Genomic DNA, 144179 nt, shown 5'->3' with positions numbered 1-144179 from the left:
GTCTATCACTCATACATGCACCACTGATGATGACCTCTATGAATACACATCAAGCATTCACTAAACACATGTCCACATGTAATCCAGAAACACACAGAGGCTGTGAGCAGCAGCAGAAACACAACTGACACACAGATACACATCCTGCAATGGTGTGTACACCTGCGAGGTATGGTGCACAGCACATGCCAGGGTGCTTAACAGATGCACAGCAATGCTGTGGACATGGGTGCAGTGAGTTCCAGGGGGCCATCACCTACTAACAGAAGCCATGCATCAGAACCATGTATAATGTTGGTAACAGGGATTGACTACAGTTGCACTGAATGCTGTTGAGCACCACATGTCCTGCATGCTGACATGTGTAATTACAGGTTTGTGTGTGATACTGTACTGCACCATCACCTGTTATTGTGTGTGTTATGGGGGTGCGAGAGCAGTCTGTAGGTGCTGTCTGGTGGAGTGTATGGGTTGCCATGTATGTCGACTGCATGTGTGTATGTCTGTGTGTGTGGCCATGTCTGCAAACATGTGTGTGTGAGAGTGTGTGTGTGTGTGTGTGTGTGTGTGTGTGTGTGTGTGTGTGTGTGTGTGTGTGTGTGTATGTACTGTTTAGCGGTGATGTACAGGTCTTACAGAATGTTCTCTGTTTTCCCCCCTCACAGGTGGTGAGGTGGGGCAGGGTCACCCTCGCAGGGAATCTGATGTCACTGATACAGACAGTGACCAGGAGGATAGGTGTGTTGAAGCACAGGGGCTGTCGCTGGGCCACCAATTGACATCCCACATGTATCCACCCCATCCACGCACATAGTCACTGTTGGCCTTAGCTGAGGGACAGTCTATGGTTGGCATTGGCCAAGACAGTGTGGTATCTATGGCATGTGTGTCAGGACACAGCAGCCATAGCCAGATGTCTGGCAGGGTATCACATAGGCATATGTTCAGGGGTGCTCGTCAGAGCACTTATGGTCATCATGCCCTTGACAGAGGACTCATCACACCTCTGTAACTGACCTGACATCATCCGTGACCTAGCAGGTGCCATCCGTAATTACACCGAGGTCATGGATAGATGGCGGGTTGAGAGATTGGATCTCATCCACAATGTCATGTCCATGTGTCAGGACAAGGTGGGATGGTTGCGATGGCCACATGGACATATGCCAGCAACACCAGCAGCTGGAGGTCGCCGTGGACATCTCACCAGTCACAGACACTCCCATAGTAGCAGTACCAGCCCTAGCACTGTGGGGGGGTGCTGTCCACAGACCGTCATAGCAGACCACATGCACATGGCCCTGATCAGTCCCAGGAAGGACCTGTATCCAGTGGACATCTGCCAATCTTGGGGGACAGTACTCAATCTGGCTTTGTACCTGATAATGCTTGTAGCACCCTTGCCAGACACAAGTCCCCTGTCCATGGCTGGAGACGGTGAACTGCAAACCCTGTCAGGTACAGTCTGCAACTGTCTCACAAATTCCTGTATAGGGCAGCCACATGGTGGAACTGTGTGCATGCAGACACACACACACATAAACAACAAACCTAGGGCAACCCCATACCTGCACACACAACACCACCAGTGGCCCATAACAGTACTCAGCCCCCCCCCACACACACACATGTTGTCAATTGTATGGCTCAGCCTAGGCATCTGGCAAACCAACAACACACCCTGTGCATATGATGATACCTGTACCACTCCCTGACATCCGTAACATCTATGCAGGGACAGACTAACATGGTGCTAATGCACAGGATGACTGTACAACAGTGTAGCAATGGAATGATGTATAGCATGTTGTCAGCAGTAATGTGAAATGCTAATATCTTGGAAGGTGTAGCTGTGCAGCCACGATGCATCATAGCTGTAATTAACAATGTTGTATTGTTCTCACAATTATCTATTCTGATTGTGTTGTGTTTGTCCATGTGCCACATGGCTGATGGGTGTAGCGGTATCAACAGGCCTTCTACAGTGGACACCAGTAAGTGTAGTGGGTGGTACACATGCAATGGCTGGGTACACCACACAGAGCCTTTGATTTGGATGCAGTACAGGTACAAGACTGTACACGTGGAAATATGTCCCCATGCAGGTAACACATCTGTTGCACATGTAATCCCACCAAGACAGGATAGGCACAACCACACATTGCTATATATGCAGTCTGCAATGTGGATGACATTGAGCATGCTAATAGCAGGGTGTATATCCCTCTCCCCACTCTACTGAGATCCTCACCTCAGAAACTTGTGTGTGCCAATGCTGGTGGCATAGCCCTATGCTTAGGAAGGTGTGAGGTACTCAACTACTGTGAATGGTGTAAACAACTAACAACCTGATTACATATACTGTACAGTATTACAGACAGCTATGTGGGGGGATAGAAGCAAAGTAACTGCAATAATGGTGGATGTGTCCACAACAGCCACACCCAGTGAGTTATAGCAACCCCAGTAGTGCTGCACACCTCTACAATGTGGAGGAGGGCATTAACACATCTATGACCTGTGAAGGACTGTATGTCCATGGGATGACACCTGTGGAATGTCGGCATTTGCCAAGCAGTCATGGTGGAAACATATTCTGTGAATGGAGGTAGATCCCTTAACAACTACCCACATTCTTACATGTGGGATGGTGTACAAAAGCCTGCTATGATCTACATAGGAATTGTGCACCTCCTAACCCTCATCTACATATATATATATATATATATATATATATATATATATATATATATATATATATATATAGCTCACCTTTCAAATGGAGAAAACCATGTCTCTGAAAGCTGGAAGGCAAAAAGTTTGTTCTCAACATTGCACAATCTTGCAATAAATGCATTGAATGTGCAATGAGCGAATGTCACAATGCATTTGCTCATTGCAGGTCTGGCAATTTGGGTGGGGATGGCACTATAGTGGGGATGGGGAATATTTGCCTATCCCCACTGTAGTGCAAACTCGGAGATAGTATATCACAGTAGGGGGGTTATGGGGGGGCCATACCTCTGTTACATACACTGACCTCTGCAGTGCATAAGGGCTCACCTTTCAAATGGAGAAAACCATGTCTCTGAAAGCTGGAAGGCAAAAAGTTTGTTCTCAACATTGCACAATCTTGCAATAAATGCATTGAATGTGCAATGAGCGAATGTCACAATGCATTCGCTCATTGCAGGTCTGGCAATTTGGGTGGGGATGGCACTATAGTGGAGATGGGGAATATTTGCCTATCCCCACTGTAGTGCAAACTCAGAGATAGTATATCACAGTAGGGGGGTTATGGGGGGGCCATACCACTGTTACATACACTGACCTCTGCAGTGCATAAGGGCACACATGCGTTGTGTAGGTGACGCCCACACATATATGGCCCTAGCCCCACTGTATGCATGGGGGATACAACAGCAGTGGACTAATGGCAGCAATGGCAGTGTGACATACAGCCCACTATAGAACAACCCCCAACCGCATGACATATGTGCAAAGCTTGCTATGTAGATGGATGACAGAGGCTGGAACACAGGCACATATGTGGAGCACTGTTGTCATACACTAAGCAAGGTGCTGGTTTTACTGGATAGTCTGCAACATACCCTTAGTCAGGGAACTGAGGTTAGAAATAGAAATGGATGTAGCCATGTACTGACAGCATGCAACACACACACTGCCAGTGTAATATCTGACACAGGACCTGTGTGGTGGATGGACAACACATTATAGGCATATCTCTATCCAGCAAGAGGATAAGACCACAGTAGTGAGCTATGCAGACAGACTGCATTCCAAGGTACACTAGTATGTAAACACACACACACACCCTGTAACACCAGTACTATGCAAAGCATAACACAACTCTATTCACAGTCTGTCTGTAGTTCCTGATCCTCCTACAAATATGTGGCTGCTCTGAGTGTGCATGTTCTCCTGTAAGAGGTATTGCTACCTGATGTCTGTATCACTGATGCCCACACTCAGGAAAGATGTCCATCACACAGGAAATGTAAAGGGACCACACCCACCTACTGTAGGGTTTTATAGTGGGTGGTTGCCATGACAGTGGTAACTGAATGTAGTACACATGTGTATAATTTTATATATATATATATATCTGGCTATCTGGATAAGTATATGTACATATATTTCCACCATATGTCCTGTACATGAAGTGTAGCCATACCCCAGCACCTACAGTCCCAAAGTCGTAGTACAAGGGGATGTCAGGTATGTATAGCAGGTATATTACTAGACTTTTGCTACTGTCATTGGGATTGTCTTCACAGACATGATGTGTGTGGATGCTGACATCTGCTTATAACATGTGTGTCATTGGCTACTGACAGACATCCTAAGGAAATCATTATAAACTACTGCTGCTAGCATGTAATGCCCCTGTGGAGTGCAGCAGAGATATTGGCCATTATATGTGGAACTTCGGACACACACTGCACAGTCCAGAGATATACACATACTCCCTTATTGCACATGTGTACCAGGCCTAACAATATGGATGTAGACAGCCATGTAGATGGGTATAACACATAATGACTGGTATACATTTGGCACCATAGGTGTTGGATTCACACACTCCTGTCTGGCCTGACACATAATGACTGCTGGTACAGGGGTGCCACAGACACATACTACCCACTAGATATTGACATACAACATCCCACTCCTCTGTCTGACATACATGACTTTTAAGGGAGGCCCGGTAGCAGTACATCTGACAAGTATCTACACATGACATCCCACTGGTTAAGTACACTAAGCTGCTAGGCATGTAACAATGCACTGTGCAGGCTACAGGCAGACTGGCTCAACACTGGCCTACATCTTGTATGGGGGAATGCACATGCACCTGAATATTTAGCAGGCTCAACAGCCATGTCCCAGCACAGGGTAAGATACACCTGTGTGACAGTGCATAACCACAACCAATGTGAACACAGCCACAGCCACATATGGTAAGCTAGCATAATATTACAGTATATGGACTATCTTTTTTAGACCATCCTCATATGTGCCACACAGAATGACCTTACATATACTGGGCTGCTACACAGTTTGGTCTGATGGCTGTCTGTGGTATGGGACATGTGTGTGTATAGCCCTACAAACATGTACGGCAAAATGGTACCATACAGTGGGACAGCATGTAACATCTAATAGAAGGGGAGCTAGAACAATGACATCTACCATAATCTGTACACAGGCTAAAGTACATATTAACAATACATACACTGCCAACATTCACCATCACTACCCAGACCTCAGTACTGTACAAACATCCATAGAATGTCCAGCTTATGTCATGAAATATACCACCTACTGTACATGACGTGTAGCAATCTGATATATCACTGGCTTGTTATCAGATATCATGACAGTATTTATGGTGTACAGCACATATGCACCACTTCATGCACACCATATGCACAAAGGTTGACAGAGCTATGGCTGACAGCACATACACAGGACCATTATAGACATGTTGCTATGATAACCTCATATATTTTCCATTGTAATGGGGTTTGTTGCAACATATGTTCTATGAGGGATATGAAGTCGGTAACTGTCACGGCCTTCACCATCTACAGACTGCAGTCCTTACACTATCTTCTGCATTCCACAGATAGATGCACTGTGGCTAACACATGAAACCATAGGCACAACACTGCCCAGTCTGCAGATGACCCTGCAGATGGGGATTCCTCAGATACATGGAACTGACATGGCAGGTACTGCGACATGTACGACAGGCATATCCAGACAAACACTGTTAAACCAACATTACTCCAAATGCAGTATAGCAGCACTTACAGTCTGTAGTCAGGTCTGGCACATCCCCCTCCTGTCTGTTGCCCTCTTTCCACAGTGTATGTTGTTAGAGGTAAATCCCCAATCCATCTGAGATGATATTTGCCAAACAACAGATCTAGTTCCTGCTCACAGTGACTGAAAAGGCCCAACACCATCATGATGTTCCTAGGGATTGGAGTGTGTTTCCATGCAATTGGCTATGGGATTGTTACCACAGCTGTTCCACATGCAGTCAACTAGGGGAGGGCTGCAATTCGTGCAGAGGCCATCAGCTGACCATGAGCATCATGTAAAATACACATGCTGCTGCCTAAGCAAGGCAGGTGTGGGTCTCCACATCCTCCAGAGAGGGAGTGGGGGAGGCAGACAGAGGCAAATACATGTCAGGGCGGGGTGAGAGAGTAAAATGGAAGAATGTTTGTGTCACACACCTACCAGCACAGGGTATAAAACCCCCAACAATTATGTAGTGCTATCACAGTTCAATGCAGTTATTGGATGCACCACATGGGTTACCTGATGTGGAGCACTCAGAACATATATGTGAGGGTGACTGACATTTGCAACAGGGAAGCGGTAGATATACAGTAGGTGTCGTACATGTGCCTGTCTGCATGAACAGGTTCCTGCGTCAACACAGGCACACTCACACAGGGACGCACACACATTGACACACTTGGCAGGGGCAGGACTGCAACTCATCAGTAGTGGGATTGCCACAACACATCACTGTGCAAGTATCACATGCACCACATGGGTCATATGGAGGCCATATGGGCAAAGAGTAGGATGAGGTGTTAGACATCAGACAGCATGCTTCAGTATGCCCTGGGGGGTTGTAGTGAGTGTGGATGTGGACATACACACCATACAGCACACACACATGAACACACAAGGTGCCAGTTCTGACATGCATGGGCGCATGTCTACATGGGTGCGGTGGTCAGCTGTGCCAGCAGGCTGTACAAGGGTTGGCAATGGGTATACCTTGGCATAAGGCCACATGGAAAAGCTCTACATTGTGGCTCAGGCCTGCAGTTACTGTATTTGCCCACACAGGTGGGTATTGCATCCCCCATCCAGTCACCTGGGTGACTATTGTGTGTGGCCAGTGCTGTACAACACATGCCATGTATGTGCTCCTTAGTCCATCACATGGATGGTGTCTGGGATGTGCACTCCTCCCACATGCATGTACAGTGACATGTGGAACTGTACCTGGGGTGTCTGGCCCATGTTGTGAACACAGATTATCATCAGATGTGCCAGCCTTGCCCACCTGTAGCATGAACTGGTAATGGGTAGCAGGATTACCCTGCACCTACATTGATAGCATGCCAACAGCATTCCCTAATGTCAGTGTCATCTGTCCGTACAGGACATGTTGTCAGGCATGGTATGTCTGTTGTGTGTCACATGTGAAGGCACCACAGGTGGTGCAGGTATCCATGGTGGAGGTGCACTGTCTGCATGTATGTCCATATTGGACAGATGGGAAGGGTGACATGCCCTCTGTAGCCTACTGCTATCACTGCATAGTTACTATCAGTGGCCAATATGCAGTGTACTACCCACATATTGGCTGTTGTCTAGGCATATGTGTGCGTATGACACATGGGTTGAGTGTGTGCTCTGGGTAATAGTGGGGTTGCTAACCTGGATTGGCTGGCCTTGGTGTCACATGTATGGGTATGGCTTTGCACCCCAGACTCCCAGCTAATTTACATCTGATATCCCTGTATGGTTGACATTGTGATATACAGTAGGGCCACCATCAAAGACATAAGTAAAACCCCCTCTGCATTGCCCACACTCACTTCTATACAAGGTACAAACACACCTGTCACGTCTGGGAGTAGAACCCCTACTTAACTAGTTTATTACACTACAGCACTACGCAGTTATAGCACATGCCACATACATTACTGGAGTACTTTTTCCCCAAAGGTGTATTTCACAGTGAATGACATCAGCAGGTTTACCAAAGTAGGGCATTTCAACTGTACTGCGAGTGACTAGCCTAAAATGCATTGCTCCCTACACAGACAGTGAGACACACACAAAACATCCACAACTGACATGTGTGGGTATAGAACCCCTAACTGAGTTCTATATCACACTATGGCATGGAGCTGTTATAGGACACTCCACAGGGATTACTAGAGACATCCTCCCCCAAATGTGTATTGCACACTGAATGACATCAGCAGGTTTACCAAAGTACAGCATTTCAACTGCACTGCGAGTGACTAGTCTAAAATACATTGCTCTCTACACAGACAGTGAGACACACACAAAGCATCCACAACAGCCATGTGTAGGTATAGCAACCCTGACCAAGGCCTATACCACACTACAGCATAGAGCAGTTATAGGTCACACCACAGGGATTACTCAAGAACGTTCTCCCCAAAGTTGTATTTCGCAATGAATGACATCAGAAGGATTGGCAAAGTAGGGCATTTGAATTGTACTGCAAGTGAGTAGCCTATGATGCATTGCTCCATGCACAGACATTGCAACACACAGAAAACATCCAGAACTGCCATGGAACCCTACCACAGTTCTAAATCACACTACAGCAGTATGCAGTTACAGGGCATGCTACAGAGATTACTGGGCTATGATTTTCCCAGAGGTGTATTTCTAGGTGAGAGACATCATCAGCCTTGCCAAAGTTGAGTATATGAATTCTAAGGAGTGTGAGTAACCTAAAAAGCATTGTTTGTTACTCAGTCAGAGACACACATATTCACACACAGTTGCCAAGTCTGGGGTTAGAACACCTACCTACTTTATCACACTACAGCAGTACACGGTTACAGGATGTGCTACAGAGATTACTGAGCTATTATTTTCTCAGAGTTGTATTTCTAGGTGAGTGACATCAGCAGCCTTACCAAAGTTGAGTATAAGAATTGCATGGCGTGTGAGTAGCCTAAAAAGCATTGCTCTCTACTCAGTCAGACACACACACATATACACAGTTGCCAGGTCTGGGATTAGAACACCTACTCAGCTACGTTATCACACTACAGCAGTACACAGTTACAGGACACACTATGGAGACTACTAAGCTATGATTTTCCCAGAGGTGTATTTCTAGGTGAGTGACATCAGCAGCCTTGCCAAAGTTGAGTATATGCATTGTACGGGGTGTGAGTAGCCTAAAAAGCATTTCTCTCTACACAGTCAGAAACGAGAGACACGCACACAAACACACACTCCCACAGTTGCCAAGTCTGGGGTTAGAGATACAACTTAACTTGTTTATCACTACAGCAGTATGCAGTTATGGGACGCACCATGGGGATTACTGAGCTACAGCTCTCCCAAAGGTGTATTTCACATTGGATGACCTCAGCAGGCTTGTCATAATTCTGCTATGGGGAGGGCGGTGTGTGCATGGGGCGTAACCCATTCATGTAGGGGTTGACATGCCACATGCGGGCATACACGAGGTCATATGTCACAGGTACGTATATACAGCTACTAGGTGACTACTTCCTTGTCCAGTCATGTTGCACAGCTGGCACGTGTACCACATAGTCTATCATGCTGACAGATACTGGTGGCTAGTATCTGCAGTGAGTGACATCTACACCTCATGTGTTTGGGGACCTTTAGCTGTGTGTTGGGTGGGACAGGCCTGGATGGCTCCTTGTTACGGTCACCCTCTTCCACATGTCTATGTCTGTCTACCTTTGGCTTAATATAGTGTGTTGTCCTTACATATAGGTCTGTATTCCTATCCACCGTGTGTGCAAGGCAGGAGTGGTGTATACTGACATGTGTCTGCACTGAGAACTGCGACTGCCAGATATGTCTGGTCCACTGGTGTTTGCAGACATAGCCTTCATGTGTTTAAGTGTGTGAGCATGCCCAGTATGACCTGTTAGTATGTTGTTGACTGACATTGCCTTCATAACTCTGTGTGTGTGATATGGCCATCTATATTGCATGTGTGGATCAGGTCCAGGTAGTTTGTACTGCGATGCTGACCTTTGTGTTGCACACTGACAGGTAGCATGCTGTGTCTGTAGAGTATACATCAGTCATTTTGCATTGACTGTTGCTACATTTCTGCATAGCGGGGGATGACACCTGACTGTTTCTACATTTCTACACAGGAGTGGGGGGAGCACATCTGACTGTTACTATAAGTGTACGTAGGATGGGGGGGCACACCTGACACTTTTACACATTTGCTAGGACTGTACTGGTGTATTGGGTACTCCATTTCAGTCTGTAGTCTTACCTATCATGCTGTCTAGAGGCATACCAGTGTACTACAGATCTTAGCTTTAACTACCTACATATTAGTTTCTGACTTCCTAGCCTTCACAACTTACATCCAACTGCCTGGTCTGCTGTAGTCTGTCTATGTAGGCCTGGAGGAGGGGTTACCTATAAGGCTCATTAAGAGGCTATAGTACAGCATTTGTTTTTGTTTGTCTACACCTATCCTGCTGGCTGTGACTGTTGCTGGGTATGTGACCCCACCAACTGGCATGTGTGAGTCACTTACCTTGTGGATGTCCCAGAATTGAGGGTGGTGCTGCAGGGCTGCCTATGTTGGATGCACATAGTACACTCCCTATACATGGTTGATCACAGGTAGTGTCATGTTTGGCATCCCTTTTACTGTATGTGTGAGTCGGAGAGAGGTGTCATTCCCTGGGTCCCTACTGTGTCAGTGCATGTGCTATGCATTGCCTCTTTACCAAGGTCAGGGCATACTGGGCACGCCTCCTTCTGCCTACTGGGGCAGGCTCACGTTGTTCCTCCTCTGAGTCACTCTGCACCTGTGCAGGCCTTGGCACTGATGGGGGGCTGTGTGGCCCTGCCCCATGCTGTTCCAGCTGCAGCTGTTTCCGCAGGATCATATGGCTTGCTCAAATGTGCACAGAGCTGCTATTTCCTGGTTTAACTTCCTTTTAATTCCTGTAAAAACTGGTGCGCACACCCGCTTGCACTTTGTAAAGAGTGCTAGGCAGTTTGGACACACCTCTAGCTTAGCTGTGCTAAGCTAGGAGCAGTCCCGAGCCCCAGGGCTCCAATTCACTTACAGTATGCCTGACACATCCCCCCATGATGTCACCTATATCCTAGTCTTGCATCCAGCTATTTCTACTCTTACACTCTTGAGACCTGCCTCACACCATGGGGAAATCTGCGATTCACTATCCTTTCCCTCATTTGCATAGGATTGCCTGCTAATGCATAGTTACATGTCCCACACTGAGCCTCCCCTCTTAGCAACCATTACTCACTGGCAAGGTTGTCTTATGCCTGCCATTGACTTGCATGGCAGAATACTGCTTTTAGTTAGAATGCTCATTTTAAGTTTATTTTTTTATTTTCCCCCCGATCCCATTTGCATGCCACTGCCCTATGCTTAAACAGCCGAGATTGGCAAAATAAAAATGAAAGCTGATTTTTTTATTTTTTAAACAGTTTGCACTGCAATGGCCTTATACTTGGCCATTGGCATGCTTCCTCAATGATATGCAGCCTTTATTTGGAGCTGTCATAGCTCCATTTTGGAATTTGCAGAAATTCACTCAGTTACTAACCGAGTACATTTCTGCAGATTGCACTAGTCTTGCACGGACTATTGCAAGCTTCCTGGATTGCAAAATCACCTCATTTGCATGGATTTCTCCTGCAAATGAGGTGATTTGCATATTAGGGCTTAGTCCGTGCAGGATTAGTGCTGGAGCTCTGGTGCACGCCCCTGCCGGCTGTTCCTGGATCGCATGGCAGACATATTGCCCGCGTGAGCTTCTGCACTCATCTTGCACTCCATGCAAGCTTTAGAGAATCTGGGGGATATTCTCCTACCCCTGAGATCACAAAGTGCTTTTTGAGTGTTTTCTGCCTCAGTCTTATTCCCCATATTTGTGAGAATCATATTCAAATCTGATAACAAACTTGAAGACAAAAATGCTGAAGATGAATGTTTTTTTAAGAGAATCTTCTCAGTTGCAGGTTAATGATGTGTAGGACATAAACAAGAGATTTTGCCCTGCTACCAAACCTAACCAGGTGTAAGAAATGCAGTCATATATGTGTTTATTGCCTCTGGAAAACTGTGAAAGGTTCTATCTCCACCTAGTTGTTATACTTTCCTTTTGTGCATTATCAGTCTGGTGGGGGTTACTAGGCCTTTGGCTGACCCACCAGAGCCCACTTACAGCACTAATGTCTAGCATGCAGATTTATAGATGGCTACACTCTTGTCCAAATTATCACACATAACTCTGAAATATACCAGAAAGTACATAAAACCTGAAATTCACTGTACATAAAAGCAATAAGCCACCCAAAGGGACAGAGAATACTCAATACATAATGCCTGAGATTTTATGAAATTAATTTTGTAATATAACAAAAAATGGAAAAGTATTACTCAGCTCCCAGTTAGAAATCACAGATTATTATCCAGAGTTGGTATGGCAAATATATCATTTACACAGAGACTTAACATAGTCAGGGTGCAATTATTAAAGGATATCCACAAATCATCCAGCCTTGCACCTGGCTTACATGCAAGGGGCTGCAAGGGCCAAAAGAATCTGATAAAGAAACAGACTAAAACTTGTGCAAGATCTTCCCTAGCAAAATAAAGCATTGAGACAAAAAGTGTCACCGTTCTACTCATTCAAATGTTCTACCCAGCCACCCTTTCCTTCAATTTTAAACGTAATATGTACTTGATAAACTCAGTAGCAGAAGCTAAAATGTTGTTTACGGGCATACCTGGTTTTAAACCAGATTGATGTTATTTGGAAAATATAAGAGTATGCACTTTATGGCTTGGTTCCTCCATGCAAATCCTTTTAATGAAAGTATTATCAGAACAATAATTTTATAAACATTCAGATGTGGCAACTACTTAAGTTGTTATATAATAAACTAAGCAGTAATTTGACTACAATGAGCTCACCAAATTATCCTACTAATTCTTATAAACAGAATGTAAATTAAGCCACATTACCTGTTACAGCATACCTGAGGTGCTATTATACTTTGTTAGGATTCTGTTGATGGGGTCTGCTGTGGAGGTGCAGTGTTTTTTACTGAGTCTATGTCTGGATAGGCCATCATTGATATGGAACAAAAAATACTCTTTTGTAAATGCATCAACTTACAATTAACAAATTACATCAGGACTTATACCAGGCAATTAAACTTCTTCTTCTTCATCTTTCAGTTGTTCCCATTAGGGGTCGTCACAGTGGATTATCTGTTTCTATTTCTTCCTATCCTCTGCATCTTGCTCTGTCACACCAACCACTTGAATGTCCTCTCTCACTACATCCATAAACCTTATCTTAGGCCTTCCTCTTTTCCTCTTACTTGGCAGCTTCATCCTTAGCATTCTTTTCCCAATATACCCAGCATCCCTCCTCAGTACATGTCCAAACCAATTCAGTCTCACCCTTGTGGCTTTGTCTCCAAACCCTCCAACCTGAGCTGTCCCTCTAATATACTGATTCCAAATCCTGTTCATCCTTTTCACACCAAATGCAAATCTTAACATCTTTAACTCTGCAACCCCCAGCTCTGACTTCTGTTTTTTCATCAATACCACTGCCTCCAGCCCATATAACATAGCTGGTCTCACTACCCTCTTATGGACCTTCCATTTCACTCTTGCTGGTACCTGTCTGTCACAAATTGCTCCTGACAATCTTCTCTGCCCACTCCACCCTGCCTGTACTATCTTCCTCACCTCTTCCACACTCACCATTACCTCTGAACTGTTGATCCCAAGTATTTAAACTCATCCAACTTCACCAACTCTACTCCGTGCATCCTCACCATTCCTCTACTCTCCCTCTCATTCACACACAGATATTCTGTCTTAGTCCTGCTGACCTTCATTCCTCTCCTCTCTAGAGCATATCTCCACCTCTCCAGGATCTCCTCAACCTGTTCCCTTACTCTCACTACAGATCACGTGTCATCCACAAACATCATAGTCCACGGGGCCTCCTGTCTGATCTCGTCTATCAATCTGTCAATCACAATTGCAAATAAGAATGGGCTCAGAGCTGATCCTTGATGTACTCCCATCTTCACATTGAATGCATCTGTCACTCCTACCACAGACATCTCCACTTTCACACTACCCTTGTACATATCCTGTACCACTCTTACATACTTCTCTGCCACTCCTGTCTTCCTCATACAATACCACAATTCTTCTCTAGGCACCCTGTCATATGCTTTCTCCAAGTCCACAAAGACACAATGCAACTCCTCCTGACCTTCTCTATACTTCTCCATCAACACTCTCAGAGCAAACATCACATCTGTAGTGCTCTTTCTGGCATGAAATCATACTACTGCTCACTAATCATAACCTCCATTCTTAACCTAGCTTCCACTACTCTTTCCCATAACCAGACAATTAAACTATTAAGTCTTATCTGATGTTACAAACCTCATATATTGTGAATCCACTATAGTTCAAACTTAGATATCTGGTGAATGACTGGAACAAAAAGTTAGATAAGTATAAAACATAAAAGGAAATTATACATGATGTTAATGATTACTATGTTTACAGCTGATGAGTTTCTCTAGTGTCATTTCTAATTCTGAATACTTGAATTTTTTTCTCCCACAGACGTATTCTATTGTTTTTATAACTTGCATGTCTGCCTTAAATCTCTGTGTTGATTTATAGAAGTAATACATACCATTTGAACTTGTTTGCTGTTAAAAATGATTTGGTTCTATTTATTAAATGACTTCAGACTATATATATATATATATATATATATATATATATATATATATATATATATATATATATATATATATATATATATATATATATATATATATGTGTGTGTGTGTGTGTGTGTGTGTGTGTGTTTATAATGAGGGGTCTACTTCAGAAGACTGAAAAACCAAAAGACTGAATCCCAAAAGACTGAAAATTCAAAATACTGAATGATGGAATTTGCCCCTTCTCCACTGTTATGCAATCTTGGAGTTGGTATATATAGTTAGCAGGGGGTCACATAAGGGCTGCAGAGGGGCTTTTCCCCTGCATTAAAAATGTGTTCAGTATTTTGAATTTTCAGTCTTTTGGGATTCAATCTTTTGAAGTAGACCCATAATGAGATAGTTGTCTCAAAACTGATATAACTTGAGTACAACACATTTAAGTTCATGGAGCATGGTCTTTTTGTTCTGGTATCATAAAAAAGACAAAACAGTTAAGTACTTCTGCAGTGTGAGACCCAATCTTAACAACTGATAAGCACGCCTACTTCACTTGCTAAGATCAGGTATCACCCGAGGCAGTTAAATCTGCCATTACTGGCCAGCAAATGACATCAGCAGAATTAAAAACAGATGACTTTCTGCCTGTTGTCTGTGCTAGTAATCTGCCCCACAAATGACAGCAGCAGAATTAAAAACAGATGACTTTCTGCCTGTTGTCTATGCTAGTAATCTGTCCCACAAATGATAGCTGCAGAATTAAAAACAGATGACTTTCTGCCTGTTGTCTATGCTAGTAATCTGTCCCACAAATGGTAGCTGCAGAATTAAAAACAGATGACTTTCTGCCTGTTGTCTATGCTAGTAATCTGTCCCACAAATGATAGCTGCAGAATTAAAAACAGATGACTTTCTGCCTGTTGTCTGTGCTAGTAATCTGTCCCACAAATGATAGCTGCAGAATTAAAAACAGATGACTTTCTGCCTGTTGTCTGTGCTAGTAATCTGTCCCACAAATGATAGCTGCAGAATTAAAAACAGATGACTTTCTGCCTGTTGTCTGTGCTAGTAATCTGTCCCACAAATGGTAGCTGCAGAATTAAAAACAGATGACTTTCTGCCTGTTGTCTGTGCTAGTAATCTGTCCCACAAATGATAGCTGCAGAATTAAAAACAGATGACTTTCTGCCTGTTGTCTGTGCTAGTAATCTGTCCCACAAATGGTAGCTGCAGAATTAAAAACAGATGACTTTCTGCCTGTTGTCTGTGCTAGTAATCTGTCCCACAAATGGTAGCTGCAGAATTAAAAACAGATGACTTTCTGCCTGTTGTCTGTGCTAGTAATCTGTCCCACAAATGGTAGCTGCAGAATTAAAAACAGATGACTTTCTGCCTGTTGTCTGTGCTAGTAATCTGTCCCTGACTTTCTGTAACATTAGATAATGTGTTCACCGTCTTTTTGACAGTGCTTGCTGAGTGCTTTATAGCTCTGAAAGCTAGCAAGTCACCATATAGTAGTATATGGAGCAGTTAAAGCTTCACACACTCCAAGAATTATGATCGGGTCAACAATCATAACTGGCTTATTATTGTTCTCGACATGGATACCAAGATTCACTTTTAATAGGTTCATAGGTAAGTACTATGCTGGCTGCCCTTGTGGACCATTTTAAGCCTAGCCAGTTTCTCTTTTTGTACTCAAATTAACCTATTCCATTTGCTTAGAGAATGGGCTTGCCCATCCCATGGTCGATAATTATATATTACCCATAATGAGAATAACTGTGATCATACTATAGATAATTTTAAAGGAGCCATGCATGGGATAAAGCAATTTGGAGCTGCCTCTATTCATTGGTCATACTGGGGCAGTCCTGGGGTAAATTTTCTGTTTTCCATCTATAGATTCAAGTTGCACTTGAAAATGAGCAAGGATGAACTTTGTTTTATGTGGATGAGGAGTCTGTTCCAGAGCGGAGGTATCCTCTGCATTATATACCTGTCCCTCCAAGCCATTCTGTTGGTGTTACAGAAAAGGTTTAGATCCCTAAATAAGTATTTCTGAAACCATATGACTTTCTGATGTACAGTAAGTTCACCAGTATTGTGTTGGAGGAAGCAATGTATGCCAGGCACCACTCACCTCTTACCAGTCTGTAGGATATCAAGTATTCTGACAGGATTTTGAGTCCGTCCATGTAGGACATGCTGTTTAAGCCTTGTATCCTTTTAGTAAGGTATCTCTGTGAGCGTTCCAGTTATTGCATGCATCTGGACAGATACATGCCAAAGGGGGCATTATACTCATTGACTGGCCTAATGTGAGATGAGTAAAGGGGCAGTGACACCTCTAGATCTAGACACAAACCTTTTGTAAGTTGTGCAATATAGAAGGACTTTCTCATAGCAATGGACGTATGTTCGTCCAAATTTATGTTACTGTCCACATAGTTCCCAAATCCCAGACAACTAGGTTAACTTTTAGGGGCATATTGTCAATGTGGCAGTTCCCTGGAATAGATGACTATCCAAGGTATACAATAATGCAGTTTCTGACATTTAGTTTTAGTCCATGATTTTGGCACTAGTTATTTATTTGGGACAAACCTTCCTGCAGGACGGCTAAGTCATTTGGGCAATCAATGACTGCTTCTAGCTTGCAGTTATCAACAGTCTTAGTCAGCCAAAGGCCTTTGGTATTGGCTTTTACTTCAGAAAAGTAGATGTCAAACAGGGGAAACCTAGGTGACTCCACTGGTAACTGGTTTCTTTCTAGAGGTAACTTTCCCCCTTTTGATTTCCTTTATCTTCTCTGTGAGCTAGTTGAAAACTGAGCAGGTGACACAGTGATTCTTTTCCAGTTTGTTTATCTTTTGTACTATGCTTGAGTGGGTACAGCGGTAGCGCTGTTACCTCACAGCAAGAGGTTCTCCAGTTTGATTCTCGGCTTGGCTTGGGAGTGCCTTCTGTGTGGAGTCTGTATGTCCTCCCCATGGTTGGGTAGTGTTCAAAAGACATGCGTGCGTAAATGGGCGTGCCTTCGTTGAAGGTTGGGCGTCGAGCTGGCACCTTGGCGTTTTGTAAAAAATCTACTGCCAATCATTAGCAGACCAGAGTTTCTCTGTGGCGACCCCTTACTGGGAAAAAGCCGAAAGACAAACAAACAAACAACGATACTTGAGTGGGGAATTGTGTCAAAAGCTTTGGCCAGGTAATGGTATGCTTTGCTGTTAAGGTTACTTGGCATCCATATCTTGAACACATAATAAGTCAGTTATGATCAGTGACCTGATCATAATCCTCTATGTTACTAACTGACTAAATGTTTGCAGTGTGTTAATTAGTGTACAGAATATATATTACACATTACTGATTTATATTATATAGCAGAACCGGTGTAAGTTCTAGTATTCGATTCTTTTAGAATCTTTGATACATCTTTGCCATTCTGCTCTTTGTCATGGAACTGTTTGAAACCAATGCATTTTATAACCATTTTAGATAATTTTACCTAGTATTTTTAGACCTTATGTAGTTCACTATTACTTACATTCTTATTTTCTCTATCTCACAGCTACTGTAGCATACTCAAATTTAACATTGTTTTTATCCTTCTCTCTCTTATAATTAACTTAAATTCTATTTACATGGAGCTGTACTGTGGTTACTGATCACTGTTTTCACAGAGAGTATCCTATCCTTCATAAATCTACTTTAAAAAAAAATGCATTCAATTTGTTCTATTCAGTCATATATCAATGTGTAAAAATTAATTCATTAATAAACAATATAATGTAGCTGTTAATCTCAAACACAGACGATCAAAGATTCTGGATACAAGCACATTTTATCATGGGAATTGATACTGGAATCTTACAACATATTGAAAAATTCAACAATATACACAGATGCAATTCCTTTTATATCTTAAGAAAATATTACTTCATATAAAGCTCAAAGCTTTTTTTAGCTTTTGATTGCACATAAACAGACACTAAGCCACGGTGGTACAGCAGTAGCGTTGTCGCCTCACAGCAAGAGGTTCTCCTGTGTATTCATGGTTGGAGTGCCTTCTGTGTGGAGTCTGCATACCCTCCCCGCAGTCAAATGGCCTCCAAAAGACATGCATGCATGAGCATGCCTTTGCTGAAGGTTAGGCGTCGGGCTGGCAACTTGGCACCATAAAAAATCTACTGCCAATCATTAGTGGACCGGAGTTCCGCTGTGGCGATCCCTAACTGGGAAAAGCCGAAAAGACAAACAAACATTGCACATAAACAGACACACTTTCAGTGCTGTAAGGAGTAACCCAATAAAATGTTGTGCATACAGGAGTGCTTTGCTTTTGACAGGTTAATGTGTTCCTTTTCAGCAGACTTATCTTTTATAGAATACCTAACTTTTTTCAAGGCTAAATGATTACAATAAATATTTGCATCTGTTTGCTAATATCAAATGAACTCTAACAATGTCAAGCTATTCCTTTTAGCTATTAAGGGAAATAATATATATCACTGTTGAAGTACTATAAGCTAGCTGTATATAAAAGTATAAACATTAATAGACATACAAAATTATATATCCATTTCAATTTCAATTCCTCTCTCTGATGCTATAAAGCATCACTCTCACAGATTATTCTGAACCAGGTGTTTATCAAACATGTAAGCCCTAGGATACTTTTGTTTAGGAATTAAAATCATTGCATGTGCACTTTTTCTAACAAAGCAGTTCACTTATAAGTTTTTAATGACATAGTATATAAGACCAAAGAAAGCACAATTATGATAAAAGTAATTATATTTTGCATTATGCTGGTACAAACATTTCCAAATATATTACCCAACCACCCAAACAAGGTCCAGCCAGATTTAATTTTAGTCATATTGTTAATAGACAAATAATCCATAAAGTCAGTCACCTTTTCTTGTTCATCACAAAAGTCTGAAACAAACATACAACACAGTTTTCCGATCAAATGGCAAACTTTGCCCTTCGAGACAATACATAATTAAGAGCTATTCGGTTCTGCAGAGTTGCAGCTTGAACTTCCGTCAGTTCTCTATTTGCTATGCAAATGTGTTCCAAAGTCTTATTAGCCATTTCAGCTAATATAAAGGACATCTGATAAACTTCATGCATACTTCGCAATAGGCTATACTGTAGAGAAATTAATGCTAAAACTTGTTCAGCAGGGTGTATGACCATTTTATTTCAGAATAATTCCAGCAGGTATGGACAAAGAATGAAAAATAGCTGGTGTCATTTGTCCCACATAACAAGAATCAGACCAGTTTCTGGGTAAGCAGGGATAGGCATGATCTCCACAGATGTAATAACAATTGTCCAGCATTCCCATGCCTTTCCCCCAGTTATATCTCTTTAATCCAAGGTCCATCAGTAAGGTCTCATTACAAGTAACATTGCAGCTGCTGTAACCTAGTGGCAAAGTTCCTTTCCTGGCATAATTAGTATTGCCTTGTGTTGATGCAGCCAGTTGGCAATACATTTTTCTAGGCCAGTCTGTGATGTTACACCAGGTTTGATTTTCCACAGCAATCTGCCTCTCTAAATCAGTCTGTTGCACAGGGACAGATAACATTGGAAAGCCCTATTACCATTATAGGGAAGAAATCCACATACCCAGCAGTTGAAAACATTTAAGTCACTGGCATATTGATGGATCATTTGAAGAAACAGGTTTTCTCTCATTTCAATCAAAGTGACAGGAGGAGGAAACTCAATGATGCCATCAGGAGAAGGTGTGGCGTCATTTTTTTGTAGACTCAGGAGACATTAAGAAGGTTTTCTTGCAATGCAAAGCATGGACCCAATTCGGTCTTCAGGTACACTTTACTGAAATTTGAGTTATTAATTGCAAAAGATGAGGTCCCTTCCACCGTGATTCCAAAGAACATTTGCACTGGAATACTTTTGCATAGACACAATTACCTGGTTGTAAATCATAACAATGGTTAGCAGATGGACAAGGGCGTGCTTTTCCCAATCTCTTGTGGAAATTCTACCACAGAGAAATTAATTTTGAGCAATAGTTCAGTAAATCTCCATCAGTAAACACAAGTTTGCACTTTGTAACTTGTGAGGAAGGTAGCGTTCTCATGGGATGGCCCATAAGAATTTCATGTGGGCTTAGTTTATGATTAGCATTCACAGTTCCCTGCATACTCATTAAAGCCAGAGGCAAAGCATCTGTTCCTTTCAGTCCTATTTCACAAATTTTCTGTCTAGTTAGAGCTTTCAACAAGATCAGATGGCTGTGGATGGTATAGACAATGTAACTGCAAAGACATTTTAAGCACTTTACATAATTGCTTATGTGACAAACAGATCTCGCAATTATTTACATAATGGCTAACTAGAGATTGAAAAAGAGGGGCAAGCCAATCTCACTGAATAAGATTAAGAAGTCCATGCTTATCAATGTGATTCAGTAGGTGATATGTCCTTACCAACCAGGGGAGTACAGCTAAAGGTGCCACTATTCTTACATCAGGATGCATTCATAAATTATTTAATCTTTTGCAATCAGCACTGGTCCATTTCTTTTTCTGTCTGTGTGGCTGTATTTTGTAAGCAATCAAATTATTGAAAACATGAAACTTATTTTTGCAGATGTTTCTTGCATAATGAAAGTAAATTTTTCAGTAACATTTAAACCAGCAGATTGTTTGGCTACATAATTTGCAAATTGATTGCCTTTTACAATAACAGTATCTCCTTTTCTGTGAACAGAGTATCTAATAAATCCTTTACAGACTTTCCATTTTTTTATTTCAGTACCTGCTGATGTTAGAAATTTTCTTTGTCTCCACAATTCCCCAAAGTCTTATTCTTAGCTAATTTACAAGCTTTTGTTAATGCAATGGCTACATAATTTGCAAATTGATTGCCTTTTACAATAACAGTATCTCCTTTTCTGTGAACAGAGTATCTAATAAATCCTTTACAGACTTTCCATTTTTTTATTTCAGTACCTGCTGATGTTAGAAATTTTCTTTGTCTCCACAATTCCCCAAAGTCTTATTCTTAGCTAATTTACAAGCTTTTGTTAATGCAATCAATTCAGAAACTTGTACAGAGGTAACCTGTTGTGATCATTCCTGACTAAGAATTTGAGTCTCTGTACAAACAGCTATGCCTGCTGTAAGGTTTCACTTTCAGTCTCTTCCACATAATCCATCTGTAAACAGTTCCATTTCTGCATTGTCCATTGGAGTATCTCTTAAATCAAGTCGACCAGAAAGCACATGGTTAGTCACAATTATACAATCATGTGGTTCACCATCTCCTGTCAGAGTCAGGAGGGACACTAGGTTTCATACCTGGCATCGCTCAATGGTGATTGAAGTGTTTGAAATCAGCAGCAGTACATATTGTCAAGCTAGTGGCTGAGAGATTTTGCATTTTAGATTTCAACAATAATGCAGATACTGCAAGAGGAACTGCAGCTGTAAGCTTGTGTCCCAGGACTAATGCTGCAGATTGTTCTACCATCAGTGCAGCTGCTAATACTGCCTACATGCAGCTCGGTAACTCTCTAGCCACTGGGTCTAACAGTGAACTGTAATATGCAATAGGTCTAAATATATCACAATGTCTTTGAACTAGCACCCCTGCTGCATAACCCCCTTTTATGACAGAACAAAGTAAAAGGCTTCTTATAATCTGGAAGTCTTAAGGCTGGGGCTGTAGCAAGGGCTTGTTTTAAGAAAGTTAAATCATTTTCTTACTTTTCTTTTCAGAGCAATGGCTTTGTTGTATCTTGTTTAAGCATGTCAGTTAAATATCTAGCAATTTCTGCATAATTTGGTATCCACGGCCTACAGTATCCAGCCAAACCTGGAAGAGGTCAAAGCTGCTTTATGTGATAAGGCAAGGTGCTTTTACAATAGCTTCAACATGGGAAGGCAGGAGATATCTCTCCACATGTGAAATCAAATGTCTTAAGTATTTTACTGACTGTTTTCTTTTGATACCTTATGTCCCTTCTTTGACAATTCAGTCAATAAATATATGAAATCCTGCTGACAATGTGTTAATGTAATGAAGCTATAAGTAAATCATCTATATACTGCACCAATACATATTTGCATGGGAACCAGATTTCTTCAAGATCCTGCTTTAAGATTTGCGAAAAGATTCAGGGACTGTCAACAAACCCCTGGGGCCGTCGCTGCCATGTATATTGAATTCCCCCATATGTAAAAGTAAATAAATACTGGCTATCTGGATGAATAGGAATAGAAAAGAAAGATGAATATAAATCTTCTACAAAAAATAAGTAGCCCAAGGTGGCATGCAAGTTAATATAATTGCTGGATTTGGCACCACAGGATATGAAAGGATAACAACTTGATTCACTGTTCCTAAGTCCTGCACAAACCTATATGTGTCCCAGCCTGGCTTTTTGACTGGGCTAATGGGAGTATTACAATAACTACATGTCTTAATTCCCTGTTGGAGTAAAGATTCAGTCACTGGTTTGAATCCCTGCTCTGCTTCAGGTTTTAAATGATTCTGTGCTATATGAGGAAGTGGTTTTGTAGAATCTACACATATTTCCACAGGTATAACAGATTTTAACAGACCTACCTCATTAGAATGTTTTGCCCACAAGATATCATGAAACTGCTGCAGCAGTTGATCATCTGCTTCTGAACATGATTTTCCTGTCTTTTCTACTGAAACGCTGAGTATCACAATAATTTCTTCTTCGGATTCAGCTGGTACATCTAAATAAACACCATTTACATTGTCAAAAGATAGTACATCCTCATTTACAAAGCCGATCCATACCCATTAAATTTGCTGGAGTTGAGGTACTTAATAAAAAGGCATGCTTATTTTCAATTAATCCTAAAGAAAAACAGTAGGTGTGTTGGTAACACCTATAGCTGATACTTTTTCAGAATATAATGGAATTTTGTCCTGGCCACTTGTTTTCAATACAGATCAAGTTGCACCAGTGTCAGTCAGAAACAGAACATCCTTTAGTCCTACTTTTAACTTAACAAAAATGTCCTTCTTGATCTACTTGCATTAACCCTTTTGTATGTATCTCATTCTTTTCCCCCCAAGTGGTGTCAGTGCGTTTCTCCTGCCATTTGCTACCTTTCTGGGGGTGGGGATGGTAGAGAAACATTGGAAAGATTTTGAGTTTGCTATTTCTGCATCTACTGCTGCTGCCATTGCAGATTTGCCAGTTTTCCCTTCCAATGTCCCATTTGTGTACAGTTGTGACAAGCACCCCTCCTGGCTTGACTTTGTTGAACATCCGTTGCTCTTCCTTTACCCTGCCTACCGGGCCTACCTCTTCCCCTGCATCTACCCCTCCCTTATCTACCTCTGCCTCTACTCCCCTTATCTACATCTGCCCATGCCTCTACCTCTTATTTCAAAACTCTATATTTGCAATTGCATGAGTTTATTTTCTGCATCCCTTCTCTTCTTATCTAATTGATGCATGTAGTGTTCTATGAATTTTATTAATTTATATATTTTCTTCTTCTGTCCAGCAACCTGATTTTGTTTTACCAATGTCTGCACACTAGGTAAAAGTCCATGCAAAAAAGCAAAATTAAAGCTGCTTTAGCAGTTACCATTGGATCTGCTATACCAGAATTTGCTATAAAGACGTTCCTAAGTCTGCTAAAATAATCTATTGGTGTTTCTCCATTGCTTTGCTTACATGCAGTAATTTTATTCCAGTTTGGTTTAACAGGACAAACCATCAGAATTTCTTGTAAGAGCTTTTCTCTAACTTCTGTTAATGCCCTTTTCCCTTCAGCAGTTGAATAATTTGGGTCCTGTGCCAGCTTCATCTTTCAATTTGTCATAAATGTCAAGTGGAATTACAGCTTTTAACAACTGTCTTAAATCTGCCAGAGTAGGTTCATACAGCCGAATAACAATGTTTAATTCATCTTTAAACTTTTGTGGATCCTGTCTAATTTTAGGAAAAGTTTTAACTATAAAATGCAAATCAGTACGTGTTCAAGGTCCATGGACTTAGTGCCATGGTACCATCCAGAGTTGGTACTTCTCTGAGGGGATATAAAGAATCATCCATCTGCTCTTCCTGTCAGCCTGTCTTGTTCTTTGGTGAATAAAATGCACCTTTCTACCTGAATATTCTACCATAGAGAGTTCTATCTGAGGGGATGAAGTGGTGAGATCGACAGTGCTAGAAGGTTCCAGTTGAGCTGAAGCTGATGTTAAGTGTGGAATTGCAGAAGGAGTGACATGTATAGATACCATTTTCCATGAAGTAACTGCCTGACCTATGTCTTGTGATGAGTAGAGAACCTGGTAATTTCTTCAATGTAGGAAGAAGAGAAGCTGATCATCTTCCCCTGAGGACTCCCCTCCCACTTCAGCATGCTCATTTTAAATGGCTGTATACAGAGGAGCAGCTGGAATTGTATTACATGCTTTAACTGTATTTTAAGTTCTTTCACTTACTGCAACAATTTATTATTTGTGTTTTTAACCCCTTTTTACATCTTTTGAAACTTTCAATATACCAATCATTATAGCTCTAAGTTTGATTTTGTTAGTTTATGCCAATATACTATATACTGACAAGAATTTGTCCCATATGCTGGAGAACCAATGGAAGGTTCAACAATCTTACCTGACTTACACATAAAAACATAGAACGTTAATAATTAACTTCTTACTCTTCCATTTTTTTTCGTTTTCAACAAAATATGCTCAGTCATACATACTAACATAGACAAACTATCATCCGCACACAAGCAGTGATTGCAGGGCCCCTCCCTGCCATGCATTTATGACTAAAAGTAAATCCAGTCTTTAAACCAGGCCCTTCCTGGTTAATGCATGAAGCATATGCTTAAAAGAAACACTTTACAACTGTTCACATAAATCTAAAGATAAAATGCAATATGCAGATCAATAAAATGTGCATGCAATCCAAAACTGCATTTACATTGCTGAATGCCTACAGGAACTCCAAGACGCAAAATGTAAGTTAAAAGCACTTACTGTAATGGTCGCCAGAGATTTGTCAGAGATATCCCTACTGCAGTCTTCAGTGATGCAAAACAATAACAAATAAACCCCAGGAAAATGTGAGCATGGCACCAGTTGTAATGGTTAATCTATTAATAAACAATAGCAGCTGTTAATCCCAAACAGACAGTAAAGATTCTGGATACAAACACATTTTATTATGAAGAATCGATACCGAAATCTTACAACATATTGAAAGATTCAGTTGTATACACAAATGCAGTTCTTTTATATCTAAAGAAAAGATTACTTCTTCATACAAAGCTCAAAGCTTTTTCAGCTTTTGATTACACATAAACACACACACACACTTTCAATGCTGTAAGGAATAACCACATAAAAAGCTATGCATATGAGAGTGCTTTGGTTTTGCCAGGTTAATGTGCTCCTTTTCAGACGACTTATCTTTTATAGAACGCTTAACATTTTTTGAAAACTAAATGATTACAAGAAACATTTGCCATCTGTTTGCTATGCTCTAAAGAACTCTAACAAAGTCAAGGTATTCTTTTTAGTACAAACTCAAGGTATTCTTTTTAGCTAATAAGTGAAATACATATATGAAACAGTTGCAGTACTTTAAGCTGGGTCTATGTTCAGCCATCAAGCATAAAAAGAATCAAATGGCCTATTTCATCAAAGATTATGGTAAGGAAAGCATTATGATAGGGATCAGGAAATTTGTCTTTTCCCCACTGCAGTGTGATCTCAGAGTTGGTATATATAATTAGCAGGGGGTGTGGGGAGTGCAGCTACCCACATGAGGAGTTTCACTGAATGGCATTATCGACGTAATGTTGTTTGGAGATTTTTCCATTCGATAGCTAAACATAGACCCCTTAAGCTAGCTGTGTATAAAAATATAAGCTTAATATACTGAAAAAAAATATCCATTTCAAATGTTTATGTCAAGCATGTCTTTTACTCAGTCTCTTGCTGAGCAAATCTACACTACATGTTTAAATTCTTAATTTACTTAGAACAAGTAACCAATTTAACCGCTCTACAAATAGCTCTATACATCTTTATTATCCTTATAAAAATTTTCTAAAATTTATAAAATACATGATGTGGCCTTTAATGACTTGGAATGTAAATGGGCTCCAACAAATACAATATATATATATATATATATATATATATATATATATATATATATATATATATATATATGTATATATACATCAATTATATAATTCAGTCCTATGACAATGTTCATTCGAGAATTGCATATGCTAGATGAAGAATAGGATTCTGTTAATAAAATGGTTAAATGTATAATAGCTGCTGGTAAAAGCATTAACAGTCTAGGGGTAGCTATTTTGATTAAGTCTTCAATTCATGACTCGGTTTTGTAGAACTGATCCTGAAGATAGATGTTGCTATGTAGTTTGGAAAAATAATGTGCTTGATAAACCTGTTTTGTGCATATGGGTACCAAACTCCAACCAACATGTTTCCGGAATGCAAATTACAATACACTAAACAAATTTTAGAACCAATACTATATAACTGTAGGGAATTGAAACTCTGTGATTGATCCAACAAAGACCTAATCAAAGAATATTAAATTATGTAACCTAAACACTTCTCTTGCTGTCCTAGACCTAATCACTGATTTTTTTAATTAGCTGATCCATATCTGATATGTAAACCTAACTTGGGTAGAATACAAATTTGCCTAATTTTCACACTGTCATAAAATGTAGTGTAGAATAGACTTGTTCTTAACTTACAACACACTTTCAGAGGTGACTACACAGTGTAGTACTGAACTATGACATTTCTCTGACCACTCTAAGATAAAATAAAATTTAGATTGGAGTAACCTGTCACAATCTTAGATATAAGTGGAAATAACTGCATTCTTTTAAAAAAGAGATCATGATCCTTCTAGACAATTTCTACTTAATTATGGATAACTAGGAGTCAATCCAGGGTATTCAATGGACAGCACTTAAGTCTCAAATAAGAGGAATTCTTATAAAGGGAGCCATTTATTATAAGAAACTAAACTAAGAAAAAAGAAACTGATTTGAAACACAAACACATAGGCACAGAAATTAAGCAATTCTCACAATATAGTACAAAATTAGATAGTCAAATTAAATTCTTACAGAAAGAATCAAAGTTTATGTCTCAGATTTATTACTCTTTTTATGTCTCAGAGTTATTGCTCTTAAACCAAAGCCCTTGCAATATTAATTATTAACCAAACATCACATTAAATAATAAAGGATATAAAATACAAAGATAAAACAGTCCATACAACTGTTAAAATACTTTCTATTTTCATAGACATATACATCCTATTATATAGTAAATACAATAATAATTAAAGTGAGGATGATTTATCACAATATTCAACTCAACTAAACTTTCACAAACTGAACCTAGAACAGGAAAATTATATGACCAATCTTGTTACTATTCACGAATTTGTAGATGTTATTAATCATTTTAAGAAAGGTAAAACACCTATCTCAAATGAGTATAATTCAACATTTTTAGAAATGTTTTATAAAAGAAATTTCCAAAATTGTGTTTAAACTTTTTAATGTAATTAGAACAAATCCAAAATTCTGATCTTTAAATAGATCAAGAACTATTTTAATACCCAATCCAAATTTAAACCCAAATGATCCATCAAGTTATTACTTCATTTCAGTTATAAACTTAGACATTAAAATATATGCTTCACTTGTAGATAATAGATTCAAAGCTATTATTCACTTATTCATTCTACTTTATCAATCAGAGTTTCTAAAGTTAAGGCAAGCTAGTGATCCACACATTAACTTTTTATTCAAGTCAAATTTTGAACAACAAAACCCAAATTAGTCTATTCACATTAAATATTGATACAGTGAAAGCATTTAACAGAATGAAACTGATTTTTGTTTGCTGTTGTGCAACATTGTGGTTTTCCTCAATCATTTATTACAGCTATCGAAGATATGTGTGTTAAAGCTTATACCCACCTCTCCATAAACAAAACAGATCCCTGCCTTATATCCATTAAAATATTGCTGGACAAGGATGCCCCCAATCTGCTTATCTATTTAATTTATAAATATAACCCTTGTTTAAATTTGTATCACAGAAGACATATTACACTATACCAAGGATTTCTAAAATGACAATACCACCACATTTGCTGATGATGTTAATATTTATTTATCTACTTTAAAATATGATTTAACTAAAATTACAAAAACTATTCAACTCCATTTAAAATTCTCAAATTACAGATTATATAGCCACATGTCTACCCTGTTCCCATTAACTTGCAGCTATGATTATGCCAATGTAATAACAGGAAAGTAAAATAGAATTTAGCTGTACTATAAAATACTTAGGGGTGATGTTTAATCAAAATCAAACTGTAAACTACCAAAACAATATTTTTGAAAACTTGAACAAATATAACAAATGATATCAAAAGGTGGGATAAATTATTTTTTTCCTCTGTAAAATAGCTAATGTCATGATGGATATATTGGCAAATATAGCATTACACTTCATTTTTTCAAGTCAAATATTACCAAACAAATTCTTTAAGACTGTCATTCTTTCCCTTATCAAATTTATCCAGTCACCACAATCTGCTTGCATTGCTTATAATTAGCTAGCTCTACCTAAACATTGTGGTGGTAATGAGGGATTACCTGATTTCTCTACATATTATTTAGCTATTAATGCTTGTAGACTTTTAAAAATTATAAATGACTCTTCCAAACTAAATGGAACTCACTATGAGTCAAAATTTGGCATAATTCCTTATACACATATAATTGCATACCTCTTCCCCTTGTATATCTAAAAAAGGAATTAAACAACTTAAGGTACATGCATTTTTTATTAGTTAATGTTACATTTTTTAAATAATACTAATTACTGTATTGAATTTAGATGATTCTTTGACAGTATTCCAATTGATTAACTTAAATCCAAAATTCAAATTAAATAATCAAATATTGTGTCTTTCTCTTTTCCTTTTAATTAAAATTAAAGTGTTATGCGATTTCATCCCACTAGATATCATAACACACATTTATCATTCACCCTTTAGCCATTTATTGAATAAACTCTTGGAAAAAATAAGTTATGATTTTACATAATGCATATATGACACCACCTAAAATAGGTAAATACTTTCACAGATGTTCATCCAGTTGCAGCATATATGGTATAGATTAAACAGATGTGATGCATATTTTCTGGAAATGTAAATATTCATATCAACTTTGAAACTGGGTTACCACAAAAATTTTTTTCCTGGACGTTTTCTATTCTTCATATCCATCCCAAAAATTGCATTTAAAAGATCTACAAGTATTGTTAACAGTCTTTACACTTTTGAAATTATGCATAGTCAGAAACTGGTGTGAGTTTAAAATCTTAAACTGAGCCAGTTTTAAAGAAACAGCTACCAATATATATCTATAACTATATATATATATATATATATATATATATATATATATATATATATATATATATATATATATATATATTAGACCACAGAATACTAATCACACTCTTATCCTCCTAGACTGCTGGGCAAAATGTTTGATATGGTTACTTAATTATTTGCTACAGGATCTCATACATACATCTATTAATATAATCTCATTAACAGTCTTATATATACCCCATTAAATCTGTTAAAAGTTCCCTCTTTTATCAGATTATAATCTTAAATTACACCTATTGATTTACTCTATAGTCTTTCTTGTGTAGGTAATATGTCTGTAAACTGAAGCACATAACATATGGGAGTGCTACAGAATCCTGAAAGTCCAAAATCCTGAAGATCAAAATCCTGAGACCAAAATCTTGAAAGTTCAAAATCATGAAAATACACAGAATACCAACACTTACTATATTCTAGCACAAGTACATACAGAAACATATTACACTTCAACTATACACATAACTCAGAGATTGCACTTCAGTACACTAAGTGCAATCTCAGAATTGATACATTTAAGTAGAAGGGGGTATGGGGGGCACAGCCTCCCACATGGGGGTGCAGGGGGACTTGCCCACCTGCTTATACTTGGAGAAGAGTAATATGGTTTGTGTTTTATTTGTTTCTGTATGTACTTGTGCTGGAATATAGTAAGTGTTGGTATCCTGTGTGTTTTCAGGATTTTGAGTTTTCAGGATTTTGAACTTTCAGGATTTTGGTCTCAGGATTTTGGTCTTCAGGATTTTGGGCTTTCAGGATTCTGTATCGCTCCCATATATATACATACATACATACATACAAATATTTCAAGTTTGGGCATTATTGCCCTTCTAGCTTGTCAATATACCAGATTACTTGTTCCCATAATAAGTGTCCAGGCTATTCTTAAAATATTTAAACTAGTACTTGCTTTAATGTAATTTGGTAGTCTGTTCCATGCATCAAGTATTCTGTCAGGAAACCAATTAGTACACTTCTAATTCTTATAGAATCTTCTACATAGGTTGTCTGATGTTTCTCTAGTACTTTCTGATAACCCCAAACATTTCCAGTGGTAATTGTCTTTAAATGCCCCATATACTTGAATAAGGTCTCCTCTTAGATTTCTGTAAGAAATACTGTAGAAGTTAAGATATTTTAGTCTTTCATAATAACTTACATTTTCACATCCATGGATGCCCTTGGTATGTTTCCACTGTACTCTTTCCAGTTTACTCATGCTTGTTTTCTTATAGGGTTTCCATATTGTTATTCCATACTCAAATTTTGGTCTAATGTAACTAACAAACAATGACTTCATCATTTTTGATTTCCTAGACTTAATAAATCTTTTTATACAACCTATAGTACTATAACTATCATTAACCAATTGGTTGATATGATTAGAAAAACTCATAACTGAATCTAACCATATACCCAGGCCCTTAAATGAGTCTACAGTTTTAATCACTGTGTGCTGTATTAAATATTCAACTTTGAATTTATGTTTTCCAAATCTCATATGCATAGTTTTTGATGTATTTATCAACATATTATTTTTCAGTGCACAAATGGTCACTTTAGTCAAGTTATTTTGCAGACATGCCTTATCTGTAACACATGTAATCAGTTTATCCAATTTCAGATCATCTGTATATAGACTGTAGAACACCTCAGATGAAAAAGTTAGGTCTGAAAGATACAATCTAAACAAGTAAGGGCCAGGGACAGAGCCCTGTGGGACACCCTGACTGTAACCAAGGATTTCACCTGTCCAGCTGCTGTATGATACTTGTCATGTCCTATTTGTAAAGGGTCTATATTATAAGAGCAAAAGCACTAAATTGCAAATGCTCTAAAGATCGAAAATGGTAGACCTTGAACTTGCTATTGCAAATATTCCAAACTTCACTGCACTGTGAGCTCACAAAAAGCACTTCAGGGTCCAGCATTTTCGATCTTTAGACTGTTCCCAATTTAGTGCTTTCACTCTTATAATATAGACCCTTTGTAAGCCATGCGGCTATCAATCTTATCAAGAGTACATCAATACCTAGTTGTACTAGTTTATTGATCAGTGTTTTGTGTATGACACTGTCAAATACTGAAGTGAAGTTAAATCTATATAAATTACATCACAGCAAAATTTTTCATTCATAGCTGTTATTATATTGTTATAGAACATCATGTTACAGTTGGTAATAGATCTGTTTTCAATATATGCATGCTAATATATGGTTTCAAGTCCAAACCTATCCAGTCTGGACAATAACTTATACAATATTACCTTCTCCATTATTTTTCCACAACATAAAAGTAGACTTAAGGGTCTATATGACTCTAGGTTGGTCCTACTCCCCTTTCCCTTAAAGACAGGTTTAATAAGTGCATGTCTCCAATCTTGAGGAATCTCCCCATATTTGTATGACCTAGTGAATAATAGATATAATGGTACCATACATTTTTGCTGAAGTGTTCTCAGGTCATTGTTACTAATTCCTTCTCCTCCCTGTGCTTTGTTTGGATCCAGTTTGCACAGTTCTTTTTCAATATAATCTAATTTGATTCCAGTATCTGGGGTTACCTGGATGTCACTAAAACAACTTATCACTCCTTCTGTGGAGCCAAACTGTTTTTCACAAGATTTTGTAAATATATCTATAATCTGTTGTGTCTGAAAATAAATTTTAGAATCTGGACACAATTTATTAATTTGTGTGTATTTACTCCTTCCACTTTTCTGTATCTTTAGAAAAAGTTCTCTTATTATGATCAATATCTTTGTATGCATTTTCTTCAAAATTTTTCTTGAGCTTGTCTCATAATATGCTTAACCTGTTTGTCCAGTTTGTTTATTTCAGGTTTAAAAGTTGTAGTTCGACCTTTCTTCCATTTCTTATATTTTTTTGTCTCTCACCTTAATCAGATATCTTGTTCTTATGGAAATATATCTCTCTGATGTTGCATGGCTAGATCCTGATGTTAAACATATTTTTTGAGTTTTTGCTCTCAAACAATTTCTCTTTCAAAACTTCCCACATTCCATCTGCAGTTTTTCCACTGAACACCTCACTCCAGTTAGTTTTACACAGTGTTTTACTTTCATATAATCTGTAATTAACCTTCTGTGCATTGATTTAGATTTCAGTTTGGCAGAATTATCTAGCAACAAATTAACCTTTATAACCCCATGAGCACTGCACATCAATTGTGGTAAAACTTGACTTGAAGTAACAGTAATTTCTTTAGGAACACAGGCAATGTCTAGTATGTTCTGTCCCCTGGTAGTTTTTTTTGCAATCTGAAGCAATTGTGGTTCCTGAATATACGCTGTGAATAATTTCCTTACTAACAATGTTGAATCAATATTATTCCAGTCTGTTTCTGGTAAATTTAAGTCCCCAGCTAATATTATTCTTCCCTCCTATGTTTCATGCAAGAAATGTATGAATTCCTCTAGGTCATCTGCACTTGACTTTGGTGGTCTATACACTCCAACAATTGTTATATGTTCCAGGGTTGTCTTTACTGTCACAGTTACACAGTCTATAGTATTGGTGCTATCACTGAACATGTAGTAATTACAGGTCTCATAATTATCTTGAATCCCTATCATAACACCTCTACCTGATTTTTTGTTAGAGTGTCTATTATAGTAAAACATTTATTCCCTGGCAGAACTGGTTTCTGGTCATTGTTCTTTAACAATGTTTTACAAACAATAACAACATCAATGTTGTGGGAACGTACCAAATTTTCCAATAAAAAATTATTATTAATTTTCCTAGCATTAACAACCATCAGAGATGCATCTCATGTTTCTATCTGTGAACTGTTAAATTTTCTACCTGGCAGAAATTCTGCCTAGTTTTTCTTAAATATTGTTAAATATCGGCTACAAAAATTCTCTTCCCTGATCTTGTCAAATGCATTCCATCTTGTCTGAACACGTGTGCCCAAAACTAGGCTAGGATACTCTACACATTTCCATTTTTAAAACAGGATATTTCTTCCATGTAGGTATTTACCCTAAAAATATTTTCATTCACAGTGACCTGAATATCCTTTCTATAGGTGATGTGTGAAAAATACATCCTGACACCAGTACAAGCTGTACTGTCTAAGAGGGCTGTTAGTTCCCTACTAACAGTCAGAGAATCCTTGTGGATGACATAATTTGTACCAACATGAATAAAAACAGATCAGTACTTCCTTACATTAAAGCATTTCAAGGCTTGTCTCACATCTTCTATTTTTGCTCCTGGCAAGCATAACAGTATTCAATGTTCATTATCTTCTCTGCAAATATAAGTATCAGTTCCTGTAATTGAATCTCCAATTACAAGAATATCTTTGCTGACCAGCTCTGAAGAATCTTCAGCTTCTAATGCAGTAGTTTCTGCTATAGCAATTGTTATGAAGGACAGATCTTCATCACCATTAGTCTTATTAATCCCACTGAGTGCATTGTATATTAAATTCTCATCCAACTGGTATTGTAAATCCAGAGCTTGAGCCATGTAGTCAACATCTGTCTTTCTCTTCTTTTTTCTTACAGTAAGGTACTTCAATCTTTCCACGTTCAATTTTGATTTCGTCCTTTTCACCTGCCCCTTGCCTCTTTTTTCTACCTTCTCTGTTGGAAAACTGATGCTTTCTTCTGTAGACTGGAGGTTTTCTGATAGAAAAATGTCATCATTTGCTGTAACCCGTGTGTTACATAACAAAGCAGAATCAGTCATTAGTCAGTTTCTTTTTCTTCCTTGTTATTTGTTGTGAACTTCTTCCTTTTTTCTTTTTTTTTGTTTCCTTCTAAACAAACTGGATCCTCAGATTGCTGAATACTTGCATCCATCATTCCAGAGTTGTCAGGGACATCATCTTGTTTCATTGGGGTTGAAGCCACATGCTCCAGGGACCTAAACCTTGTCACCACAATGAACAAACCATGCTGGAAGGATAGGTTCCTGACCCAGAGACTCCCCAGACTCTGGAATAGACTGCCCATACATGTCAAGCAGAACGCTTCCTTGGCCCTCTTCAAAAGGAACCTTGACAACTGGATACGAGATAGGAAATTTACCCCATGGATCACGTCAGTTGCCCTGCTAGACAGGGGTACAGGGAAGTAAATATTGTGGGAAGAAATAACCAGGGAATTGTTATGGCTAGGCTTGTATAGGCCCTAGGGCCGATAGCCTAGTACCAACCTATGTACCTATGAACCTATGATCCTTGCAGACAATAGATGCATCATTTCCTAAATGTGTTCTATTTGTTCTATGCCTAACATTGTTTATTTCATCAGTCCATTCATTAATATATGAAACAACAGTTCTCCAAGCCATGCCAAATGCACAAGTGCAATCATCATCAAGTCTAGATTTACTTCTAACGATGGTAAGCAAATCATCCAACTTTTGACACAAGGAACACAGATCACCAGTGTTATCAGCTCTTACCTTTAAATATGCATAGCATTTATCATGCTGTACAAGATATTTGTACATTAGCAAATTGTTAATTGCATACTCATCTAAGGAATCCAAATTCAGCTTCAAACAAATATAATATTGTAAAAGAAAAGAATAATCAAAAACAGTGACCACAGAATTCAAAGAGCTTAAATCAACTTCTATGATGAAAATCACACCAGCAATATACAACTAAATAAAAAGTTAAGTACAGTAAAGTTGTTCTGACCATATAAGTTCTGGAGGGTCTATATTACAATATCGAAGTTTCAAAACTTTGAATGTTCTAATATCGACCCCTATTCAGTGAAAGCTGAAAATATCAAAGCAACAGAAAACCAAATTTTTTCTAGGGAAAGAATTTGGTTGTCCATTTCTGTTGCTTCGGTATTTTCAGCGCTGTGGTGGAAAGTTACAGGTCATATTCAGGTAAGTGTGAGATTGAGTGTGGGTTAGGTTAGGTTTAGGGCGTGGGTTAGGTATCTTTGTGATTGTGTGGACATGAGGGTTAGGGCGGGTTAGGTGAGTTAGGGTTAGGGCATGGGTTAGGTATGTGTGTGATTGTGTGGACATGAGGGTTAGTGTGGGTTAGGTGAGTTAGGGTTAGGGCGCAGGTCAGGTAAGTGTGCGATTGTGTGGACATGAAGGTTAGGGCGGGGTGGGTGAGTTAAGGTTAGGGCGCGGATGAGGTGAGTTTGCGATAGTGATGGACCTTAGGGTTAGGGTTTGAGTTAAGGTAAGTGGATAGTTAGTGGTGTGTGTATAGTTTAGTGTAGGGTTAGGTGTAAGATTTTAGGTGTATGTGTGTGGATTGCTGTTTGTTTGGTATGCTTGTGTTGTGTGTATGTGTTTTGGAACAGCAAATTTTTTCCCTAGGAAAACGTTTGCTGTTCTGTATGTTCAATGCTTTCAGCTTTCGCTGAATAGGGGTCGATATTAGAACATTCAAAGTTTTGAAACTTCGATGTTCTAATATAGACCCGTTCTAGAAGCCAGACAAAAGTTGTAAATTCACCATTGATCACAGTCGCACTTCTTTTTAACTGTAAAGATATAAATCACAAACCAAGGTAGGATTGTTTAAATATGCTCAGGATTTTCCTCTTTGCAGTCTGTGCGCATTTATAGCTGTCTGTCTAAAACCTATCCCTTTCTAACAACCAACAGTGAAATTAAAGGTAAAACAAAATATGAATCAAAGTAAATCTTGTTAACAAGCTATCCCTTCCTACATACAAACAGTTAAAAGCAGTGATAACAAATACAATATAAATTCAAATGAACTTCTCTTACCAGTCACCTCCATAGTAAATCACAAATTAAGGTAGGATTGTTTAGATATATAGGTGCATATAACTGTATATGGTTCATTGTAGTTTTCTTGTTTTCTTTTCTTATTGTATCTACTTTGTTTTGTTTTTGAGTGCTTGTTTTCTTTATGAAATTCTAAATAAAAATTATTTGAAAAAATGTCTTAACCAAATCTAAACTTCTTCAGAATGTCAACAAGGTGTCACAGGACATCTTGTGAAGAGCTTTTTCTGTGCCTTCTCATACTGCTACCAGAGATGATGGTTTCCATCATGATCTCTAGGACCCAACATATATTATCCCTCCAATGCCTGTCTTAAATAAACCCTTCTGGATGAATGCATCCTCCTGGATATCATACCAATTACTGTACAGGCTCATAGCGCCATAAGCATTTTCTAATTAGTATTAAGAAAAATTAGAAAAAGTGTGAGTTGTGTGGCACAGACAGAGGGAGTATCACCAGCAGACCCAGGTTTGATTAAATAGTTGGGCAGTGGAGGAATTACATAGGATGGGTGAGGAGTGGCTGAGACCAGAGATACAGCAAACATTATCCTCTCATAAGATGGAAGTGCTGCTTAACAGGCTACATGGCTCACTGAAGTAGCAATGTCATCTGCTGCATACATTGCCTAACAAAACTTGGAGTAGTTACTGTGGCATACAGGGATTTAGAGCATAAAGCCAAAATCTCTTGATGCCTGTCCATTTGAAGGCTGTGCTGTGATAAACTTTTACTAACTTGAAGTGACAGAATTGCAACAATTAGACAAGATTGTCAGCAATTGTGTGGAGCCAAAAAAGTGTTTGTGGTTGTCATGTCATGTAGTCCTTATCTAACTTCAACAGAATATTAATCATGAACTTTTCAAGTTTATGGAACTTTCTGTCTAATGTGTATGTGTGTGTGTGTGTGTGTGTGTGTGTGTGTGTGTGTGTGTGTGTGTATATATATATATATATATATATATAGATAGATATATGGTTTCACTTCAGAAGCCTGAATGATCACAAGCCTGAATTGCATAAGCCGGAAGAACAAAAGCCTAAAATTTCAGAAGCCTGAAAACTCAAAAAGCCTGAATCCCATAAGACTGAAAATACACAGAACACAAAAAATGACACACAAAAGCACATACAGGGCAAAGGATAGCAGTTTTCACCAAGTATGGGCAGGGGGCAAGCCCCCCTGCACCCCCTGCTAATTAAATATATCAACTCCGAGATTGCACTTTAGTGTAGTGATATGCAATCTTGGAGTTTATATATATATATATATATATATATATATATATATATATATATATATATATATATATACACATATATATATATATATATATATATATATATATATATAGCAGGGGGTGGGGGGGGCGCAACCCCCCCACATGGGTGGTGCATGGGGGCTTGCCCCCCTGCCTATATTTGGTAGAATATAATCTGTTTTGTGTTGTCTTCAATCAGTATATGTATCCTATCTGTTTTCAGTATTATGGGATTCAGGCTTTTGTGTTTTCAGGCTTATGAAATGTCAGCCTTTTCATCTTCCGGCTTATGCAATTCAGGCTTGTGATCATTCAGGCTTCTGAAATGAATCCATATATAAATATAAATATAAATATATATATATATTTATATATATATTTATATATATATATATATATATATATATATATATATATATATATATATATATATAAATATATATATACACATATATATATATATATATATATATATATATATATATACACACATATAGATATATTTGTTTTCTCTCCACATTGGAGGCATTCAGGACTGCAAAGTCTCTTTCAAAAAAGCCAGAGTTATACATTCTCAAATTGCAAAATTCATTGTTTAGGGGATAGGTTCATAGGTTCATAGGTTCTAGGCTATCGACCCTAGGGTCTATACAAACCTAGCCATAACAATTCCCTGGATATTTCTTCCCACAATATTTACTTCTCTGGACCCCTGTCTATGTCTACTGACATGATCCCTGGGGTGAATTTCCTATCTCCCATACAATAATCAAGGTTCCTTTTGAAGAGGGCCAATGAGGTGCTCTGTTTGACATGTATGGACAGTCTATTCGAGAGTATGGAGAGTCTCTGGGTCAGGAACCTATTCCTCCAGCATGTTTTGCTCATTGTGATGACAAGGTTTAGATCCCTGGAGTGTGTGGCTCTGAGGGATTGGGATTTCTTTAAGTGGAGCATGTTCAACAGCTCAGGGCTTGGCATGGCCTTGTATGTTAAGCAGAGATCGCCTCTGAGTAGTTGATATGCCACAGAGTATAGCTGGAGTTTTTTTTAGATGGTCAGCTTAAGGCATCTGCTTTAGGCCTGTGTTTCATTGGTGAGGTATTTGTGTGGCCTTTCCAGCTGTTGCAGATGTCTTGTGAGGTACATACCAAATGGGGCATTATACTCTATAATGGGTCTAATGAGGGATGAGTACAGTGGGACAATGACCTCCTTTTTTCTGGATGAAAAGCCCTTAGTGATGAGGTGTACCATATAGAAGGATTTCCTGACTGTTGTGGCAATGTGGTTATTGAAAGTGAGACCACTGTTCACCTGTGTCCCTAAGTCTCTCATCACACTTTTGATGTTTAGTGTCCTGCCACCTATGTGGTAATTCATGGGTACACGTTTTTTTCCAAAAGGGATAACTATACATTTCCTGGCATTAAGCTTGAGCCCATGGCTCTGGCACCAGGCATCTGTTTCTGTAAGGCCCTTTTGTAGAATATCCACATCATTTGGGGATTCAATAATGGCTCCCAGTTTACAGTCATCTGCGAACTTTGTTAGCCAGAGTCCCTTAGTGTTGGCCTGTACTTCAGAGAAGTATATGCCAAACAAGAGTGGTCCCAGGACTGAACCCTGAGGTACTCCTCTTGTCACTTGTCTAGATTTGGAGTCAGCTACTTTTACAGTCTGGGTTCTGTCAGTAAGCCAGCTGGCAACCCATCAAGTGACATAGGGATTTATGCCCAGCTTAGTAAGTTTATCTATGATTCTAGAGTGGGGGATGGTGTTGAAGGCCTTGGCGAGGTCCAGATAGGCTGTGTGGACCACCTTACCCTCGTCTACAGCTCTGGAGACTGATTCAAAGAAGTCAATCAGATTCGGAAGACAAGCTTGGCCCTTCACAAACCCAAACGGGGTGGGGTACAGTGTTTGAAGGTTGCCAATGTCTTTGTTTATAAGTAGTCCCATGATAATGCGTTCCATGCCCTTGCAGATCAGGCTTGTCAGACTGATGGGACAGTAGTTCCCAGGATCCAAGGCGGATCCCCCCTTGTGGAGTGGGATAACTTTAGCTGTGCGCCACTGAGTGGGCACAGAGCCTGAGGTGAGGCTATGATTAAACATGACACTTAGGTGAGGTGCCAGTTTATTTTGTAGTTCATGTAGTGCACAGCCTGGGATGTCATCTGGTTCTGTATATGCTGTATTCTTAGCTTTGGAGAGTGCGGTTTCTACCTGTGTGGCCGTGATTACTGGAATTTGGCAATCTTTTGGTATTGAGATGGGCCCTTTATGGGGTGAGAAGGGGGTGAAGTTGGCACTAAATCGATCTGCCAGGATGTTGGCAATATCCTTGGGATCAGTATATTTAATGCCATTCTGTTGTAGCTCAGAGCAGATCTGAGCATTGCCATTTAGATTCTTGACATAACTATAGAATGGAATTACAATTACTATTTCTGAGTTTTGGGACCCTTGATTTTAAGACTTGGACTTGTGATAAGAAGCCAAGAAACAATGGCAATGAATTCTTAGCAAAGTAAAAGAAAAAGTTAAAGGTTGCTTTTTTGTTTCTTTAGATGTCATTTCTTTGTATACTTGCATCCAACAAGATATAGGAATAGACTTTGTTAGAGATTATTTAACAAAGCTTATTACGTTTAACAATGTCTTATAAATACTGTTTGCACATTACTAGAAGTCAAGAAAAAACAAAATTCACAGCAGCTTCCAAATAAAACTTGTAATCCACAAACTGAAGCAGCTTTTCAGGCAAAACAATAAAGCCCTGAGCAGGGCAAGCTTAGAAAGTTGTGAAAAAAAAAACACGGACAGCTCAACACACTTCAGGTCACTTTATTCCACAGAAGCACAGCATATTAATGCTCCACCATATGTTTTTGTTTTAAAGGAAGTGATGAGGAAGAGATTTTTAAAACAAAAATGTATGGTGGAGCATTAATGTGCTGTGTTTCTGTGGAATAAAGTGAACTGAAGTGTGCTGAGCCATCTGTGTTTTTTTTTCACAATTTTCTAAGCTTGCCCTGCTCAGGGCTTTATTGTTTTGCCTGAAAAGCTGCTTCGCTTTGTGGATTACATTACTAGAAGTGGTACTAGACAGTATTTTTTTTGCTTTCCAAGGTAAATATTTTAAGCAGAAGATGGGTGTAGCTATGGGTGCCAGATTTGCTCCGGTGTTTGCCAACCTAGTTATGCAATGGTGGGAACAGGCTTTTTTGAAGACCCACCATTTATTCAAGAAAGTGATTTTTTACAAAAGATTTATTGATGATTTGATTATTTTGTGGAATGGCACAAGAGAGAAATTTCAGTTACCATTTGATTATGTCAACAATAGCATGGCCTTTTAAAGTTCACTTTGGGTGACCTTGGGACAAAGGTCAACATTTTAGACTTCACCACTTCTCTTGAAGATAGTAGGGGATTTTTAAGTAGGATTTTTAGAAAAACACATTTGTGAGCAACCACTTACATAAGAAGAGTTAGCACATTTTTTATATGAAGAAAGGGGTCATAAAAGGCCAGTTTATTAGGTTAAGCAGATTCACAAGTAATGGTGAAATATACTGTACAGAAGTTGAACATCTCAAACAACTCTTCCTTAATAAGGTTTATGGTTTACAGTTTTTGTCTGACATCATTCGTGAGGTCAGTTTATTGAGAAGGAATAAAGCAAAACCCATTTTATATAATTACAGCACATAATTCCTTGGAAATAATCAATTAGATTCATTTCTCACAAATCATTAGATTCATTTTATGATGGAGCGTTCCTTCTCCCTATAACTTCAGACATGACATTGATTAAAACATTTTAAAAGGGAATTGGAAGGTTATTTTGGGGAACAGAGATTTAGTGAAAATAGTGGGGAATAGCCCAATATTTACGTACTAAAAGAACAATAATGTTAAAAACATTTTAGAAAAAAATCTAATTCTATACATTTGGGCAAATGGGGCAACCCTGGCACTTACAAATTTGGCATATGCAAATATTGTAGGTTTGTTAGCAATGGTTCCAATATTTATTTACAATTTTTAAACAAGGCTATTTGGGCAATAGACAGATTTGATTGCAGTTCTAAAGGTTTGTTTATTTAGCTATCTGTGACACATGTTCATGCTATTATGTAGGCAAAACTATCAGACGGTTATCCAAAATGAGATTTGAACACATTCTGGCCATTAAAAATAAGGATTTAAACAATTCTTTGGCTAACCACTCCTTAGATTGCTCAGGTTTTAGGAAAGTCTTGTTTTTTGTTTTGGATGGAGTAAGTTTAGACAATTTTTCAGGTGATTTTAAAAGTCTGCTTGAGTGCCGAGAAGCACAATGGTAGATCAGATTGCAAGCCGAAAAAAAACAGGCTTGAATGAATTTATTAACATCAAATGCTTTTTATTAACACAGAGACTTTAATAGTTCAGTGTTGTGTTTTATTATAGTAGCTTTTTGTGAAAGCATGTTTTATATTTTTGATACACTGTTCCTTTTAGAATTCTTAACAATTAATTGCTTTGTTGTTTCTATTGGCTCAGGTAGTCAAGTGATTTAGGCAGTTGAGTTTTAAATGTAGACAGGAAGTTGCTTGTTTAATTCTGAAGAAGTCCTTAGTACAAAGAAAGTAAAGAAAGGATGTAATATCATTTGTGTCTGAGTCTCCTTTATGCTAACTGCTTGAGTAGAATTGTATTGTTTTTTAATCTTATAAGCTTCCAACAGAGCAAAACAGAATCCAGGTAACATTAAGTTATTACTGCTCAATGCTAGGAGCCTTAACAAAAGCTTCACTCCCTACCAGCACACACTTCTGTAGAAAACATGATACATTCATTGTCACAGAGAACAGTTTTAAGACCAACAAAAACATTCTATCATTGTAGGGTTTCAATGCCTATTACATTTTCAGGACTGTTGCATTAGATAAAGGCAATAAAGGGGGGGGGGGTGTCTCCATATTCTTAAAAAAATCTTCACCTCCACATCCAACTCATTATTAGCAAATACCCTTATCATATCATTGCTGTCCCCAAAGCCTATATCTCCTACATGACTTACATGTAGTCCATATGTATTAAATCCAACACTGTTCTCCTAGGAGTCTTCAGCTATCCCTTCATAACTAGGGGACTTTATACATATTCAGACTTGTATTTCCAGAAATGCCTGGACTTCATCAATACAAATTATTTGGACCAGTTAGTTAGCACCCCAACCAGGGGCGAAAGAATCCTGGATTAGGTCCTTACCAATTTGGGACAGCTTGTTTCCAAATGACTGAAAGTTCATTCCCAGTCAAATAATTCCATCTATCTGTTACATTCACCATAAGCCTGAAGACTTAAACAAGTTCCTATACATTAGTATTTAGAGATTATGCAAAGGCTAATCTACGAAAACTAAGTGATGACCTGGTTAAATTCAAAAACCCCTACCATCTTGATGTCCCCACTCTTATGATGAGTCCTTTACTGCCAAATTCTATGCTCATGTAAATTGTTGCATAACGTATCTGTCCTCCTTATAAATCCATAGCCAAATCCAAAAATAAGCCCTTATAATGGAACACTAGTATAAACAGGTTCGATAATAAAACAAAAAACATTGCATGTAAAAATACATTTACCTATCAAAATGCCAAAAATGTCATGGTAAACTAAACAAGGAATATGAGGTAAACATAGCCACCCGGGTGTAGGATAACCGCAAAGCCTTCTTTAACTATGTTGTCTGTCTCAGAAAGAATTCCAAGCACTATGCAGAGCTAATAATAAATTATATTGCATAGTCAAATCCATAGGACATTGCCAATCTACTAGCAGTCATGTTTAGCTAAAACATCACTCCCCTCTCCCCGCTAATATTCTCAGATCACATATCCACATTTTTATTCACTTAAATTCCCTAAGAAAAAGTCCTCAAGGTATTATCTAAGGCAAAAAGCACTAGACAACATGCCTACTGGTCAGCCTGAAACTTGACTTGGCAGACCTCTCCTACAGGGGCTATTCAGTATTAGCTTTAAAATAGGCTTTGTACCACATGAATGGAGAACAGCAACAGTCATTCTCTTGCACAAAGATGGAGCTTCAATTGACTTGAGTAATTACAGAGCCATAAGCCTGGCCAGCTTCATCTTTAAGGCTATGGAAGGGATCATTATGGCATTAATAAATAAAGATATATGCAACTTACATACTTCACCCAAGCCAGTTCAGGTTCATCAAGGAGAGATTCTGCCTGTATATTCTTATTGACTTCTTTGAAAAAAAATTACTGTAACAATGAATGAGGAAAAATCAGCACACGCCACATATCTAGACTTCCCAAAGGCATTCAACATCATGTCACACTCAGTCATTATAGATAACCTCTCCAAGCTAAATATAAAGTTCTATGTGCACTCATTGAATAACAAATGGGATCACAAACAGAACCCAGGAAATAAAGGTGGGCATCTCTACTGCTTCCAAAAGACCTGCCATTAGTGGTGTACCCCAGAGTTCAGCCCTTGGCCACTCCTGCTTGGCATTTACTTCTCAGGGGTCAAAGCTAATATTAAGGGCTTGCAGCTGACCAAGTCTTCAGATTACTGAAAGTTGGTGCCATCATAAACTCCCTAGAAAACACTATGATCCTCCAGAGGGCCTGTCCTAAACATATAGCTGGTGTCTAGCATAACTCCCCTTATAACTATCTCATTGACAACATATCCTTAAAAACTGATCCCTTAGTCAGAGATTTAGGGATCTGTGTTAACAATGAGGGGTCTATATTAGAACATCTAAGTTTCAGAACTTTGAATGTTCTAATATTGACCCCTAGTAACTGAAAGCTGAAAATAGCGACGTTTCAGAAAACTGAATTTTTTCCTAGGGAAAGAATTTGGTTGTTCGTTCCTGTCGCTTCACCATTTTCAGCTCTGCGGTGGAAAGTTACGGGTCAGATTCAGGTAAGTGTGTGATTGTGTGGACGTGAGGATTAGGGCGGGTTAGGTGAGTTAGGGTTAGGGTGCTGGTCAGGTAAGTGTGCGAATGTGTGGACGTAAGGGTTAGGGTGGGGTAGGTGAGTTGGGGTTAGGATGCGGGTGAGGTGTGTGTGTGTGCGATAGTGATGGAACTTAGGGTTAGGGTTTGGGTTAAGGTAAGTGGGTAGATAATGGTGTACATACAGTTTAGTGTAGGTTTAGATGTAAGATTCTAGGTGTATGTGTGTGGATTGCTGTTTGTTTGGTGTTTGTGTTGTGTGTATGTGTTTTGGAACAGCAAACTTTTTCCCTAGGAAAACATTCACTGTTCTTAATTTTCGATATTATCAATTTTCGGTTACTATGGGTCGATATTAGAACATTTGAAGTTCTGAAACTTCGATGTTCTAATATAGACCCCAAAGAGCTGTCCTTTGATCACCACATATCCACTATTTGAAGGAAGTCCTTTTTCATCTCACAACTTATGTCTAAAAGTATGGCATCCAGATGCAGGCCATAATACTTCCACTGTACCTGACATTCACTATTAAGCTCCTTTTGGTATGTACTTGTTAAAAAGCTGGTCACATCTGGAACAACCACAGCACCTCTTTACTAAGGAAATCAAGAGCCTAGATCATAAAAACTATGTGGACCATCTCAATGCCTTGCCCCTCTTCTTAATATCATACAGGCTACTCAGAGCAACCTCTGCCTCACATACAGAGCTTCAACAGACCCTATTCTATCAGACCTATTGCACATTCACAAGTCCTGAGGGAAGGTTGTGGGGTGAGAGGGGTAAAGTTTGAGATGAATTTGTCAGCCAGTAGGTTTGCTATATCTTCTATCACAGTATAGGTGGCTCCATTAACAATTATCTCTGCAAACAATTGTGTATAAACGTTTTGGTTGTGGGCATAGCTAAAGAATGTCTTGTGGTTGTCCTTGGTCTGGGAGGCTAAATTTTACCTCAACTTTGGCTTTGGTATATTTGTTCAGATTGATGAGACTGCTTTTATCCTGCTAGGTGCTGCACCTCCGAATTTTTGCCATGATTTTCTTCCTTCTGTTATACAGTCTATTGATGTTATTCCACCAAGGCAGCTTGTTTTTTGACTTAGTTCTGTAATTCTTTGGGGTGGGTACAGCTGCCTCTATGCAACTATTAATATGCTTGTATAGGGTTTCTGTGAATACTTTCACATAGGCAGCAGTGTTCTCAGGGTATATGGGGGATTCAAATTGTGCCAGGTTATCATTTAATGTTAGGAAGTTAGTCTTAGAGTAGTTTCTGAATATTTCAGGGATTGTGGGATTTCAGGTTTTATTTTTACTTTGAAGGAGACCCTTTTGTGGTTTGACCTTACCAGAGAAGACATTACACTAGGGTGGTGAGGAGCACTCTCCCATATTAGTGAGGACCAGATCTAGTATGTTTGTACACCCTTGGTTGGTGTATTGAGAGGGAGTTTGTGTTTACAAAATCCAGGAATCTTTGTGTCTGTACATTTGGTGTCTTATATGATTACCAGATAATAGTGGAGTAATTAAAGTCGCACTCGAAAATGATATTGAGTTGGATGTTTTTCAGTAAGTTTAAATACATGGTATGAGTGTCCTGGGTCATAGAGGGAGACCTATAGCTTACAAAGAAGTGGCATTGGATTTTGCCTTGGTGATCTGAACATAGAGAAGTTTGAGTGCATTGTCTTTTTTTACCAGCCTTTAGGTATATTTAATTCTGATGTAAATTGAGACAACTCCAACTTTAGTCCCTGTGTATGTGTAGTAGCTGGTCTAAAGGTGTTGATGTCATTATAACCTTGCACTGTAGGTGAAATCTTCACAGGTTTAAATCATGTCTCAGTGACCACACAGTCATCAGCATTCTCTAGTGTGAAGAGAGCTTCTAGGGAATGGCTTTTGTGTTTAGACTATTAGCATATAGCAGTAACACCTTTAGATTTTCTTGGTTTTGACTTGCTATGTTGGAAGACTTTCAGTTTGACATTGCCTAAAAACATACTCTGGGGTAGGACAATGTATTTGCAAATATTCAAAAGCATAGAGGGAGAGGTGCAGACCATCTCTGACAAAGCAGCATGGTCTGTTGACCATCTACTTTCATGCTGACAATTGTACCTCCTTAAAATAACACCATAAACTAAGCCAATTATTAAAGTCAGTCATTTTTGTTCCTATTGTGGCATCATCCTTGGAGAAGGTAAAATGCTGCTCAATGCTAGGCTCATACCAGTCTGGGCCACATTTTCCTAGAGCTACATGATGTCTCTCTTCATATAGTCTAGGGAGGTACATCTCAGGTCATTTATACCCGCATGGACTATGAATGAATCATACTTGTATCTGTGGTCCAATGACAAGAGTGCATGCATAATATAGCTGATCCTGACCCCTTATAAGCAACTGACCGTGACTTTTTCCTTGCTCAGCCTGGTGAGAGGGACATCAGTGTGTCTCACAATGGAGTCTCCAATGATCAGAATGTTGGACTGTGTGGTGGATTGCCTTACAGACTTAGAAGAAGAGGCTCCATGAGATGCAGCTGTATGTGTTGATGTGGGTGTTGTTTTGAAAAAGTGCATTTGGGGTTACTGAGCATAATTGCTATGTGTATTTATTCTAGGAGGTCTTTGGGGTTGAGGAAGGTTATATTTAAGTACCTCAGCATATGTGGATCTATGTGTTTGCTGTGAATTGCATGTGATGGGTACAGCATTTGTATTACTGACAACCTTATTGACATTAGGAATGTTTTCATGAGAGCTTTACCTCCAGTGACATTATGTACATCTCTCACATACCATATCAGTTTGTTTGAGAATTAACTAGTTATCAGTAGACATCAAGCAACTTCTGCCTCAGGATACCCATATCCACCAAGCTAGTAATGGAAATAGTGAAAAAGTTTATATCCATTGCGACAGACCCATTTTTATTGATTAGAGTGAGAATGAAAAGTAATGTCACTGTACACCAGATGTCCTGTGCTAAAGTAGATATTTATGAAATTTCAGTGGTGCTTTTACAGGAGAAAAATCAACTCAAAGTGCATGCATCCATACAGGGGCACTGGCAAACACTTGTGGGCAAACTAATAAGTAGAATCTGTTGATTTATGGATGAGGTGTTTAGGCAGATATTCTGAACTTAGAAGCAATTCAAACAGTATTTACTGAAAAGAAAGAATTAGCTTATCAAAAATGATGAAAAGAGGGGAGTCACATGAATGGTTATTGCCTGGCTACTACTAGTGTTGGTCTCACCACACCTTCACTCTGCTGGGATACAATCCCCTTTTGCTTCTTCTCCCTTCAGAAGCAAAAGAATAGCACCAATCCCATGATGAGAAGTAGACCACTGGCTGTTTGGTGAGCCACAGTCTTGCCCCAGATGATGCAAGGGTCTTGAGGCTTGTTGTAGCATTTTCCTGGTAAATGCATTGAACAGCAACCAGACCAATCGGGAAGGACAAACACAGACACTCACTGCCCAACCAGAAACAGTCATGAATCAATGGACTCTGCTCCTTCTCTCACCAGGAGCTAAATATAAGCATAAATTTTAAGCTGACACCTATGAAGCACTTGTTAGTCTTTATGATGATCAGCAGTCTCCAGGAAATAATGTCCCTGTGTTCCTTCCCACACCAGGATCAAAACAGAAGCACTAATCCCAAGATGATTACTGGGAGACAGAATGTGGGCTGTCCAATAATTGGTGGTCGTGGAGTAGATGTTGCAGATTTTAAAAGTAATGTGGAAAGAATGGGTTAATATCATAAGGGCTGCAGTTTGCACTAAGCAGTTAGATATGAAAGAGGGGGTAACTTAAGCTTTAGCTCTCTAACTGGAAAGACACTAATTTTAAAAGAACAATATAGATTGGAAGGGGTGGGGCAGCCAAAAAATTTAAATAGTTGAAGGGGAATCATTTCACAAAATGATAATTTTGTGCTTACTGACAATAGCCAATGAAAGAGGAGAGGGAAGGAGATATGTGGTCAAATTAATCTAAGGGGTAGACAACTAGAAAGACAGTTGAGTTTAAAAACACAACAGCTCCAGGGTGGGGGATGAGGGAAAAACTTACTTTCTGTGTGACTCACAATAGACAAAGCTGTGGTCTCCTTCCTAGTTTAAATATGCAATTAAAAGCAGAATACAAATAAAGCACAGTATAAAATAAATCACAATATGCAAAAACAGAAGAAGGCAATGAAGTAATATAAAATACAAGAAAGTACAAACAAACAAACAAACAAACCTTTCTGTCTCAGCAAGTTGTGGCAGAATCTGGGTGAGCTTTTCCAGTAAAGCCCATCTTTTTACTCATGCACCCTAACTTGTAATTTCCTTTCTCATTCTTCAAGTTGTCCAAATGAAACTTATTATAAATATTTTCCTGAAGCTTAAACCTGAATTGCTGACTGTTGATTTCTCATCCTTCCACTTAAAAAGATGACATTTCCAGATATGTCCTTCATTGTCACTTTTAAAATAGAGGTAATCTAGAAGCCTCAAGTCAGATTTGGTATCCTACCTGTGATCCAGAGGGTGACAGGACCAAAAAGAAACAGAGTACAAGGATTTGCCTAGATAAAATCACTTTATCTAGCAGATCTAGGCGACTCTCTCTCTTTCTCAATTTCTGATACTCTACCTGTGACAGGAATAAAGACATCTTGTTGATGTTTCAAGTAGTTTATTCAGTTAAGTAGGGAGATGGACAAGTTGTCTTGTTCTAATACATTACATTCAACAGGGCAGTTATTTAAAGACAGTTACAGACAATGGTGGAAGGGTCCAGGGAAGCTGATTGGAATAAAATCTGGGAGATGGACAGCCCACAAAGCTTAGAGGTTAGTCCCTTATTTAAAAATTCCTGAATGAGCCATGAAGGTTTGCTAGCTAGGCAGCCTCAGTAACCCCATTCTTAGTTATAAAGTTTTTATTTTTATTTTTAACAAAACATGAAGACAAACCATGTACTTTCACTATAGAACTATATTAAAAAACACTTTTGCCTGAGCTTGTTCAGGTCTACCCAATAGAGTGGTTTACACTTTGATAATTGAAAATGTTTGCTTTTACTAGGCTATCATCAGACTTTATTAGCCTGTTTTGTAACACGTAATATGAGAGCCTGTGTCTGCCTTTGTGCGGCTCATATTCTTTGGAGCTAATTATGAAAGCTTTATTACAGAGCTTTTTCCACTCTGACTTGTCCTTAACAATGCTTGTATCACATGTAAAATGAGAGGCTGTGCCCACTTTAATAGTGTTCAGATATTCTGAAATACATTATGAAAGACTAATCTTCTCTTCTATAGCAAAAAGGTTTACAGAACCTGTTTCTAAGAGGCTTGTATACATGATTTATGTAGCTAGTCCCCATTCTTCTTTCTGATGATGACAGACCTTTATATATACAGGTGGGGTAGTCACTTAGAGCTACACTAGGTGACTCCCATTTTTTGAATAATACATGCATCCAGAAAAATAGCTGACAGTGGAAACAAGTCACAGTACTCATTTTTACAGAGCTCACGGATGTAGTGCACAAGTAGGAGGACAAATGTAAGTAAAGTCTGAGACCTCAAAACCTTTTGTATCGGCATTCTGTGCCCATGGAATAAAAATCCACCAAGCTGTGAACTACAGAGTATTAAAAAAAAACTTTAATAAAAATAAGAATCTCATATCTTCTTTGAACCTAGGCAAACTTCGCCTATAGTGTAAAGAACACAGCAGTGTGGAGTGGTGCCCATGAATAACAATTTTCATTGTACTGCAAATTACAGAATTTTTTTTAACTGTAGGCCAAGTGGCTACAGTATCTATACATGGTTGCTGGGGTCTATATTACAATGTCAAAAAACCTTAACATCGAACACCACTCTGCCGGCACATAGTCAGCGAAATTCACTTCCGCGATTCACTGAATACTTACAGGACAAAGACATAGTTGATGAACGACACAATTTTGGCATTTTCTCCACTGTAGTGTGATCTCAGGGTTGATATATTTAGTTATGGGGTGTGGGGGTGCAGCCTCCCACATGGGTAAGTTTAGTTGAGCTAGATTTAGGTCCGTTGGGTTGTGGAACAAGTATTTGTTTGCTCTTTAAGTACTCAGCAAATTGCGGAAGTAAATTTTGCTGAATACATATCAACAGAGTGGTGTTCAATGTTAAGGTTTTTTGACAGTGTAATATAGACCCGGTTGCTGTGGGGTAGCTGCAGTGAGAGGAAGAATCCTCCTGGTTTCAGAGGATGGTTCTATGGTGCCCAATCTGAGAGCTTCACTATCAAGCTTCTTTCTGAGTCTAGCAGTTAGTGAGGGCTCTTCTGTTCAGATTCTTCCTATCTTCGGGTTCCAGGTGGTGAAGTCAGTGCAAAAGAGGGATAGATAACTCTGTACCTGGCTAGACTTCCTGGCACTTACCTCTACCACAATAGATTAACACAAGCTTTTGGCTATGTTTACTAACATAAGCATAAGTAGCCATGTTAACTTATGCATCAGAGTGGTTCTTTGAATCACTCAGCTGCATAAATACCATAGAGCAGTCAGTTCCTATGGAGTGCAGATGACTAATCAGTGTATTCAGAATAGTCCTGATGGACATCTTCAATACCTTGCTTGTCCAGGAATAAGTACCAGCATGCTTCAAAGTAACCAACATAATTCTTCTGCCCAAAAATGCCAACCCCACCTACCTAAATGATCACAGGCTGGTGGCCGCTCACTCAAATGTAATGAAATGCTTCAAAAGACTGGTTAAAAGGCATTTGACTGCAGTACTACCACAATCCTTTGACCCGCTGCAGTTTGCCTACCAGGAAAATAGATCAACTGCTAATGTCATTTTGGTGGCACTTCACCTCACATTGGAGCATCTTGAAGAGAATAATAATTAAGCCAGGTTGTTATTCATAGATTTCAGCTTGGCATTAAATACTGTGATTCCAGTGCAACCTATGGAAATGTTAATCAAACTTGGTATAAAATAAAGGGCTGTGCAGCTGGATCCTAGAATTCTGGACTGGAAGATCACAAAGGACCTGTGCTGGTAACAACACTTCAGCAGGTATTATAATCAACACCAGGGTACCCCAGGGCTGTGTGCTGAGTCCTCTACAGTTCACAATCCTTATCCATGACTCCTCTGTGAAAGCTAGCAACAACCACATCATCAAATTCACAGATGACACCACAGTGGTGGGACTCATAACTGATGATAATGAGAGTGGGTATAGGAATGAGTGCAACTCCCTGATTGAATGGTGCAATAACTAGTTGGACCTGAACATCAATAACATAAAAGAAATTATTATTGACTTCAAACAGAGCTCTACTATGCACCTGCCCTTCAAGATCAATGGTGCAAAGTGGAGAGAGTCCAGACAACAAAGTTCCTGGGGGTACATATATCAGAGGATCTTTCTTGGAGTACAAACACATGCCATCTAATTAAAACCAGTGACTACACTTCCTAAGAAGGCTGAGAAAAGCAAATCTCTCTATGAATGCTTTAATTACCTTCTACAGAGGAGCCATCAAGAGCATTATCACCAGCAATTGCACCGCATGGTTCAGTAACAGCACAATGGCTAAAAGGAAGAAGCTGCAAAGAATAATAAGAACAGCAGAAAAGATCGTGGACACTAGTCTTCCTACCTTACAGGAGCTCTTTGAAATGAGATGCAAAAAGAGGTCCTGCAAAATACTGAGTGACACTTCTCATCCAGCGTGTGGTTGGTTCACTAAACCTGCTTCTGGTAGAAGGTTACGGAGTATCCACTGCAGGACCTCCGGATTCATGAACAGTTTTTATACAACTGCAATAAGACTCATTAATGCAGATGGAAATCTGAGTGTAACAAAACTATAATAGGTTGTTACTCTCTCATTCTTTTTCTTTTTTTTATACAATAATTCTATTTATTTATTGCATACTAAAATTAATTTATTCTCATGCAAGTGCAATTCCAATCACTTCCTTATATGCAATTTCACCCAGTCTCACCTCTGTGTACACTGTACAGTGTACTTTCTTTTCATGTGTCAATCATCTAGTCGTCAGTGTTGTCAGGTGTATATAAATAGTGTACAAGCATGTGCATCAGCTACGTAGATATTTACTTTTGTACTATAGTTATTGTTTATTCTTTAGTGCCTATCATATCTGTCTTTTTTTGGTTTGCTTTCTACTGTAAAAGAGCTGACACTTGAAATTTTGTTTAGGTAGCACTTGTGTTTCCTAAATGACAAAAAATTTTCTTTGAATCTTTGAATGTTTGAAAGTGTATGCCTCTCCCCAGAATGCTTCATTAACATTTAGCATGGCCACAGAGACAGGCCACCGTGGTGGTGCATGATTTAGTGCTAAAACACCATAGTAAGACTGTCTCTGAATACAGAAAGGTTACTGTGAGTGTGCACCTCATGAGTTTGGCTCATAGATTTAACACTGGTAAAGAAATAGAGGGGTATCACGTGAGTAAACTTTCAACTGTACAACTTAAAATTATAGCAGAGGAGTTGGGTATGTGAAAAAAGTTGAGACTGTGTATGAAAATAGTGTAAAAATGAAGTCTAAGAAATATAACAATTTAAACAAAAACTTGGTAACCAGGATGGCACCTGGTAAGAAACAAGGCAACAGAAACTACACTCTGTGTAAATGTTGTTGAGGCATTAATCATTTTGCTTGAGTATGTTTGAAATGGTAAAGGGTACACCAGTAGAATATTAATGTTGTGAAAATTAATCACCAGTCAAAACCTGAAATGTTTGAGAGAACAACTAAAGTACATTTTGTAAGCACAGTGCACACAAAACACAAAAGACAGTATAGATTTTAAGGCTACCTTTTGGGATTGCATTAGGAGTAGAGGTATTCCAGTGTATTGCAGCACACATGACTAAGGGTCTAAGATAATGTTTTTAACATTAATAATAACATTATTATCCATGAAGCCACAAGCCTGGAGCTTGACTTTTTAGACATACTGAGAAAAAAGGATTTGAATCTCAGTAAAGACAAATGTCAAACTGATGCCACCTCTTTGAAGTATGCGTGTCATTTACTTGCTGAGAAAGGTCTACAACCAGATGCTTACAAGACTCATGCAACTGTAAACCTGCAGAAATGAATAATTAGCCTTCTTAAACCAATTAGGAGGACTGATACAATATCTGTCAAAGTTAATTTGACATTTGTCAGATATCACAGTGCCAGCTCCTAGAGCTGATGCTGCTCAGCACAGCAAATGCAATTCTGGAATACTAAAAGCATAGTTCCATTGTACCCATGTTAAAGTATTAGCCCATAACATTAGTTACAACCTTACTACAGGAAGGAAATCAGTTGCTTATGGATTAAGAGTATTGATATATGCACAAGTTCACTTAGCTCAATGTGAAAAAGAAATGATTGCAATAGTTTCTGGCTGTCAAATTACATGACTATAGGCATGGGGAAACATTGATGTGGAGTTTGGCCATAAGCCTCTTCAAAGTATATTTAAGAACTCTTTGCACAAGGTGCCAGCATAATAAAAGAGAGTGCTGCTGACATTCCAGAAGTAGGATCTCCAAGACCAATACAAGGCAGAAATGTTATGCACATTTCAGATAGCCTAAACAGAGCATATTTCACAGAATGCAGAGAAGATCAGTTAGACATGGCTTAGAAGAATTATGGATGTGACATAATTGCCAATGGATGATGAAAATCTTCAAGAGTTGAGAGATACTGGGAAATGTGATCTAGACATGACATGATAGCTGAAAATTGTGAAACAACTGCATACTTTGCTTAGAACAGACTTTTCTTTATAAAGATGAGCTTCCATGCAGCCAAAAACAGACGAGTAATGGAGATAAGGTGACTATCTCAGCTCAGCTGCAGTTAATTTATTTTTAGTCATCTTAGTTTATGAATAGGCAAAAGTGACTTCTTCTGGCAACTATGCTAAATGTCAGTGGCACAACTGACAATGGACTGCAGCACAAAAAGAATCCAACATGCTAATATATCCAAAGCTGGGATGGTGTGCATCTGAAATGCAGCCTGGAGAATCTGCAAGAGGCAGACAAAAAAGCAATCTGTTCCATTTCATGAAGACCTCAAAGTCCAACAGGAATTACTGAGATTGCCACTTCAAGTGAGACACACAGAACTTGCAGCAGCTGACAGAATGTAATGGCTGGAGCCAGAAGAAAAAGGTGAAACAGTGCCAGTATGAGCGAGTGAATGAGATTATTCCTCACCAGAGAGAGGTATCAGTCCCACAGCAGTTCAAACCTTTTTCACAATAGTAAGAGTTTAATGATTTTTATAGTGTTACATGGATATCTGAAAGAGGGTGTAATCAATACCAAGTTGACCAAAGACAGTGGCTAAAGTTTTTTTAACTTCCTTGCGCATGGTTAAAACAATGCATGCAGCTTTTAAACTTAGTAATATGGATAGTTTAAACTATGCAAACTTTATAAATGTTTGCTAGCATATTTAAGTTGACTCTAGTAATGTAGAGAAAAATTCAGAGAGCACAGAATAATAGCAGATGACTGAGTATTTTGTATAAATTAGCACTTATTTTCATAGATTTGTGAGTTGATGCAAGGTCACCACATTTAAAGTATATGCAGATCTTTGGTCAGGGAACAATCCTTCAGTACACTGCCTCAAGATGTGAAGATTTGGTTGGCAGACAGGGAGTGTAACACTGCTGAGGAGATGAAAAGAAAGGGGGACCTCTGTCTAGCTACCATATTGCTACTGCATAGGATGGGGGTATCTAACACTGCACATAACTATAAAGAAACCCATAGGGACAGCCTAAGTCAACACAGCAGGTTACACAGGATAAGAGGGATCTATATTGTTTGATACACATTAAGGTCTTGGGGTTAAATATTTCAGGTGCAACCAAAGGGGATATATACATTTTCACTGTGTACTGTTTCAGGTGAGGAGTAAAGATCTCAGGAAGCTGTGCTAAGACTAAATCAGTGGTGGGTAGTCTAGAAACAACAACTTTACCTAACTATCACAAAAAGTCTAAACCCTGTATTAGTAGAAGAGAAAGAAGCCATTGCCAAAAGGGATACAACCTCAGATATAATCATGGTCAAGTCTGCAGTGGTCAAATAGGGCCAATATTTGCCAGGGCAGTCCACTGTAGTTAGAGCATTGTGAGTGAAACTTTTTCAGGTACATTTGGCCAGAATGTATTTGGTGTAGGAAGGGGTAAGGGGAAATGCAGGTCATTGTATTTGAATCTATTCCTGCAGCTGTCCTGATGGGGAACAGCTATGATAATGCAGTACCTTGTGTTAATGCTGTTGCATATAGCCAAGCACTGAGGCAACACAGTGGGAAGGCAGTAGGGATGAGACCTAGTCAGGGCCCACACCACAATCTGGGGCTGGTGAGGTGGTTACTTTAGAGGGGGAACTGGTCAGTAGCAGTGACCCAGGATCTAGGCCACAGTTGGAAAAAGGTACTAGGCTTGTCTTAGTAGGGGATATTTCTAGGAGAGATGCAGGTTGTAGTAGTTAGCCAGAACTAAAGGCACCAATGCCAGAAGGTACCAAACATCCTCTGAAAGGGGAGCTGTGAAGTAACTGAGGCAGACTGAGCTTTCAGACTGTAATTTACTGGAAATGATGGTGGTAGCCAAGGGTTATACTCACATGCAGAGAGCGGTTATATAATTGGCAAGGTTTATTGTACAGGGAAAGGACCCCTGAGGGAGGGCTAGAGGGAGAAGTAATACAGCAGTTCTTAGATCCAGGGCCAAATGCCAAGCACTTCTGACCATAGCTCAAAATATTCCTTTCACAGGCCATATAGCTAGAATGTGTTCTAAAAAGTGGTATATGCAGGATACTTTTATTGGCCAGGGATTGCTAAGGATGTACCAGGGTACTGCAGAAATTATGAAAATGCCATGAGGTTGTCACAGCTAGAGACAAAACCATTGCTGCTTTGATGCCTTTGCCAGTTACTGAGGATTCATTTCAGAGCATAGCTATGGATATTGTCAGACATCTGAGTACCCCGTGTTCTATCCTGAGAGTGGTGTACTGTGCCACTAGAGACCCAAAGGTGGTGCCGCTGTCTTTCATTGAAGTAGAGAAAGTGGGAATGCTTTGCTAGGCATTTTTAACAGGACAGTTTTTTTAGGGAAATACTAATGGATAAATGTGCCTACTTGCAGGTGAAGATGCTTTGAGCTAGACAGGAAGTAGGCAAGAGGAAACAAGGGCATCCAGCAAAGAGGTGGATGGATTGTGTGAGAGAAGGCCTGCAGCAGTCAGGCATGAGTGTCAAAGAAGGCAGGAGAGTGGCATTGGATAGAGAGAGATAGTAACAGTTGACATGACAACCCAAAAAAAACATGTAGAAAACAGGAAAAAGGGGGGTTGATAATGATGATGATTAAATGTGCCTACTTTATGTCAGATCTGGCACATTTGTGGAAGCATTGTGGAATAAAACATTTAAAGAAAACCTCCTACCATCCATAGGAAAATGGTCTGGTGGATAAGTTGATCTCTACACTGAAGACCATGTTGGGAGCATTTGTAGAGCACTTCTAGAGAGAGTCAGATAAGTATCTACCCCATCTTCTCTTTGTATTCAGGGAGGTATCTTAGGAATGCAAAGGTTTTCATCCTTTGAACTGCTATATGGACACTTATTGAGAGGGGCTCCTAGGTTTAATTCATGATTAGTGTGAGAATAGGTGTAATTTTTGCAAGGACTCTGTTGTGAAGTATGTCCTAGAATCAGGAGTCGGCTTGGGGTATCCTTTGTCTTCTCTTAGGAGAACCTAGCAAAGGCACACCAGCAGCACAAAGTCTGGTATGAAAGGACAAGCAGAGCAAATGCATATTCTGTGGGGTGGTAGGTGAGGGTGCTTATTCCTCTTAGACATAAAAAGCTGTAGGCAGAATGGAGGGGGCCATTTCACCATTGTGAGAAAGGTGAAGAATGTTACCTATTAAGTAGAACTGCCAGACAGGAGGCAGAAGCACAAGTTCTACCATTTTAACATGATAATGCCTTACCATGACACAGAGGCTTTGATACTCATTATCTGCAGGGGTGGCAGGAGGAGCCAGAGTGAGACCTGGATCTCCTTGGTGAGACTTAGTCTGGTAACATAGTGGATAGGGTAGCCCTGTCTCAGAAGATAAATCCTTGCCAGTTTCATGAAATTCAAGCAGTATTACAGGAATGTAATGATTTGATTACTGGTAAGCCAGGGTGCACCTACCTGGTGAAGCACCATGTGGACATTTAACCACAATACTCCTTCAGTGAAGTGCTTTACAGGGTGCCTGAAAAGTAAGGCAAACCTAGACAGAGGACCTGAAAGACATGTTGGAATTAACAACAAAGTCAAAAGTTTCCTAAATGTAATAAATATGCCTCATAAGTGGATCCAGTTTATTGCTCACAAAAATGACCAATGGTTGTGTGTTACAATGAACAGCAGAGACTATTGGCCTATATGGGGAGGTTCAATCTTTTTATGCAGCTTAGGTATACAAAAAAGTGGAATGGCAGGCTTAGAATCTAAACAATAGCCAAATAATGTTTGTGAAATTAATTATTTTGATAAAAGTAGTCCTAACAACTTCTCATCAAGAACACTGTAAACTCCATTGATTCTGGAAATAATGATTTCATAAAGGTTATTGTCAGACAAAATAGTTTCATTTTTTGTTACTGTAATCTAGAGAGCTCATAATCAGCACTGCTTTACTCTTGCTCTTATCAGCCTTCATAAATCTTCTTAAATGATCCCCTAGCACCCTGTTAAAAATCAATAAAAGAGACCTGCCAATGAATAAAACCATAATCACAGAAACAAAAAATAGTGAAATGTGAAATCATTCGTGTAAAATGGAGAAATGTCAGGGAGAATTATGGGATGGCTCACTTGTGTTGGGGCTTTCACACACACACACACACACACACACACACACACACACACACACACACACACACACACACACACACACACACACACACACACACACAATGATATCCCATCATCAAACGCTGACATTTTATACACAGAATTACCTTTTCATGCTCTAAAAATATGGATTTACAGATGCACAATATATTTTGGAGTGGAGCCCACAATTTATTCAAAATAAACCAAACAGCAAAAGCAGCCACTGCAGATTGTAAACAAAGTAAATTCAAAAACCAAAACAATTAGGACAGCCAAATGTTTCCTAGAGTAGCTTTTATTGCAAAACCATTTAAAATATAAGTGCTTTTGTCTAACCTAATGTAGGTTTAACAGCCTGCGTTTGCACTTGTTTCCCACCTTTCCTGTAACTAGTCTAGTCCAGATACAGATTTGTTGCATCCAGGACTGTTTGTAGTCTGCTCTTCAATTTTTCCTTAGCTCTGATAGTTCTCTCCTCTCCTGCACTTTTACTAGCTTATTAGTTTAGCACTTTACGAGACTTCTTGTAGCAATTATTGCAGCACACAACAGTGCTACCATCACTAAATGTTCTACAAGGAAACAGCTCCAGTGCTTATTATTAATGCCCACCCCTCCAGGCATGTCTAAAGGTCAGTTCCCTGTACATTCTTCTATTAACCTGGTGAACTTAGGCATCCTGAGGCAATGTCGCAACTGCCTCATGTACACTGACAACCCTCTCCTCTTACCTCCTGACACTCAGACTTCTGAGAGATGCACGTATATATCCAAACTGGAAGCCACGCACCCTCCAGCCAAGACCAGAATAGCTGGTCAAGAGGAGAAGGTCAACACTTGCACCACACCAAATGGAACACATAGCCTTCCAGAACACACACCAGCACTGCCTTCACATAAAAACACAAACCGCACACCCACCTTTGCAGAGGCTCTCAATAAAAATCTACCTAAACAGCAGAGACCTCCAAGGCAGAAATGCACTTGACCACCACAATACAACACTAATCACAAGACACATAACTCTCCTAAACAGGACTTCAACTACTCCTCCTAAACAGCATGCCACTCAACCAAAGCCCCTAAGGCAAAACAGCATGCCCAACACACTAGTCATAGGTGACTCGATGGTGAGGTACACTGATGTCCCACTCACTAGGCTGAATAAGGAGAAAGTAACAGTCAGCTGCCTGTCAGGCACCAGGATCCACCACATAATGCACGCACTCAGGTCCCTCACCAACAGGTACAAATATGACTCTGCCATTGTACATGTGGGTGTGAATGACCTGAGACGTACCTCCCTGGACTACATGAAAAGAGACATGGAGGAGCTCTCAGATTATGTAGCCCAGGCAGGTATGACCCTAGCCCTGAGCAGCATCCTACCATCACCCAGAATAATACCACAGTACAAGCAGAAAATTATTGATTTCAACAACTGGCTAAGTTTCTGGTGTCATTCTAAGGGGATCCAATATCTGCCTGCCTGTGACATGATTGACAGACCTCACTGCTTTGCCAGAGATGGCCTGCATCTGTTACCCCTGGGCTTCCAGATACTGGCCAAGGCTCTTGCCACCCCTATAGTGCCTTTTTTAGGTGGTGTTCCAAAGACCAAATTACCACAGTTACAGCTACAAATAAATGCAATCTGAGAGTCATGCTTCTCAACTCTAAAAATCTAAATCTCAAAATGCCCTCACTCAAAGCACTTCTTAAAATGGAGAACATTGACATTTGTAGCATAACAGAGACCTGGTTCAAGGCAGCAGAAAGCACCCCTGCACTACCAGACTATAACTCATTCTACACCTTTCGGCCCCAGAACTTGGACCAAAGCTCCAAAGGCAGTGGTGTTTCCATATTCATAAAGCATGCACACACCTCCAGACTAGTAGCCCAATATAACGCATCAGCGATACTTCCGGAGCAGCTAACATTGGGTAAGACAGCAATTCAGGTTGTAGCCTGCTATAGGCCTTCAACCATGTCCCAAGACTCACACTCCATGTTCTTAAGCACTCTGGAGAATATTAGGGTCCAACCTAATAGCCTCATACTGGGCGTCTTCAACTACTCCTCCATTAACTGGGAAAGCTACTCATGTACTAATACACTTGCCCAACATTTCCTGGAATTCATTAATTCCAATGCCCTGGACTAGCTCGTTCTTACCCCCACTAGAGGTAGCAACATCCTTGACCTGGTCATTACTAACATGGGCGGCTGTTGCTCTACACCAATAGTCAACTCCTCCCTGGTTATATCTGACCACAAACTAATCACCTTGGAAATCCACCCCCCCCCCCCTTGCAAAGGTAACCACCATGAAAAACTTCTCCAAAGCTAACTCTGGGATCCTAAAAACAGAGTTGGCTAACTTCACGGCACTCATACAAATGGAGATCCATTGCATGACTGCCAAATCATACACCAATGCACTGTACAAACACGTACATAAATGCCTGGATCTCGCCATAACCAACAGAACCAAGATGCTCTCCTCCAAAAAAAGGAAGCCAATCTGGTGATCCCCTGCCATAAACAAACTCTACAACAGAAGGAGGAAACTGATGCAGAATAAAGTGAAGTCCCAAGACTGGAAAAACTCCCTTATCAGCCTGAATAAAAAGTTGAGATCCCTCATCAAATCCTCTAAAGCTAACTATGAAAACAGAATTGCAGCAAATATTAAAGACAGCCACAAGGCCTTCTATAGCTATGTAAAGAATCTCAAGGGCAATACCCAGATTTGCTCTGAGCTAATGCACAATGGTACTTCCTATACTGAGCCAACATATATTGCCAATTTACTGGCCAACAGATTCAGTGCCAACTTTACCCCCCCCCCATGGGACCAGTCACAATACCAGCAGATTGACAGGCACCCAGTATTACTGCTGCACAGTTTAAAACAGCACTGTCCAAGGCCAAGAATACAGGTTCTATAGGACCTGACAATATCCCTGGCTATGTTCTACATGAACTACAGAGTGAACTGGCACCTCACCTGTGTGCCCTGTTCAATCACAGCCTCACCTCAGGCTTTGTTCCTACCAAATGGTGCACATCTACAGTCATCTGGGAACTATCACCCCATTAGCCAGACGAGTCTGATATGCAAAGCTATGGAGCGCATCATCATGGACCTAATAAACAAGGATATAGGGAATCTACAAACTCTGGATCCCACAGAGTTTGGTTTTGTGAAGGGTAGAACATGCCTGCTCAACTTAGTCAACTTCTTTGAATCAATCTCCAGAGCTGTGGATGAAGACAAGGTGGTTCATACAGCCTATCTTGATCTGGCCAAGGCCTTTGATACCATTCCTCACTCAGGAATCATAGAAAAACTCAATAAGCTAGGTATCAACCCCTATATCACTAGGTGGGTTGCAAACTGGCTCGCAGGTAGAACCCACAGTATGAAAGTACCTGACTCCAAGTAAGACTGCCAAGCAGTCACGAGTAGAGTCCCACATGTTTCCGTCCTGGGTCCTCTCCTGTTTGGTATCTACTTCTCTGAAGTCCAAGCCAACACAAAGGGACTCTGGCTGACAAAGTTTGCAGATGATTGCAAGTTGGGAGCTATTATTAACTCCCTGAGTGATATTGACATCCTATGGAAAGGCCTCACTGAGACCAATGTCTGGTGTCTGAACCATGGCCTTAAGTTCAGTACCAAAAAATATGTCATCATCCCCTATGGGAAAAACCTGGTTCCCATGAATTACCACATTGATGGTGGTCCACTGAACACATAAGGTGTTATAAGAGATCTGGGAACACAGGTCAACAGCAACCTCTCTTTTGGCCACCACATTGCCACTGTGGTCAGAAAGCTCTTCTATGTGGCACATCTCATTACTAAGGGTTTTGCATCCAGAAAGAAAGAGGTCATTGCCTTCCCGTACTCTTCCCTCATTAGGCCAGTCATTGAGTACAATGCCCCATTTGGCATGTACCTCACTAACCTGTAACAACTGGAGAGGCCACAAAAGTATTTCAAAAAGAGGATCCTAGGCCTTAAACAGTTGTCCTATATGGACAGACTAAAAAAACTCCAACTATTCTCTGTCTCATATCACCTACTTAGAGGCGATCTGCGCTAAACTCCCAAATCCATGTCCGATCCAGCTGTGTTAGAAATGCTGCATCTAAAGAAATCCCAATCCCTCCGCACCACATGCTCCAGAGACCTCAACCTCATTACCACAATCAACAGAACATGCTGGAGGGACAGGTTCATAACCCAGAGACTGTCCATGCTATGTAATAGACTTCCCATACATGTTAAGCAAAGCACCTCACTGGTCCTCTTCAAAAGAAATCTTGATGAGTGGATGGGAAATAGAAAATTCATCCCAGGGATCATTCCAGTGGTTTTACTCAACAGAGGCACTGAGAACTAAGGTCAGGTGGCACGATGCCAGGGTAATCTTATGGGCTAGGCTTGTAAAGGCCCCAGGGTCATTAGCCTAGTACACACCTATGAACCTATGAACCTATAGCTTCAGAAAGAAATAAAAAGACCTAAAAAGGCTGTAACCTCATGAGAACACTGTAAAACAGCCCTTTTTATATCAAACAGAAAGTATGTAACAAACGGGAAGTATGTAACAATGTATCAAAAAAGACCGCCAACATTCTTTAAGTGACCTGTGCAATTTAAAAATATCCTATGCTGTTTAAAAACAATAGTGAAACTTTGTAACACTGAAAAACAATGTCAATAAGTCAAACAAGAAAATAAAAGATCCACTTTGAAAGTAAAAATAGCATTCCACAACTGGATACTCTGAATAAACAGGGTGCAGAAAAAATAACTTTAAAATTGACTTTAAGATATGCAGTCAAAGGTCAAAGTTTATTAGCCTTATATTTCAGTTCACTAGTAATGGATACTGCTTCATTTTAAACCTGGTACACTAGTGGCATCCAAACATAATTGCCAACATAATTCTTTGTGCAATAATAATTCTGCCAGTCACCTTTTTTTTTTTCATCTGTAATCCTTTCAATAATGGAAAATCTAAACATAGACAGATATTTAGAGCTTATTGCATGCCTTGGTAGAGCAATTTTGTTGTCTCTTTTTAAATGCTGTACAAATGCTGGTAAATACGTTTATTAAGTTAGTTGATGGTCATGCTCATATAAAAGGCTATGCATGACTGACACTGAGCAAGGTAAGCAACTTTAGATGTATAGCAAAAATATCTGCCCCTAGTAAGCCATCTTCTAACAATGTCCCACAGTGTACTGCTGTAGTCATTGTCTAAATACATACATTGTTTGCACTGGCCACATTTCAATGTCTCAAAACTTCTAATACATGATTTTTTATCTGGATTCCCTAGAATTGTTTTGAAGTTTGGATGATTCTTAAAGGTGCAAGAGGGCATACCATCAAAGTGACCTTTGAAGTCACTTTCATTCTGCACTAGTGGCCACTATTTTAATATAATGTTCCTGATGTCTGCTGCATCCAAGGAATAATGAGTGATGAGCTTCTGATTACTTATATTCCTTCATTAACCTCTATTACTTTCATTGGTGCTTGGTGCAGCAGTAGCGTTGTTGCCTCACAGCAAGAGGTTCTCCCGTTCGATTCTTGGCTTGGGTTGTGAGTGCCTTCTGTGTGGAGTCTGCATGTCATCCCCGCAGTTGAGTGGGTGTTCGAAAGACATGCATTGAATGGGTGTGCCTTCGTTGAAGGTTGGGCGTCTGGCTGGCAACTTGACACCATAAAAACCAACTGCCACTCATTAGCGGACAGGAGTTCCGCTGTGGTGACCCCTAACCAGGAAAAGCCAAAAGACAAACAACAACAACAACTTTCATTGGTGCATAAATCATGATTTATAATTGCAGCATACATCTTAGTTCTCTCTGCCAAAATTTCTTCTTTGGTCTTCTCAACCAACTCCACAGTGTATCCATGATCCAAAAACATGTTTTTTAATAACTGGAGCACTCATCATTGTTTGATGTTAACCTAGAAATTTGTGCAAATTGACTTTTTAGAACACCTTTCTTTTGGTGAAAAGGATGACAACTCCTGAAATGCAGAATGGGTTTACAATATATAGATGCATCTAATGTGCCATCACTATTCTTCACAAGTTCAACATCTAAACACTGTATATTATGCTCTTCAATGTGGGATGAAAATCTAAGAAAATCTGTTGATTTCTGCAGTTCTGTTATGAATACCTCTAGTTGGTGTGCAGTACCTGAAGGTCCTGACCAAATAAAAAAGATATTTGGCTACAAAAATCAAGTATAGCCCAAATAGACTATCTTTACCACTTACCCTGCAATCCTTGCCAAAGGTTTTAGGCCACTCTAGGACCTGCAACCCCCCCCCCTGCATTTTCCTTGCAGGACTTTAAATCTTTATTTATACTTGGGTAATCTTGAGTTTCTGCTGACTTACTCCCATTACCAGTGTTGTGTGCTCTGAAGTGAGTTACTTCCCTCCCTCATTTGGCTCTCCTTAGCATTTCATTGGCTCACACTTTGTAATTCTTTATTTGCCTGCCCACTGACAGCAGATAAGAAGTTTTTTTTACCCTACTTGCATAGCTTGGAGCCATCTTTAAATCTAAAATCTTCCCTGCTGGATTTAACTACTGTGGTGTCTTAGATGAGTGTATGTCTCTAAATATAAGTACATTGGCTTCTATTGCACAGAGTATAAGTTAAAGATACTAGTGACTGATACATACTGATTTTGGATGCTGCCATTGGGAAATTTAGGCTCTCATGTTTGTAAACATACAGACACCTTTCTAGTCTCCCCCCCTCCATATCTACAGACCACAGACAACTTTCTAGCCCCTATTCTATTCCACCCTACCACCAGAATTAGCTTAGCTGATTGTTGTTCGCTAACTGCTTCAGTATCTGTTTCTACCCGCTCCGTTCGTCCTGCAGGTTCACTCCGCTCCTCTCCCTACCCCCAATTCCCACCCACCCCCAGGGGTCCTACCCTCATACTTACTAACCATACCTCTTCCTCTTCCCATTACTCTCTAACCACACCTCTTCCTCTTCCCATTACTCTCTAACCACACCTATTCCTCTTACCATTACTCTCATTACATACCTCTTGCTCTTACCATTACTCTTCAAACACACTTTTCCTCCTACCTTTACTTTCTAAACACTCTCCAGTTAGCCAACTGCACTAATATTAACCTCTCACCGCTCTCCTTTTATCACACCACACCCTACTCCCTTCTTTCATCTCCACCCAGTGAATTTCTTTTTCTACCTACAAACAATCTATATTTATTCATACAATGTATAAACAACCCATCCCATCTTATGTCCCACTCTTATTCACACTCTCACTACTACCTCCTTTAATACTCACCCATTTATTCACCTCCTTTGAAAACCCACTAGGCCCATACCAAAACTACCCCAAGAAAGAAACCAACTCTCCAAACTCTCCTCTCCTTTTTATTCATGCTAATATAACATCCTCATCTAACTACATACTTCCTAAATACCATAGAACACTACACATAAAATACAACAATCAGAACCCCAGGAAAGGCCTACCTCTATACAGCAGATTCCCTAACCCAAACTATCTAAGTCTACTACTCTCTTTAAAGGATGGTGACATCCACCCTAACCCAGGCCCACAAACAACTCCTATATTTCTCCTCAACCACAAAGAATCACCTACTCATGCCCTCTCTAAACAATAGAACTCCCTTTTAATTGCTCATCTTAATATACGTAGCATGAACAATAAAGTAACTCAACTCCAAGCTCAAACTGAAATCTACTCCTTTGATATTCTCTGCTTAACAGAAACTTGATTAAAACCTGTAACCAAAGACAATGAAATCATCCCACCTGGATATAATATCCTGAAACTAGACAGAGTATCCAAGAAAGGTGGTGGGGTTGCTATCCAATATAAATCTAGCTTACAATTAACCACTTACAACTGTAAACCCCCTATAGACTCCAATGCAGAATTTTTTATCTCCAAACTTCATCTTAACAATTCCAAATCCATCTATATTATCTGTATATATCTACCACCTGGTAACAACACTGCCACAGTGGAAAACATACTTAGCTGGCTTTCCCAATACCGTCCCCAAGAAACCATAATCCTAGGTGACACAAACATTGGCTGGAGCTGCTACTGCAGCAGCCTCCCCACAAACCATACTAACCTATATGGGTATTCCCAAACCATTACCTCCCTCACCAGGATAAATAAATCTAACAAGAAATCAAGCTTATTAGACTGGATTCTCATAAACCATCATCCTCACATTTATGATTCAGGAACCCTTCCTGATGATTTAAGTGACCACTTTCTTACCTATATCATCAGACATAAAATCAACTCTCCCATTCCAACATCTGTCAAAAACATCAGATCTAAAAAGTACTTTAACCCTGAACTATTCCAAATGGAACTAAGAGCTTGCAACTGATCTCCCTTACAAAACCTCCCTTTAGACGAAGCCGTTAGTTACTTTAAATCCAACTTCCTTCCCATTCTCAACCACCATGCTCCAACCAGATTAATTAGAATTAAAACCAAATCTGCTCCATGGCTTTCAAAAGAAACCAAGCATAAAATAAATCTTAGAAACAAACTTTGGGCAAAATAGAGGAAGACTAAAAACCCTATAGACCAACTAACATTTAGACAGCTAAGAAATGAAACCAAGAAAGCTATAATATCTGATAAAAGAAACTACTACCTACAATCCCAACAAACTAATCAAAGCAACCCACAAAAACTTTGGGCTAGCATTAACCAACTACTCCATCCAGGTCAATCCGCTACTCCAAACCCTCAAAATACTGACCACAAAAATCCAGTGAATACAGTTAATGCTTTCAATACCTTTTTTACTAATGTTATACAAATACTAGCTAGTCGACAATCACCTAATAACTTCACTCTACCTTCCTATAAATCAAACTTACCCCCTACTTTTCATATTCAACCTGTCCCAACAACAAATATTCTAACCCTTCTACAGAAACTAAAACCATGCTCACCCTCAACAGACCAACTACCTGCTGAATTCCTACAACAATCAGCCAAAGCTATTGCTTATCCCATTTCTATTCTGATCAATAGAACTATTACCGAAAGTCATACCCCAGTTTATGGAAAATTTCCCATATTATCCCCTCCCTAAAGGTGGACACTCCACTGAACTCTCCAACTACTGCCCCATTGCCCTTCTCTCTCCTTTGGCAAAGATCATGGAGAAATGCATTCACAGACAATTACTTGACCATCTAACCCAAAATAATTTACTTTCCAACTGTCAACATGGATTCAGACCTTCACATGGCACTACTACTGCCCTTCTTTCCTTCACAGATTGTATCAACAAAAAATGCAATCTTAACAAGCTTTCTTCAGCACTATTTATTGACCTGTCTAAAGCTTTTGACATGGTAAATCACCAAATTCTCATCAAAATACTGAAATCCCTGTCACTAGATACATCTTCTATAAAGTGGTTCCAGTCCTACCTTGATAAAAGACAACGGGCCATACTATGGCACAAGTCTCTCTCCACTCACCTGCCCGTCAACCTTGGTGTCCCTCAAGGGTCCATCCTAGGACTTCTACTTTTTTCCATATTTATTAATGACCTTCACCTTGCCATCCCCCAAGCCACATTCATACAATATGCAGATGACTCCACACTGATATGCTCAGCCACATCCTCTTCTGAACTTCAATTTCTTACCCAACAAGCATTTAACACAGTTGAGCAATGGTTCACACATAGATGCCTTCTCCTAAACCCCAAAAATACTAAACTCCTCCTCTTCTCTCCCACAATACGTCCTCTCCTCTTGATTTCTCAGTTATTTCTACCAATACAACTATTATATCCCCTGAACCAACCATCAAACTATTGGGTATCACCATTGACAACAATCTGAACTTTGATATCCATATTAACAATACTATAAAAACTGTCAATAAAAAACTAGGCTTTCTCTATAAGATAAAATCCTTCCTCTTACCTTCAGCTAAAACCACTATAGCACACACTCATCTAATCTCTACACTTCTTTATGCTTCACCCATTTTTACTAATCTATCTAAAAATAATCTTAGCAAATTGGAAATGTCCTACAATAACATTGCCAGATTTGCTACAGGCAACCCATTTAGAACCCACCATTGCATTAATTTAAAGCAGCTGGGATGGCTTGAACTACAAAATCTGATTAAATTCCATCAACTATCTATAGCCTACAACACTCTTTACAAACCTTCCAAAACTCCTATTCTATCCACACTCATCACTCCCTATAAAAACCTAAGATCCTTAAGGTCTTCTCAGACTTCTAGTACATACCACTAAACCAAACGACAAGGCTGGCAACTCCCTCTTTTCTAATATTGTTGGAAAAGCCTGGAATCTCCTCCCCAGTGAATTCTCCTGACTTCCCTCACTATCATGCTTCAAAAACAATTTGAAAATGTTCCTCAGAACACACTGGTTATGCCCCTGTACTAAGCCTGACTAGTAATGTGTCTCTTAATACTTTGCTCTTCCTACCCCTTCTACTCATTAACTGCAATTCCTTCTTTATTAACCATAATACTATCTCCCTCTAGAACATCTTGATTGTATTAGCAAGCTATGTTATGCCTGCATTCTGCACTGCTGAATTTACTGTGATAACCTGTAATATGCATTGTAAATATGATTTTTGTTTAATGTTTCCTTATTTGTTATCTTGTTAATTTCATTGTTCTATCTTGGAGCTTATCTCCCCGGGCCTCTACTGAAAATGGACATGTATCCAGTTAGACTAGCCCAGTCAACAAATGTAAAATAAAATAAATAAATAAATATCATCCAAAAAGTGACAATAGCTCTTACAATACTGAAAATAGTCCAGTTTAAATACCACACCTTTTCCCCATTTTAATAAAATCGTATTAGCGAAGGTTGTGGCACAAGCCGCACCCACCCCAGAGATTTGTTTAAAATTTTCTCTGTCAAAAAACAGGAAACTGTTGGTGAGGACTATTTCTATAAAATCAGAGATTAGTCTAAACGTGTTGTCAGTAACTAAATGGGAATTCAAAATAATGTCAATGATCCATGATAAACCAATATCGTGCAGAATCAATGTGAATACATTTTTGACATCCAAGGTGACCAATAGGTTATTTTCTCCATTGTGTAAGTTTCTTACATATATATATATATATATATATATATATATATATATATATATATATATATATATATATACATATATATATATATATATATATATATATATATATATATATATATATATGTGTGTGTGTGTACACAAATTCACACAGACACACACACACACACACACACACACACACACACACACACACACACACACACACACACACACACACACACACACACACACACACACACACACACACACACACACCTATGCTGATATTCTAATGACTTCTTGCAGCATATGCTGGTGATTTCAAAGTTTTTCAGCTCTCTCCCTCTCTCTCATTCTGTCTATTTATATATTCTTACGGTTATTTTGAGATTACTTTGCTATTTTACTTCTTATTTCTGAATAAAACTGTGACTTACATACAAAGACAGAGCACAGAATGTATATGATTCTTCTTCTTCTGGCTTTTCCCGGTTAGGGGTAGCCACAGCAGATCACCAGTCTGCGCATGATTGGCAGTAGAATTTTAAGGTGTCAAGTTGCCAGCCCGGCACCCAACCTTCCACAGAAGGCACACACATGCACACACTCACACCTAGGGCCAATTTAGAGTGTCCAATCCACCCTCAGCATGTCTTTGGGATGTGGGAGGAAACTGGAGCACCCGGAGGAAACCCATGCTACCACAGGAAGGACATGCAGACTACACACAAAAGGCACGGCAGCTGAGGTTTGAATGAGAGAACCTCTTGCTGTGAGGTGACAATGCTAACCACTGCACCACCATGGCTGCCTAGAATGTATATGATTCCATTGCATACAAAAAAATGAGATGCCAAAATGGCCAAAACTCAATGAACTAAGCAATCTTTTTATTCTTCTGTTTACACAAATATTTCTTTTAAATTAACTTTAATTGGTCTGTGAGTTATTCTGCATACAGTAAATGTCATTAACAATATGAGTCAATGTTTATAATGAAAAACAGAAATTATGTCAGGTATTAATAGTTGTTTAACACAGAAAGCGCAGAAAAGTTCAAGTAAGAACTTAGTAGCAGGAAGCTTAACTGTTACTCTGGTTTACTTTGGACCAGGCAATATCTGCATAACTTATAATGCTGCTGTGTATTAAAAGCCCTGCCCTAGTGTACTTACTTAAGAGGATTATAAAGGTTAGTATTGTTTCACTTAGTTGCAAGTCAGGCTGATGACGAGTATTTTATTGACTTATAGTTTAAAAGGGCACCAGAAAAATAAGGCGTCATGGAATTATTACTCATTTGGTCCAGTATCCTGTATTTTAACACCCCACAATTCACTTGTAGAGGGCACAACTTAAGTTATATATCTTATATATATATATACAGAATATACCACTGTTGCAGGCATATACAGAAATGATACTGTGATATGGGTGTTAACCCTAACAATGGGAGGACACTGCTTTAATAAAGCACTTTATAATTTGCAACCATACTATTCAATAATTATTTCATAGAATTCATTATGAGATTGCAAGCAACTGGGTAGACAATACTCTCCAGCAATTCCTCTGTCATAGGCATATATGCAAATTTTATGTTGAGAAGCATAGCAAGCATGTGGAGAAGAAGCAGCTACCTTGGGTGCAATGTCTTATGGGGCATAATTGGCAGATGCCAATTGGTCTTTAGCACATTACTGACATTCAGATCTGAATGACGGTGTTGTATTTGTGGTCAGTATTGAAGATCGTTAGTGCTTTGTATGTGATATTACCTGCTTTAGCTGGCTTTTCTTTTGTGGTAGCATACACTCTCAAACAATCTTTTTTTGTGTTTTTGCATTACGAAAACTGGGATATTCCATCTAGTTGTAGTAGGTGTTAGCCTAGTCTATATGAGCTTAGAAACATATAAGAAAGTTGTAAGTGTGGTTATTTTATAGGCCCAACAGCTTAGAAGCAAGTATAAATTTAGAGCATTTGTACAGCAGCTCTTGTCTCATTCCCACAGAGCTCAGGAATGCTTGGCATCCTCAACAGTTCCTCTGAAGGATTTCTTTGCATCAAGTCCCATCCAAGCAAAAGACATTTACTTGTATTTAAAACTGTACCTCCAGAACCTATTTAAGTGATTGTCTGCTGACTTCTAGTTTTATTTGTACATTTATCTGCATTTAAGGCTGAAATTATTGCATTTGCTTAGACTGTCTTGCTGTCGTGCTAGTTTGCTAAAGTTGGTTTGAGATGGAATACATTCTCCAGCAGTCTTTTTGATTTTTTTTATATTAAGTGGACTGGGATATTCCATCTACTTGCAGCAGTTGATAACCTTGTCTATCTGAGTTGGGAAAGACATAATAAAGCTATAAGTGTAGTCATATTATTGATGAGAGTGCAAATAAGCTAACTTCCCGTGTTTTAAGTACTTACATATATTTGGTGCATTTGCGTGGTGCTGCACATTGCACAGCAGAGGTTAGTAGTGTTCTATATTTGTGCAAACACTTAAAAGACAGCTTTTCCTTATAAAACTATTGCTGAAACTGTACCAATAACTTGGAGAGTGTAGGGCAATTACTTGTACTTTGAGTAGCTTAGAGCAGAAACATAGCTGGCTAAACCAGTGCCACGTGCTGGTAACATGGTCTAGCACCCCACCTCCACAGCTAATCAAGTGAAGAGCAAATAAAGTCTACTCCTTTGCTTTGCACACCATCCAGGTGGCAAGATATACATCATGTTCCCCCCACCCAGCTAATCAGGTCCCATTTCTATGCCCTGGTCCAACCCTTCTTCCTCTCATTTAGTAAAATAAAAAAGAAAAAGTTTTTTTTTCTTTTAGCAAGCAGTTCTCATAGTTTATGCCTTGCATTGGAGTGCTACAGTGCTTCAATCCTCAGGTTTCAGCTAAAAAATATTTTTTACATCTAAACTGCAGCAAACTGCTTGCTACAATGAATGTGAGTTTCAATGCATTTTCAATGAATATAAATTTCAATTTATTTTCCATGAATGTGAGCTTCACGGGAATAGAAGTTTACTGCTGCTTATGCTAAGTTTGGTTTTAATGTGCAACTGTTTTGTTTAATAAATGGCCATCAGTGTTTGTGCTACAAGATTTTAAAGTAGTGTTAGTAGCACATCAGGTTGCATACTCATGTTTGGTGCAAAAGGTTGTGGGTTCTACTCCCACACCATGCAAATGGATTGCTGATACTGCTGTGCACTTTAAGGGGGGTGCTTCTGCTCTGAATGTGTTGTCCTTTGGAGGAGATGTTAATCGGAGGCCCCATCTGCCTGTGTTGATGGTAGGCACCATGACATTTTTGACATCCACCTGAGCTATCAAAAAGAGTAGGGGCTCTTTATTTAAATAATCCATAATTATTTACACACTCAATAATTCATAACATTCTTAGTTATTTACAATATATACATATTTTTTAATTATTTACAATATATATGTACACTATTTACAAATCACTTCTTTTTACATTTAGCTTCATCAAATAAGCCATTTACTTTTTCAAAAATTTTAGACCCCCATTCCAATTTCCACAATCAATACCTTATTGTTCTCAATATCATTGCCAAGTCCCATTTTTCATTAAACAAAATTTTGTTAACCCTCTGACTCCATATCAACCATAATATAACAAATATTTATTTATCATGACTTTTAATCTCCTTCTTATTTTTGCTTCTATAATATTCAAATTCAAATATATCCATGTGTGACTTATTCATATCTTTAAATTCATTCACATATTTCTTTTCTATAATCTTTCTTCATAGCATTTTTGATCTATTACATTCCAAAAAAACATGATCACAAGTTTCACATTCCTCAAAATATAAACCTACTCTATCTTTTATACTTTTATATGATATATCTGCCTTTACTGGTAATTTTTGTATAGTCTCCTTAAAAAGTCTTGACTTTCTATGTATCTTTTACATCTCTTCATTCTTGCAATTACAGTATTTTTTCAGTATTTAGTTCATTCCAAGGATACATCCTATAATATTTTCCATAATCCTTTCATGCTACTCTTTTCTCTTATCAGTTTCATACACATTTATTTTCTACAATGTAATCTTGTCTTGATATTTTTTTTTTCAAAACATGTTTATTGTTTTAACATATAAGAGAAATATCATAACAATTTTATACAAGTAATTAAAATAGGTATTATTATAATATTTAACAAAACAACTAAAGTATTTACAAAGACATCCACTACAATCAGATCAATTAATTAAACTAAAATACCATGCTATTGAAATTAAAAATTTTTTAACAAATTTTGTAAATTATCCCATACAATAAAATAAGATGTTTTTCTATTTGTTCTAGTCCTAATTGTGTTTATTTCCATATGGCACACTATATTCATAACATTTTTAAATTCATTAAACGAAGGAGGTGTATCTGAAATCCAATTTCTAGTTATTATTTTCCTAGCCACTGCTAGAATAGACCATAACAAGGGAAGCTTAACCTTTTAACACTTTGAGGTACAGGTGTGTTGAATAATATAAGAGATTTAGAAATAATGAAATTATCTGTAAAAAGCCTGCAAAAATTCATTAATTGACTTCCAGTATTCTTTCAATTTTATACAGTCATAAAACATATGAGCCCAGTCAGCATTAATTTCTACATTACATCTCTTTCATAGATTATCTTTATTATTTATTTTATTCATCATCAAAGGTGTATAAAAGATCTATGTAAAAATTTCCATGTATAAAGTCTCCAGACAATGGAAGACATAGTTCTATAAGCAGATTCCAATATATATTGTTTATCTTGTTGATTTGGTGGGTCCCCATTAATAGAAGTGAAATAATTCCAGTATGAATCTACACTGTAAAAAGTTTCTTGTCTGATAACTTTATGTATGTATGAAAGTTTACCTTTATCAGAAACTTTATGTTGTAAATTTAATATCAAGTAATCAATCAGTGTTGGAATAGATTCTTTAACAGTTATAGACATTAAATCTACTTTATTAATGAGATGTTGTCTAAAGGTCTGAACCTCTAACCAGCAAGTTTCTCTTAGATCAAATTCTTGTTTTAAGAAATCTAGATTTTTAACTTTATTATCAGATATCAATTGATACCAGTACTTTAGATCATTATCTATAGCTAAATGAGTTCCTTCGGAAGTAGATGACAAAAGCATACCCTGAGTATACATTATAGGAAATACAATAAAATTCCATTCCCTATACTTAGGGTGCATGAATATAAGATAACTAATAATAATATTTAATGGGTAACAAACCATATGTTTAGGTGTAATAGGTGAAGTACAAAATTCCTTTAGTAACCATAACATGAAGTTATTTACAATCATATTTTAATGTATTAAGGAGATTTTCATGAAGTGTATACTAATTAGCTCCCAATAATATTTCCATTTTGTGACATATGGCTGATCTATTAATAAAGTAATAACTTTTACAATAGAAGAGATAGTATATAAATTAAAGTCTGGAAAAGAAATACCCCCTTGAGACCAGCTATTAGTATGTTTCTTTAATGCAATCCTAGGTCTATTAGGTGCCCATAAGAAATTTAACATTATTGTGTTCAGTTTCTTGATAATTATTTTTGTAGGTGGAAGTATTATTGATTGTATTAAGTATAAAATCTTGGGGAATATTATCATTTTAATAATTGTAAGTCTCTCCTCCATAGTAAAAAACATATTATTCCAGGTATTAAAAGATTTTGTATATTAAGAAAACAGGTATTATAATTATTATATATAATAGATTTAATATATTTAGATAGTATTATACCTAAATAAGTTATCTGATCTGAATTGGGTACATATTTAGTAAAATCACTAATGAGAATATTTTTCGTGTATATATAGGTAGTATTTTAGTTTTTCTTCATTGAATATTAAACCAGAAATACTTTTAAAATTCATCATGTTATCAAATAGAGACTGTATAGAAGAATTAGATCCTGCTGATGTAATTAGAACATCATCTGCAAAAGTTGAATTTTGGATGTTGTATTTTCATCTATTTCAAAACCCTCTATGTCAGTACTGTTTCTGATCAAATTAGCCCAAGGCTCCATTACTAAAGTGAATAATAGTGGAGAAAGTGGACATCCTTGTTTTGTACCATTAAGAATGGGTATTTTATGTGAAACATATGTTCCTACCTTAATATAAGCCAACGTTCCTTTGTATAAATGTTCAATTAGATTTACAAATGCATCCGAGAAGTTTGTGCACTTCATTAAGGTAAACAGATAGTCCCAACTTACTGAATCAAATGCTGAACTTATATCAAGACTAATAAGTGTTAAATCTTTCTTTTTCCTATTTGCAAAATCTATTAATGTTAAAGTTCTTCTTATATTATCAAAAGTATTTCTATTTACAATGAAGCCTGTCTTATCTATATCTTTAATTGCGGGAATGATTGTCTTCAATCTATTAGCAAAGATATTCATAAACATTTTATAATCAACATTAAGTAATGAGATGGAACATCTAGTTGGATCTTTATTAGGTTTAAATAAATGTATATTGCCAAGATGGGGTTATTAACTCAGTTTGGGCCAAAATAAAAACCTTATGTATTGATGAATATGTATTTTTAGAAAGATTTTATATATCTCTGGTATAATACCATCATTACCTGGTGCTTTGTTTGATTTAAGCTTATTTATTTGTGTAATAACTTCTGTATATGAAATACTCTTGTCCAATAGTTTAATCTGTTGTTTATTAAGCTTTTATTCATATTTGTGGTTATAAACTCCTTTATTTTATCTTTAGGTTCCATGTTAATATTATTATGGTTAATTTTGTGAAAGTGATTTCTAAATTCATCTAGTATTTCTGGTATACTAGAAACATTCTTCTTTTCCTTAGAGAAAAGATTTCTTTGATATGGTTTTGTTTATTCAACCTTTTGTTTTATTTTTAAGTCTATGTAAGTATTTGGGGCTTATTGAATAAGACAAAAACTTGTATGTTATTTTAACTTTATGAGTTAAAATTTCTTTGTATTTCTCATTTAGTTTGTTTATTTCTTCAATAACTTTCTTGTCCATAATATTTTCTTTATTATTATGTTTATAAGAGTCTAATTTACTTTGAATATCTAACAATTCCTTATCCCAAGATTTCCTTTTATTATTATACCATCTGATACTTTGTCCATATAGATATGATTTTAAGGCATCCCAAACATAAACAATGGAGACTTCAGGAGTGTTATTTATGTCTAAAAAATGTTTTACTTCTGAAAGTATATATTCTTTATAGTCTTTTAGTTGAGTTAAGTATGCTGGTATCCTTTTGATCTGAACATTATGAGTATTTTTATCATGAATTCAAAACAATTGAATTATGATCAGATATAGGACATGAAATGATTTTGGAATTAATTAAATCTGTTACCATCTGGTTAGAAATAAAGACCCTATCTATTTTTGAATAAGTTTTGTATCTGTTAGAAAAAAAGGTGTATGGTAATGATTTTGAATCTGAGTATTAATATCATTCAAATGATAAGAATTAGCAAAATCCTTTAAATGTTTTGCATTAGATGTAATTCTTCTCTTTCCTATAGTGGTAGTATCACTTTCATGTAGTATACAATTAAAGTCACCAGCTAAAATAATATCTCCTATAGAGAATGATATGATCTTATCAAGATGATGTTTCACTGTATTAATACCAATTCCAGGTATCCAATATACATTAATTAAAGTGTAAGTCTTCCCATTAATTTGTATTGTAACTATACAAAACATTCCTTTGTCATCCTGATAAGACTTAATGGTTTTAGGAATGGGCATACTTTTATTCCATAAAATAGCCACTCCTCTTTTTTTCTGAGTGTGCTCTGAACTAACCAATACTGTATATTTGTTTGTGGCTAGTTTATCAATATCTTTTTTTCAAGAGATGGGTTTCTTGTAGGAAGACTAAGTTGGCCTTATGTAAATTAATGTATCTTATTAGGCTTACCCTTTTACATGGATTATTCAATCCATTAATGTTTAAAGAAATTCCTTTTAAAGATGTCATTTGGCATTTTAAAACTTAAGAATCTTATGATCAAAATAACAAATAACAAGATAAGTAATGTTACATCTCCTCCTTTAGGTGTACCTTTAAATATAGCTGTATTTATTGAATCTCTTATGGGATTCAATTTTGTTTGTAGTGACAATGAATGTACAAAATATATTGTGGATGTCAAAACTATATACAAATAACAATGAACAAGTGAAAATAATGTAAGGATTAAACCTTGCATCCAGCCTGGAGTTATAAACTCCAACTTAGAGTAGTATTTACCACTCAAGTTAACCCCCTACCCTAAGCAGCAGTATGTCAGCTACCACCTTATCAATTTAATACTAGTTATATTTAACTGAAGTTAACAGTTTTCAATTCAATTATCTAGCAAGACAAGACTACACATTTGGTAAAACAGCATCATATAAACTAAAATAAACCTTTTTTTTTTTTAAAACTGTTCATACTACTATATACATCCATGTAATATAAAACACTTGTATTCAAATAGCATTCAAATAATCTTGATGTTAGAAATCAAGAGGAGAGAAAAATAAGTTCTAACATTCATTTAAATCAAAAACTTTGGCTAATATGATTCAGACATTACATATATTAGGATGCATCTATTTTCTGTCATGTAAATACAGTTAACAGCTTCCAAAAAACCTTGAATTGCTTGTATATGAGCATTTACTCAAACTCATTATTGCCAATAGAATAAAATATTGTATTCATAGAAATTGTTATAAATCATACTTCATAGTTAAGCAGATTCTCAGAAACATTTATATACATATCTATATACACACACATACACACACACACACACACACACACACACACACACATATATATATATATATATATATATATATATATATACATACATACACACATATACACATATACATATATATATATACATATATATATATATATATATATATATATATATATATATACACATGCATACACACACACGCACATACATACACACACACACACACACACACACACACACACACACATACACATACATACACACACAAACATACACACACACACACACACACACACACACACACACACACACACACACACACACACACACACACACACACACACACACACACACACACACACACACATACATATATATATATATATATATATATATATCTGATCTCACTGAGTTGTATCTTTACTGAGCACCATCTTACATTGCTGTCTCTTCAATAAATCTGTCTGCTTTATACAAAATAATGCACAGCAAACACATTTAATAACCAGATTTTACAAACATGCTATACTACTGCTTTAAAATATATCACATGACAATTTCTTCCAGTATAGAGTTATAAAATTATTTATGCTTGTCAATCAGATGAATTAAATGAGTTATAGTAATGTATATGTTTGGGACATAGGTTTTTAACACATATTATTAATCTGCTATTCCTGTATCTGTGATGTCAGTGTGATATCTAGGTCAAAGGTGAGACCAGCTGCTTTCAGCTTCTCTGTGAGAATTCTGAGAGTTGAAGCTTTTGAAGTAGCTCATGGACACTGTGCATGAGACAGCCCACATCCCATATTGTCTCTCTTAACATTTTGGTTTGAAACTTATTAAAAACTAGTGACAAACATTCATTTAGCAGTGTAAATGCATCTAAACATGACAAAACCTTCACAATGCATTCTACAGGTTATTACAGACTCTATGTAAGTGAAATCAAGCCCAAAATTATTAATAAGTAACAAAACTCAACATTTTTGTCCCAACTCAACTCCTATGCGAATCTTATTATTTACTGTGTCTATATGATCAAAAGTATTTCTATATATTAATAAAGAAAGTAGAAAGTAAAAGGGTGTAAGGCAGAAATAAAAAAAAATGTAAGAGAAATCTATAAGAAGTATATACAATAGAATATTACTTACTGTTTATATTAATAGAGTTAAAAATGAAACATATTATTTACTATTATTTAGTTCTAATTATTATTAGTTAAAGCATGACAGATTATTTACAAACAAGCATAAGCAGTGTAATCAAGAAAGTATAATTAGGTAGTGTCATTCCTGTATCTGTGATGTGTCAGTGTGATATCTAGGTCAAAGGTGAGACTAGCTGCTTTCAGCTTCTCTGTGAGAATTCTGAGAGTTGAAGCTTTTGAAGTAGCTCATGGACACTGTGCATGAGACAGCCCACATCCCAGATTGTCTCTCTTAACATTTTGGCGGAAACTTATTAAAACTAGTGACAAACATTCATTTAGCAGTGTAAATGCATTCTACAGGTTATTACAGACTCTATGTAAGTGAAATCAAGCCCAAAATTATTAATAAGTAACAAAACTCAACATTTTTGTCCCAACTCAACTCCTATGCAAATCTTATTATTTACTGTGTCTATATGATCAAAAGCATTTGTATATATTAATAAAGAAAAGAAAGAGAGAAAGTAAGCAGGGTGTAAGGCAGAAATAAAAAAATAAGAAAGCTATAAGAAGTATATACAATAGAATATTACTTACTGTTTATATTAATAGAGTTAAAAATAAAACATATTATTTACTATTATTTAGTTCTAATTATTATTAGTTAAAGCATGACAGATTATTTACAAACAAGCATAAGCAGTGTAATCAAGAAAGTATAATTAGGAATAGCATTTGAAGAACATATAAACTTTTTACAAGGAATAAATATTACTGACCTTATTTTTCCTCTTCAGAAAGAGAAACAAGTTAAATCACAGCTTGCCATTAAATCTCCAGATATTTTGACTAGTTATGAAACAAAACATTTCTTTGCACACAGAGAATAACTTTGATTAAATCTTTTAAATGCAGGAACTATATTTAAAAAGATTAATAATAAAATAAAATGATGAGAGAAAAAACATAGTACAAATCATTTGTTTTTAGTCTCTTCTTCTTCTCTGAAGTCTTCCACGAAGTTTCAGTTGCCAGTCTCTTTAAGGACTAGCCCATTCCATTTCTTCTATTTTTTCCAAAATCTTATTTTTTTGATAAACAGTAAAGCAGAGTCTAAGTCATGAAAATTTTAGGACCATCAGGAAGGAAGATTTTAAGCTTGGCAGGAAACAGAAGGTATGTTTTAAACTGTGCTTTTAAGCTCCCTTATTAGTGGCAGAAAAACTTTTCTTTTAGCTAATACCATGGAAGAATAGTCATTGTCAAAGCACAGTTGTTTCATTAATCTTAACAGGAGCTTTAAGAACCATCTCTTTATCAAAAGATGATAGAAATCTAACTATAACTGATCTAGGATAGTTTTTGTTAGAGTTAGTATTAGCTATAGATCTATGTGCTCTTTCGATACCAAAAGAGAATGCTTCTGGTAAATCTAAAGTTTTAGGGAGCCATGTTGTTAAAAAAGTAATATTGTTACCTTCAATATTTTCTGGCAGTCCAAAATCCTAATGTTATTGCGCCTAGATCTATTTTCCAGGTCATCCAGCTTTGTTTGTAAATGTGTATTTTGTTTCAGCAGAAACTCAATGTTGATTTCCTCTTCTTGTATTCTATTTTCCATGTCATTCACAGCTTCTTCTATGCCTGTCATCTGGATCTTCTGTTGTTGCAGGTCCATATGTAACAAGACTATTTGTTTTGTAGTTTTTTCTGTGAAAGTGTCTATTTTAGTATCCATTTTATCCATCTTAGCAGTAAGTTGCTGGACTATAATTATCAGAGACTGAAGTTCTTTCTTGATGCTGGAGTCTTGAGAATTTGTCTTACTGGAACTCATTTCAGACTGATAAACTGACAGGAAAATTTCCAAAGTAATTTCTGACAGGAATATTATTAAGATTTCCTTTCTTTTTAGATATAGTTCAAGAATTATATAAAACAAACATATTTAGAAAGAAAATTACTTCAAAAATTAATTTTTTAAGTAATTAATTCCTGTCAATGTAATGAAATTGGTGGAGCTGAAGAAATCTGCTGCTATCCTGTGTTCATCTTTGGCCACGCCCCCTTGTCTTGATATTTTTATATTTCTTTTTTACAGCAAACCATTCTTTTTCTTAAAGTAGGAAAAATCAACTATTCTGGTTTATATTTTAAACTTAATATTTTTGTTAATAATGAACCTTAAATTTCCTTTAAACATTTATTTACTGTATATGAATTTAATGAGGATATATAAACTATAGTGTTTATTAACCCTAAACCTTGTTTTTCGCTTTTCACACACAGTATCTCTCTTTTCACAGGGTTCAATCTTGATCTCCAAATAAAAGAAAATATGTTGTAAATATCTTTCTCTAAGTTTAAAGGAAGAATATAAACACCAGCTAGATAAGCAATCTTTGCTAACAGCACAGAATATATCAAATAGACTTTCTTTTTAAAGGAAAGCCTAAAAGATTTCTAAAAACACACATATGTTTTATTTCCACTATTTTCTCTTTTCATATAGAATTTACAGTTTCTTGTTTCCTGAAGTTTATCTCAAGGATCTTAACTTTATCCTTATTGAAATTTGTACCACTAATCTTTCCCTCAAAGCCTAAACCTTGAATTTTGTCTTTATTTAATACAAAAACAATAACATAGATAATTTCCTGTATTTATTTTATCTCTGTATCCATACTTGCTTCATTTTTTTGTTATAAGAATAATATCATCTGTATAATTTAAGAAAATGGGCATTTATATACCTTCACTTGAAATATAGCTCATGATATCCATCTCCTTATCCAGATAGCACCTCAGCACTACCAAGTACAACTCATACAATACATTTCAGCCACAAAACCCAGACCAAAATACAAAAGGCTGGGGGTGTATCCATATTCCTCAAGGATACCCACACCTCCAGGTTAGTGGCACAGCACGATGCTTCAGAGATCATCCATGTGCAACTAACAATTGGCAAAACTGCACCATGTCCCAGGACCGCCACTCCACATTTCTGGAAACACTGGGAAACATAAAGGTCATACCAAACACCCTGATATTGGGTGATTTCAATTACCCAAACATTAACTGGGAGAACTACTCAAGTACAAACTCTCTTGCCTGACATTTCTTAGAATTAATAGAATTTATAAACTCAAATGCCCTGGATCAACTGGTCAACACCCCCACCAGAGGGGACAACATATTGGACCTGGTCATCACCAACATGGGTGACCGGTGTTCCACACTGGAGGTCAACCTCTCACTGGTTAGATCTGACCATAAACTAATCACTCGAGATATCCACATTCCACCACCACCCCCGGTCAAAGAAACCACCGTGAAAAACTTTTCAAAAGCAAACTTCACGTTACTTAAGACTGAGGTGGGAAGTTTCAAAGCCCCCATGCTAAAGGATAACACTGTCCAAGCTGCAAAATCCTTTACTAATGCACTCTACGGGCACCTACAAGAATGCATGGATCATGCTATCCCCAAACAAAACCAAGACTCACTCCTCAAAGAAAAGGAAACCATTCTGGTGGACCCCCTGCCATAAACAAGCTATACAATAGAAGGAGGAAACTAGTACAGAAAATAGTAAAATCCCAAGAAGGGAAGACATCCCTGATCAGTATCATCAAGAAACTACATTCCCTCATTAAATCATCCAAGGCTAGCCTTGAAAGAAAAAATTGTCATGGACTCAAAGATAACCACAAGGCATTCTTTAGCTATGTCAAGAATCTAAGTGGCAATTCTCAAATCTGCTCAGAGTTAGTGCAGAATGGCACAAAATACACTGAACTGACTGATATAGCCAACATCCTGGCAGACAGGTTCAGTGCAAACTTCACCCCCCTCTCACTCCCAAAAGGGCCCATAACTATACCAAAAGAATGTAGTGCCCCTGAAATCACAGACACTCATGTTAAAACAGCCCTCTCCAAAGCCAAAAACACAACATCAATGGCACCAGATGGTGTCCCAGGCTGCGTCCTACATGAGCTCAAAGATGGACTAACCCCTCACCTAAACACACTGTTTAAACTCAGCCTCTCCACAGGCTACATGCCCACAGAGTGGCACACAGCAACAGTTATTTCACTCCACAAAGGTGGAGCCAAAATGGACCCTGGGAACTATTGCCCTATAAGCCTGACTAGCTTGGTCTGCAAAGCTATGGAGCACATCATCATGGATTTCATTAACAGAGACATTGGAAACCTCCAAACACTGGACCCTACCCAGTTCGGCTTTGTTAAGGGCAGATCATGCCTCCTAAACCTGGTGGACTTCTTTGAGACAGTTACCAAGGCTATAGATGAGGGAAAGGTGGTCCACACTGCCTACCTAGACTTTGCAATGGCCTTCAACACCATTCCCCACTCAGGTATTATAGACAAGCTCACCAGCCTGAACAAAACCCCTATGTCATGAGAGGGGTTGCCAAATGGCTCATGAACAGAACCCACATGGTAAGAGTTGTGGGAGCTAGGTCTGACTCTAAACCAGTTGCAAGTGGCATTCCCCAGGGCTCAGTCCTAGGACCCCTCCTGTTTGGCATATACTTCTCAGAGGTACAGGCAAGCACAGGAGGACTATGGCTGACCAAGTTCGCAGACGACTGCAAACTAGGGGCTATAATTGTTACTCCAGCTGACACAGACATCCTCCAAAAGGGTCTCATTGAGACAGATACCTTGTGTCAAAACCATGGCCTCAAGCTAAATGCCAAATAGTGCATAGTCATCCCCTTTGGAAAAAACAAAGTACCCACAAACTACCACATAGGTGGTAGCCCCCTAAATATGGAAGATGTAATAAGGGATCTGGGGACCAAAGTAGCTAGTAACCTCTCCTTTGATAATCACATTGCCAAAGTAGTTAGAAAATCCTTCTATGTGGCCCACCTAATCACAAAAGGGTTTGCATTCAGAATGAAAGAGGTTATTGGGCCCCTCTATGCATCACTCGTCAGACCCATCATAGAGTACAATGCCCCATTTGGGATGTACCTTACAAGACACCTGCAACAACTGGAAAGACCACAGAAGTTCCTCACCAAGAGGATCACCGGCCTCAAGCAGATGCCCTATGCAGATTGACTGAAAAAACTCCAGCTGTACTCAGTTGCATACCGCCTACTCAGAGGCAATCTCTGCCTGACATACAAGGCCATGTCCAACCTAGAATTTGCTCCACCTAAAGAAAACCATAACCCCTCGAGCCACATGCTCCAGGGATCTAAACCTCACCACAACAATAAATAGGACATGCTGGAGGGATAGATTCCTGTCCCAGAGACTTCCCATGCTCTGGGACAAGATTCCAATCTACATTAGGCAGAGCACCTCACTAACCCTCTTCAAGAGAAACCTTGATGAGTGGATGGGAAACAGAAAGTTTACCCCAGGGATCATTTCAATGGCTCTGCTGAACAGTGGCACAGGGAACTAATCTAAGGGTGTGGTGAAAGCCAGCACATTCTGGCTAGGCTTATAAATGCCTTTGGGGATAGCCTAGTACCTACCTATGAACCTATGAACCTATATATGCAGATATTGCATTTATTACTAATACAAATAATGTAGCACTCAATGGACAGCCTTGTCTATTACCCTTTTCTGCCTTTATATCTTCACTCAACTAGCCATTTTTTATAATATTCACAATATTATATGCTGACATGCACACATTTTAAGCCTCTTACTTACATTATAGACATCGAACATATCCCATAATACTGAGTGACGAATCAAGTCAAACACTTTACTTAAATATTCTACCATTACTTTTGCCTGAACTTTTCTAACTACATCATCTACTATTTCCCCAATTATTAACAGTAAATCTTGAACAGTTTTCCTTTTATACCAAACACATATTCATTTATAAAATTACTTACTTTTTCTTCCATCCTTTTTTGTAATATTTTCATAAATATATTATAGTCTGTATTATTTAATGTAAGTGATCTCCACTTTTTCCATATAAAATGAACTACACCTCTACAGAGCTCTTTACACCTGAAATCTTTTTCCCAATCACTCATTTAGTACCTTTATAAACCATTTAATTTGCTCTACAGTCATATTTTTATGCATCTTATATTTTCTTCCATCAGGGCTTGCTGCTGAATCTAAATTCATTACTTTTATTGCCTGGTCTAGTTCCTCAGCTCTTATATCTTTTTCTAAATCCTTATTCTCCATGTCAGAAAATATACATACATTATATTCTTTCCATATCTTTGTTCTCTGCTCTTAAAAAATATTAATATGTTGTTTTACTACATTCACAATCTCATCATGTCTATATTGCATTCATCCTAAATAATCTTTCATTTCCCTCATTACACTATTTTCTCTAATTATTTTACTTAAATATTGTGCAATTTCTTCTTTTTTTTCTTTCAAGAAATGTCTTTGCATAATAAATGTTCTATTTTTACTTATTCAGACCATATAATTTCTGTTCCCTAATAAAAACATCTTTGTCATTCTTCTCTAAACAATTAGTCATATCGTTGTTCAAATTCTTATCTATTATTTCCCATGTATAGCTTATCTTTCTGCCATGTTACATAGCATTTTTTATATTTCAGTTTAAAATCTAATCACCATTCTGACCAATCTTTAAAAAATTCTCTCATTTCTACATGATCTTGCCATAATGACATAACCTCTTTTTTCCCTTTAACATCTCATTTCACTTCATTTATTCTTTTTATAACTTTGCCTATTTTTATATATTCATCATTTTCATTTACCATAATCCAAATTGCCCTATGGTATGAAAACCTGTCAATAACTCCTTGTTTAATTATTACTAAGCTTTCTGTCAATAAAAAATAATCTATTTCTGTTCTTTTTCTCATTTTTCTATATGTCTAAGTCTCCAAATTCCATATTTTCAACTGTCCATATTTTATAATGTACTTTACTATTTTTACATCATAAACCTTCTTGTTTTGCTGTCTTAGATTACAATTAAAGTCTCCTACTGCACTTATCTCCATGTTAACTGCTACATATTGCATTAACTTTCTAAACATCTCTTTCCTCTCCTTTTTTTATTATGTATGCATATATTGCAATAATTCTCAGAACATGTTCTCTCCATCTTGCATCAATAATAGAAATTCTACCTGCTATAACAAAGGTGACATCTAATACTTTAATTGCATCTTTATATAAGTATTCCCAAGCAGGTTTCTTTCCTGAAATTCCATATCACATTTTTTCCCCACCACACTTCATTTTGAATTGACTTTGACAAAAAAACTAGTGTCTTCTAGTATAACATCACTATCTGTTTACACCACTCCAAAATCCCTATCCTTATTTTCAACTTCTTAAAACTATTAACCAAAAACAGAAACACCCACGAAATAATCCACAAGATTCTCCGGCACAATGAAGGTTTTCCTATTTCCAGTAAAGGCAGGCAAACCACTGGAAGAAGTAACGAACACTTTTATTGTATAAAAATAACAAACCACAGCAAAGGTCGGGAGACTTCATCAGAATAACTTGACCATTCCTTTTATAGTCATCATTTTCATTAATTAAACAATCGTAATTAAAGCCATCTACATTAAAGCCATAGTACCACAAATAAACACTAGGTCTGGTACTTATAATAACAGTTCATTTTAAAGCCATGTAAATAAATAATAAGTATTACTAAAACCTAAAAACTGAAAATGGTAAAAAATCATAAAGTGCTGCTTAAAGGAAGCTTACATTATTTTTTAAAAACTTATAATACATGTCATAAATAAGTTGTTAATAAATTTGCATATTTATATATTCTTATCATACTTTCAAGGACCTATACTAAAATTCCAGGAACCCATGTTAATAAATACATATGTGGACAATATTATAATCTACACAACCATACAATAACAGGTACACTTTTAAAGAAGGAGATATATGTGTCATTTCACATAACTAAAGTATAAACATTGTATTAACAGTTAAAAGCTCCTCACCCCACTAATGGGAATGAAATAAGTATGTGGTTCTTTGTTCCCATATATTTGAAAGGTACATAGAGTTTAAAAGATTTTAAAAAGTGTTTTAAAGTGATCAATTAAAATGAACTTTTGTTATATGAATAATCCATTTTATATTCAATAAATAAATAAATAAATAAACATATCCACATGTTATATAAATACATATATAAAAAATCAATAAATATGTATAAATATATGAATAAATATATGAATAAATATTAAATATTAAATATAAAATATAAAATATAAAATATTTAATATTCTACTAGTTGAAACATATGTGCAAATATGCGTTTGAATGTATGAATATGTAAAGAAATCACATATTAAATGTTGAGTAATGAGTATTAAGTATTAAGTTATTAAATTATTAAATTGTTGAATTATTGCACATTGTTCAATATTTTGTAATTTTAGGATCCCAGTAATTTAAGTGCTGGGACAATAGAGATGTGGTCATTTAAACCTTTATCACAGCATGCCTAATTTTAACTGCCAAATCATTTCTCTATATTCCACTTTGGTCTCCCAATCCTGAATGTCCCACCACCAGTACCCAAAATTTAAAGTCAGCTTTTTCACATTTCATAGCATGCCTGTATAATGCATTATTTTCACTATTAATGTCTCTAATATGTTCAGAAATCCTGTTTTTAATTTTCTTTCTGTTTTCCAATGTAATAGCTTTCACATTCTTTTACAAAACACTAAGTAGACCACCTATAATTTTTAGCTGTTAGTTTAAAGGGAATACTAGATATCCTAACCTCCTTATTCTCATAGATGTAGGAACATTGGTGTTTCCTACTAGTCCCCTCAACATAAATACCCTTTCTTTCTATAATGTTTTAATATTGAAATTTCTTCTAAAACTAAATCTCAAATGGTTCTTAAAAACCTCAGTTCTAGTAGCAACATTCTTAAACATGTCCCATATTTCATTCATATTCCTCTTAAACCAACATGTACTATTAACATTTAATGACACAACTTTACATGTGCCACTGCTTTAAATAACGTATATTCATCCTTTTCCTTTCTTTTTTCTTTTTTTAAATGTTCTGTATTCTTCTTTTCCTTTCTCTCACTTTTACCAATTGAATTTCTCTTTTGTTTAACTTTATTACATTTAATGTCATTAGTCTCACTTAACTCGTCAATAGTTTCTACATTTAAATCTTTTTTATTTTATCTTTTTGCATCATTTTGCATAATTTGTTCTCCATCAGTAATATTACTATCTTCCCCCATTTTTTCTACTTCTAATTTCTTTTCCATAACTTTGTCCTTTTGACCTTGTTGTTGTTGTTCTTCTGTTATGCCCATCACTGCTTCATTTTATTTTTCTTCACACTCCCTTCCGATGTCCCACTTTTTTACATTTACAACATTTTGGTTCACAATTTTTGCTACATGTCCTATGTCGTAACATATGAAAACATAATATTTTTCACTAAATTGGCCCTAGGTGAGTCCATATGTGTGTGTGTGTGTGTGTGTGTGTGTGTGTGTGTGTGTGTGTGTGTGTGTGCGTGCCTTCTGTGGAAGGTTGAGTGCCAGGCTGGCACCTCAAAACCTTTAAAACTCCACTGCTAATCATGAACAGACAGGTGATCTCTGGTGGCAACCCCTAACTGGGAAAAGCGGAAGAAGAAAAGTTAATTAAATAATCTGTTTTCCACACAAAAGCACATTTTGGCTGTCTCCAATATCTAACTAGTCCTTTTTCACCTACGACATTAATAATATTTGGAACGTGCACAGTGCTATCATTTTCCACTTTCAAAATAACATTGCAATCCTATGCCCTAGTCCATCAACCACTATTGTCATACATTTTTGATAAATTCAATACCTTAGCTACCTAAATATAATAAATGCTTTTTCAAAGTCTCTTTTCTACTTCAGTTCTAAATTGAATATCAATTTTCTTGTAAAGTATATTGATCTCATTTTTGGTAATAAGACTATAATTCTCATCTTTATCCAGTATCTCCTTCATTTTTCTAATATAGTCCCAAGTTTCCATCAAAACAACTCCCCCTCCCTTGTCTGGCTTCATCACCCTTAATTCCTTGTTGCTGCTCAAGTCCTGTAGTAATTTCTCTTCTTCTCTATTTAAATTACTTTTCCTTGTTATATTAACCTTATATTCTCTCCTAATTCTGTCCATAACACATCGTTCAAAGTTCAGAATTTCATACTGCAATGGTGGATTCCAGGTACTATGCCTGGCGAACTTACTTTTGTTGTAATTATTGTTATTGTTATTGTTTGTAGATTCATAATTTATATGCTTAAGGTTTAGTTTCCTTGTAAATAGTTTAACATCCAACATGAGCTTCTCCACACTAGGCTGTTTAGCTGGGACAAAAGAGAACCCTTTTGTAAATAATTCAAAATGACATGAATTAATCTCTATATCAGTGTAATTAAAGATGTTAAATTTATTGTGTGTATGTATAATCTGCTTCACACCCTCGGTGTGGACCGAGGAATTAGATTCACATTGCACCATGTCATAGACAGTGTTAATTAAAAAACCGGTTCTCCACCCTTTTTCCTTTATATAGAGAAATGATTTGGCAGTTAAAATTAGACGCATGCTGTGATAAAGGTTTAAATGACCACATCTCTATTGTCCCAGCACTTAAATTACTGGCCGCAGATCCTAAAATTACAAAAATATTGAACAAAGTGCAATAATTTAACAATTTAATAATTTAACAACTAATACTTAATATTTATTACTCAACACTTAATATGTGATTTTTTATATACTTATACATTCAAACGCATATTTGCACATTTGCACATATGTTTCAACTATTAGAATATTGAATATTTTATATTTTATATTTAATATTTAATATTTATTCATATATTTATTCATATATTTATACATATTTATTGATTTTTTATATATGTATTTATACAACATGTGGATATGTTTATTTATTTATTTATTGAATATAAAATGGATTATTCATATAACAAAAGTTCATTTTAATTGATCACTTTAAAACACTTTTTAAAATCTTCTAAACGCTATGTACCTTTCAAATATATGGGAACTAAGAACCACATACCTATTTCATTCCCATTAGTGGGGTGAGGAGCTTTTAACTGTTAATACAATGTTTAACATTTTAGTTATGTGAAATGACACACATATCTCCTTTTTTAAAAGTGTACCTGTTATTGTATGGTAGTGTAATTATAATATTGTCCACATATGTATTTATTAACATTGGTTCCTGGAATTTTAGTATAGGTCCTGGAAAGTATGATAAGAATATACAAATGTGCAAATTTATTAATAACTTATTTATGACATGTATTATAAGTTTTTTTAAATAACGTAAGCGTCCTTTAAGCAGCACTTTATGATTTTTTAACATTTTCAGTTTTTAGGTCTTAGTAATACTTATTATTTATTTACAAGGCCTTAAAATGAACTGTTATTATAAGTACCAGACCTAGTGTTTATTTGTGGTACTATGGCTTTAATGTAGATGGCTTTAATTACGGGCAATAGATTGTTTAATTAATGAAAATGATGACTATAAAAGGAATGGTCGATGGGTAAAAGTTATTCTGATGAAGTCTCCGTAATAGGAGACGAAAGCGCTTAATCGACCTTTGCTGTGGTTTGCTATTTTTATACAATAAAAGTGTTCGTTACTTCTTCGAGTGGTTTGCCTGCCTTTACTGGAAATAGGAAAACCTTCATTGTGCCGGAGAATCTTGTGGATTATTTTTTAAAACTATTAACATTTAATGACACAACTTTACATGTGCCACTGCTTTAAATAACATATATTCATCCTTTTCCTTTCTTTTTTCTTTTTTTAAATGTTCTGTATTCTTCTTTTCCTTTCTCTCACTTTTACCAATTGAATTTCTCTTTTGTTTAACTATATTACATTTAATGTCATCAGTCTCACTTAACTCGTCAATATTTTCTACATTTAAATCTTTTTTATTTTATCTTTTTGCATCATTTTGCATAATTTGTTCTCCATCAGTAATATTACTATCTTCCCCCGTTTTTTTCTACTTCTAATTTCTTTTCCGTAACTTTGTCTTTTTGACCTTGTTGTTGTTCTTCTTCTGTTATGCCCATCACTGCTTCATTTTATTTTTCTTCACACTCCCTTCCGATGTCCCACTTTTTTACATTTACAACATTTTGGTTCACAATTTTTGCTACATGTCCTATGCGCCAACATGAAAAACATAATATTTTTTCACTCTAAATTGGCCCTAGGCGTGAGTCCATATGTGTGTGTGTGTGTGTGTGTGTGTGTGTGTGTGTGTGTGTGTGTGTGTGTGTGTGTGTGTGTGTGCGTGCCTTCTGTGGAAGGTTGAGTGCCAGGCTGGCAGCTCAAAACCGTAAAAACTCCACTGCTAATCATGAACAGACAGGTGATCTGCGGTGGCAACCCCCTAACTGGGAAAAGCGGAAAGAAGAAGAAGTTAATTAAATAATCTGTTTTTCCACACAAAAAGCACATTTTGGCTGTCTCCAATATCTAACTAGTCCTTTATCACCTTCGACATTAATAATATTTGGAACATGCACAGTGCTATCATTTTCCACTTTCAAAATAACATTGCAATCCTATGCCCTAGTCCATCAACCACTATTGTCATACATTTTTGATAAATTCAATACATCGCTACCTAAATATAATAAATGCTTTTTCAAAGTCTCTTTTTCTACTTCAGTTCTAAATTGAATATTACTTTTTTCTTAGTTTCCCTGAAAAAGGGCTCAGTACATATAAGTTCCACGGTGCACAGTTTTTCTTTTTTTTTTTTCATATTCTTCTATAAATCTTTCCATTATGCCCAGTCTCAAAAATAATGTCACAAAAATCTCTTTATTGATATGAATAAATGTTATCTCATTAGTTTAACCCAGAAGGCAAATATATAACTTTGTCCCAGACCTTATATTTGTCCATTCTGTATCTTCCTTCTGTTCATTCCATACTTTGAACAATCTCTTTTTCTTGAAACATAATTCTTTCTCTTTTTTTTGCACATGTGCCTTCTTTTACAATTTCTGCATACGGTTTCTTTTTAACCTCCATGCCTTCTTTCTTCTGCATTTCTTCATTCTGTATTCTGTCCATCATCTCTCCCCAAGACATTCCCTTCCAGTCTTCCAGCTCACCTTCATTGACCAAGCCTAGCAATATATCATCCCGCGACCCTACCAACTGGAGGGTTGTAACAACATACTCTTGCGTTATACTCATGGACTCAAAGAGTTTCTGCTGAAATATCTTCTGACTTCATGAAGGCTGCATCCATTTCTTGCAACTGTTTTTGCAAAGGCTCTACATCCTTTTCTGTCATCTCTGTTACTCTGTTGTTATTCTCAGCCACCTCCTCACTCACCAACACAAAAAAACACATCTACTGCCTGACTGACAGAACCAGAAACACTAACATTGTACTTAAACCCCTTCCCTCGCTTCATTTTCACTTCACTAGCTTCTAGCTTCCTGCTTCTCTGGGCTGTCTTCATGTCTGAAATGCAAGAGAGGAAATGCCACACCACAAAGAGTTTCCGTATGTGAAAATAATAGGGGAGTTTCCTCAGTGATTTACCACATTTTCCTAGTAGCATAAATATACCACTAAGGATATATCCAGGAAAGAGGCTACTAGCCTAGTGTAACTAATCTGGTCACCAAAGGATAAAAAAATTAAAAGTTTTAAAATTAAATCCACATCTCTGTCTTCATTTCAAAAGTAGAATATAGTATGTATGCTGACAACTTTGAACAGTTTTTATGGTAAATGGGGAGAGGGAGACAAGTAATGGGACAGCAGAATGACTGTGTGGGTGGTGGGTAGGGGGGTTGTCCATTACCCTGCATAGGGTGACATTTGACCATGATCCAGCTCTGCATACAGGGCATCTGTAGATCCCACCCTGATGGACCCATTGTATATCTGCAAAACAAACAGAATAAGAACTACTAGATCCAAGGATTTAAACTTTGCTTTGCAATTTCCGAAATGAAATGGAGTTGTTGCAACAAAATAAGAGGAAGCAGAGTGTATACAGCTGAAACAGCTTGAGTATTTAATAAAAAGCAACTCACAATAACAAACAATAGTCCCAGAGTTTAACGTTTTCACCTATCCCATGTAGGCTTGTTCAGAATTGTTGCAAGGGAAGATAGCGCAAGTGTATTCCAGTTTTGCTTTGCAATTTACATAGGACATGTTGGAGGGAGAGGTATATATCTCTCTGAATTCCCATTTTCCTATAAAAGGCTTCCCATCCATGTGAAGCAAAGCCCTATCCTAACCCTATTCAAGCATAACCTGGACCAATGAATGTAAAATCAAAAATTCATCCCAGTCTGACAGCTTAGTTTCCTGAGTTCATAGGTTGTTACTAGGCTAATGACCACTAACGCCCTTACAAGCCTTGCTGCACACCCTAAACCATTTGGGTCCCTGAGTATCATGGGAATTTATATGAGGGGGGCATGTGAATAGGGAGGTGACTAAGAATTTGTGTGGGGGGGTGTTAGGATAAAACTTTTCTTGTTGATGGCTTCTTTCCATAAAGGACATGGGCTCAGATCAGGGGTAAATTTATGATTTCCCCTCCACTTGTACAGGTTTTGTTTGAATAGGGTCAAGGATGAACTCTGTTTACATGGATGGGAAGCCTATTTCATTGTACGGGGATCCTTTGGCACACATATCTGTCCCTCTAACACATTCTGTTTATGTCACAAGTAAAGTTTAGATCCCTGGATCTAGTGTTTCTGGTGCTGTTCATTTTGTACATGTGCAACAGTTTGATCAAGTCTAGGTTTGAGGAAGCCCTGTAAGCCAGGATAAGATCCCTGCTCCTCAGCTTGTAGGGGACTGAAAACAGTGACAGAGCCTTTAGGCAGTTAGAATACAACAGGATATTCATGCTGTGAATATTCCTGATGAGAAGCCTTTGTGGACTTTCCAACTGTGGTAAGTGTGTGGTTAGATACATGGCAAAGGGGGCATTGTATTCAATGATAGGTCTGATAAGGACCGAGTAGAGTAGTGTTATAACTTCCTCGGACCCAGATGCCATACCTTTACTTATAAGTTGAGTCACACAGAATGATTTTCTTATTATCTTAGCTATGTGTTGATCAAAGGCCAGCTTGCTGTCCACATATGTTCCCAGATTCCTTACTACTGGGTCGACTCTTAGGGGTGTTTTATTGATGGAGTAATTAACTTGGTTTTCAGGGCTATATCTGAAGGGGGGGCCAGCAGTGGTCCTGATAGATCATGTTTTGGACTGTTCAGGAGGGGCATTGTCAGAATCCATGGAGGTAGTGTTCTTGACTTTAGCAAATGCTGTCAGCACCTCATTCCTACTAATAGTTGGGGAGAAGTATGCTGGAGTGGATTTCACCTGGTGGAGCTGAGGGCTTTACTGTTACTGGTTTAGCTGGGTTTTCTGTGTTGATTTTTACTTTAAATGAGAGACCTTTATGATCTGATCTCACCAGTGAGATCATGCCATGAGTGGGGGGCAGTGCAACACACTCCCATGCTGTTGAGTACCAGACCCAGTATGCTTGATCCTCTGGTTGGAGCTTATACTATCTGTTCTAGGGTATTTGTGTTAATAAAGAAAGGAAGCATTGTGCCTGTGAGTTTGAGACTGTGTACATTTCCCAGTCTATACAGAAGTAGTTAAAATTTCCAATGAAGAAGGTTTTTGATTGGGTGGTTAGCACCTGTAGTAGGCTTAGGTAAGAGTCGTGAGACTCCACGAACGTAGATAGTGTCCTGCAGCTAGCCACAATATGGCGAGGGGCCTTATCTGTGGTGACCTGCATGGCAATGAGTTTCATGATATTATCCTGCTTAACCAACCAGAAGTAATGTTTTTTTTTTTTCAAATGTAGAAACCTCCCCCTTTGGCCCCAGTATGTGCTGTTGTTGCTCTAAATGAGTGGAAAGTACTGTAGCCTTGCACTTCTGGAGTACTTTCTGCAGCTTTAAACCAAGTTTCAAGTCAAGGCACATATGTCAACATTCTCCAGGGTGAGGAGAGCTTGAAGAGTGTGCATTTATTTGTTTAGGCTCCTAACACTGAGCAGTAACACCTTAATGTTGCTTGTAGACTTTTTCACTATGTTGGCAGTTTTTTGGCATTGCCTAAATGGCTGTAAGGGGGTGGATAAAATTGTAATATCTGAAAGCCTAGAAGGGCAGGTGCAGCTCATCCTTAGCAAAGCAATGTGATCCTTTGACCATGTTCTCCCATGCTGACAAATATTGGATTCCACTGAAGTGATACTAGAAACTAAGCCAGTTACTAAAATCAATTATTTTATGATCATACTATGATATCATCCTTGGTGCAGGTAGAATGCTGCTCATTGCAAGGTTGATACTTATCTGTGACAAATATTCTGAGAGATCCATTATGTCTGTTTTCATATAGTCCAGTGAGGTACATCTCAGGTCATTTATACCCACACAGACTATGATAGAATCATATTGGTACATGGGCTGCAGTGACTGCAGTGAGTGCATGAAATTACAGATCCTGACTCCAGATAGGCAGCTAACAGCTATCTTTTCCTTGTCTAACCTGATGAGTTGGGCATCTGTATGGCAAGAGTAGTAGAAAAAGTGATACTTGCTTTATGGCCTTTTTGCTTGGGGAACCATTGTGTGTAGGTTTATGTGAGATGTTTGTTGTTGCTTTTGGGGTGTGTGTGTGTGTGTGTGTGTGTGTGTGTGTGTGTGTGTGTGTGTGTGTGTGTGTGTGTGTGTGTGTGTGTGTGTGTGTGTGTGTTTAATTGATTGCTGAGGAGCAGTGTTGCCATTAGATGAATTTGGAGGTCTTTGAGATTTGGGAATGTTTCTTTTAAGCACCTTAGCACAAGGCAATTTATGTGCACAGTAAGTGGAGTGAGTGAGGACTGTACTGTGGGCATTCCTGACAACCTCAATAGTATCTGACATTTTTGCCTCCAAGGAAATTGTGTATTTACATCCCTCACATACTGTGTTATTTTCTTTAATGATTAGCTGGTTGTCTGAGTACATGAGATGATTGCTACATTGCCTTACGGTGTCCGAATCTACCAAACTGACAACAGAAACATTTGGAAATTGTATATCCATGTTGTCTTGAGCTGGAATAGGGTGGGTTGTTTAGAATTAAGGATTGAGTTTTAAGAGAGGTCTCCTAGGGTAGTGCTGGAGTTTAGGGGGTATGGTGATATATATTGCTAGAATATGACAGTGCTGTTTAATGCACAAATTAGCTGCTCTACGTTCAGTTCCGCACAATGCCACACTGTTTAGCAGTTTTTGCGCCTAAGCATAACTTTAAAGGGAGATTTTACTGTCTAGGTGTTTTCTACTGTACAGGGCACTGCAAACCACTGCTGCTCAGTGGGCAGTTCCTCACAAATTTGCCTGATTTATAGTAGAGGAAAAAAGCTTGAAAGCTGATGTCTATGCCCTGTAGCCAATAAACGACCACACTTTGAGCTTCCTGGTGTGATTTCCAACCCAGAGAGACCAGCTAAACACTTTCTGCCACAACATGGATTATCCTGGAATTTGTTAATGTAAAAGCACAGCAAAAACAGCTCTCAAATAGATGCTGTAAATAAGTTTGGCCTCCCAGGCCAAGGACAACCACAGCATATTCTTTAGCTACGTCTGCAACCTCAAAGGCAATACACAATTGTGTGCAGAGCTCATTGTAAATGGAGCCACCTATACTGAGCCAGAAGATATAGCAAATTTCCTGGATGATAAATTCAGCTCCAACTTTACTCCTCTTTCTCACTCAACCTTCCCTCAGGAAATATCATCTAATATAGCCCCCCCTACTATCATTAGCGAACAGGTCCTTAATGCTCTCTCTAAGACCAAGAACACTGCATCAACGGGCCCAGACAATAAACCAGGATGCCTTCTAACTAGTATGAAACATGACCTATCACAGTCTCTGGAATTACTACTTAACTGTAGCCTCCACACAGGCTTCATGCCTCATGAATGGAGAAGGGCAACAGTCATCCCTCTGCACAAATATAGGCCATCTATAGACCCTGGAAACTACAGATCCATAAGACTTACTAGTCTTATATGTAAAGCCATGGAAAGAATTATCATGGAGATGATCAATAGAGATATAGTAAGCCTCCAGACACTGGACCCAACCCAGTTTGGTTTCATAAAGGACAGATCATGCCTACTCAACCTGGTGGACTTCTTTGAGAAGGTCACTAAAGCAATGGATGAGGACAAAATTGTTCACACTGCCTACCTTGACCTAACCAAGGCATTTAACACAATACCCCTCTCAGGCATTGTTGACAAACTCAAGAGGTTGGGTGCAAACCCGCATATCACCCAGTGGATGGCCAACTGGCTCACAGACAGGATCCAGGAAGTTAGAATTGGGGTGTCCACCTCTACAAAGAGGCCAGTCAAAAGTGGCATCCCTCAAGGATCAGTCGTTGGACCGCTCCTTTTTGGCATTTACTTTTCAGAAGTTAAGACCAATGTCAGTGGTCTCTGTCTGATTAACTTTGCAGATGATTGCAATTAGGAGCTGTCAATGAATCTCACACTGACCCACATGTTCTCCCGGAGGGGCTGACACCGACAAACAACTGGTGGCAGAGTCATGGATTAAAACTAAATGCCAAGAAATGCATACTAGTATCCTTTGGGAAGTCATCCATCCCTGGTAACTATCATATTAACAACATACCCCTTAGAGTTGACCCAGTACTGAGGGACTTAGGGACACACATAGATAGTAATCTAGCCTTTGATCATCATGTGTCTACAGTGGTGAGGAAATCATTCTATGTTGCGCAACTTATAAACAAAGGTATGGCATCTAAGTCCAAGGAAGTCATTCTTCCACTGTATGTGGCATTCATCAGACATATCATTGAGTACAATGTCCCCTTTGATATGTACCTAACCAGGCATATCCAATAAATGGAATGTCCACAGAGGTTCCTCACTAAAAGAATACAGGGAATAAGTAATATGCCCTGTACAGACAGCCTCAAGGCCCTATTCCTATATTCTGTCTCCTACAGGCTTTTGAGGGGAGATCTATGCCTGGCATGCAGGGCATTGTCAGATGCCACTCTAATGGACCTCATGCATATCCACAAAACAGTACCAGAATTACCCATTCTAAAGACTTAAATCTTCCCTGTAATAATAAACAGGACCTACTGGAGAGATAGGTATGTATCTCAGAGACTACCTTGTGTATGGAACAGGCTCCCTAGCCATGTAAAGCAGAGTTCCTCCCTATTCCGATTCAAGTGCAACTTGGACAATTGGATGGGAAACCAGAAATTCATCTCTGGTTTGGCACCTATATCTCTGATGCAAACAGGTGACCTGTAAATGGTTCATCTCCCAGGCCCATGCTTACACTTATCAAAGGTATCAGAACTCATCAGAGATTTGGGATGCATGGCTAGGCTTAAAACGGCCCTTGTGATCATTAGCCTAGTAAACACCTAGAAACCTATGAACCTATCAAATGCAGACATATCTTTGATAGACAAAGGCAACAGTTAATTCGTGCCCTAACTAACACACACTCCCTAAAACAACCTCTAAGGGAAAATGGTCCATGGGATACATTCAGGTTGCATGGCTAGTATATACCTATGAACCTATATAAATTGTAGGAAGCTGCTTGCTATATATGTAGAAAGTGGTTTGCTCAGTTTAGGGGAACAAAAAGAATGAAAAGGAGAAAGCGGTGTTTTCTTTGATCATTAAGTATGTTCCTTAACTTAAAATTCTTGGGATGCCAGATCTGGAAATGACACAGAATATCAAAACTGCTAGCAAAAGCTCTGTAGCAAATGCTATCACAAATATGATTATTGTGGATATTTACCTAAAAGCTAATGCAGTTGTTACGTGTTTCTTAAAAAAATGTTTAAAAAAAGAAGTTGTTATGATAGCACATATACTTTAAAACATGATAAATGTTTAGATGTATCAATAACCATAGTAAACAAATTCTGTACTCCACAAAAAAGTACTAGGTACTTTCACCTCTCAAAAAGTTGACAAGCACAAAATCACTCCCTCAAGGGTGAGAAATTGACGCCTGCAGAATACCCCACTGTGGGGCAAATCCTATACCCCCTGATCTCTATATATAATAATGTTGAAGGTACACAAAATTGGAGAAAAAGAGAAAAGGCTGAAAATGTGAAACTCTCCTTCTCTCCTCTCTTAAAATTTAACACTTGCATTCTCTTAATTTGACATGAAATAATGTCCTGCCATGATGTTCTGAATATCACTGTAGCAGGACTTGACAATAGTTTCCCCGAGCATCTCAGTATATGTGAGTTTGTAAAATGTGTGCTAATAACCCCTATTACCAGAGATTCTTGTGCTCTCTAATACTTCATATTTAAGATAATTTAACAACTGGCATTGAAAGCAATCACTTCAGAAATCTGTTTGTCTTAGAGAACTCTTTTATGTAGTAGATATCTTTTAATAGAGTTACATCTACAATATTTCAAAATATTTTCTTTTCCAAATAAGAAAAGAAAATCCCCAGGATTTAATAAAATATGTGTAGGCATGGTGTAGAGCCTACATGGAATGGAACGGTATCATGCTGTGTATCTGGTTCCCCCTCGGCAGCGCACTGTGCATATTAATCATGTTGTGTTGCCAAGAGAGAGAAGAGGAACATGGTTATTGGATCAGCGTAGGGAGTGTAGTGCTAACTGTGCCTGCAGATGAGTAAGACACTCCCTGCACTGTCCGATTATATTATTACAATGTAATTTTTTAAAAATAAAATCGTATGTTTGCACAGTGTAGAGTGCAGCAATGCTAAGTGGCACTGAGACACCTGCCAGACATATAAAAATAGAAACCAGATGCATTTAATTATATATTTAAATGTCATGTTTAAGTGTAGCTGAGTGGGTTTGTGTGGCATGGTGCTCAGCAGTGCTTATACATAGCTCATAGTTATATGTAAATGTAAAGCTGATTTTAACATATCCACGTAGCTAAATGGGTAGAGAGGTATGGCCTCATGTGTAATAGGTCCAGGGTTTGAATACATTGAAGGGAAAGTAAGCATTCATTTTTAAAATACAAATTATAGGAATTTATTTTAAATTATGGTCCACTGCACTCAGCTAAGATTTGTTAAGCTCTGCTAAGACCTGCTAAGCACCGCATAAACACGATAACAGCTGGACATGTTTATGCACTGCTTAGCTTCACTTGGCTGGTTTTTGCACTGCTCAGCTGAGCTGTGCTGGTTTGTGCAGTGCTAAGTGACACGCCACATTTTTAAATATTGCCCAGTGGTGTTAAAAGGTGGGAAAACAGGCTATATTTATTGGAATAGGAGGGAATACTACATAATCTATTGGAGTTCTTACTTTGAGGATACAATGACAGCTGTTGTAGAGGGTTCATGCTTTCATGTGCAACGTTGGGGCATTCAGAAGTCCAGGGTCATGGTTGGACTCCTTGTCAAAAATCATGATGACCAGTTGCTGTAAGGAGGGTTCCAGGGCTCAGAATGTAAGGCAGAGGCCTGAGACCGGTTAGCACATGAACTCAAAAATACGAACACTTGTAATCACAACATCAACCGTTTAATGATAAAGCTTTCGGAGAAAATACTTCATCAGTATAATGAATCAACTTAAGAACTCATTTAAATAGAAAAGTAAAATAAACATATGACATCACACAGCCAATAAAATTGTTTAAAAAACAATTATCTCAAATACATTTGCCTATACTTTAACGTAGGTTTTAAAGAGACCATCTTATTTATAATGGGAGCATGGTCGGCATTTAAACGCAAGCTCCAATCATACTCCCTGACCTCTAATTTATTATTTAAATCTCCACCTCTTAGGTCTCTAATACTGACAACTGTTGTCTAATAAAAACATAAAACAATACCACAAACTGCATGAACATTTATACAATAAAGTCTGTAGTGCATTAAGTGTGGAAGTAGAGCTGTTTTGCAAGCAATGAATTATGACAACTGTTCTGCAATAACACATGAAGCAATACCAATAACACCAAGGTAAATTGTGAACATCAGGATTGTCTTGTTTCAGTCACTAACGTACAGCTGTATGCATTCAGGCTTTGAGGTAAGGTGCTGCAGTCAAGTATAAGACTGTAATAGCTGTAGATTGCAAATATAATGACTGCCAAATGTATTGTTTAACACATATAGTACCATTCAAGGCAGATTCTAGGCCAATATTGTGCACATAATGCTCTGTCATCCACAAACAGCAGGTAAGCAAGGTATATGCATGAGGTAGCCCACTCCATGGTCTGATATTGTTTGTTGACTTCACAGATATTTCAACCCAATAACATTAAATTGTGCACACCTGCTGTCTATTTAGTAATGTATTGATTACATAATATCTCTGTCATGCTAGTAGTCCATGCATGGGTATTCTACTATCACTGCAGTTTAGTATAAAACTGCAGTACTAATAACAGGTTGTAGTTTGGTTCCAGGTGAGCTCTAGGCAAATATCAATCAGTCAGTAATAAGCAGTGACTCAGTAGCTCAGTTTGTAACCTGCTCTATCTGTAGTACATTTTGCTACACGCAGACCAGGGTTCGAATCCAGTGGTATATATCGCTAAATATTACAGTATCAGTGACATAATGTTTACAGATTCTCTCTCCATAGGAACTACAGGTAAATGGATGAGGTAGCTGATATTATGAGCAAATAATTGTGGGCTTAGATGTCACAGACTGTTAAAATCAGTAGCAGGAATGTGAAAATATAGCATAAAATAAAGGAAATAAATATATTAATAATAACATAAAAATAAATAAATAAAATGTGTAATCATGGCATGGCTGTATGCCAGGGGTGCTGCAGCCAGTTCATACATTCCATGTAGATGTCCTCTGCAGTCACTGCTATTGGGTTCTATCTCCATGCCTGCCAAGCAAGGCATGATAATATTTTAGTTTCTCTGATGTGCACATATATGTCTGTCAAGTGTCACGCTGTCATGTAATATAATTAGTAGCATGTAGCCCCTCTGTTACAGGAATATCATTGACAGGATTACCTAAATAGCGATGTATCACTATATCAGACCACAGTACACCTTGGTAGTTATATAGGTCCACGTGACTTGCAAGCATTATGTGTAGTTGTGTACCCACAGTCATTAATGGTTGGCCCATACTGTCCCATGTGAATAGCTTGAGAGGTATGTATATGCTACAGCAGCTATAGGAGAGTTGCACACATAAAGAAAGGACAGACCTGTAGAGTAGATAGTAGTATGTTTGACAAGTAAATAGCTTATAATGGTACTAATTGACTGTTTTTGTCTCTCTCTCCCCATCCCTTATCTGCATTTATTTATTATGGTTATTCATTGATTATGGTTTACTATTAACATATCTTGTTACATTAATGCATGTGTATTAGTATTATTATGCATTATAATGGTTGCATATTAACATATGTTGTTGTATTACCTATTTTGTTGGCCTTATGCTGTAACTGTTACTGGCATGCTGTTAATATACGGACTGAGCTTTGTCACCTCACAGTAAGATGTTGTCCTCTTTGATTCTCAGCTAAAGCATCTTCTGTGTGGAGACATGCATGAATGGGTGTACCTTCGTTGAAGGTTGTGCATCAGGGCTGGCAACTCGGTATGTAAAAATCTACTGCCAATCATTAGCAGACCGGAGTTCCGCTGTGGCGACCCCTAACTGGGAAAAAGCCGAAAGATACAACAACTGTTATTTATTGTTGTGGTTCACATAATATGCATTGATATCTACTTGGGTCATCTCTACTGTTTTGGCATACTGTTATTACTAACAATATGTTTTGTTCATAACTAACCTATACTTATTGCTTTACCTCCATCACTATATCACGTCAGGGTAGGCCGGTTCCTGTTGATTCACCTACCTTGCCTCATCTGCCACCTCAGGGTACAGGGTCTGGCTTCCCCCTGGGAGCAGTGATGGAGAGGTTGGTGTCACCCAAAGACAACTGCCAGTCATGGTGCACAGGATAGTTCAGCAAACTTATGAGCCATGCCTGCATCAGATTCGTGGCCAGCGGCCAACAAGGTAGGGCAGGCTGGCCTGGCCACCAGCAGCCCACACCAGCAACTTCAAGGCAGTGAAGGAGGTCAACTGTCCCATGGGTGGGGGGGGACATGGGACAGCTGCTGCTGCTGGGAGGGACATGTATCTGTATATCCACACTCCCCACCCCCCTCCCCATCCCCCCCTGTTGTGTCATGTCACACACATCACCCTATCTGTCTGTCTGTCTGTCTTGCATTGCATCATCTCCTACTCAACTTACCTCCCCCCATGTACCTATGTCCCTTCCCCAACATTCCACTCTCTCCTTAAAAAAATGGGCACCTGCCCCACAAAAAAAAAAAAAACATCGCCCCATACATAGCTCTCCATTTTACACGTGTCCACTGGACACAATTAATTTGGCCCAATTGGCTTGACAACACATTTATGTTGTCCTCACCCTTCTCTCTCTGGGGTTTGAGAGTCCAAATTCATCCACAAAACATGTCAAAATGTGCAAGAAATTGATAGCTATGGTTCTTTCATACACCCTTCCTGCACATCCCTACCTGCCTTTTGCTATGTTTTTCCCTACTTGCCCCCATTTCCCCACTTTTCTATCACTCGCTTATTCTTTTCTTTATTTTTTTTAGTGCACATTTGCATGGATTTGCAGAGTGGTGTGCTGCAGTGTGCCACACTGCTTTGCTTAGTTCAGCTTAAATTAGCTTTAATGTGCTTTAAAGTGTTGTAATGCCTATATGTGTCTACTTCATTGTTACTCACATATACAAAATAAACAGCTCTGCCAGGTCTCTCTCTATTATAGCATAGTGCATTAACCCACCTTGCTACACACATTTTAGGCTAAGTAGGTGTTTCCAGCAGTACATACTGATTGCTACCTACAGTCATTAAGCATGTAACTGAAATACAAAAAGTAATTGGAAAAATAGGAGTGTATCTTGAACCCTGGTGCAATAAAACAGCAGTGGACAGACAAAGACATAATGAATGGCAGTAAGGCCAGTGACAGCAGGTATATGTGTCCTTTTATCAGCAACCTATGGTATGACACCTGTTAAGGCAGCAATGGCAAAGTACATGTTCAGCTGGGACCTGGTGTAGAAATACAACCATATAAGGCCACACACATACTGATGGATGAAGAAATGTTTTTCACAGCCTTTATATGTGCACATATATCTTGCAAATGCACATGCTTTTATAGTGTTTCAGCAGCTCAGGCTGTTAAATGCCTTGCCTGTAGTACATTTTCCTACACAGAGTCAAGGGTTCAAATCTAGTGCTGTGTTGCACTTCAATTACATTACTGTGAAGACAGCAAATACTCACTGTGTCTTGCAATCTTAAATCCCACAGATTACTGCTATGCTATTCACTGCCTGCCAGTTTTGCAAGATAAAGGCCTTCAGGCAGAGACACAATGCAGATATTCATATAGCTTAACTATGTGTTGCCTATTACTTTGTTATTCGCACTGTTGCATAACAGACATACCTTAAGTACATGCACTAGTTGGACTGTATAGAATACCCTTGCCTTGGCTCTACCATAATAAAATGCCTAACACAGCTGCCACAGTTACATGTACAGCTTGCTATTCACCAAAGTGTTCACACTCCTCCACATGTGTCATAGGCTGCAGCTGTAGCATACCTAGCTGTACGTAAAGTAGCTGCTACATATCTACCACACCTCTCAGCCCCCTAGAACAAGGGATCCAAACACAGACATATTTAATGGGGGGGGGGGCAAAGGCCCAGGGATAGGGACATGTTTAACAGTTTCCCCTTACAAAGATAGTAGGTTGATAGAATAACAGCTACTGCTTTAGCATGCATATACTGATGGGTATGAACTGTGACACTCATATGTCTCTCTTCCCTTACTGACCTCAACCCACAATTTTTGCCAGTGAACTTCCAGATGGCAACAATGTTATGGGACACTGATCAAACATATGAGGCAAAACTGTGGACATACTTCATAAATCTCTAGAGTAGACAGTATTTGTACCTACCCTCTGCAATGCTGTAGTCTCCATACCTCAGTAATGTCCATTTCAAACACTAAGAAGGGGGCCAAGGCCTACATGAGGGCCTTATATATTACACTGTGGTGGTATGTCATTGGTTTATGATACTGCAATTAAGCTGTTTTTCCTGCAATTAGCAATTCTGAGCCACAGATTGCTACAGAGGCAAATACCTGTTAATGAGCATTACCTTCAAAAGGCAAGCAACTGGTTATGAAGTGTCTGTATGAGATTTCAGTCACACAGACAGCATATGTCAAAAGCTTTTCCAGAGGAAAGAAAGATTGTATGTTCATAGGCTGGTACTAGGCTATTAGCCCTAGGGCCTATGCAAGCCTAGCCATAACAATTTCCTGGATGTTTCTTCCCACACTATTTATTTCTCTGGACCCCTGTCTAGCAGGGTGACTGACATGATCCCCGGGGTGAATTTCCTACCTCCCATCCAATCATCAAGGTTCCTTTTTAAGAGGACCAATGAGGTGCTCTGCTTGACATGTATGGGCAGTCTATTCCAGAGTATGGGGAGTCTCTGGGTCAGGAACCTATCCCTTCAGCATGTTTTGTTCATTGTGATGACAAGGTTTAGATTCCTGGAGTGTGTGGCTCTGAGGGATTGGGATTTCTTTAAGTGGAGCATGTCCAACAGCTCAGGGTTTAAAATGGCTTTGTATGTTAAGCAGAAATCACCTCTGAGTAGACGATATGCTACAGAGTATAGCTGGAGTTTTTTTACAGGTCAGCATATGGCATCTGCTTTAGGCCTGTGATTCTTTTAGTGAGGTATTTCTGTGGCCTTTCCAGCTGTTGCAGATGTCTTGTGAGGTACATACCAAATGGGGCATTATACTTTATAATGGGTCTAATGAGGGAAGAGTACAGTGGGACAATGACCTCCTTTTTTCTGGATGAAAAGCCCTTAGTGATGAGGTGTGCCACATAGAAGGATTTCCTGATTGTTGTGGCGATGTGGTTATCGAAAGTGAGACCGCTGTCCACCTGTGTCCCTAAGTCTCTCATCACACTTTCGATGTTTAGTGTCCTGCCACCTATGTGGTAATTCATGGGTACATGTCTTTTCCAAAGGGGGATAACTATACATTTCTTGGCATTAAGCTTGAGCCCATGGCTCTGGCACCAGGCATCTGTTTCTGTAAGGCCCTTTTGTAGAATATCCACATCATTTGGGGATTCAATAATGGCTCCCAGTTTGCAGTCATCTGCGAACTTTGTTAGTCAGAGTCCCTTAGTGTTAGCCTGTACTTCAGAGACGTAGATGCCAAACAAGAGTGGTCCCAGGACTGAACCCTGAGGTACTCCACTTGTCACTTGTCTTGAGCTGTATTTGGAGTCAGCTACTTTTACAGTCTGGGTTCTGTCAGTAAGCCAGTTGGCAACCCATCGAGTGACGTAGGGATTTATGCCCAGCTTAGTAAGTTTATCCATGATTCCAGAGTGGGGGATGTTGTTGAAGGCCTTGGCAAGGTCCAGATAGGCTGTGTGGACTGCCTTACCCTCATCCACAGCTCTGGAGACTGATTCAAAGAAGTCAATCAGATTCAGGAGACAAGATCGGCCCTTCACAAACCCAAACTGGGTGGGGTCCAGTGTTTGAAGGTTGCCAATGTCTTTGTTTATAAGTTCCATGATAATGGGTTCTATGCCCTTGCAGATCAGGCTTATCAGACTGTTGGGACAGTAATTCCCAGGATCCAAGGTGTATCTCCCCTTGTGGAGTGGGATAAATGTAGCTGTGTGCCACTCAGTGGGCACGAAGCCTGGGGTGAGGCTATAATTAAACATGACACTTAGGTGAGGTGCCAGTTCATTTTGTAGTTCATGTAGTACACAGCCTGGGATGTCATCTGGTCCCATGGATGCTGTATTCTTAGCTTTGGAGAGTGCGGTTTCTGCCTGTGTGGCCGTGATTACCGGAATTTGGCAATCTTTTGGTATTGAGATGGGCCCTTTCGGGAGTGAGAGGGTAGTGAAGTATATTTAATGCCATTCTGTTGTAGCTCAGAGCAGATCTGAGCATTGCCATTTAGATTATTGACATAACTATAGAATGCCTTGTGGTTGTCTTTGGAATTTTTGGCAATTTTATTTTCATAACTAGCTTTTGAGGATTTTATGAGGGATCTCAGCTTCTTACTGAGGCTGGTGAGGGAGTTTTTTGCATCCTGGGATTTTCCTCTTTTCTGCAACAGTTTCTTCCTTCTGTTGTATAGTTTGTTTATAGCAGGGGACCACCAGATTGGCTTCCTTTTTTTGGAGAAGAGCATATTGGTTCTATTTGGGATGGCACGATTCATGCATGAGTGGATGTGCTCGTACAGTGCCTTAGTGTAGGATTCTGCAGTGAAACTTTCAGATCCCGTCTGCATGGGTGTCATGAAGTTTGTCACTTCTGACTTCAGTAGCATGAAGTTGGATTTGGAGAAGTTTTTTAAGGAGGTTTCCGTACTGGGGGATGGGGGTGGGATTTGGATGTCAAGGGTGGTTTGCTTATGGTCAGACCTGACCAGTGAGGGGGTGATCACTGGTGTGGAGCATCTATCTCCCATGCTGGTAATGACCAGGTCTAGGATATTGGAGCCCCTGGTGGGACAATGGATTAGTTGATCCAGGGCATTGGAATTTATGAATTCCAAGAACTGTTGGGAAAAGGAGTTGGTACCCGAGTAGTTTTCCCAGTTAATGGCAGGGTAGTTGAAATCAGCCAGTATTAGGATGTTTGGTTGTATCTTATTATTTTCCAGTATGTTTAGAAAGGTGTAGTGAGAATCTTGGGGCATGGTGGAAGATCTGTAGCAAGCTCTAATGTGGATTGCAGTCTTACCTAGTGTTTGTTGCACCTGGAGAATTTCAGATGCATTGTGTTGGGCAACTAGCCTGGAGGTGTGAAAATCCTTGGTGAATATGGACACTCATCCACGTTTAGTGTTTCGGTCTTGGTTTTGTGGCCGAAAAGTGTGGTAAGAGTTGTAGCCTGGTATTGCAGGGTGCTCTCTGGAGCCTTGAACCAGGTCTCAGTTACTGCACAGATATCGCTGTTCTCCATTTTTAGGAGTGCCTCAAGAGAGTGCACTTTGAGGTTTAGACTTCTAGCTTTGAGTAGCATTACCTTCAGATTTTGCATGCTTGTATCTGTCACGGTGGTAGTTTTATCCTTTGAACCTTGCCTAGAAAAGGCACTATAGCGGTGGCAAGAGCTTTAGCCAGTAACCTAAATCCCAGGGGTGACAGGTGCAGACCATCTCTGGCAAAGCATCGTGGTTTGTCGATCATGTCTTCCCAGGCAGACAAATACTGGATCCCCTTTGAATGACACCAGAAGCTTAGCAAATTGTTAAAGTCAATCATTTTGTCCTTATACTGTGGTATCATTCTGGGTGAAGGCAGGATGCTACTCAGGGCTAGGGTCATACCTGCCTGGGCCACATGATCCAAGAGCTCTTCCATGTCTCTTTTCATGTAGTCCAAGGAGGTACGTCTCAAGTCATTCACTCCAGCATGGGCAATGACAGAGTCATATTTGTACTTGTTGTGGAGTGACTTGAGTGCATGAGTTATGTGGCGGATTCTGGCACCCAACAGGCAGCTGACTGTAATTTTCTCCTTGTTCAGCCTGGTGAGTGGGACATCAGTGTGCCTGACTATAGAGTCACCTATGACTAAAGTGTCGTGTACTTTGTCTTGCCTTAGGGGCTGTTGTTGGGTGGCACACTGGTGTTGTGAGCTATGTGTCACTTTGGTTGTGACTGGTGTTTGCGTTATAGCTTCGGAGGTCCTTGTTGCTTGGGCAGGTTAATGTTAAGGGTGTCGGCATATGTGGGTTTAGTGTTGCTATGTGTGGGTGTTGATGGTGTGGGTTTTGAAGGGCTATGAGTTGCTAGAGGTGTAGTGCAGGTGTTAACCTTCTCCTCTTGGCTGTCTAGCACAATCTTGGCTGGAGAGAGCTTTGCTTCCAGTTTGGCTATGTAACTGCATCTCTCGCAGGTTGTAGTGTTGGGTGGTAGGAGGAGAGGAGTGTCTGTGCACATGAGGCAGTTGCTGCATTGCCCCAGTATGCCCAGATTCACCAGGTGGACAAGAGAAATCACCGGAAGACCCTTGTTCATGCCTGTTTAGGTGCTTTTTTTTGTAAAGTTTAAGAGCTGTTTTCCCTTACCTTTGCAAGGTACTTTGCAATTATAGGCTGTTTAGTGCCTACGATTAATTTCTCCTTATTGACAAGGAGAGTTGAGTGCTTGTATCAGTTTCAGGTTTCCTAGTGCTTTCCAGCAGGTTCTAGAGCAAGTGCTAGTCACAGGGGTTCAGATTTTAGTGCTACTACTGAGAAACCAGCTAGTTCTCAGGGAAAATTTGAAGAGCAGACTTTCTGGCACATGGAATAGTTTAACTGTAGCCTCGCAGTGCTGCACAATGCGAAAAATGTGCAAAAAGGCTAATACTGCACTCTACATGTATGTAATAGATTTCTCCAAATAACGGGATGCAGATGGGAGGATGGAGGTATGGGGAATAGGGATTACAGCAGTAAGCCTGTCTTGGAACTATGGTATTGAGATGACATTGATACTCTGCTGTACTATACCTACAGGCATGCCTCTCAACTGTCCCTGCTTTCCATCACATGTCAGCTCTGTCCCTGTCGATCCCTCCTACAATGGTCAGCTGTTGTAGGAAAGCTAGTGGACTACACATAATACACAGTGACAATAACAAAGGGTGTAGACTCCTGTAATATCAGACAATATACTGTATTTCACCTTGTCTCATTCTGTGAATGGGTTGGATAAATAGTTCTAACATTGTAAAAGTGTCTCTGAATGTCCCTGATGTACTCTGCTCAAGTCTGTGTTTCATTGACGTGTGTCCCTATGTGGTTGAGAGCTATGCCTAACATACCTGTCAACCTCCTACAGCAAAAATTCAGGGCAAAGACATAATTAATGGGGGGGCCAAAGGCCCGAACTCAGTGGCAGAGTATAAATATAGCCTCTACAAAGTAAGAACATGAGTAGACTAACAGATATTATTGTAGCATAACTGTTTTTGAGGGGTATGATATGTGAAAGTCAGATTCTGACTTTATTTCCTTTCAACCATTTATCAGACATCCACAAATTTGTGTGGAAAGGACCACATGTATAAGGCAAACATCCTGACATTCTGCAAACATCTGTATAGTTGAGAGGTATGATGCCAACAGGGAACATATAATACAGCAGGTTTGCATTGTTTTCTGTCATTGTGGCACACTGGTGTTGTTGGAGTGTCTCCATATAGTTGTAGTAGCACACTGCTATTTATTTATTTATTTTATTTATTTGCAGTTGGTTTACCAGGATAGTCCATTGGGCCAAGATGAACCCGTTTTCAATGGAGTCCTGGGGAGAAAAGCTCCATTAACAAGGTTACATAGTTATACAAATGTAATATAATATTAGCAATCAAGTTATCAATAAAATTACACAGAGCATCATACTGGTGTTGACTGTTGCAGATGGTACTTCCTATAGAAGTGATTCCGACTGCATTATATACAGAGTTCAAATTGCAGTATTTACAGAATTGTACAAATTACAGTTTGTAGATGGTACATACTATAAAGTGAGTCATATTGCAGTATTTGTAGGATTATACAGAATTACTGTTTAAAGATACAGAATCAATGTAACTTTACAAGTGGTACCTACTGTAAAAATAAAACTTGTTTCAGTATGTCCGCATTAAGAGACTTTATTTCAAGTGACATTTCAGATGAGATTGCTAGGTAAGGCATACAAAATGACTGATTTGAGATTAGGAAGCTAGATAGAAGGATGCTAGTTACTACAATAGGAGAGGCAGATGCAGGGGAACTTATTAGCAGGAGGAGGAAGAAAGTAAGGCAGTTTTGAAAATATGAGGGTGGATGAAAGAGCATTGAAATTATGAAGGGTGGGTGCAAGAGCATTCTCACTGGGTTAGTAGATGAGAGTAAAGATATTTTTTGAATGTAAAGTGGTTGAAGGTGGTATGAATAGCTGGAGGTAGGGAGTTCCAGAGACGTGCTAAACTATAAGACAGAAGTTTTTTTACCTGGGGGGCGTAATGGTATGTGTAGTTCAAGTAGGTTCTGGTTATTGGTTCTGAGTTGTCTGTTTGGAAGGTGCATTTTAAAGGTATTGGAAAGAGATGGACAAAGCAAGGGTTTAAAGATGAGCTTGTGGGCAAGAGTAAGTTGAGAATATATGAGTTGGTTGTGTAGTTCTAACCATGCTAGTTTGTGGAGAGAAAAACAATGGTGAGTAGATGCTTTGTGGCCATTAGCGAATTTGGCTATTTTATTGTAGCATGAGGAGAGTTGTGTTTTGAGGGAAGATTGTAAGTTAGTCAGGAGTAGGGCACCATACAGAAGAGAGGGAACAAGGAATGAGGAAGAGAGAGTGCTTTTAGTGGTGGGTGTAAGGAAATGATTTTGTCGGTAGAGCATACCTAGTTTTTGATGAGTTTTTTTGATATTTAGTTGTATGTGGGAATGGAATTTCAACTGACTGTCAATTTGAACCCCAAGTAACTTAGTCTCTGGCACCAATTCCAAGGATGTGTTATTGTTACTGGTGATTAAGAAGGAGTTTGTGTTGGCAGAGATGTGTTTAGAGGGAGTAAAAACCATTAATTTGGTTTTCAAGGCATTTAATGCTAGATGGTTTGTTTTCATCCATTGTTCAGTGATAGAGAATGCATGTTGTGTGAGTTTTTGGAGTACTGGAATGGATGTGGCAGAGCAGATAATAGTTGAATCGTCTGCATATTGAATAATATTTGAGAATGGTATAGAATTATGGAAATCGTTTATGAAGATGTTAAATAGTAGAGGACCCAATATGGAGCCTTGGGGGACCCCAGTTGGAGTACTTAGGAATGAGGAAGTGGCTTTTTTCCATTTAACAGCTTGAGGTCTATTAGATAAGTAACTAGAGAACCAGTTTAATGAGGAGGGACATAAGTTAAGTTTGGAGAGTTTATCAAGGAGTAGTTTATGAGAGATAGTGTCAAAGGCTTTTGAGAGGTCCAGTAGTAGGGTAGAAACAATATGTCCAGAGTCCCTGGCCTTGTTTATGGTTTCTAAGAAGGAGAGGAGGGCTGTCATAGTACTATGACCAGGTCTGAAGCCATGCTGGGTTGGAGTCAGCAGGTGATTGTCTAAGAGATAAGGAAGGAGCTGCAAATGGATACACTTTTCAAGGAGTTTCGAGATGGGAGACAGAATAGCTATGGGACGGAAGTTTGTAGTATCATTGTTATTGCCACCTTTATGCAAAGGTATGATAAAGGCCTTTTTCCAGATTTGGGGTACTTTGCTTTCTTGGATCGAGCGGTTTATTAGTATAATAATGGGGTAGGCAATGGTTTCAGCTGCTATGCTAAGAAAGTATGAAGGAATATTGTCTGGGGCATTAGAGCAAGGCTTTAGTTTCTGGATCAGCTTCTTTATGGTAGATGTGGGGATAGGTTTTAGTGAGAAAGTAGGAGAAAGGGGGGGTGAGGTATTGGAGGGTGGTGGTTCTGGAGAGGGAAAGAGAGAGGTAATAGGAGTGGAGGGAGGGGTATGAGAGGATTGGGTTGAGATTGGGGATGTAATGGTGTCAGTGAATGATGAGGTTAGCTTGGAAATAGAATTTATATAAAAAGAGTTAAATTGTGTAGCCAAGTCAATGTCTGAAGCATTGGGGTCTGGGCTGGGGGTGGCTGTTTTGCCAGGATTGATAAGGGTAGAGATTCCTTTCCAGAATTTTTGAGGATTTGTTTTATTAGTATTTTGGAGTATGGAAAAGTAGTTTTGTCGATCTTTAATAACAAGCCTTTTTACTTTGTTTCTATGTGTTTTAAATTCATTGTGGGTGAGTGGGGTTTTATTTTTATGGTAAAGTGTCCAGGCCTTATCTCTATGATGCATGGCTGTTAGTGTGTCTTTGGTTAGCCAGGGGGTAGTTTTTAGTTTTATTCTTTTGGTCCTGATGGGAGCATGGTAGTCTAGAAGGTTCAGGAAGGTTGTGTTGAAAGGGGTCACGGCATTATCTAGGGGTAAAGCATGCAGGATGTTCCAGTCAACTAGTTTGAGAGAGTCAGAGAAAGCTATTGGGTTGAAGTTTTTATGATTGCGGGTAGTAATGTAGTTATGAGTTCTTTGCATAGGCACTTGTAGTCGATAAGTGAAGATAGGAAGGTGGTCACTAAGGGAGTCTGGAAGGGTACCACTGACAGGAAAGTAATGAGGGTGGGAGACTAGAATCCAATCTAAAATACTACCTTTGGGGAGAGTTTTTGAGGGGCGAGTAATGTCATTAATTAGTTGTGAGAAGCTGTAAAGGTTGATATTGAGTGGACTTGAGGGAGAGTGAATGGCAGACCAATTGATATTGGTGTCACCCAAAATTATGATTTCATTGTTAATGTTGGTGGAGAGCCAGTAAAGAATATTCTCAAGAGTGGTAATATTGTCACCAGGGCGAATGTAAAGGGAGGCTATACATATATGCTTGTATTTATTGACTTGGAGTAGTGACAGGAGTAGTTCAGCATTGTTAAAAATGCTATCTGTCTGACATTAGCCGTATGACATATTAGTGGGAATATGCCTGTAGGGGACACACCACAGTAGACTGCAGTGATGGGTGTCGGGACATACAGCAAAATCTGTCAGGGTACACAGGGATATAACCCAGTAATGCCCATGCCCTAGTGATATCCACACATGTAGTGTGTACAGACTGTGGGGTATGAAGTGTCAGGGAGCAGTGGATAGTGCAGGCCATAATGTGCATGTAGGATCTGTACATAGTGGACATCCACGTATCTGGTCCTGTCATGTGTTCCCCTCTTGTTGTCTTTCAGGAACTATGTATCACAGGAGGCATCCACCATTCACAACTGCACAGAATGACATTCTACTGGATGGCCTCAGACACCACCATCACATCTTGCTTTCCAGGGCTTGGCACACTCGTTAACAGCTGGCAGCATTGTGGGCAGACCTTGTGCAGGCTGTTAATCAGGCTGGCCAACAGAACAGGACCTATGAGCAGGTCCGACCCTGGGCCATGGATATGGTGAATGCTGCACAGCAAAGGGCAGCTGCTGTTGCCAGGCATTGTACTGCCATCTGTGGGGGGCCTGCGATGGTACAAGCACTCCCAGCCACAGAGGAATTGCTAGTGAACTTAGAATCAACCAACAGCTCCCAGGCATCCATCACACCATACATCTTGGAGGTTGGTGCTACAGCTTCCACTGAAGAGGACCATTCATGTAAGCTGACTGTATTCACCAGTGTATTATTGTATCAGTCAATGTGGCAGACTGTACATACCAGTACATGGGTGTCAGGTCTATCTGCATGGGGGGTGGGTGTTATGCACAGTTGTGCACTCATATTCAGAATGTCAGAAATATAGCCATTATCACAGTAGCTACTGTACAATGGATATATGCAGTTGTTACCTTGTAGCGCTGCAACATGTGGTGGTGCTGACATTATCTCTCTCTCACCTCTTCATAGGTTCATCAGGAGTTGCCCAAGCCCTGGGTCCTGTGCCTGGTAAGTATGATACTGTTGTTTTACTGATCATATATACCCATTGAACGTTAAGGGCTGCCATATTGCCCTATGTACAAATGTTGTGTTTACCCAGAGTAGAATATTTGTATGTTCCACTCTGGGACAGTTAACTACAGTTCATAAACTGGGTAATCACAGGTGTGTAGTTGAATGAACATTGTCATGTATGCACTTATAGTTATGAGTGACTACACAGCCTGGTATACATGAGGCAATTGTTCCAAGATGCCTGTGCACACACAAAGGGAGATGATACATACCTGAGGCAGTGACAATAGTAGTCGGATATCATTCTCAAGATAGGTGTACTGGGTTTTATGTGCATTTCTATCATGTATAGCAACATATTGCATACCCTACAGTTATATTGTAATGGCAACTTTAACTGGCTATAGCTGCAGTGCATGTTATAAAGGCCTTGACTTGTATGCGTATGTTGTGAGGTTGTCTGTTGTGTATGGGAGCGTAGATGAGAAGATATGAGACTGGTACTGCAGGTGTGGATCCTCATCTGTATGACTCTCTGTGGGTTACCATACATAATAGTGCAGGTAGTAATGTACTGCTTTTCTCTTGGTTTTCACAGGTGACCAGGGGGGGTTGGGGTATGCCCCCCTCACAACCTGATGTCAGTGTCTCACTGGACTCCGATGATGATGGTGACCATAGTGAGGCACAGGTGGGGTTGTCGGGGGCAGAATATGTCTCAGAGGTTGACATCCCTCTTCTGTCCCCATTGTCTCTGCACACAGTCAGTATGCCTACAAATACCCAGTCTGCACAGGCCACAGATATTTGACAGGCAGAGGGTGGTGATATTGAACAGGGAAGTGTGGCAACTATGGCTCCAGTGAGTGTAGACACTGTCTATAGCCAGAGAACTAGAAAAGTCTCACACAGGCAGATTGACAGGGGTACTCATAGGGAGCCTGCTGTCCATCCACCACCTGTTGCTGGTGACACATCATTAGTCACTGGATGTATGTTTTGGACTGTCATTGAGGCACAGGCATGTCCTGAACACAAAGCCAGATGCATGCTTAGGGTTATGGATACAGCACAGTCTGATATCTGTGACTGCCTCCACTGCATTGGGGACACCCTGGATCAGTTCAGTGATGCAAGTGGACAAATGGTTGGCTGAAACAGTGTCTGTCTTGGAGCGCACATTCTCTGTACTGGAACATCTGGTTGGAGTTGGGTGTTGGACATATGGACATAGGTCAGCAACACCATCTGTTGAGAGTCCACATGGCTGTGCGCAGTCATGCTCCCATAATGGCAGTACCTCCAGCACTACAGACTACCCCAACATGGCAGGCCATGGGCATGTGGTCCTGGGTGGCCCATGGGGGACACAGCCCCAGCAGACAGCAGTCACTGTCAGGTATTTGCACCACATCTGACCTTGGGCATGGGGGTGCCATTGCTACTCTTGGCACAGCCAGTTCCTGTGTTCATGGCCAGAGATGGGGAACTGTCCGCTCTACCATCTATGGTTCACAGCTGTCCAACATTCATGTGTATGGCTAGCACTGGGCTTGATTGTGTACATGCACACACTCAAACACCACTGTCACATGCAGGTCACCTACTCACACACATGGCATCTCTCCATGGCCCATCTAACCCACACCCCTTCTTGACTCACACACATGCTGTCAGCTGTTTGGCACAGCCTAGGCCTCCTGCACCCTCACACCACACCCTGTGCATGTGATGATACCTGCACCTCATCCTTGTCATCCATGCCATTGATGCAGGGAATTGAAACTATGTGCCTGATGCACAGGGTGACTTTCTTACTTAACATTTACTTGTGTAGTGCTGTATTGTTTTGCCATGTCACTTGTAGCCCACAGCAGATACTGTATGCTGGCATGTGGCATGACTAAGCATCAGACTTTGTGTATCTTATGTTGCATGATGTTTTACTGGCAGGAGTATTACAGAATGACAGGTGTGTCACTGAACCTGTGTATGTTTTGGTTGCAGGGTTCTGAGGACATAAACCATGGACAGATCACGTCAATATAGAAGCACAGAATGGCATGGCAGCATAACAAATATATAACAACAGCAAGGTTCATCAGTGTGCATGCATGGCTCCCTAGGTGACTATGTGTAAAACACGATATCAAGGACAATGGTGGCATTCAGCGTGCAGATGCATTCATATTTTGTGTTAAGGCCTGCTACCCATGCTAGGTGTCACCTGTGATTTCTGGACCTACAACATCAGCAAAGTGTGGTGATGGAGTCATCACATGCACACATATCCTATGTCCAAGTCAGAGGTGGTGGACAGATGGCGGGCATCAGTTATGCATTTCTAGAGGAGGGCAATTTATTGCACAGAGATAGCCCATACAGGGATGTCTGTACTGTTGCAAGGGGATATATTCACACACACACACACACACACACACACACACACACACACACACACACACACACACACACACACACACACACATATTGGATGATGTGAGATTAGTACCCCTACCTATATACTATTACACACTATAGCTAGCAGTATTTATTGCATGCACCACAGGTTATATCTGTTGTATATGTAGATGCAGGCATGGTACTTGTGGAGTACACAAAGTGGCCTTGTGTTAGACAGTATGTGTGGCCTGCACAGTGATACTGCTTCTTACTGTTATTGTAACTAGTGTCCTAGGAGTGGGATACCTGTTAATATCTCTGCTATGTGTGTGCAGTTACCAGTATGGCCATATGTGGCTGGTTGCAATTTGATAGGTGGACATGTGGCCAGGGAAAATATGGCCTGTCCAAGGCATGCATTGCAAGCAGTGTACATTACACCACCTGCTCACCTGTGTCTGTCTACAGGGTGACATTTTGCAGGCACAGAGTTCTGTGGGTGAGTAAATTATGTACTGCTGTGGCCTTAGTCTAGTTCCATCAAACAATTGTTGTGATTTGAACATGCAGATAACCCCAGCATTCCCAGGGTATGTGGGGAAACTTGTACATCCCCCCCAACACACACACACACACACACACACATATATATATATATATATATATATATATATATATATATATATATATATATATATATATATATATATATATATATATATATATATATATAAATGTGTATGACAGGGATGTCACCTTAAACATTGCTGTATGTGCACATTATGTAAATGTGTTATGTAGATATATGTGGAGAATCTATGCATCACTGTTCTTTATATATATATATATATGTGTGTGTGTGTGTATATATATATATATATATATATATATATATATATATATATATATATATATATATATATATATATATATATATATATATATATATATATATATATATATTAATATATATATATATATATATATATATATATATATATATATATATATATATATATATATATATATATATATATATATATATATATATATATATATATATATATATATATATATATATATATATATATATATATGTATATGTACCACATACTGATAGGTACACTAATCGGGTCTATATTAAAAGCCCAAAAGCACCAAACATGGAGTGTATGTACATCGACACAAAAAGTTCGATCTACATACACAGTGAAACACTGACATGTCGAAATTCAAAATGCTGAACTTATTTCCTGGCCAGCAGCGCGATGGTGGAAATAAGGAAATATATCTTTCCCCACTGTAGTGTGATCTTGGAGTTGTTATATTTAGGTAGGGGGTGTGGGGGTGTGCAGGGGGGCTTGCCCCCCTGCAAAAGTGTGTTAATTATTTAGTATAACTTTTTTATTTATCTGTGTGGTGCATTCTGATGACGGAACATGTTCAGTGTTTTGGATTTCACTGTTTCAGTGTTTTGCTGTGTATGTAGATTGACCTTTATGTGTCGATGTACAGACACTCGATGTTTGGTGCTTTCGGGCTTTTTCTATAGACCCCACTAATCATGTGTGAGGAGGTTAGGGGAGACAGATATGTATACATAGCTGTCTGTATGTACAGACATATTTCCACATAGCAGGTCTTTGGGTGGAAGAGGCAACAGACTTACTCTCGTTCGCTAAGTGTAGGAGTATGCCCACTGTGAGTGTCAGTAAGTACGAAGTGACATCAAGCCAGAGCTACCTGTACTCCAGTCCAGGATTTTCTGTGCTGCGGACCACTGGCTGCTGCACCTCTTGCCATAGTACAGCACTTCCCTGATATTGTCCAAGGCATTCCCCGGCTGTTTGCTGAACTTAATATGTGACTCATACCTTTCAACTGTACAGATTTGCACAGAATGTTCAGCTATTTGTGTTATATCTTTGGTCCGTGTTACATAAAATTGTAGTTTTCTGGCAAATTGGTGGAAAATCATTAAAGATTCACGTTAGGAAACAATGACAGACATTTGAGATTCAGACTACATGCATTTTTGGAGATTCATGGTAATGCCAGACCTATTAGTCTATCAATTCTGTACATATGTAAGTGCAATATTTAAAATATTCCCCTATTTTTGGGCCTTTGTCCCACTTTTATTTATGACTTTGGCCAGATTTGTTGCTCCAAGAGGTTGGGAGGTATGATGTGACTGGGGTACATGGTGTAACACCACACACAGGGTGACAGTCTGCATACCTCTTCCTGTACATGTTTTTGCAGAATGTCCAACATTTTGCCCCATATGTTTGCTCTGTTCCTCACACAGTTGTGGTTTTCCAGTAATATACTGTAAAATGCAGGCACTGAAGTGTTATAACTACTAACACATTTAAGTGATGGCCTTTACATCCTGCAGCTAATCTGACCTGTTGCCACCTGCTGTTACGTTAGCCATCTTCTTGGTTACTCAGAGCATGTATAATGTCTGTCTGTGGGTTTGGCCCCTTGTCCCCCCATTCTCTCTCTGGCTTTGTCCAGCTGTCTTGCAGTAACAGATTGAGGGGTTATGACAGTCTGTGGGTATACCACCATATGACTATGTCACATGCAAAAGATGCAGATGCTGCCAGATTTGAATGATCACCACCATCATGTATGCTAATAGCCCTAGCTCAGTGAGCCAACACCAGTCACCAGAGAGAGAGGTTCCATTCCTCAAACTATCAACAACATACAGACATGCATTGTCACCCCTGCGTTATGTGGAAAATACAAAGTGTGGCCATGTTCTATGTCACAGCCCTGGAATTGTCTGGTCTACTTATATATCATTGCAGACTTACTGTTATAGCAGTTGTATGGGAACATAGATATGTTGGGGGTGGGGGATGACCAGCCCATGCTCTGCTGGCACAGACAGTGTGAGACTGTCCTGTGACCCCTCTAATTGGCATCTCCCTTGAATAATGTAGTGGAGTTTCCAGCCATGTGGCCTAGTGAATATTATGGGGCAGATATTATTGGACAGAGTACCTGTTGTCCCAAGTGGCTGTTAGATCTCTGCAAGTAACTCAGTAGCTCACTATATTCCCTTGCATACATGCAACAGGTCCATACATATGCTGCCATAGTCTAGTACCCAGTCCAAGTGGTGTATAGGTAAATGGCTTATGCTGCGATTGCAGCAGTTGACAGACTTGTCGTTCAGGGCTGGCTCTGTCTGTTGCATACAGTACACAGCCAATACATGGTTAAGTACAGGTTATATGGGCTAGCTGCCATCATTTTTAGTATATGTATGTGAGTTGGAGTAATTTGTCAGTCCCTAGGGCCCCAGGCTGTCAGTGCATGTGCTATGCTTTGTCTCTTGGCCAGGGCCAGGACATATTGGACATGCCTACGTCTGCTTGCAGGTAGAACATCAGGGGGGGTTCCTCCTCTGAGTCCCCCTGTGGGTGTGGTTGTGGCGACCTAGGCACTGGTGGAGAGCTGTGTATCCCTTTCCTATGCTGATCCTGCTGCAGCTGTTTCCACAGGATCATATTGTGTAGCATGACACATACTGTGAACATCTGTGCACATGTAGCTGGAAAGTACTGCATGTGCAGGTACAGGGCTCCAACAGGCACTGGAACCACGACTTCAGCAGCCCACACACACGCCCTATGATGTTCCTAGCTTGTGTTTGTGCCTCATTATGGCATTCTTCAGTAGGTATGTATGTGCATTTCTGATGGGTGTCATCATCCATGGTTCCAGTGTATAGCCAGCATCCCCAGTAAATGGACGTATGGGATGCCCCCCCCAGCAAACATCTGGTACAGATGTGATGCATGCCAGATATGGGAGTCATGATAACTGCCAGGGCTGCCGGCATACACATTAATGACAATGCCCTGGGCATTGCACATGGCCTGGCAGCTGATGGAGTGATACCCCTTGTGGTTGATGAGACCCTACCTTCTTTCCTGTGTGGTTCCTTGATCTGTACATGACTGCAGTCCATGGCACCCAGTACATCAGGGTAGTATGCTACATGGTAGAAGAGTCATGTATTGTTGGCCCTCTCCTCAGGGCTGTGGGGTAAATAAATGTGCTCACTGGAATGTGGTAGCATGGTATCCAGGAACTGGTGGACTGCCTTGGATGCTGATGCCTGTGAGACCCCCATCTTGTCCCCAACTGGTCTTTGGAAAGTACCTACAGCTAGTATCCTAAGGGCTACACATACCTTTGTTTCCACTGGGATGGGTTTCCCTCTGTTGGCTCTGGGTCTAAGTTGAGGGTGGCAGAGCTCAGTGAGTTATTGTATTACATCCCTGTCCAGCCTGTAGTGCTCCACAGTCTCCAGCTCATGTAGCTCCTGGAAAGTTATCCCGGGACTGAACACTCTTCTCCTTCTCAGTCACCCTATTGTCAGCATCAGTATCAGCAGTGACCCCAGCATCCAGCACATACACATATAGCAGACCTGCAGCAGCCCCTAGCATTCTCTCATTTACAATTCCCAGGTCTGTTCCCTAATGGTGCAGAATATGGGCGAAAAAACAGATTGTAGGGTGTATGCATTCTTTATAGTGCTCTGCCCTTGGTGCAGCCTGTGTGATTGGCAACATAGGATGCATTCCACCTGCCAAGTACATCATTAAGGGGTTTTAATGGCCTAGTTTTAGTGCAATAGGGGTCATCAGTAATTAATATATCATTGGCTTTCTCAGCCACTTTTTTGACATCTTTTCTCGTTCAGCACTGCGGCACACCAGGCAAACACGCACCACAAAGGTAAACATTGCTCAGCAGTCACTAGACACACCCTCATAGCCAGCCACACTTAGCACAGTGGCATACTGCACAAACATGATTAAGCAAGCTAAAACATGTAGCTCAGAGGTAAATAAAGGTCGGCTGGCACTGTACACACTCCCCTGCTCAGCATAGCACTGTGCTGCACAAACAGGTGCCACTGAGCACCAATGAGCTTAAAGGACTGCAGACACACTCCCATTTGATGAGAGCTACCTCTTCTTTGGACACCAACATGGTTCTATGCCTACACAGATGAGATATGCGGACAAGGATACCCATTTGTGCTATTCCGTAACCATAGATCATTTGCATAGATATCTCTGCATAATACCTGGAAATTACATGGTTCCAGGGCCTGCCTCGTTAGCCACCATGGGAGTCTACCATCGTACATACTCCACACAAGGTCCTATAATGCATTACTGTCACATACTAATAAATCTGGTTTTCAACTCTTTTTTTTTTTTCATAAAAGCATATTTGCACACTGCATTGTGCTGCATAAACATAGTCTGAATATTAAAAAAAAAAAAAAATATTTAAATTATTTTCCATATGGTTTTGGACAGATGGTGGATAGTTTTGCACATATCTATGTCTACTATACTATTTCTGCTACTGTAAGTCCACTTTTACAGCCCCTGGTGTCAGTTTTACATCCTGTACACAGAATGTTTCTGTGTATATTATGGACATTAACACAGGGGTCTGTAGGACTACCTTTCTGCTTGTTGAATCACTCTACCACCCTCATTTGCATGTAATTCACCTGCTTATGAAGTATTTTTTTTCTCACAAATTCTTTTTATTTCTATGTAATTTGCTGTTCCTTTTTTAAAGATCCCACTTCCAGTTCTTTTGTATCCTTTTTCAATATTCAGTATTTCAGTTGCAGTCTGTTTAGATTCTTTTTTTTTACTAAATAATTTTTATTTTTTTTGTTTGCAGACAAATTATGATACAGTAAATTTTAAATTACAATTCAAAATAAAAGAAAATAGTTAATAACTATAACAATATGTACAATATTTACAGGTGGTCCAATGAAAAGGATGAACCAATAAGGTTATAAAGAGGAATAATCTCATAGAACTAGTATAACCTTTACTGGCATATATTCACATAAGTTCATCTTAGTTTATGACATTTCAATTTCATGTAGAAGAAATTCTGTCCTTTTGTAATGTGTCTATAAGTATTAAGATTTTATTCCAAGGATTGTCTGTCCAACGTTTGGGAAAAATTCTTTCTTCTTTGACTTTTATTTCTTTCTGTGCAGATTCCTTTAATAGAGATATGAAGTCTTCATAACTTGGAGGAACAGTGGATTTCCATTTTCTTATTATACATTTTCTGGCTACAGCCAGAATAGACCATAAAAGATATTGATCACTTTTACTCATAGTTACTGAGTCATCTACATTCAAAAAAATTAAAGATTTTGTTAGAATAAATTTATCATTATAAATGGCTTGAAGAAATCTATTAATATCTTCCCAGAATTTTTTAATGCAATCATAAAATATATGTATCCAATCTGCCTTACAGTTTACAGTGCATATCCAGCATGTGTGCTTTTGGGTAGGGTCACATTTGGCTATTTTATATGGTGTATAAAAGGCTCTATGTAAAAATTTCCATGTGAAGATTTTCCATATCTGGAAGTTTGATGTTAGTTTAACTGACAACAAAAGGTCATTTATACCTTCAGATGATAGATTTATTGTCAAGTCCTTTGTTAAAATGTTCACAACATTTTGACCTATTTTGGTTTTATACACTATTAAAATTTTGTATAATTTAGATATAGAAATTAGCTTATTATGATTTCCATAAATCGATTCTTGCATATATTTTATGAACTTAGGTATAGTATTAAAGCTTGAACCATTAATAATTCTACATAAATCACTTGCATATTGTAGTATTTTTGAAGTTCTGTTCTGTCTATTTCAGATATACTAAACTCATTCATTACTTGTTGGGTGGTTAAAGTACTGTGATTATTTAAGCATTGAAACCAGTAAATAAAGTTTTTGGATTCCCAATTAATGAGTTTTTTTCTTGGATTTTTCTTTAAAATTCTTTGATGTTTTAAATGGTATTAAGAGATCGAACCATAATTTTATATCTGGATTTGTAATTATAAATTTTCTAAATAGATTATAAATATTATTCAGATATGATAAATTAGTGGGCTTTGTTGTTTTATTTTGTAAGCTATGACATAGAACATGCCAAAATGTGTTGTTATAATTCTCCAAATCCATATTTTTTAATATTTTGTTTTCATTTAAGAAGAAAGTTAAATGTAAAATTTTCCATGTGGATGAATAATTTGGATTTACCCAATTTAGTATAAGTTTAATGATGGAAGCTTTAATATACGTTTCTATGTCTGGAAATTTAATTCCTCCCAAGTCCCATGGTCTAATATGATGTGAGAATGCAATTCTATTCTTTTTTGGATACCAAAGAAAATCCATTAAAAGTTTCTGTATTGTCTTTATAACTTTTTATCTGGTAAAATAGGGATTGCTAATGCTATATAGTTTATTTGTGGTAGTAATATCATTTTTATTAACTGTAACCTATCTTCCAAGTTTAACATTAATTTATTCCAGCTATTAACTTGTTTTTGAATTAAATTTTGGATTTTATTATAATTTAAGGTCATGGTAGTATCTATGTTCTCAGATATAAGAATTCCTAGATATTCTAGTGAAGAAACCTTTTCTCCAATTATTTGATATTTATTCAGATGCAAGTCATCTATTTTATTTAGAAGTATATGTTTTGATTTGGATTTATTGAAACAAAGACCTGAAATGGAAAAAAATCTTCTACTTGTTTCTCTAATTCTTGCATGGACTCTTCATTCGGTCTTAAAGTCAGCAATATATCGTCAGCAAATAACATGATTTTAGAATTAAATTTATTGTAAAAGTTAATTCCTTCTATTTTTAGATCACTTTGTATTGCAGATGCAAATAATTCTATCGCCAGGGCAAACAGGATGGGAGACATAGGGCAACCTTGCTTAGAGCCTTTAGTTATTTTGAAAGCTTCCGAGGTAAATGGGCCTAATTTTACATAAGCCAGGTTGTCTTTATATATATTCTTTATTAAATTTATAAAGTTTAATGGGAATTCAAAAAGTTCCAAAATTTTAAATAGATACTTCCAGTTTACCGAATCAAATGCTTTCTCTATATCTAATGTGATTATAAGAGCTTCTGAATTGTCTCTGTTCAAAGCTTCTATAATGGTTAAAATTCTCTGAATATTATCATATGTGTGTCTTCCAAATATAAAGCCTGTTTGGTTTTCATTTATGATTTTAGTCAGGGATTTCTTAATTCTATTTACTAAGATAGACATAAAAAAATTATAATCATTATTAAGCAGGAAGATAGGTCTATATGAACTACATTGGGATGGATCACTTTTATCTTTTTTTAAAGGGGTAACTAGTGAATATTTCCAGGATGGTGGAGTAATCATTTGAGTTTGAATATCATTTAGCATGTTATGAAGTAGAGAAATTGCTGAATTTGGAAAAAAATTATATAATTCCATTATTATTCCATCCATTCCTGGTGATTTGTTGTTTTTACTTACTTTAATTATATATTTTATTTCTTTTATGGATATATGCCTGTCCATTCTACTTTTAATTGATCAGGTAGTTTTTTTTATTAAGGAACTATTAAATTTCTGATCTGAAAATAAAATATTATTATCATTATTTCCATAATGCTTAGCATAATAGAACTTAAAAGCTTCAAGAATATCATTCACATCAGATACCTTTTTTCCCTTTTCCTTCATGTATTATATTTATGATGTTATTTTCTAAGTTCTGCTTTTTAATTCTCATTGCTAGATTATGTAAGTGTTTTGGAGAAGTTGACATTGAAGCAAATTTTAGTTTTTCCAAAGCTAGATTTGTTTTATGAGTGAGGAATTCATTGTATTTTTTATTTAAATCTATAATTTCTTTTTTTTCCTGAGAATCTATTACATCATAAGAACTTGTATTTATTTCTGTTATTCGTTTTGTATGTTATGCAATTCAGATTCCCATTCCTTTGTTTTATTTTTAAACTATCCTATAATCTTGCCATACAAAAAAGCCTTGAGTGTATCCCAAGTTATTATATTATTTGTATCGTTAATAGGATTTGTTTCTAAGAAATATTTGATTTCTGAATCTAGCCAAGGTTTAAACTCTTTTAATTTAAGAATGTAAGCTGGTATTCTAGTTATAGTGTTTAATCTTTTGAAATCAATTTGTAGTTTAAGAATTAAGGCATTATGATCTGAAAGTGGACATGGGATAATAGAAAATTTTGTTATCCTACTGTTTAAATCAGAGGAGACCAATATTTTATCTATTCTTGTTTTAGTATTAAAGCGATAATCGCTATGTGTGTAACTTAATGAGTTAGAATCTTTAAAATTAAATGTATCTATTAGATTTAAGCTTTCTAACCATCTCTTGAAATATTTACTTACGGGTGTGAGACGTAACTTTCTTTTATTAGGTGTTTCACAGTTATCTAAAATACAATTGAAATCTCCCCCCATTATTATCATACCTTTATTTACTTTGTTAATTAATTCTATGTGTTTTTAACCATAGACAATCCTATTCCAGGAATCCAGTAAATATTTATTAAAGTCCAAATTCTATTTTGATATTTTATTATTACAATTGATATTAACCCTTCTTTATCTTTGTGTTTGTAAATGATATGAGGAATAACTACACTTTTTTTCCATAAAATTATAACTCCTCTTGTTTTTTTTTTTAAAGGGAGTGAGAAAGAATTAGATAGTCACTAGGTTTCCATGTGAAATTATCATCTCTTTTAAAATGAGATTCTTGTATGAATATGATTTGTGCTTTTTGTAATTTCAAATATCTTAGAAAATTCGACCTTTTTATAGAATTATTTAAACCATTAATATTTATAGATAATAAAGTTGTGTCTGTCATTTTTAAGTACTTATTTGTACTTTTGGATTGTTTGTTCTTGAAATTTTGTTTTACCTTGGAAGTTAATGTGTTTTGAGTATTAGATTTATCCTCTCTTTTAAAAGTTATTTTGAAATGAATATATTTATTTCTATTTATGCTTTAAAAAAGTTTCAAATTGGACCACTGAAAAAAGAAAAAGCTGAAATACCTTGCGTTAACATAAATTGAATAAACAATTAATGATTTTACCATTCTAAATCCCAAACATGAAGTGTCTAGCACCTCAAATCTGTTTGGACTTAAAAGTTCAAACAGATTTACCCTCAATAATAATAGTTGCATTAATGAGGAAATGTTGCTTTAAATTGAGCTCCTCAAAAAAATGAAAACTAAAACCAGAGAACAAGATACACTTATTATGTAAATAACATATATACCTAGTCTGTGAAGTTTTGTTCATTACTAATTAGATTCTAAAATGAGATATTATTTCAAATTGCAAACAATTTTAAATAAGACATTTGTTAATTACTTTAACAATATATTAGATGTTCATTTTTCATTAATATTATAAAATTTTTGCAAATTACCAATTGTAAATAATATATTAGCAAATGTCAGATCATTAATTGTCATTAGTGATATTTAACATTGTTATTAATAATAAAAAGTAAAGTGAGTATGATAGATAGATACTGTTTAAAATAAAAGAGATTTTTTTACATATTTTAGATCTATATAAGGTATTACATCAGCATAGTGAAGTTAATTGACATATAGCTAACCACTTTATCAAAACCAATTAAAGTCTTTACAGACAATAATATTCATTTATAAGATTTAATATAATAACAGTTAGAATTAAAGCAATATTTATAGTGCTTTACATTAAAGCATTTTCTCATTCTTCAGTCAATGTCAGTTTTATAACTCTGATAGTTCCACAATCTAAAATTAATAAAATGTGTAAAAAATTTCACTCCTAAATTACTTATTTGTGATCTTTTGTAGTTCTGTTATTAGTAAGTTATTATTCATAAGATTTTCTCTATTAAGTTCAATTTAAAGATCACACATATCAGAATATTGACTTCTGCTTATATCAAATGTAGTGAACGTCTGGTAACTAGTAAAGGGTCTCAACTTATATGTTAAAACTATAAAACAGAAAGGAGAAAGGTCAAAATTAAAATTATACTTGCAAAGGAAATCTACCTTGATAATGGTGCAATAGCACTCCTGTCCCATAACTAATCATTTATAATAAACATTTTACGCATAGTACTTCTTTTATACAATAACAAGTATGATAAAGCAATCTTTAGATAAATGAAAGTATAATTCCCAGTAAGCTGACACTCAGGATCTTCACCTTCCCTTTTCCTTCTCTCTTCTTCCATTTCTATACAACTTAACAACTATAAGAAACTCATCTAACCCAGTGTTGGTTAGATGTGTTCACAGAGCACATGTATTATACTTTTACCAGACACTCACCCATTAAGACACAACAGTATTTAAATGATTCACTATCTTTGTTGTTATAATAGCGTTGTCTTCAAAGCAGATCTAATGCTATACTTGCATGAGATATTAACTGAGATTGATAATAAACCATAAATTTTTAATAAAATACGAAAGAATATATGAAGTGTGAGAATAATTGAAGCAAACACTTCCTTTACTGTAATCAAAACAGCGGTGTTAAGGAAAGAACTCTGCGATAGTGCGTGTTTATACGCCATCTTGTGATCAGTAACTTAAATTGCATCTAAACACGCTAGAATATATCGCGTGCTTATGAATGTGGACGGTGAACAACTTTTCAGACAAAAAAACTGAAAAAGCCAAGCAGAAGGTTTATGAATACTGTCCACCTTCAGATAATACTTTAATGTTCTAGATGCTTCCCAAAATGTTCACGAGTGGTTCCATTTTATAATATTTTCATTAATATACTTTACATTAATTCAAATTAACAAATTGTAAATGTGTACCTCTAAGCTACATAAAAGCATTTACCAAGAACAACAATATTTATTCAGGCAATGATAGCGCACTATTCTGGTAACTAAATACTTGTATAGGGAAGAAACAGCAGTGTTAGAGAGGAAAACTCTGCAATAGTGTGCATTTACATGCCATCTTCTGGCCAGTAACTTAAATTACATCTATGTACTGTTAAATATATCGTGTGCTATGTATGAAGCGGTGAACAACTTTTTAGATAAGGAAACTAAAAATAACTGAGCAGAAGGCTCGTGGATGTTTTTTTTTTTTTTTACTTTCAAATAATACAGTAATATACTGGATACATCTAAAATGTTCATGAGTGATTCTATTGTATAACATTTTTATCACAATACTCTACATCAAACTAAATCAATGAATTTTGAATGTGCACTTTTGAATAAATTGTTATTTTGCACTGTTCTAGTAACCAAATACTTGTATAGAGAAGAAACAGCAGTGTTAAAGAAGAAAACTCTGTGATAGTGTGTATTTACACGCCATCTTCTGGCCAGTAGCTTAAATTACATCTATGCACAGTTAAATATTTCATGTGCTATGTGTGAAGTGGTGAACAACTTTTTAGATAAGGAAACTAACAATAACTGAGCAGAAGGCTCGTGGATGTTTTTTACTTTCAAATAATACAGTAATATACTGAATACATCTAAAATGTTCATGAGTGATTCTATTGTATAACATTTTTATCACAATACTCAACATCAAATTAAATCAATGAATTTTGAATGTACACTTTTAAATAAATTAATATTTTGCACTATTCTAGTAACCAAACACTTGTATAGAAAAGAGACAGCAGTGTTAAAAAGGAAAACTCTGCAATAGTGTGTATTTATACGCTGTCTTCTGGCCAGAAACTTAAATTACATCTATGTACAGTTAAATATGTAACGTGCTATGTATGAAGCGATGAACAACTTTTTAGATAAGGAAACTAAAAATAACTGAGCAGAAGGCTCGTGGATGTTTTTTTTACTTTCAAATAATACAGTAATATACTAAATACATCTAAAATGTTCATGAGTGATTCTATTGCATAACATTTTTATCACAATACTCTACATCAAAATAAATCAATGAATTTTGAATGTGTACTTTAAAATAACATAAATGTGATTACTAAAAATGATAATATTTATTCAGGCATTGAAAGTGCCTTAATTTATCAACTGAGTAGTTGTATAGAGAAAACCATTTAAAAGGGCAGTTTATATTAAAAGCTTAGTGACAAAATAATAAGAATGTCTAGTATACTTCATTGGTTATATTTTTCAAGCATTTAGAGAATAAGTATATAGAGAATAAGTAAGAAAATAAGTATTTAGAGAATAAGTAAGAGAATAAGTATATACTTCAGGGCTTTAATAAGTTATTAATTAGCACTAACATTTAGGTATTATATTAAACTAAACAATTAAGTAAGAAAAGAAAAAAGAAAAAAAGAACTGCTTTATACTAGTGTATTAAAGAGTTTAGTTTTAATATATTATAATCATACCTTAGTTGATACTTTGAGAGAAATAGTATCATCAGAGTTCTTTTTGTCAGTCTTTTGTTTCTTTTTTTCTCTTGCCTCCAACCAAATATTTTTTCCTGGAGCCCTTTTTAAAGAGGATGAATTTAACCAGTCCATTTCTTCAGGTAGTGGAATTATATTATTATTCTTTATGAAAGATGTGGCTTCCTCTATGCTGTTGAATGTTCTCATGTCATTGTTATATTGGATTCTTATTTTGGCTGGATAAGAGAGCTGCACTTTGATTTTATGTTGTTTTAAAAGTTTTACTAATGGCCATGTTTTCTTCCTTATATCCAGAACTCTTGTTGAATAGTCATTATCAAATCTTAATAATGACTGTTTATACATAACAGGACTTTTCCTCCATGCAGATCTCAGTATAAGCTCTTTATCCATAAAAGAAAGAAATTTAACTACTATGGATCTTGGAGCTGATTTAGAAGAAATAGAAAGTGGCTTACCGATAGCTCTGTGTGCCCTTTCTATCCCATAAGATAAGCCTTCTTTTAGTCTGAGAACATCAGGAAACCAAGAGTTCAAGAATGAGATAATGTCGTCACCTTCGGATTTCTCTGGAAGACCAAAAATCCTTATGTTTGTCCTTCTTTCTCTATTCTCTATATCATCAACTTTATTTATTAACCAAGTGTTCTGTTGTAGCAGAAATTGAGTATGTAGTTCACTTTCTTTTAACCTCTCATCAACATCACTTAAGGAAGTCTCAATGTCTGATATTTTTATTTGTTGCTGTTGTAAGATTTCTTTAAACACTTCTGTTTGTTTTTGGCAGTTATCTTTAAGACTTTCTAGATTTTCAGTAAATCTGTCCATTTTTAGTGATAAGTCCAGCAAAGTAGCAGATATCTGTCGCATCTCTTTTTTTATAATAGAGTCTGAGTGTGAATTCTTGGAGTTACTCATCTTCAAACAGTTTGGAATGTCCTCTGTAGTATTTGACAGGAAAATTTCAGAATTCTTTCTTCAAAATTGGTAGTTTTGTTATAAATTACTTCATCTTCGATATTTACCCAAAATTTTTTAAATATGTTTAGTTTTTCCTGTATTTTCTAGTATGAGTATGAAGAGCTCAAAATCAAGCTGCTCTCAGTTAGCCATTAGGCTCCGCCCCCCCGCTTATGAAGTAATTTGCATGCAGTGGACACTTCTGTGTTTGCAAACTCGTGCATGCCCCTCAGCACTGTTTACTGAATTGCACATTTGCTTACTTCCGTGTAAGCACCATGCCACTATGCCTACATGGAAAAAACTCTGTGTAGGCTTTATTGAATTCCCCCCAATGTGAACAAATACTATTTAAAAAACAATAATAAAATTTGGAAAATGTAGTTAGAAGAGAGAAAAGTATATCTAATGTCATCACTCTGTAGCTGTACTTTGTGACACAGTTCCATTGTTTTAAGGAGGCAAGGCTCCATAAATAACTTGCTCATCCTGTGCTCCACCCTGCAAATTACAGTGGTGCAGCATGCAACTTAAACATAAAACTTTATGTCCCCATTTTTATTAGCCTGAAATAACCTTGCACAGTTTGGTAACAGCACTATTCTATGGTTTTATGCTATGTAGTTATGCATAAAATATCTTGCATTATTCTTATGTAAGCTTGGCATATTGACTGTGCTGATATTATACATTAAAACTATTAAATAGTTTCCAGGATTAAGCAACACAGAGTGCTGAAGCTGTTTTTCAAGTCAAGGTATTCATTAATTAGTAAGCAGGATTACTATTGGTGTCACATGTCTCTGTTATTACTAAATTCTTTAGAAGTCAGAACTACACCAACACAAACAATGCAGATTTGTTTTACTTACTAGTTTAAACAAAATAAAAGCATTATCTCCTTTTCTATGTTGTTATCCTAAGAATATGAATTCTCCCAAGAATTTTCTCTCCAAATGTTGAAACTTATACAATTCACAAAAATACATTGGTGTTGATCTTTCCTTGTCCCTGAAACAAACAAATAAATATTTTAGATCTAAAAAAATTTCAGAAAGTGAATCAATTGCACAATGTTGTTTAGGTTATGCGTTAAATCACACTTAGAATTAATATGGTATGCTATGGGACATGAAAGTAATTTAAGAGTTAAAACAGCCCACCAAGTCTGCATCTTCATTTTGTCAAATTCTAAACACGAACTTCAGAAGTATACTTTGTAAAAAAGGACTTGGTTTTTAATTAAAATGATTCAAATATATGATTCAGTAGATTGCAATAGTAGTTCAAAGCTGATAGCAGACAGACATTTCCAGTATTTTATTTCTTTCAAAGTCTTTGTACTTCAGATCCAGTTACTGGTACAGTTATGCAAAATCATATTCTTGGTCTTGATACACAAAGCTGCATAGCCATAAATTTCCTGTATGTAACAATGGATGGGGTACTTTTTGTTGCATGTATTACTGATGCATAAGAAGCACCATGCATGAGTCTGTTGCCTGGTTACAACATGACCTACCATGGCACCGATCATCAAATCCTTCATCCCTGGATTGAAAGATCTTCAGTTGGGGAATAACAATTTTATTAAATTTCCAAAAAAGATCATTTTTTTAAAAAACAGAGACATCCCATATGTATGTATTTTCTGCATTTGACCATATTATATAACTATTTTCAAGACTGCCACAGTTCAGAGGAAGCAGCATATTTGTTGCAATGCCATTCTCACGACATGCAGTCTATTTCTGTCACAATGTCCATTTTGACAATTCATAGCTCCAGGACTGGCTTCAGTCAATAACGGTCTGCCTAGTAAAATGCAAGATTCCCATTTATGCACCATCATACAGAATATAAGTGCACTGATCAGTCTGAAATAAAGAAAACTTGTAAGAAACTACATTTATGTCAGCATTTCAGTTTAATTATAAACAACATATAAAAATATACAATAATGGCATTTCAGATTGATAACCTGTATGGCCAATAGCCTTTACGTGTGAAGGAATTTATTCCCAGGGCCGTTACAATGTGGGCGTGGTCCAGGCCACATGTTATATAGCTCCAAGCCATGACTTACAACACCAGTCATGGCACAGTGGCTCAATTTTGGTCTGTGTTTTAATCTGAAGCAGACCTGGGACAATTTCATCTTTAAAAAAAAAAACAAACAAAACTAAAACATCTGTTCTAGTCAGAGCAGGAATATAAAGGCATTGTAAAACAGAAGATGGGAGAGCTAGCCTTTCTACTACTGGCAGGAATCTTAACATAGACCAATTATTCATTCATTCATTCATTCATTCATTCATTCATTCATTCATTCATTCATTCATTCATTTCCTGTTACTTGTTTTATCTGGTTCTAGGTTGTGGGGAAGCTGAAATTTGTCCTGGTACTCAGTGGGCACAAGGCAGAGACACTAAACACAGACAGAACACTATAATATTGTAAGGCAAACAAAAACTCAAAACCAGCATGCATACCTGCAGTTAGTATGGAGAGTCATCAATATACCTGCAGCATGTTTTGGATGCACAAAGAAATTGCAGCATTGAGGCAATATCTACATGGACATACAGAAGACACTGTGATAAGAATTTGCATTGGAAAACCAAGTCATGTGATGCATCAGTTTTATAGTTTTTCTGTTTGGTTCCCACCTTGGGTGCCTGCTTTGTGGAATCTGAATATCTCTTTACATTCACATGCATTTTCAGAGATTGCTTCAGTTCCCTCCCACATGACATGTCTAAATTCCAATTCCTACAACCTGTACATATATGCATACTATTTATTATAGTCCAATATTAGGTTATTTGCATTGTGCCCTCTGAGTGCTGGGATAAGGTATTGTTCTCAGAAGAAAAGCAAGTATCAGAGAATGAAAAGAATGAATGACCTATACTAATACAGTTCATGACTTAAAGACAGCAAAAATATGGATTAATAACTGACTGAATTTAAAAGATCTACTATTGAAAAACAAATGTGAATGTTGTATCAGAAACTATTTTGTATAGCTGAAGATACAAGAGCAACAAAGAACACAACAGAGCATTAGAGGGTGAATAAATCTGGGTACTTATGTATTATCACAACAAGATTTTCGCGGTTGTGATTTTTGCATACTTCCACACTAACGAGCCCATGAAACAGTATTGGGAGCTGCTCTGAGTTAGTTTGGCTGTGGACTAACTTTGCTTTACCTTTGGGAAGACAAACATTTGAGAAAACCCTGTTCCTGTTTTCAGCATGCATTACACATGCACGGTTGAAATTGTCATGCCTGCTCTCATTCTGATGAATGGATTTCTTGTGTGTGTGTGTGTGTGTGTGTGTGTGTGTGTGTGTGTGTGTGTGTGTGTGTGTGTGTGTGTGTGTGTGTGTGTAAGGAATCCTTCAGAGAAGGCAAACACACACACAGTACTGAAGGTTTTGGTCACTTTTTTTTGGGGGTGGGGGCACTTTTGAAAGATATTTTCAGGGAAAAAGCTGCTACCAGCCACAAAGTACAGGAAGAAGTGCATTATCTGGCAGTAAGATGTATTTGGAAGTGTTCTTACTACGTGTAATCATGAGGTGATTTTGAGTTTCTGCATTTCTAAAGTATGGGCAGTGCTTCACAAATGGGGACATTTTTTAGTACCCGAAGTGAAATTATGCACTTCAGTTTCTGTAAATCAGCACTTTGCCTAACCCTGGAAAGGCAGCAATCCTTGTCCCCGAGAGATTTGCAATCTCCTAACGTTGCAGGGTATATTTGATGACTCGCTTTTCCAGTACCTGACATTGTCTTGAGAAATGCAAGTACTGCAAAGTGGAGCACCACTGTGGAGTTACAGGAGCAAAGAGGTACAAACTCATACCCTTTCTCCTCTTCCTGGCTCATACCCACAGTGACAGAGTAATGCTTTCTTCTTCACAGATCCCTTCTTAAGCTAAGCAACCTGTTTCTGCACACAGATACCAAATTATGGCAGTGCGGAAATCTGGTTGCGATAATACGCAAGTACCAAAATCTGTTTCAGGAAGATGTCAACAAAAGTTGAAGCAGGAAAAGCAACTGAAAGCATAATACCTGGATAATGTTGAAAAACCTGGCAAAAGAAAACTGTGAAATTAGATGACCTAAAACATAGGTCTTGTAGCAAAACATGATAATTGTCGATAAATATAATATATAATATGATATAATATAATACAATATAATATAATATAATGTGTGTGTGTGTATATATATATATATATATATATATATATATATATATATATATATATATATATATATATATATATATATATATATATATATATATATGTATATGAAATTTCACCAAATTAACAGCACCACAATTAGCTTCAACACAGAGACTCCATGGGGAAATTTTAACTTGATTTACTTCTACGTTCTTTCAGGCAACAAACATCACAAGTGTTCCTGAGATAGATTTTAAGCACTTTGTGCAATAAACTATCCAAGACATCATCAGACTAATAAAACATTTAAGTATCTCTACAGCAGTCACTCTTGTTAGACTGGAATTGCATACTGGGTTCTGTAACAGTATAAAAGAAAAAATCACAGATGATCTCCCTCTCACCTTGTTGCTGAATATGAGTTGCTTCTATATTCTAACACTTCATTTTTTCCACATCTGTCTTACTACCCACAGCACCTGACCAAAATCCCAAATCACATCATGTTCCTCTAACACCCAACTTATATTACAAAACAGTGGCAGTGCCTTTTTCCAGACCTTGAGGCTCCCTTTCCATGGTATTTTGTCTCCTTTTGTTTTATGCTGCAGTATTTTGTCATCCCTTTTTGTTTTATGCTGCAGTACTTTGTCACCCCTTTTTCTTTTATGTTGCAGTACTTTGATGTCCCCTTTTGTTTTATTCTGCAGTACTTTGCCATCCCCTTTCATTTTATGCTGCAGTACTTTGTCATCCCCTTTTTGCTTTATGCTGCAGTAGTTTGCCATCCCCTTTTTGCTTTATGCTGCAGTACTTTGTTGTCCTCTTTTGTTTTATGCTGCAGTACTTTGTCATCCCCTTTTGCTTTATGCTGCAGTACTTTATCTTCCCCTCTTTTTATGCTGCAGTACTTTGTCATCCCCATTTGTTTTATTCTGCAGTACATTGTCATCCCCTTCTGTTTTATGCTGCAGCACTTTGTCATCCCCTTTTGTTTTATTCTGCAGTACTTTGTCATCCCCTTCTGTTTTATGCTGCAGTACTTTGTCGTCTCCTTTTGTTTTATTCTTCTTTGTTGTTTTCTTGAAGTCTGAGCCACTGTGCAACACCATGTACCAGGATTTGTGCATAGATTCCCAACTTCCACCCCCCCCTTTATTGTCTTTAACTTCTGTTTATTTATCACATTTCTTCTTTTGCTTATTACCTTTCTAGCAGAATTTGTGTCTCTTGTAGTTGAGGGTGACTTGTTGTAACTGCAATATTCATCAGTAAGTGTAAAATGTGAGGCATGAGCATCATGTTGATTGCGTTAATTCTTCCTATTAAGGTATTTAAATTGCACACCCCCATTTGTATTTGCTGTGAAATATGGGCTCAGACCCTCCTAAATGTATTATCTATTGTAAGTTCTATAGAATGTTATACTTGTAGACCCAATCAAAAGGCCATCTCTACTTCTCTGATCTGAGAACATGGCCCCTTACCTTTCCCTACGGCTAATCTGGCAAAAGCAGTTTTATCTTTGTTCCACGTCAGACATGAAACCTTGGTGAATTCTTGGAATATCTCCAATACCACAAGTACATTCATAGTAATATCCTCCCCCATTACTTGTGTCATCATTTGCTTATAATCTAAACCAGGCCTTTTAGCTTTCTTGGATGAGCAGTTATTTTAGCTACTTCTGATATACACGGATAGATCCTTTATTACTAATAAAGAGAGGTTTGGGAGCAGTGAGCAGTCTTGTCTGGTACTCTTTTGAATCCCTCTTCTGATCTAGATGACCCATTCACTTAGATATCAAAAGTGGGACATGCATATATTAGTTTTATCTAATACTGATTATTTTTCCACCATCCCTGTCCTTCTCAAGGTCTCAGAAAGTAATGTTCTGTCTACTGTGCAAAAAACCTTATGGATATCAAACAACATTGTTTGCTATTGTTTTTCTTGTTCACTACTATAATGTCTTCTATGGTCCAACAACAGAGTCTGTGGCTAGTCTGCCTTTAATGAACCCACTCTTCCCTGAGCTAATTGCATTTGGGAGCACCTTCTTAAACCTATTTGTTAATATTTTAATATTCATATTTATCAGGGATGAAGGTCAGAAATCATCTGGGCTAAGCACCTCTCATTTGGACAAATTTAATTCTTGCATGTTGCATGAATGGTGGCATTTTTAAGTGGCCCATGTGCAGTTGTATAAGGAAGTCAGTGTCTTCCTTATTTCTGGTCCCCCGTTGATAAATGTTAGAGGGAAAACCATCTAAGCCCAAGGAATTGACTACTTTACTTTACTAAATTATTACTTCTACCTCCTCTTACATGATTGGTGCATTAAACCTATTTCTGCCTACCTCTGCCAATATTCTTCTATTTTTTTTATGGAACCAACAGATGTTTTATTTATTTATCCTTTGTTAACCAGGTTAGGCTTGCTAGGCCTCTTTTTAGGGGAGCCCTGCCATGTTTATATATATTACCAGCAGAAATTTGGCTAAGGCATTGGGAATCTTCCCCTACTCTTGCATATAGGGACACTATTGTTAGTAGTGCGGCCAGCTTCCTGCTTCCAGTCTAGGTGTGAATGCAGCTTGGAGAAACAGGAAGCAGTATGGAAATGAATGGCAAGTTAGATAAGTCAGTTGAGAGTATAGAACATATTGCAGGAATAAGGCAGAAGGCAGTTGAGCCTTTGCAAGAGAGTTATCAATCAGAAGAGGTAGTAATGGAGGAGGTGAAAGCAAAAGATGATGAGAAGGTGGTAAAGAACAAGGAACTGCTGGTAAAGGATGGCAATCCTTCACAAGACATGGAAATGTTATTTCAATTAAAGTTATTCAAGACGACGAGGAGGAATTGCAAATGGAGTGTATTGTTACAACCCTACGGTCAGTAAGGTTGCAGGATGCCTACTTGAAAGACTTAATTGAGCAAAGTGAGCTGAAGAGTGAGAAAGCTGCATTGTGGGGTGAGATAATGGACAGGATACAAGAAGAGAAGTAGAGGAAGACATAAGAGACTTTGAGAGACTATTTAAAAGTGCGTGCGAAGATGTACTTTACAAAACTCTATGACATAGGTTTATGGATGGGGGTTTGAGAAAGTGGTGTTTTCTAAATGAAAAAATTAAAATGTAATACATGTACCAAGTATAATTAATGTAGATGGAAACAGTGGGTTTATGAAATATTGGGGTCAACCAAAGATGTTTTTTTCTGTTGTGAGAATGATCATTTAGTTAGTAATTGTGACGAAAGGAAATGTTTTCTTTGTGGAAAAGTAGGTAATGAAGCTAAAAGATGTGAACAAATATGCATAAAATGTAAACAAACTCGTCATTCATGGATGGAGCATGAGGTAAATGGAAAAGAAATAGAATAGGGGAAGGGATAGAAAATCAATTGAAATTAATGTTATAGAGCATAATATAGAAATAGGACAAGACAAGAAGGAAAAGGAAGATATAATGGCAGAGGTTAAATAAGTAAGAATGAATAAGGGATAGCAAAAGAAAGTTAAAGGAAAGGAAGATGAGATTAGTAGTTCAAGTGAAGAGGGGGATGCAAAATGGGTGATGAGTAGAAGTAAAAGAAATTCTACTGGAAAAAGAGTTAAGGATAAAAAATGTTAATTTAAAAATATAGGTTTGGGAGAGTAAAAAAAGAAAAGGATGAGAATAATAAATATCTGATCAGAAAGTGAAAGTCTTAGCTATAAATATGAATAGTATGAATGTTTAAAGAAGGTTGTGGGTATTGGAATGGTGCAGTTCTCTTGGTATGGATATTATAATCTTATTAATTACAAGAATTTTAATAGAAGGAGAAAGTATACAAGTGAGTGTATTATGGGAAGGAAAAGTTACACGACATATAGGTGAAGATAAGTGTTCAGGTATAATAATTTTAAGTAGAAAATAGTAGAAATGTTGGATTGTTCATTAGTGATATTAGGAAGAATGAGTATACTAGATATAATATGGAAAAATCAAGTATATAGAATTATTGCAATATATGCTTATGTTGTACAAAAACAAAGGGAGATGTTTAATAAGCTTAATTATGTCAGTATTAATATGCAGATAGCATTGGTAGGAGATTTCAATTGTGATCTAAGACAAAGGAGAAAAGAAGGAGCAGATGCAAAGGTAATTTCTGAGATATTAAAAAGTGGAAAGTTGTACTTATGGGATTACAAACACTGGATGTATAAAATAAGCAATTTAGGAACATAAATTGATTATTTTATATTGGACAGTTTAAAAATGATATATAAAGGGATACAAATAGCAGGGTTTTCAGATTATGTAACAATTTGGACAGAGTTACAAGAAAAAAAGAATATGTAAAATAGGTAGAGGTGTTAAAAGAATAAATGAAACAGAAATAAATCTACAGACAAAGAAAATGATTAAACGATTATGGGTAGACCATATAGATATGAGAATGTTCTATAAGGATTGGATAAGTTGGTGGGTAAGTTTGAAAGAAATATATAAGAAAGAGGTTACAGAATAGCAAAAGTTAAGAAAGATCACAAGATAAGAATAAGTATAATGATTTGAGTCATCAAGCATTCAAAGATTTATTAAGTTCTTAGCAAGCTAATATTGTATTTTAATGAAACTGAAAGGATGGGATGGTTTTATTCTGATGAAGTCCTTGCACAGGATGAAAGCTCTTAGTAAACAGCATCTTTCTATATTTTTTTGTGTGAAATGAATACCCGGTGACCACCTTTTCCAACATTATTCTATACTTTGTATTAGTTAAGTAATAGTGAAGGATTTGTGGAAAAAAGAAAAAAATATATGAAATAAATCAAGAAAAATAAAGCCTTACTATTTAAACAAAGATGTTTTTTACAGGGAAAAAGGAGGAAGTGGCACCATACCTAAGAAAATTATCGAAAGAATATAGGAGATTAATAAAAGAGATAAGAAATGAAGAAGGAAAGATAATGAATACACAGAAAGAAATACGGAAAGCAATAAGAGAACATATTAGGAAGATATTTTCTGAAAACAAAATGGATACAGGACATAAATGGCTTGTGATGAAATTAACAGAAGAAGATAATAAAGTAATAGAAAAAATATTTAAATGGAAAAATTATTGAATGCCTTGAAGACAGTGACTGTAGAATCAGCTACATGACTGGATGTGATTGAATGTTTAATATATAAAGATATGTTAGAATGGCAAAAAATATTTTTAGAGCTATTAAATGAACAGTTAGAGAAAGGAATTGAAGATAAAAGTATATGTATGGGAGCAATGAAACTTACATTGAAAAAAGTGGAAAATATATATTAAAATTTGGAGACCAATAACGTTGAATAATGCAGATTAGAAGATATTCATGAAAATAACAGAGAAAAGAATAGAAAGCAAAATAGGTAAGTTACTGAATGAGTTTGCACTTGGAATTAAAGGAAAAGAGAATCAGGAACTTTTGATGATAATAAGGGAAGTGACACATGATGTGATGAATAAATATGCAAACTTAAGAATCATGATGGGATATGTGAGTTAAACATTTGATGAGATACAAGAGTATAATGTGAGTAAGAAAATAATTATTGTTTCAGTGTAAAAAAGAATAAAGTGAGAGTAATCATAAAATGGGTGTTTAAGTGAGGGGATGAAAATCAGAAGTGGTATAAGACAGCAGTCTCTACAAGTAGTGTCTTATTTGAAAAAGCTCAAACAAATGCTTAAAATAAGTAGCAAAAAACACCAGCAGCACTTGCTGGAACTACTCCATCCTGATCAACAGTGGCAAAAAGTTGTAATACATTCCAGTTTAAAAGCTGTTCTAGCAACAGCAACTTTCCAAAAAGAAAACACACACATGCACACACGCACACACACACACACACACACACACACACACACACACACACACACACGCACACACGCACACACACACACACACACACACACACACACACTTGAAACTGTTTTGCAAAGCCAAACACTTTCATTCAAAATTTTAATGAACTTCTTCAGAGCTATACAAAACAGTTACTGAATACTTTCATATTTAAATTAATTGATTAATTGATCACATGATTTACAGTTTAAAATTTCTTACAAAAGTTAAAAAGACACACAGAAAAATTACACTTATAACTTTCTTATTTAAAACAAATACTTAAAGATGTGATTTTAATAAACACTTTATATTTATACTTTTGTTTAATCCAGGGTTTTTATTTGCATTTAATAAAAGCTGCCAGTTGCCTCCCTTGACTTCTAACCAATTGCTCAAGTATACAGAATAAATTTATTGGGAAATATGATCCAGTACAAAAAAAGGTACATTTCTGGAATTCTAAACAAGGTAAGGTATGTTTTGCTAAAGCATTTGTTACATCCGTATTCTTAATTGCAAGTACATGTTCATATACATGCTTTGACAGTTTTCTTGTAGTTTTACCTACATAGAAACTGTCTCATGATTTGCACTTAGCTTAGCTTCCAGTGTCATTTTAAGGGAGTGCAATATTTGTCAGCATGGAAGGATATGGTCAACAGATCATGCTTTGTCAGAGATGATCTGTACCTCTCCCCTCTACGCTTTTGAATATTAGCTAAAACACTGTTCTCCCCTATAGTCCCTCAGATTTACTAATCTTCCATGCAGGACTAATCTAGTCCTGCACGGAAGCGGCAGTTTAAGAGGAGGACAGCAGTGCGCCATGCATATTAATGAAGGTGCGCTGCCTGAACTCATAATGCTACATGGAGTGTGGACGAGTGCAGGGGGCATTTCTGAGAGGAGAGCTCTCAGAATAAACACACTCCTGCAAAGTAGAACAGATAAATGTGTAAATAAATGAGTGAGACTGCTCATAAGTGTCCGCATATCCCCATCAATAGTCCCCATGTGTTCAACAGCAACAGTACAGTCAAATAAAATGAAGAAACACTTTTATTTTATTTTTTTAAAACCCTGAGTACAGCTAACCATAGGTGCGCGGGTTTGCCCATCGCTTAGCTACGGTTAAAACAGCTGAAAAGGCTGAAGAGGATAACAAGGAATATATATGAAACTGAAGCAATACAGCAATAGTGTAGTGGTTAGAGCATCTGCC

The sequence above is a fragment of the Protopterus annectens genome, chromosome 1.part0 (assembly GCF_019279795.1).
Source record: "Protopterus annectens isolate FY-2018-M chromosome 1.part0, PAN1.0, whole genome shotgun sequence".
Taxonomy (NCBI): Eukaryota; Metazoa; Chordata; order Ceratodontiformes; family Protopteridae; genus Protopterus; species Protopterus annectens.
The sequence above is the reverse complement of the archived record's forward strand: the minus strand, read 5'-3'. Positions refer to the sequence as shown.